General features: G+C 37.2%; 8 protein-coding genes and 2 long non-coding RNA genes across 14 annotated transcripts; 4 read left to right on the top strand and 6 right to left on the bottom strand.

Annotated features, from left to right (window-relative positions):
• The first annotated feature begins 2,694 nt into the window (after positions 1-2,694).
• LOC145218062 (uncharacterized) lies at positions 2,695-19,445 on the top strand. Of its 2 annotated transcripts, XM_080085451.1 has the most exons (26): positions 2,695-2,837; positions 2,894-2,947; positions 3,106-3,180; positions 4,128-4,268; positions 5,234-5,366; positions 5,472-5,621; positions 5,691-5,829; positions 8,132-8,272; positions 8,373-8,514; positions 8,588-8,686; positions 8,752-8,845; positions 10,105-10,362; positions 10,605-10,742; positions 12,010-12,171; positions 13,411-13,463; positions 13,602-13,739; positions 13,847-13,963; positions 14,190-14,252; positions 14,695-14,749; positions 15,099-15,157; positions 16,404-16,491; positions 16,561-16,788; positions 16,917-17,014; positions 17,102-17,318; positions 17,534-17,668; positions 17,864-19,445. In XM_080085451.1, the coding sequence occupies exons 2-26, from the start codon at positions 2,897-2,899 to the stop codon at positions 18,052-18,054; spliced, it is 3,165 nt and encodes a 1,054-aa protein (XP_079941577.1). In that variant the 5' UTR covers positions 2,695-2,837; positions 2,894-2,896; the 3' UTR covers positions 18,055-19,445. The 2 variants fall into 2 exon arrangements, with proteins under 2 accessions (XP_079941577.1, XP_079941578.1); XM_080085452.1 differs by lacking the exon at positions 10,605-10,742 and having other exon boundaries at positions 2,696-2,837.
• Positions 19,446-19,665: 220 nt separating this feature from the next.
• On the bottom strand, positions 19,666-24,465 carry LOC145217837 (alkylglycerol monooxygenase-like). Its single transcript, XM_080085179.1, has 10 exons — positions 23,737-24,465; positions 23,492-23,619; positions 23,197-23,351; positions 21,876-21,979; positions 21,695-21,806; positions 21,483-21,599; positions 21,282-21,367; positions 20,935-21,069; positions 20,628-20,827; positions 19,666-20,244 (listed from the first exon to the last, which is right to left on the bottom strand). Exons 1-10 carry the CDS (start codon positions 23,884-23,886, stop codon positions 20,049-20,051), a joined length of 1,383 nt encoding a protein of 460 aa, XP_079941305.1. The 5' UTR covers positions 23,887-24,465; the 3' UTR covers positions 19,666-20,048.
• A 1,236-nt stretch (positions 24,466-25,701) lies between these two features.
• LOC145217834 (alkylglycerol monooxygenase-like) lies at positions 25,702-35,123 on the bottom strand. 2 transcript variants are annotated; one of them, XM_080085176.1, is made up of 10 exons: positions 34,974-35,123; positions 32,827-32,954; positions 32,503-32,657; positions 31,807-31,910; positions 31,616-31,727; positions 31,322-31,438; positions 31,167-31,252; positions 29,003-29,137; positions 26,847-27,046; positions 25,702-26,714 (listed from the first exon to the last, which is right to left on the bottom strand). In XM_080085176.1, the coding sequence occupies exons 1-10, from the start codon at positions 35,121-35,123 to the stop codon at positions 26,519-26,521; spliced, it is 1,383 nt and encodes a 460-aa protein (XP_079941302.1). In that variant the 3' UTR covers positions 25,702-26,518. The 2 variants fall into 2 exon arrangements, with proteins under 2 accessions (XP_079941302.1, XP_079941303.1); XM_080085177.1 differs by lacking the exon at positions 25,702-26,714 and having other exon boundaries at positions 26,843-27,046.
• A 24-nt stretch (positions 35,124-35,147) lies between these two features.
• Positions 35,148-37,086, bottom strand: LOC145217833 (target of rapamycin complex 2 subunit MAPKAP1-like). The gene has a single exon (XM_080085175.1). The coding sequence runs from the start codon at positions 37,077-37,079 to the stop codon at positions 35,595-35,597; it is 1,485 nt and encodes a 494-aa protein (XP_079941301.1). The 5' UTR covers positions 37,080-37,086; the 3' UTR covers positions 35,148-35,594.
• Positions 37,087-37,111: 25 nt separating this feature from the next.
• On the bottom strand, positions 37,112-38,260 carry LOC145217836 (uncharacterized). The gene has a single exon (XM_080085178.1). It carries the CDS (start codon positions 38,196-38,198, stop codon positions 37,701-37,703), a length of 498 nt encoding a protein of 165 aa, XP_079941304.1. The 5' UTR covers positions 38,199-38,260; the 3' UTR covers positions 37,112-37,700.
• A 4,135-nt stretch (positions 38,261-42,395) lies between these two features.
• On the top strand, positions 42,396-43,924 carry LOC145220211 (uncharacterized). The gene is made up of 2 exons (XR_013858032.1): positions 42,396-42,613; positions 42,742-43,924. It is a non-coding gene; the product is annotated as an uncharacterized LOC145220211 (long non-coding RNA).
• Positions 43,925-49,541: 5,617 nt separating this feature from the next.
• On the bottom strand, positions 49,542-80,080 carry LOC145217882 (uncharacterized). 3 transcript variants are annotated; one of them, XM_080085251.1, is made up of 24 exons: positions 79,645-80,080; positions 79,121-79,241; positions 78,141-78,249; positions 74,415-74,487; positions 72,972-73,122; positions 70,393-70,525; positions 69,286-69,392; positions 62,945-63,345; positions 62,690-62,732; positions 62,575-62,629; positions 62,477-62,511; positions 56,549-56,775; positions 55,596-55,762; positions 54,978-55,271; positions 54,788-54,877; positions 54,545-54,680; positions 54,296-54,354; positions 53,984-54,075; positions 53,768-53,801; positions 53,462-53,627; positions 53,036-53,269; positions 52,496-52,630; positions 51,840-51,986; positions 49,542-51,733 (listed from the first exon to the last, which is right to left on the bottom strand). In XM_080085251.1, exons 1-24 carry the CDS (start codon positions 79,967-79,969, stop codon positions 51,087-51,089), a joined length of 3,981 nt encoding a protein of 1,326 aa, XP_079941377.1. In that variant the 5' UTR covers positions 79,970-80,080; the 3' UTR covers positions 49,542-51,086. The 3 variants fall into 3 exon arrangements, with proteins under 3 accessions (XP_079941377.1, XP_079941378.1, XP_079941380.1); XM_080085252.1 differs by having other exon boundaries at positions 79,747-80,077; XM_080085254.1 differs by lacking the exons at positions 78,141-78,249; positions 79,121-79,241; positions 79,645-80,080 and adding an exon at positions 74,672-74,794.
• Positions 80,081-93,331: 13,251 nt separating this feature from the next.
• On the top strand, positions 93,332-103,457 carry LOC145218387 (DDB1- and CUL4-associated factor 7). Its single transcript, XM_080085786.1, has 8 exons — positions 93,332-93,622; positions 93,748-93,903; positions 94,529-94,640; positions 97,097-97,215; positions 97,530-97,652; positions 97,827-97,913; positions 101,565-101,682; positions 102,348-103,457. The coding sequence occupies exons 1-8, from the start codon at positions 93,464-93,466 to the stop codon at positions 102,518-102,520; spliced, it is 1,047 nt and encodes a 348-aa protein (XP_079941912.1). The 5' UTR covers positions 93,332-93,463; the 3' UTR covers positions 102,521-103,457.
• A 4,794-nt stretch (positions 103,458-108,251) lies between these two features.
• LOC145218906 (angiotensin-converting enzyme-like) lies at positions 108,252-115,499 on the top strand. Its single transcript, XM_080086304.1, has 14 exons — positions 108,252-108,623; positions 109,122-109,252; positions 109,446-109,591; positions 109,677-109,811; positions 110,492-110,598; positions 110,756-110,944; positions 111,678-111,830; positions 112,200-112,311; positions 112,755-112,866; positions 112,995-113,118; positions 113,455-113,599; positions 114,126-114,224; positions 114,350-114,472; positions 114,683-115,499. The coding sequence occupies exons 1-14, from the start codon at positions 108,308-108,310 to the stop codon at positions 114,846-114,848; spliced, it is 2,058 nt and encodes a 685-aa protein (XP_079942430.1). The 5' UTR covers positions 108,252-108,307; the 3' UTR covers positions 114,849-115,499.
• Positions 115,500-116,086: 587 nt separating this feature from the next.
• On the bottom strand, positions 116,087-117,120 carry LOC145219196 (uncharacterized). Its single transcript, XR_013857880.1, has 2 exons — positions 116,909-117,120; positions 116,087-116,718 (listed from the first exon to the last, which is right to left on the bottom strand). It is a non-coding gene; the product is annotated as an uncharacterized LOC145219196 (long non-coding RNA).
• Positions 117,121-121,896: the final 4,776 nt, after the last annotated feature.

The raw sequence follows: 121,896 nt of genomic DNA, 5'->3' as shown, positions 1-121,896 counted from the left end.
TAGTTGATATGTGTTATTGTTTCGTCAGGAGTTGTGTATCAGCAAGATGTGTTCCAGCATGTCAATGCTTTTTTTGTGAATGTGACGAAACAAAGAAAAAAAGTTTTTTGGGGGTTTGCAAAGCCTATGGTTATTTTTAATTCTAATAAAAACAAGCCTTCATAAAAATGTTTTATATATTTCTATATTTTATAAAAAAGTTGCACAAATATAATTTCCTCTTTACCCCGGTGAAAAATTTTAGCAGAACAAAGTCCCAATAAACATTAGAAATTGCGCCATCTAGAAAAACTTCCCGTGTGAGTCTGTTTGCAAAACATGGACCTGCTAATATTCTAACTTTATGGTCTTAGCGCGCATTTGTGCAATTTGATAGTATCGCACGGCCTATTGATTATGTTATGATTCACTGTTCGGTATGTGTTTGTATTGGTTTGACAGGATTCTTTCAGAGTAGAACTTTTGGTAGCAATGGTTTGCAAACTTGGAGATTACAGTAATCGCAAAAGCTGTTCGTGTTTGACATTTGATCGTTTGTGTGTTTTCTAAACTTGATTAGGAAGTTCGTATAGCCTTGATTATAATTTCCGATGGTAAGCGTTCGTGTGGTTTATATTGGTTGAATATAAATATATAATCATAATTTTTGTCACTGTCCTTGTTTTCTTACAATCCCCTGTGCAAATGAAGTAAAATGACATGGAAGTTGCTGTTGGTGAGTTCCTGTTTATTTCCCTGGACCCTGACAAGATAATTTGACAACTTTTTGGTGTGTTGTTGGCTCCGCCTCCGCTTATTGCATCATTGCTATGATTGTTATTTGTTATTACTGTGCTTGAAAATGTTTTATTTTTAAAACAACCAGTTGTATTTTTAACATAAATGTTATTTTTAATGCTAAATTCTTAATAAAAACAGGTTTTTAATTGGTTACCTTATTCCCGGGCACTAAAAACCAAATTTCCGGAAGGGAACCATAATGAAACTGTATGTTTCTAGTAAAGTTTCTTTTCCCAATGAGAATTTCTCGAAAAAGTTCGGTCTTGGTTTTATTCACACTTGGTTGTGATACATTTATTACACGACCCACAGTCGCCTAGTTTTTTTTGTGGTTAGGTAGCCATCCTTGTTGCTTACAACAGAAAAAAACTGTAATCTTTATTTTTTGTTTCTCAAAAGAACCAAAAAGTTGAGAAATCTAGGATCCCTAGTATCAAGATACATACATAAACAGAGACACCTAAGTTTGTAGACTAGCAAATTATTATTCCAAGCCAATTTCTTTAGTTTATTTGCCGAGATTGTTAATTAGTTGGTGTAATCCCCAGGGTTGCAGGGTTGATATAAGGACTGACCTGATGCTTACGAAATATCTGATATAGCTTACCATAAGCGTTGATTTAGGGGTGACATGTATCCCCTTCTGAAAAAAACAGGGGTGACAAGATATGTATTGTCCCCCCTGTTTTTTTGTTTAAAATAAAGTATTGCCAGAAAGACCACATACTTGCCTATGCAGTAAAGTAGTTGAAACCAGCTGTTTGTAAGATTGAAGGTCACAATCAATGACAATCGCAAGTGTCTGGTGGTTTGTTATGCAAGTAACAGTGGTTGCAGTAACAATCGGCATTGTTATGTGATTGTTAATTGGTTTATTCCCAGTACAGGCAGGTTATTGAACTATCTTATATTTGCTTTATGTTAACTGTAGGAATGACTAGTCAAACTAATATATAGGCATTTTTGCAGCCAAAACGCAAGCAACCCTCGAATAAGACATTTTCTGTTTAATGTTGAGTTATTTAAAAATTGTCAACACAATGTAAATGAACATCTTGAACAACTTATACTTAAAAACTGTCGCAACTTCACTATCTGACTGTGTGGAAGTTTGCTATATCTGCAAGCTTTATTTCGTTCGTCTAACTGAATAAGGGTCATAACTTAGATCGTACGGTCACCCGGACAATGGAGTAGTTAACGCAACTGCTTTGTGCTCCTAAGATTGTTGATTTCAACGGCTGATGGATGTTTCAAAAACATGGAAAGGTCTCCCTTGAAATTTTGCAAATAATTAAAAAATTGACGCCTATGATGCTTATGGCTCTATATCTTTTTTCTGTGTGTGACTTCTACTAATTATGTAGTAAGACCCCTTAAGCTTAAAGAATAATATTTTGCTGCAAATGATGTGTTTAATCACATTTTAAAACACCTTGTGATGTGGATTTGCACTGATTCTTTGTGGCATGGATAACAGCATTGAGGATACTGTGGTGGTTAAACTAAGGTAGTGTCCACTAGAAAAGGGACCTATTTTGATTTCACTATATTTTGTCACCTGGAGTTTGTCCATGCCATTTTGTCATGAATTTTCGGGGTGGTTTTGATTGCAACTTTTCACAGGTAGGTATGGTCATGTGGATGTGCCGTGTGTTTTGTTTGCCACAATGGCCTGAGGGAGTACCCTGTAAACCATGAGGCAGTAAAACATTTTTGAACCCCCAACCCCCCCTTGGATACGCCACTGCATTTATGGCACCCAATACAAAATAATGTAGAAAGTCTATTTCATTTTTGAAAAAAGCTTACAGTGCTGAACCACCTTTGTTCGAGATATTGTTTACAAGCTTGCTTTACAATTTAAATTCAAACATTGAAGCAAGATAGCAAAAAAGTGTACATCTGTTCAATTTGGTGTATTTTTACAGGTTTATGCTGTGGATTTGATTGATTAGTACTAGTACAACTAAGTTTAAATTATAAGTTTTTTGGACAATGTCAAAATTTAACTTTTTTGTGCATCATGACAAGATGGAATAATTTAGAATAATAAGGTAAGTTGAATTGTCTACCACAAAACAAGGAAATCACAATTATGATTTTTTTGCAGGTCATGGAGAAAAATGGTGTTTCATCTACAGATATAATCCACACATCAAACAAGGTGAGAATGTCATGTCATGTTTCAAAAATATATAATAATGGCAATTTTTAGCATAAACTAGTTATGTTGCAACATTTGATACAACAAGCATTATGTTATGCTGGCAGCTGTGTGGTTATTTGCTTTGATCCTAATGTAATTTATTATATTTTTCATAGATATGCGGGATGCAGACTCCTGAAGAAACGAAAAGTCTTTTAAAAAGCTTACCCGATTCCCCAGCTACAAACAAGGCATGCATTACATTTAGCTACTATCACTTCATCAAAATTAACATGCTCCTCATGTGCAGAAATAAAGGAATGTTTTAAAAATGTGCCAGTGTAAGGTTGCTGGGTATTATTTAAATTTGCAGTATGTGCTCGTCAAACTCTGCATGCTAGGAACTTGGCTGGGGAATTAAAGTGGAACCATCAAAACCACTTGCTATCATGGGACTAGAAGTTGTGCATTGATCACTTTCAACTAGGCCAAGTGGGTTATCCCACAGGGCATTGCTGCTTGTTTGCCATCGCTTTAAGGATAAGAAAAGCCACACTGCACTGTTTTGCAACAGTTATCCTATCCCAGCATTATTAGGTCCATGCGTCATTGGGTTTAATGCAATTAACCATATTTGGTCACAAATTTGCATAGTTTAAGCTTTGATGTGTTACCATTGTCATTATCTTTTTAGCAGTGTTGGGCCACTTACAAATCTGGTTTTGAATAACCTTGGACATTAATTCTAAAAGGATTCTTATTTAATTGCTTATTACCCCGTTAGTGGTCATGCTTACAGAATAAAAATATTTAAAATATAAAATCTCATCACCCTGTAATGTTGATGTTGGACTGTTGTGGTGTTGTGGTTTATGCAATTACAAGTAATAGGGTTGTTAAATGAATTATACATAATTTAATGGAATATAGCTCATGCTTGAGTGAATTTCTGTTGATCAAGATAACTACTTTTGGGTGGAGCCATTAATTTCACATGAAATATTAATTTACTGGCTTTCTTTACATTCAATCAATTAGAAACCTATACTAGATTAGGTTGATTATGTGATAGATTTATAATGCTTGGTCCTAAAAATGCCATCAATGTTATGTGTAAAGCTATTCTTATACACTGCTCATACATTTAGTTTAATTTGTTTATGTTTCTGTATTTACTATTGTTATGTGTAACTCAAAGGTAAGAAGAAAGAAAACGCTTCAGCGTGGAATTGCTTTTCATGGAGAGGAAAATTCTGATAATAGAGAAGAAAATGCTGATGAGTTTATTGCAACGGACAACAACATTTTTCCATCACCTGTGGCCATCACACAAGAAGAGGTAAGTAAGAGAATACCAAGAAAGCTAGAAAACAAGAAAATGGCAAATCCTATTTGTCTTTTGTGCAAAGTGGTTTCATTCTGACCAAAAAATCGGGTTTATATAACAACTAAAAGAGCTGATTTTGGCACTTTTGTATTACAAAAAACAATGACATTGTGTAGCAAGTATTTTTTGAAATTGACATTTAGTGCATTTAGGTCACCATTTTATGAAACAACCAGATAAAACAAAGCAATGTTGAGTTACTGGTGTTTGTCAAATAAAAGTGTGTGTATTGGTGTATAAAAAAAGTGATGGATAAATGCAACAACATACTTCTGGGCTCACAATGTAGAAAACCAGAAAAGTCATAAAATACTAAAATAATACAAGACATTATGCTATGTTATTTTTGGATGCAAAACATCCCCCGTTCCAAATAAATCTAGGCATTTGTTTCTTTCTTAACTTGTGTGCATACGTTTGTGTCAATTACAAAAATCAGTTGACTTTTAGAATCAGTTCTTTGCCTGCTTCATCTGTACATACACAAGGTGTTTGGTCTGATTTTAATAGCGCTGTTGGTTTGAAAAGGTTTTGTTATATTGAATGAATGGGCTGACCTGATCAATATTGTGCCTGCCATATGTGACCAAGAAAACATTACCTTAAACTGAAAAATCTCCTTATGTCAAGCCTTTTAAGCAAATAAAATTAATATGTCTGTCCTTTTGAGGTTCATTGTAGATAATATGGCCTGGTAAGTGCTAATATTGATGTTCTGGCTAAATTTTTTTGGTGATTGTGAATGTCAGAAGTTCATAGGCATAATATTTATAAAAAGCTTTGTGTTGTATAAAAATCAAAATGCAAGACTGGTGTCAACTATACCTGCATATCAGAGTTGGCATTTTGTAGTATTTTCTTGACACAAAACATCTAGGATGTATACATACTGTTTACTTCATCATATTTTCATGCAGGCTTTGCGAGAGACATGTTGTCACATGACAAGGCAAAACAGTCGCCAGCAGCTAATAAATTCACTTAATGCCATAAACAACGAAACACCAGAAGATGCCCATGCAGTTGTCAATGGTGTCACCAGTGATTGTGGTAACTGAATGATTGCTAGATTGTGTGTTGTAAACAAAATGGAATAACTCAATCCTTTATGTTTCGTACAAAATCTTTTTTGCATAACTAAATGCTATTTTTTAGGCAACCCAGTGAGGCGGAGAGAAGTGGAAAAACCTCCACGACTGCAAAAACAAGCAAGTCGTGATCGCATTTCCACTCAATTCACAAAACAAGTAAACAACACTTGCTCAGACAGTAACAACGGTCATGTCAATGGCACCCTACAACGAGGTTTTTGTTGTTGTTTTTATGGTAAACAAGTAACTTTGTTTTACAGTTACTTACACTTTTTTGTTTCAGAATCGAGCACTGAATGTTTAGATTCGATGGGTGTTGACGTCCATGAGTTTTTAGTGAAAGCATTGCAGAGCAACCCTCGTGATCGAAGCATATTATTAAAACTTGAACATGACATGGTGAAATTTGTCAACAACAAACAGTATGTTAACTTTAAATGCTTTTAATTTTGTGAATATATCTTCACTAATATATGTAATTTGTTTTCCCATACTTCATTATGGGTCCCCTTCCCTGAAGGGGACACATATTGTTTTTGTCTATATTTTTTTTTCTTTTTTTCTTTTTTTCTTTTTTCTTTTTTCTTTTTTTCTTTCTAACGCGGATTTGTTCCCATGTTTTGGTCAAGAAAGAATGGTTCAAACTTTTTCAAATTTACACACATTACAGATATTGGTCTAAAGATGGTCCATGTGAATTTTGACCCTGTTTGATCCCTCGGTTCACCCACAGCCCCCCAAAACGTAAAATTTTTAACGCGGATTTGTTCCCACGTTTTGATCAAGAAAGAATGGTTCAAACTTTTTCATATTTACACACATTATAGATATTGGTCTAAAGATGGTCCATGTGAATTTTGACCCCATTTGATCCCTCAGTTCACCCACAGCCCCCCAAAACGTGAATTTTTTTAACGCGGATTTGTTCCCACGTTTTGGTCAAGAAAGAATGGTTCAAACTTTTTCAAATTTACACTTATTATAGATATTGGTCAAAAGACGGTCCATGTGAATTTTGACCCCTTGGTTCACCCACAGCCCCCCAAAACGTGAAATTTTTAAAACGGCTATACTTGCTAAAGCAGATGTTTCTGGAGTTACATACGTTTTGATTGGTACATTGCAGCGTATTTTAAACTATTTTGTAACTTAAAGTTGTATATATCCATTTTCACCCCTTTAGCCCCAAATATTTGTTTGTTTGTTCACATGTTATTGAGGCCAGAAATACAAGACTTAACCTGCTGAAATTTTTAACAGCTGTGGATAGGGTGCTCCTTGTTGGCTGGTAAAAATTTCAGTGCAATCGGCTCAGTAATAGTAAATATACGGTTTTACATACAATCTTCTGTCATATTTGTGCTCGCTCAGTGCACAGCTGACGCAATGGGAGTGATTAACGATAGTGGCACATGGAAAAAATGCCTCTGCTTCACGCATGAACGCAGTCGTCACTTGACCATTTTCTCATTGGTTGGAATTAAGATGATACGGTGTTAGTGATATTGCGCTGTAAACGTTAACGCTGCGGGGTCATGGCAGGGACAGGCGATGCGTATGACGTCATGACCGTATTTGCCTGTCGCTCAGTGCACAGCTGACGCAATGGGAGTGATTGACCATAGTGGCGCATAGAAAAAAAAATGCCTCTGCTTTACGCATGAACGCAGTCGTTACGTGACCATTTTCTCAGACAGATAGAAGTCTCAACTCTCAAGGGAGTAATTCACTTGTTTACGATTAAGGCGGGTGAATGCAGCGGGAGTGCTCAGCTTGACGTCCGGACCGACGTTTTATGAGGCAGTCGTGTCGGTGATTAGAAATCAGCTGTTTTTGCGCAGCTATGCTATGTCGTTTTATCAAGTTGTCAAGCTCATTTTAAGTTTTGGAAAATTGTGTTTAAAAACTGACCTTGAACGACAATATCAAGGTCAAAGCATGAGAATAAATTAAAAGTATTTTTCCTGTTCCTATTTACTAATTATATGACAATAATGATGCAAAAACAATACGGACAAAACTTTTTGGGTTAAGGCTAAAGTTGGTTAAGCTTGTCCTTAAGAATCTAAAAATAACCAGTATGTTTGTTTCCCATAAATCCGCACAAACGCGCATGTGGGGACCCATTCGTTTTTGCTTGCAAAAACAATCATATGTGTAGATCAAATGATGTGTATAGTAAATTGGTAAATTTTTGCTGTTACCAAATCGCATGTGCATATGTGTGGGGACCCATTAGATTATGCTTGCAGAAACAATTAGGTTATAAAGTGCCAGGAAAAAGATAGGGACCCAATTAAATGTAGGTGCCAAATATATATCCATTATGAATATAGTAAATGGAATATGTGATACATCATTAAATATGATGTAGTATGTATAACCCGGCAATATATAGGAAAACCACTATTCTAGTTTTTAACGAAATTGCTTAGATATGTTTTGGGTCATTAACTTTGCATTGCCTCAGTGGGGTTTGTCATTGTTTCAATCAGTCAAATTAGTGCTGGTAGAAATTAGGTTAGCATTGTTGTGCATTTGACCATACTGTAGAGGTAAAGAAAATATTGTAATTTTGGGGTCTTATGCCCCAATGAGTCCAATAAGGATGAAAACAATTCTTACTTAAAATCACTTTTTAAACCTTTGATGTTGTACTGGCTTGTCAATGAACTTGAGAAAAAACAAGAAAAGTTAATCTGTGCTGTAATGTTTGTGTTGCAGAATCGAATTTATGCGGTTTCCTGAAATGACTTCTTACCACAGAATGTTAGTACATCGGGTGGCAGCATACTTCGGTATGGATCATAATATTGATGCCAAAGGGACATCTGTTATCATAAATAAAACCAAAAGCACAAGACTGTAAGTTTTTCTGCTGTTTTCTCTTGACATATTATAGTCATGAGTACAGCAACTGGTTGCAAATTTTCAAAAATATTGGACAACTTTCCCATTTTTTTAGGCCTGATACAAAGTTTAGTGAACACATTTTGAGTGCAAGTGAGCTTAATGCAGCTCAGGAAGATATGAGAAGACGTTCCATCCTGAAAAGAATGCAAAACTGCCAAAGTCTTGATCATACCAATGTGTTGGAAAACAACAAGGTTCACATTATTTATCTTGTGGTATAATTATATTTTTTTTCTAATTTTGTGTATATCAATTTTATGCATGTAGGCATTATCCCATGAGGATTGGAAAAATTACAAGCAGCGTTCGTTTGAAGAGAGAGAAAACAACTACGAGAAAATTCGAGCTAGGATATTTAAAAACCAAGTGAGTGAAACAGAAAATTTAAATTCTTGTATTATGTTGGTTTTGACTTTCTGATTGGTTGTTAGGGAGCTGATAATGGTCGGTTTCACAAAGAAGTTCGAAGTAAGGACAAGGAACGTGTTCTGGCTCAATGGAAAAAAAGACCCTGGAGTAGCACTGGTAAATTACCAAGGATATGTCAAGGGGACACATTTTTTTTTCTTTTTTTTTCTTCCCTAAAGTTTGTCCACCCTCTTGCCATGAAATGTTTGATGGATTTGGATGAAATTTTCATGGATGGTAGATATAGTCATGTAGATGTGCCATTTGTTTTGTTTGACCAAATAGTCCCAGTATTTACCCCGCTAGCCCCCAAAGTCTAAAACGTTGTTGCAGCAAACCACAAACGAAAGGTTTCTGTGGTGTTACAAGGGCAACTAGACATATGCCGTTTGTGGATTGGTCACTGGACCTGTTTGCAGATGGCGGTCAGGGGGTGTTAATAGCCCTATAACATCTAAAGCCAAAACACCTCTAGTGGTCAAAATTTGAAACATTGGCCGATTGCGACAAAATTTTACAGGACTCTTGATTGGATCATTGATTTCATATTTTATTAGTTTGGGGGTAGAACCCCATCAGTTACCCCACTAGCCCCCTAAAATGGGTGAATTTTTTAAACATTGTCGGAATTGGCTGAAATTTGGACAGTTTGTTCAGTTTGCCATAATAAGCTGACGATAGTTGTGTTTTACCCTGTAGCCCCAATATTTACCCCACTAGCCCCCTAAAATGGGTGACCTTTTTGAACATTGTCGGAATAGGCTGAAATTTGGATAACTCGTAAAATATGCCATTTATAGATTTTGATTGTTGTGTTTAACCCTATAGTTCCACTATTTCCCTTTTCTTTGTTTTAAAAAATTATAGTAAATGGGACAAAGTTTAAACATTGTCTGAATTGAATTTGTATTGTTTGCTACATTGCATGATTGTTTAAGCCCTGTTCTGATCACTATGTTTTACCTTACAACACCAAACTTTCTCATGGTTATCTCTTGAAATGCATTATTTACAACTTTGCATGTGTGACGTCCCATGTGTTTCTGTCTGCAGAAACAACTAAGGTTATAAAAGACAGTGGCTAAAATGAGACCCAACATAAAATAAGTTTTGGGAATATATTGTTCACAAAAACGGTTGTAGTGTATGTGCAATGGCAAAATGTGCTAAGCCACCCTTCTAGTCTACAAATTTAGATTCTCTGCTACTTACAGTGTGAGAGCGGAAAAAGTACTTTTAGTGTTTCTAACTGGACATAACTATTTGACTTTCCTATTTGTGCCCAATTATAAGCTTTATATGGAATACATATGACCTTTTCCTTTGTTTATGTGTGTTATTTGTTGTGTCACATTTAAAAAAAAAATCTGCTGCAGATCTTGGAAGTTTGCCAGGAAGAAACCAACCAACTCCAACTGGAATGAATGAAAGTGGACTTACTGCAAAATCGAGTAGTTTTTCGGGTATAACCGTCTTATCGCGTCACACCAATAATGATGGTGGAAGTTTATCTAGCAGTACTTCATCGGTGTTTGTTGACCAATCACAGCCATACAATGGATCTGCAACTGAAGAATGGTCGGACAACCATCATTCTGCCAGTAATAATGCAAAACCTTTCTATCAAAACGTTGGTAAGTTAAAACATTTGTTTTTGTCCACAGCAAAAATAAATAGCTTACTTATGTAGTATTTTTGGTAACTCTGTTTAAAAAAACAACAACATAAGTCCTTGACTTTAAAAATGACTAAACTGCATTTCTTTGTTATATTTTCCACACTTGATGAAACCAATTGGGTAAATGTGCATGCATTTTTGTGCTTTCTGCATGATTGTGCTAATACTTTTCTTCTACTCTCCTTTCCTATCTATTAGAACTTCTTCCCAAATGTGATCTTCTCAATGGTTTTAGTTCATGTCATGTGGTAAATTTATGTGAGAAACAGATGGTCATTGCAGTACCAGAGGGTTTCACTGTAAAACCTGGTACACTCTTGACACATCCTGTAACAGGTAGAACTTCACAATAACTTTAATTTACACAAATTCAGTTGCATATAGGCAAATTAAAAACGTTTCAATAAGACTGTATTATTCTGCAGACCCAGTGTTCTGTAACTATGTTTCTGTCGCCTTCCAAAATATGTTTTACCCAAACTTCATGACCCACAATTTCATGCCTCTTCATTTTAAGCCTGTTGTAAAACAAACACCCCTGGTTTAAAGAATAATGTTTTGTTCTTATAAAATAACTTGACTTGAAAACTTACTGTTAAACACAATCAACCAGGTTTTTAATTCTAATTGTTGGCTGAAAAACACTGATTGTACTTAACAGCCATTAAGCATTGAATCCTAGTTTAGTGGCCACTGTTCTCTTAAACTATTGTTATTGTGTTGAACATATATGTTTCCTTTTCTTAGACCAGTGGTTCCCAACCAGGGCCCACAAGCTGTGTTCCGGGGGGCCACGGGTGTAGATTCACAAGAAACACTCACTAAAAGCCATTTTCTTGTTAACTTTATTCCCTAATTCAATGGACTATTTCACATACTATTTGTCGACAGTGAGGTTTATCACAATTACGGATTCTTGGTTACTCTATTCGACCTGTTTAAAGCCGAAATTAGTACCGAATTCCAACACGAGATTGCCTTTTACATTTTTCAAGGGGGCCACAGGTCCTTCAGGGTTACTTAAAGAGGGCCACGAGGCCAAAAAGTGACTTTTAGGGGGCCACGGTTTACCAAAGGTTGGGAACCACTGTCTTAGACTCATTTTCTGCTTGTTGTTGACTATATCTGTGATACAAACATTGGTAATTAAGATTTTAGATTGAAAGTAAAATCGTTCTGTTTGTGGACTTTTCGTAAACATGTGTTGTAACTGTAAATTTTTTTCATTCATTCCAATGATGTTTTACATTTTCCGTTGCAATACTCTGTGATGTCATACTTTAATGCAGTAGTTCTCAAACTGTGCGTCGCGACGCCTTGGTGCGTCGTTTTAATTTTCCAAGGGTGTCGCAGAATAGTTCCGTTTCGTGGCTTTTTGTTGTTGTATCAATAAACATAACTTTAATAATAGGTTTTCTCTTTAACTTACATTTGCTGGTGAGTTGCATATCCAGAAAACCTTTCCAGGGGCGTCGCAACAAAAAAAGTTTGAGAACCACTGCTTTGATGGGTTCAATTAATAACCATGTACATGTAAACATTAGTGACAATTATACTGTCTTTTAACCAAAAGGAATGTAATTTGTCTTTGATGTTATTATAGGAAATCCCTATGTTAATCTTGACGGTTATCCCATATTGTATTCGTCCGATGCAGCAAACATTCCTGGCTACCAAACCAGGCCAGTACCACTGCAGTATCCTCATATGCAGCCTTACACTGTGCCTCAACCATCGATGTCACCATATGGAATTGTGAATCCAGGTATCAAGAATTTGTTGGTTGGTGCATTGCAAAATATTGATTCACACACAATTCACTTTTTTCACCCAATTATTCAATGGACTTGGTGATGTTCTTGCAACCCAAAAGCATTTAAACATCAATGCCTAGACCAGGAGTGCACAACCTGCGGCCGTACGGCCGCATACGGACGAATAGACGATTTTGTGCGGCCGTGAACATGTTTATTAAAATTTGCACTGGCGGCTGTGACAGAAAAAAAACTCTTTTGCTAAGTATTTTGACTTTCAAACTGCATTAAATAGATTTTGTAAAACTGTAAAGAATATTACCAGCCTAGTAACCCTGTGCATAACACTTTATATACGCCTATTGTATGCAAACAATGCAAATGAACAGTCATCTCTTGCGTCACAATATAGATTATGACGTCATAAAAAGCTCAGACTGGTCGACTGTTTAGCTCAATCTGTGGATCAAGTTTTAAATTATCCGGGCTTTTTGGACGCCATTAGATGGTTTATGTATGTGGGACAAGCCCTATTTTCACAGAATAAATTTAAAAACAAAAACAACCAGGTAATTGGCGGCCGATGGTGAAATAAGGATCTGCGATGCGGCCGTCTTAGCAAAAAGGTTGTGCACCCCTGGCCTAGACCTTTCTGAAAGGTCTCTTCCAAGTGATCATCATGTGTGTCATTTGTCAGTCTTTTTGATTAATAATAAAAATCAGCTGTTTTGGGGCAGCAGTCAGTAATATGTGGTTTCAGACATAAAGATAAAAAGTTTGGTTTGGTGCAAGACTACATACCTTATTATTTTTACATGAAATAAACCTGTCACTTTCGTTTATATAATTCAGACAAAAAGTTGTTGTCAAAAACCACCTTGTTGAAAATGTTACCACAAGTCGTATGGTTTTAAAGTTTGAGTTGATGCTTTGTACAAATTTGTCATGTAGAATCTTAAAATAATTGCACCATAACCAATAAATAATAAATCTTAAAATAAAATTACTCAAGGAATATACAATTTGCCAAATTTTACAGGGATTTTTTTACTTCTAATGTTGATTTATAGCAATTTAATTTTTGAATTGTTTTTCTTATTATTACAGTTTGCAATTAAATGCATTTTTCCCCTAACTAACAATAACCTATGGTTTTAGAATAAAATGTACCAGAGTTTTCAGTAAGATTTAATGTTTTTGTTTTGCAACAATATACAATTGTATAGTTTTACTCTTTTTGTTGTATGTAGATGTAGAGCCCCCTGTACTTCACCAGCGTCCTCCGAATGGTCCTGTCATTCAGGTAAGGTAACAAAATTGTCAAACTGTGTCAAAGAAATCATAAAAGTGCAACATTGGTAGTTATGTAGATTGCTTCATAAACACCTCAGTTAATTATAGCACCTTATAAACAAAATTTAAATTCATATTTTACAAACAGGCACAAGTATCATCAGAAACAACAACAACAAACAGTAACAGTGGCACACCACTTCATGTGTATCATCCTGCTGTCTACCCTCCATATCCCCAAGCTCCTGTCCATTTACTCTACTACCCTAGTGGACAAGCTCACCAGGTAACAAATGCCATATCATGCTCATAATACAAGTTTTTTGTGCATTTGTTTTTTGCAAATTTTAGATGCACATTATAGCGTTTAAAAGATTTATGGTTTATGTGCAGGTATCTGCATCAAAACCCACTGAAACCGACAAACAGTCTTATTCACATGCTGCTCACCTAGATAAAGCAAACACAGAAATGCAGTCACTTACTTTACAGACCAACAATAGTGAAGAGGTAAGTCAACAATTGGAAATTCTTTTTTTTTTAATTTAAAAAAATAAGAATTATTAAATAGATTTAGTGTAATTGTGGTGGTTGGCTGAGCAAATAAGGCATTTATTTAAAACCTTTAATTTTTAGGGTTGGTGCTTTTATAGAAAATTATTTTTTTGGTACATATAGGACATACTTAGTTAAAAACAATTTACCTGCATTGATTGGATATATTATTTAATTTCAGTGGGACAGTTCAAATGCAGACAACAAAGAAGTTTCCGCTGGTGACCAAGTTCACTCTTCAAAAGTAAGTTACTCCAAGCCATCTTCTGCAGACATACAGTGTTTGCATACAAACTGCATTCAGGAAAACTTAAGAATTTGCAATAAATAAACTAAACAGTTACAATAGTACGCCCAGGTTTGAAAATTTAAAATAACAAAATCATGGTTTGACATAAATTAAATAATCAGATCAATATTACATAATAAATGTCATTTCTGTTAAAGAATAATTAAATCTGTTAAACTTTGTACATTTCCTCATTTTGACTTTGCTTCTTAGCACAAGCAAGCTTGCGGACCACCACAATTTGGAACCACTGTTTTGGTACCAATGCATTTGTGTCGGTTCAGACAATAATAGTGTAAATGGCAAAAGTAAATAGAATCTCATTACAGTTTGCAAGATATATCCCTTTTAGAAATTATTCCAGTTGTGACATTTGCAAATATTCTTTTTATTTTAGAGTGATTGCCCTGTTGTGGATGTTGCAGATCTCAAACCAACAATGTCTAGACCAGGTATATCTCTGTGAAAAAAATTGTGTAGTGCAATGTTGGGCAACCTTGGTATGTAAGGTGTTTGTGATGGTCTCCTGCAGTGTTTTTTAAGGTGTTTTGGGGGACCGAAAACCTTAAAAAAAAACTGGTCTCCTGCAAAATTTTTGGTATCTCATTTAAGCCAAGATTGAAAAAATTAATTTTATAAAACTAATAAATCTCTTTTTTCCAGTTTGTTATGATTTCATTGTATTAAATGAATAACCTTCAAATACAAACTGCTTTCTGATAACTATCTATTGTTGAAGAGTGTTATGAAATGTAAAAATATTGAACATTTGTACTATAACTTTGCACATGTCATTCTTAGAGACTTCAGTAAATAGAAAAAATGCTAAAGAGATTAGTGATGGGTCATCAAGCATTCAGGTAATGTATGCTGTAATTTCAACTGTGCCTAAATTTCCTGTGAGAAAATCATAAGATATGTAATAATTATGGGTCCCTTTCCCTGAACACATATTGATTTTACTCGAATTGTTTTTGTTTTCCTTTTTTTTCTTCCCAAAGTTTGTCCGACTCGTTTTTCCATCAAATGTTTGTTGGATTTGAATGAAATTTACGCAGATGGTAGATATATTTATGTAGATGTGCATCCCACTTTGTTTTTGTTGATAACCCCAGTATTTGCCCCGCTAGCCCCCGAAAATGGGTTATTTTCTTCCCAAAGTTTGTCCGACTCATTTTTCCATCAAATGTTTAATGGACTTGGATGAAATTTACACAGATGGTAGATGTAGTTATATAGATGTGCGTCCCACTTTGTTTTTGTTGATAACTCCGGTATTTACCCCGCTAGCCCCCTAAAATGGGTATTTTTCTTCCTAAAGATTGTTCGACTCGTTTTGCCATCAAATGTTTGATGGGTTTGGTTGAAACTAACACAAATGGTAGATATAGTTATGTAGATGATGTGCATCTCACTATGTTTGTCCTAAAAAACAGTATTTATCCCGCTAGCCCCCTAAAATGGGTCAGTTTGTAAACAGTGTCGGAAAAAAGTCCTAGATAGTATTATTATTTAAGCCTAGTGCCAGTCACTGTGTTTTACCTTACAACACCCAACTTTCTCATGGTTATCTCTTGAAATGCATTATTTTCAACTTTGCATGTGTGGGGGACCCATGAGTTTTTGCCTGCAGAAACAACTAAGGTTATAAGGATGATGGCTAATATGGGACCCAATACAAATTAAGCATAGGAAATATATTAATGTTTCAAAATAGGTTATAGTGTAAATGCAACGGCAAAATGTGCTAAGCCACCCTTCTAGTTTTACTCAACTCCATGAATCATTGTAAATGTGCTGTAACAAAGATCAGCTATTTAGCAATTTTCTTTGATATGTTGTGTATGATTTACTTTAACCATGTATGATAAAAGGAAATTGTATATTTATGTTTGATTTACTTCAACAAATTTGATTTTTCTTAAAATATCTTTAAAAAGACTTGATTTAAACTTACTGGAAAAACACTATGGCTTGTAAAATATCATTTTGAAATTTTGAATATGTTGGCCAATATTGTTGTTTTTTGTCTGTTTTATAACAGCCGTCACAGAAAAATGTCTTATTTTTATATTTAAAAACTGATACAAAGTCTCTTTATTTTAGGAAACATCACAAAATATGGTTTCAAATACTGCAGCACCAAATACAGCTCCTGTATTGACAGACAACACCAAACCCATTTACAATCAAGGTCAGTGTATAAATCAGTGGTTTTCATATCATGCTTGGCACCAATTGCAGTTTACATCATTTTCTTTAGTTCCTGCTAATGCAGTTCCCCCAATTCATGCTGGACCAGGTAGTGTGGCATTTTACACCCCAAATGATGCCAACTTCGTTAAAGCCGGTCATTCAGTATTGGCCAGATCCCACCCACTAATGAGTCAACCCCATGTTTATTCCACAAATGTAATGCGACCACCTGTGTGCGAAGCTAATGTTCACATTTTACCTGGGGAACAGTCAAATGATTATTGTGCTCATCAAAGTAAGTCATTGTATTTAAAAACAAAATAATAATAGACGTAAAATTTAAAACGAAAAACTGTCATTCTGCCAAGTTTTATTCACAAAAACTTCGCTTTAAAATAGTAAACACGTGTTTTTGTTTTGCAGCACCTGGGGTCATAAACTACAATTATATGTCTTCACCATCTCCTCAGCCTGTCTATTATGTACTTCCTAACAACACAAATCAAATTCAATCCTACCAGGTTTGGCAAAAGTTACAAAATGCTTATGTTGTCAAGAGGATAAAGAAGAATAGTGATTATGTTTAATCTTGTTTCCCTGTTTTACAGAATCTGCCCCAACATCAACTCCCAAACAACATGCATATTAACTCACCCATCGTTTACTCCCCAATGCCTCAAGGATACATGGCCCCTCATTTTCCCATGCAGTCACCGTCTTACCCTTTTCAAGTTGGAGGCTTAGGTGAAGGTAGCAAGTACAGTGTCCCATCCAGTGGTAACAGTGTTTCAAGTAATTTAGAAACTGGAGCAAACTCACTACAAGGTATTACTTTGGTTTATTCAGAACCGTTTTTATAGGTTTCAGTTATTTAACTTACCGATGGTACTTGTCAAACTCATTATTATATGAGTTTATTGCTTAAAAAAGTTAAAAGTTGCTAAAAATTGCTAAAAGTTTAATAGTTAAACAATTGCTCAAATGTTGACAGACAGAAATTGTTTTGAAATCAGTACAAAAATACATTTACTTTCATACAGCTAACAAATCATGTAATGTAATGGATGAAGTTTATCCAATGTCGGTGATGTGTCATGAAACAGGAATCAATTGTCCAATGCTAAATAAATTTGCTGCCCGACACAGTGCAAAGATTGTCCAGTTTGAGAGCAAAGGTATCACTGTTACTCAAAGCTTTTTTCCCCATATTTTGCACTTACCAACAACCACCACCCTAAATCCTGCAAATGAATATAATAATACTGATCAACATCGAAATTTTGACATAAAATAATCTTTGTGGTGTGTGACTAAACCCATATTTTTTTCTGATAAAACTCATATCTACCTATATTTTTTTTGCTTTTCAGGTGATAGTGATGACATTTACTTATTATTTCCATCACTTCATCTTGCGACAAACGCAATAAATGCACTGGAGACCGAACGTCAATCATCCACTGAAAACTCTCCAAAGTTCCACCTTTCGCACATACAAGATGTCAATCATCGCAATGATGTTGTTTCACAAGTGCGTGAAATCAATAATGTAAAGATCTGATTTCATTTTATGCTGCCATCAAAGTTCATGATTAATATGGTGCAAATGCTTTTCCTGTGAGTGTTTTTTATTTTTGTTCGTTTTTTCAATCGTGCTGATTTTATTCGACTGTCTACCTTCTGTGGTGAATTTATCTCACACTTTTTTGTTTGTAACGGAGCCTGTAGGCATGACCTAACAACTTTCATTGTTCTTGGAGTCTATTAGGTTCTAAGATAATTGGGGTCCATGTTGGTAAAACTGTTGTACAGACATTACACACATGCAGATACCGAATTTCTACCAGAATTACCAGTTGATCTGCAAAGTAATGTTGTTAGCAAATGTGTTTTAATGAGCAAAAAAGATTTGTGTGTTTGATCCCAAATCCTTTAATGAAGGAAAAGTGGTAAATAATTTGTAACATTTTAAGCCGACCCTCTGTATCGACATTTATTACTTATGCACATCAAACTACATTTTGTTTCACTCTTATTTTGCTGACCCTCCTGTACACCAAGATTTAAAACAGCTGAGATGTATTCAAAGTTTTCACACCATTACTCAAAAATCGGTTTTCAACCGTGTGTAATTTAGTACTTCAAGTGGTAGATATGGTTGCATAAGTCACATTTGTTTAATATTGATTGATTTTGTTTGGAGATATACATCATCCTGACACTTGAACCATTAGGAAAATGTGATGTGTGTCAAAAACCTTTGCACGTTTTTACTTTTATAAGATGCCAAATTGGTCCCCTCCCCCATCGTAAATGTCTGACCATCTAAAATGCCTGCGGGGAGCGACCCTTTGTGTGCATTTGTGCGATCATGTCCCATCCGAATCTTCTGTTTTATACATCATGTCATGAAACTAGGACATAATCCGTCCATATCAATTGATCTCTGTTGTTTTGCAGAGGTCAATATGCTGATACACTGTTTCACATTTTTATATCTTTCTTTCAAACGGTGCTGATGCTTCACTGCCTTTTTGCGCGTCATGTTTAAGTTCAAATGCTTCACCTGTCACTCTCTTGTTCTTCTCGCCTTTCTTCACAAATACTGTCATGTCGGCTGCCATGTTCTGTTCACTTCGCTGTATCCTACTCTAGTACTGTATTGCACATAGTACTATTTGTTAACCAAACCTTGGGGTTGAATTTCGCATTACCTCCTGACTTGAACTGCCAACCTGAGGAAGCACAGCGTTTACCTACTCATAATGCACAGTTTTCAATACACCGGTTAATGTCATGTAAAACAATTTCATGAAGCTCTATTTTGTCGGGCACAATGCTCCTCTGTCTTGTATTGCTGCTGCTGAAGCTTTTGTTTGTGGTAATTGTGAACACACAGTGATGGTGAATGTCGTAGCATGGAAATATACAACTCAAAAGGATTCACAATAAGTTGATTTTTTTACAGTAACAGAGTAGTATTGGTGATAAGTTAGGTACTGCTTATAAGCTGAAACTTGGTGAAGACTTGTGCAACTTAGTAATAAACTTTTTTCAGCCACAGGACATACAAACTATACTGCAGTGACTTCACGATTACCTCTCTGGCTACCATATATGGAATGAGAACAAACATTTGAAATGTGTTATTTAAGAAAAAATGACCAACAAATAAAAATCCATAAAATCACTTTATTTATTTATTTGTACATGCTAAGAAATACTCTTTAATTGACAATGAAGTGTTGATGACACTGGCTTAACTTGCTTTGTCAACAAACAAAATAATTGCATATTTATAAAACCACGTAAAAGTTTTAAAAAGTAGTCAATAAACACAAAAATAATTGCAGAACAAGAAAAATGTTGTGAATTAATGTGCTGACAATGTAGTAAAACATAAAAACTTTGATTAAGGCTTAACAACAATACAAACATGTATATATTAAAAAACAACAGTACTAAAAATCACAAAAGAATTGTCATAACACTGGAAGAGATAATCACATTCATACATAATTAGACATTGCAAAATATAATTTAAAACATCCATCGCTAAATTTGTTTCTTTTTTTCAGGAGCCAAGAAATTTTTGGTGATCCAAAAGATAGCTGAACCTATGTAAAGCACCTCCAGAAAACTGCCCATGTTAAGTGGCAACTTATGTATGACTTCAATATCATGTTTTAAAATATGCATTGCAACTGCACATGTTATGCATCGAATAAACTCGAGCTTTTCAGCATGGAGCCTATATGATAAAAAACACATTGATATTGAAATTAACCTCAGTTTAGCTACTACTAAGACCTAACGTTTAGTTCCTATTTATAAGACTTTCATTTTAAATCCAGCTTTTATTTACAATTTTTTTTAAACCATTGGATGCAATATATCTACAATCTATGATTGTTTTAAATTAAATCTAATAGGGATATCTGGTTGATTTGACAAAAATGAGTAGTTTATTTGAAAAAACTCAATGTAGGAAATTGAAAACCTGAATGCTAGCTACTTCAGTGTGAACATGCCTACTAAATAAAGTAAATAGTTTTTATGTCATTTTTGAAATAAACTTTACTGCTTTGACACAAAAATATTTGAGCATGGCCACATTATGAAACCATGACTTACTTTTTATCCAAAAGAGAACTGACACAAGTTAAGGAACCGAGAAAAAACACCAAATCAAATACAATCAACTGGTTGGGAATGTTCTGTTTTAATGCCAACATATTGTCATACAGTGGAAGCAGTGAGAAGTAATGTAGTAATACATAAGCCATCAACCAGTATGCAGTTTGAGGATTGTAGCGCTGAATTGGATTTTCAACCTATGAGCAACAAAGAGAATGGAGAAGGGTTACACTAACTACAACTTAAATAAATGGGTTTCTGTATTAAGCGTTTGATTTTGCATTTTTTGGTAAGATTCGAATACCGCTGGTAAGTCTGTGGGGTCTCCAAGTCGAGGTTTTCCTGGGCTCCATCCAGGTCCTTTAAAAATTATGCAGACTTTGTTCCATAATCCATCTATTTGCCATGCACGAACAAACAAGTCCTTGTAACAGGCCCACTGAAAGAAAAAATAAGTTCAAAGTTGGTAATTTTCCTGGCATACCAACATGTTTTGTTAGCAAAACCATAATGTTGTATTCTTCGTTATTACTTAATTGCAGGTAGCTGTGTTCATCCATTACACTATTTATGTTCAGTCATTTTTTTCACACCAGTTTGGACAGGCCAACAAACAAATAAATAACATGATAAAGCAGAGGTTTAGCCCACCTGTATGTAAATAGGGTTGAAAGTGTTGATGTTGTGAACCAATCCATAAGCTATTTTTTCATCCTTTCTCTCGGCAACAAAAGTTCCTAAACAAATCTTAAATGCAAATTATATTAAAACCTTTTCCATGTTACCAAAATTTTGAGTGATGTTCCCGGTTTATGTAAAAAAAAACACGTCTATATATTTTAAGGTAATTACCGAAAATTCGATCCCAGATAATCAATGTTCCAGCATAGTTTTTGTCAATGCAATATGGGTTTCTTCCATGGTGTACTCTGTGATGACTTGGAGTGTTTAAAATATATTCCAGTGGACCTATTTAAATTTGCATGGTTAGTTTTGGCAGTCGTGAAGGCTTAAAAAAACAAAAAGTGGTATGTAACATCATTTGTTGCATGTTTTTTACTTACCCAAGTTATCGATCAGTTCAGTGTGTATCCAGAACTGGTACAGAATGTTAAGTTGACTATGTACCAAATGTACTGATGGGGGTACCAGAAAAGCATTTCCAAGATAAAACCACTGCATAAAAATATTACACAAAGGTAATTGCCACAAACAGACCAATGTATAAAGATTAAAAGAACATACCATAGAACAAAATGTTTGGACTGATGATTGCCTTAAAGCAGTTGAAAGGTTATAATCCTCTGAGCTGTGATGTGTCTGATGGGATGCCCAAAATAAATTAATTTCTGCACACAAATATCTTATCATTAAACAATACTAACAAACAAACAGGATTACTGCAGTCTGATTTAAGTTTTGCAAACAATAAATTTTTTTATTTAGTTGCTCACAATTGTGCATGTAATGCACTTCAATTTATGATTGATTTTGATGTGAGAGAAGTTTGATTGCTTCAAATACATTTTTGCATTCAAATAGTTTTAAGGATTGCTAATTGCTAATTTAATTTATTCTTACAGATCAAGAAAGTGCTAGGCCAGGGGTGGGCAACCTGCAGCCCGCATGCAGCCCTTCATTAAAGGTCGTGCGGCCCACAGAGACGCTTGGATTTCAAACGTACTAGCAAATGAGTCCAATTATTACACATTTTTGAGCTGATTAATGCGCATGATGCTAGTTTTCTGCGATATGGCAAAATGTGGCTAGAATCAAATACGAATTATACTTGTAGTTGAGCATAACTGGTAAGAAACAAAGCAAAATCACTTGTGTTATGCACATATGCGGCCCGCGATCCAATTTTGACATTTATAATTGGCCCTACAGTAACAAAGGTTGCCCACCCCTGTGCTAGGCAAACGAGCATTGTGCAACAAGGTTTCAAATTACTTGAATTTTAGAAAAAGTGTTTGTGATGCATGTACTTAAATATTTAATTAAATCATGCAAGTGAGGAGTGACATCTAAAAAATTAAATCATGCAAGCATAACAACCGATTCAAACACATAAAGACTTTATTTTTATTGGAGTATAATGTGTTATTTTTGTTTCACATTAAAAGCGTTAAATCACCAAAAATTGCTTTGACCATAAGTAGACCATCAAATCCTCAAATTTTAAGTTGCTGCTACATTTCATTTTGTAAATGACACTGAAATACTGTAATACATTTTGATGATTGAAACACTTTTTACAGGACCTTGAGTTTTTAAGTTTCTATTAGTTGTACTTCTTGAAGATGGCCAGGCACAATATAACATCTCTACACTTTATAATATCATTAAAAGTTAAGGCCAGGCATATGCAGTCATAAAAAATTTTAAAGGGGGGGGGGGGGGGGGGGGGGTTCATTGTTATTTGTCTTCTTTCAAGTCAAGAGTGTAGGGACAAGACAAAGAGGAAAAGCAAAGAATTAGGCATAATTAATGAGACCTGCACAATTAGTCTTTGAACTTCGTTGGGCACAAAAAAATGCTAGGTTTGAAAAGCTGTGTTGTTAACCATGGGCAGCTCGATGAAACCAGTAGTAGAAAAAATCCATTCCCACAAATGCCACAATCCATGTCCAGCTGGAATTCCATGGTAAATCTGCAATTCTCCAATTGTCATAAACATAGATGTACAGCGTAAGTTCCACAGAACGTGTAGAAACAAGCCTAAACAAAAAATACTGTAAAAGCCTAAACACATTAGTTGCAAACAGGTATTAAATTAAAATTTTATAGTTTGTGGTGTAAACTTTCAGAATTTCTAACAAAAATTTAGACATAATGATAAATGCGTATTTCTTATTTACTTTGCCATTCTAGATATTACTCCAGCACTTATACTTGTGACACCATCATTGATTCGTAAAGTTCTTCGACCCTTCCACAATCCAATTACAAGCTCCAAAAATATCAATGAAAAAAAGCAAATTGGTGCCTAAAAGTACAAAATTTTAACACACCAATATTTGTTGACCAACATCACGAAAGAGTGCTTGATTTTTAAACATATTTGATGATGATTTTGGTGACTGCATGTAAACACCCAACTTACAGCATCTGTATAGTTTGGAACTTTGCTGATATCTTGGAAAGTTGAGTCGGCAGGTCCCAAAAAATAAAACAAGGATCGAAAACTTTCCACAACCCCAGGACGATATGAATTTGAAAAAGGAATCAGTAAAATTTCGGAATTGTTATGCATGTTTTATCAACCTATTCCTAAAAATAAGCAAACACTTGTAAAATGCAACTGTTTGAAAAGACAAACAATCTGTATTTCATTAGCGTTTGATGACAAATCTGAGTATCTCATTAAAAATAACATAGATCACAAATTTTTTTGGTGTTCCCAATGTTGCTGCTCATAATTCACCTTAATCGATGGAACAGAATTTTAAATGCAAATATAATTGCAGGACACTGGATTAGTCCTAAACTACAACATGCAATTAATTTTAAAGATTATAAAGTTTGAAAAAAATTACAGATAGTGGTGTCACAAGTAGTAATCAATATCCTGAAGGTAATATTGCATTGCAAAAACTGTACAATTCCATCTCATTTGAGCAATGTGTTAAAAAATATCAGAATTTTTTTTCAAATTTGCCATGTTTCAGTGAAGTTAACACATTGGTAACTTGATAAAAGAATTTGTATTGGTGTGTACTTTTGGGTGCATTTTGTAACCAGTTTGTGTTAACATGATTATTTTTGATAACCCTAAAAATATTGTAGCTAGGAAAAATTATTTTGCAAACATGCATTATTCATTAAAACTACCAACTGAGACGTGTGATTTAATGCTGACACAATCGAAAATATTACTGCTCAATGTCCCTTAATTATTTGTATTTTTTTAAGGAAGATTTTTTTAGTTCACTGTATTTTTGTAACGAAGGCATAATTACACAGTTTCTGGAAAAAATTAAAGATAATTATTTTTATTACAATGCAAAGACAAACAAAAATTGTACTGCATAAATAAAAAATTAAAAGATGACTTGACACCTGAACAGACATTTTATGAAAAACTAGAAGGGTGGCTTAGCACATATTGCCCTTGCACATACACTATGATCTATTTTAAAACATAAATATAATTCCTTCACTTATTTTATATTGGGTCCCATATTAGCCACCGTCTTTTAAAACGTTAGTTGTTTCTGCAGGCAGAAACTCATGGGTCCCCACACATGCAAAGTTGTAAATACTGCATTTCAAGAGATAACCATAAGAAACTTTGGTGTTGTAAAGTAAAACACTGTGATTGGTACTAGGATTAAATAGTCACGCTATCCAAAGTTCAAACTATACAAATCGACTCAATTGAAGCATTGTTTAAAGTTTGTCTAGATTAAAACAAAGAAGTAAAACACAACAATCGATACCTATAAATGGCATAACATTTCCAACAATTGCGCACTGTTTAAAAACACACCCATTTTAGGGGGCTAGTAGGGTGACTATTGGGGCTACAGGGTTTAACACAACAATCGTCATTTGTAAATGGCAAATTGTACAAGCTATCCAAATTTCAGCCAGTTCCGACCCTGTTTAAAAAATTTACCCTTTTTAGGGGGCTAGTGGGGTAAATGCTGGGGCTACAGGGTTTAACACAACAATCGTCATTTGTCAATGGCAAATTCTACAAGCTATCCAAATTTCAGCCAAATCCAACTCTGTTTAAAAATTCACCCATTTTAGGGGGCTAGTGGGGTCAATGCTGGGGCTACAGGGTTTAACAGAACAATCATCATTTGTAAATGGCAAATTGTACAAGCTATCCAAATTTCAGCCAATTCCGACCCTGTTTAAAAATTCACCCATTTTAGGGGGCTAGTGGGGTAACTGATGGGGTTCTTCACCCTAATGTTGAAAATATGAAACTACAATGACCCAAACAACAATCCTGTAAAATTTTGTCCAAATCGGCCAATGTTTCAATTTTGACCACTAGGGGGCGTTTTAACCAACAACCGTAATGACTTGTGACGTCACAAGGCTGTGAACAACCCCCTTGACTGCGATCTTTTTGTATTGGCGCACCAGGTCGCACAATAAACATAACATGTCTTAAAACAACAAAGGACGTACCACAAGGGGTTGATAGCGGATAAACAAAGAAAAGGTTAAGGAACAAAACATGTACATAGCGGAACGAAAAACATGATGTCGCCAAGAAGTGGGAACGCTGGGAAAACGCTATCCGCAAACACGTTCACCAAGCGATCCTTAAACATAAGTACTATATGTAGTTGCCTTTATAACATCACACAAAACTAACGTTTGTGGTGCGCACAAACCACATTTTACATTTTGGGGGCTAGCGGGGTAAATACTGGGGTTATCATGACAAACGAAGCAGATGGCACATCTACACAACTATATCTACCATCTGTGAAAGTTTCATCCAAATCCATCAAACATTTCAGGGCAAAATGGGGTGGACAAACTTCAGGGAAGAAAAAAAAAAAAAAAGAAAAAAAAAAAAAAGAAATCGAGTAAAATCAAGATGTGTCCCCTTCAAGGAAGGGGACCCATAACTAATAGCAGGTGTCAAGAGAATGTAGAATTTAGCAACACAGACAAAACATTAAAAGGCAATTAACAAAAATATGAGCATGCAGATAAAAAAGACACTCAAAATATTGCACAACAATACCATAAACATACGTGTTCAACAGAATAACTACCACAGCTTTTGACAAAAAACAAACAAAAACGGTAAACAACAGTGATGTGGGTAATACTGCGGATATGATATTTAGTACTATAATAAATCACTTGGAAGAGCATGTTGCTAACATATTTAAAAAATTCATAAAAAGCAAGAATTATTTATGTTTCTTTTTGTTTGTGACAAAGAACCACTGAGATGCCCAAAAGACTGCAGAAGTAATGTAAAGAATCTCAAGAGCTTTTCTCATGTTTGATGGCATCTGATGCATGTCCTCGATTTCATGTCTCAGTAGATGAATAAAAGCAACACATGCTATGCATCTGAGAAACTCAAACTTTGTAGCATACAACCTGTAATGCCATATTTTGTGTTACCATGTGTTAAAGTTTATTTAAACTAGAAAAGATTAAGTTTCTTTTAATGTGCAGCAGTACTTGGCAATAACATTATAAATTGTTTTTTTTTACAAAACTTTGCCTTACTTTTTATCAAACAGCATACTGATACAAGTAAAAGAACCCAGGAAGAAGATCAAGTCAAAAACAATCATTGAACCGGAAATCTTGTGACGAAATGTCAGCATATTGTCATACATTGGAATCAATGAAAAGTAATGAACAAATCCATAACCCATCATCCAGCCTGATATTTGTGGGTTATAGCATTGAATTGGATTTTTAACCTAAAAGATTTGGAGTAAATTAAACATTAAAGTGTAAATTTAGTTAAAAACAATTTTTTAGGCTATTTTTATGTTGTTTACAACGAGCAGGTTTTTCATATACATTTTACTTATTGCAGAATAACAGGTAAACCATCATAGTTAAGACAATACCATGACTAAATCTGGGATTGGAGCCTTAGTTTGTCAAAAAACATATTTTTAGCCGAAAGGCCCTATGAAGTGAAAAATGAAAATTTTGAAGTTGAGATTAAATGCCAATAAAGTTTTCCATGTTGTTCACAAGGGATATGCCTAATGTTGGCATAAGATTGTTTTTTAGCTTCCCTACAATGTAGTAATGCAAGTTTCTGTTTACAGTTTAGTTAGTTTGCCTCTGTGGTAAGTAGGGGTGTTATCAAACAAATTATTATTTTTGTAAAAGCATAGAGCCAATAAATGATAGGCTGCAGACAGTGCACACTGTTTCGACCTATAAGATCTCATCAGTGCAGCTGGTGACGGGAGATCGGCCGTATTGGCTAGTGTAGCCATCCAACGGCACTCCAGTTTGTGGTGAGCGACAGGGTACAACCCCATGCATCACCTAGTCTGTGCGATGCCACAACTGGACATTACAGCACAAATGAAACTGGCTCACAATGGCCAAGCAACTGCTTGGGAACCACAGTGAAGTTTATTGGCTCTAATTTATTGGCTTTTACATTGATACTGTGACACTGAGCCGACTTCACTGTGGTTCCCAAGCAGTTGCTTGGCCATTGTGAGCCAGTTTCATTTGTGCTGTATGCCCAGTTGTGGCATCGCACAGACTAGGTGATGCATGGGGTTGTACCCTGTCGCTCACCACAAACTGGAGTGCCGTTGGATGGCTACACTAGCCAATACGGCCGATCTCCCGTCACCAGCTGCACTGATGAGACCTTATAGGGTGAAACAGTGTGCACTGTCTGCAGCTTAAATTATTATTTGATTATTTGAAATTTTTAATTATTTGAAAATTTATCCAATAATTTTTTACACAGATTAAAATAATCAAACAATTTTTTTCCTATGCAGTAAACCTCAATGTAGGTGTAAAATCAATTTATCTGAACACATTTGTGACACTTTTATGAAATAGAGGTTACACAGAAGCACTGCAACATGTGTTTTCAGTCGCACATTAATGTTTATTAACCCATTCTCCAAAAATGTTGAACAAAAAAGCATGACAATATACTGTTCATAACTGTTCATTTATTAGTTACACCCAGGAATAATTAAGGTTATTTAAGCAAGTGATCAAAATGCTATAGATCACAATCCAAATCAGCAAGTATCCAAGAAAAAGCTGTTATTATTAAGATAAAAAAACACATGGAAATACATATGGTTTTGCCAAATCATGGAGAATAACTGAATCATATGTCTATTTCTAATAACTTATTATTTTCAACAGAAAAAAGATGTAGCCTAGATTTTATGACTGAGTTCTTATAATTTTCGTTTAGTAACTTTAACTATCCTTTTTTAATAATGGCTCTGGACCTTACTTTTTAGGTATTCTAAATTATTTGAATTATTTGATTATTTCATTTGAAAGGAAAAAAATTATTTGATGATTTAAAAAATTAAAAACCATTATTTGACAACAGCCCCAGTGGTGAGGTTTGGAAAAAAAACTTTTTTATGGATGAAGTAAGAATTGTATGGCATTCCAAGTTTTATATCAGATATATAAATTGTATATAACAAGTTAACTTGTCGCTGCTATTAACATTAGGCCAGATTCAGCTTAACTTATTTTACCTATAACTATAACTAGAACCTATAACTGTTCAAATTAGGCATAAATGTTTACAACTGGTTCAGCGCATTACTACTAAATTGTTTTCTGATCAAAAATTTTGTTTGGTTTAGAAAAGTAAAAGCACACCCACAAATACAAAAAGTTTGTAACAAAGATTAGTTAACCTCTGGAATTTCTGTTGGGTCTCCAAGACGTGGTTTTCCTGGCCTCCACCCCGGTCCTTTTAAAAATACACAGACTTTGTTCCATAAACCATTGATTTGCCAAGCACGATGAAACAGGTCCTTGTAATGTCCCAACTAAAAACACACACTCTGTTATCAGCTGATGGTTTTCAACCAATATCGTACAGTTTTTATTTCATAGAATGGGAATATTTTTTTAATTATGTGGGGAATTTTGGATATAAAGACATTTGACAAAACTGTTGTTTTTAACTGAAAAAAGAAACAAAAAACAAATAATGAAGCTGAAAAATAACAAGCGAGATCAAGTTATTTTTGTCTTTTGTCAGCATATTTTTGTGAAATAATTGGGAATAGCAAACACAGTCATGCCAACACAACAAAGTTCATTTTCTGATTTAGCTGTCTGCATTTAATGGGTTGGATCAGGGGTCACCAAACTACAGCTCCGTCCTGCGAGATCATTTCATCTGGCCCCAACGGTATTTTTTGGTTTACCAAATTGTATTGATAACTTTGTAACATTCATAAAATTAAATTACTCCTTATGAAAGTTTTTTTCAGCTGCAGCCATTGGCCCCCTGTGAAAAAAGTTCGGCAGCCTCTGGGTTAGATAAACAATATATATGTAGGCTACATGGGCGGATCTAGACGGGGGTGTTTGGTGTTTTGACAACCCCTCAGAAAATTGGTAAAATTTGCCGAACTCCCATTTTGAAAAAGTCGTAAATTAAATAGGCCAAACATTTTGTTTACCGCTGCATGATTACATCGAGTCATTATCTCAAAGCCATGCGCCTTTATCGCTTTGTATTGGATGTGACATAACAAGTCTATTGTGACGTAACAAGGGTTTAAAATGAAAGAGTTTTATGCGCTGACAATACAAAAGTGATTATCCGCCAAAGACACAGAAGTCAAAAGTGCTGACTGCACTAAATGTAATGTATCAAATTGTTTTCGCAGTTAAACAATGTTAATTCCGACTAAACTGATTTAAAACGTTCAATGCTAATAAATTGTTTATGACCCACCAAACACACAGTTGTTGGTCACCAATATTCGATTGGTGTACATCGAACCATGTTGTTAAGGTACATGTAATTGGTAACTTGTCAATGCTTGGCATCATTTATGCCTTGCATAGTAACCAACTTTGTTGCATTCTTAACGTTGCGCAACTTAAAATGTGAACCATCCTTCCAAAATGGTGTTCAGGCCTTTAAATGTTTTTTGAAAAGAAACTGGCGTATTTTGGTTGCCTGACAGTCACGTTTATCATGCAACAGCAGTTTTGCTAAGTAAGCTAGATAGTGGAGACGTAATTAGAAATTTTAACGATTTCGCAAAAAATCAATAGTTGTTTTTCTTTTTTTTTGGTCTTTTGGATAACAGGTAATAAGAGACTCTGTCGCTTAACGCGTCGTTTTGAACTAGAAAACGAAATTGGCAACGAAACAATTCACTACTTGTAAATTAAAGTATTTCGCGTGAGGCGTATTGTGGTATAAACGCGTTAAATTTTTTGTATATCAAACATCAGAACAGAGCGATTTCAAAGGTGCATCGGGCTAATAATACTCAGGTCTCAAAACGTGGAGACGATTAAACAGCAAATTCCAGTTTTAGTACAAAAAAGTTCCTCTTCTTGCGGCTCGCCAAGAAAATTTATCGGTAAACATTTGTGTTGTGAGTTAGAAGAGCAATGTCGTTTAAACTTCGTACTTAAAGAATCAGGGCAGAAACTATAGGTTATGTTTTTAATTTATAAACAGTGCAACATCACAAGCTTTGTGCGTCCATGGTAGTAAAACAGTTTTTCCCAATCCCGAATCTCTGTTATGGATTATGCACTGCGTAGTTACAAAAGAGATTACCTTGCGACGGCAGTTTTTTTGGAGCATGAGTAGTGTTTTTTAGAAAGGGGAATACCCGGATCGTATCATACAACGTCAGTATCGCATCAGGGAATTTCCCAACTAATTGTTGGACACCCCCCTTAATTTTTTTCTAGATCCGCCCCTGGTAGGCTATATGTACCAGGGAAATCCTACTATAACCAAATAGTTGCAATTTTGTAAGTTGTTTATTTATGTTTTAAACTTTACCAAAAATTGACACTGAACAGTAGAGCTTAGCCTACCTGTACTTTTATTGGGTTAAAAGTGTTGATGTTTTGCACCAATCCATATGCAATTCTCACATCTTTCTTCTCAGCAACAAAAGTTCCTAATTGCATTTTATAAAACAATAAACTTTCATTTCTGCAGCAAAGTTATTTTATGGGATTTAAACTACCAAATATCCGATCCCATATTATCAGTGTTCCACCATAATTCTTGTCAATGCAATATGGGTTTCTTCCATGGTGTACTCTGTGATGACTTGGAGTGTTTAAAATATATTCCAGTGGACCTTCACAAAATATTTTTGCTTATTACTAATTATGACAAAATTACAAACTATCATTATTCTCACAGTTATAAAAAGTACTGTTAATGTGCCTATGTGGTACACAGAAGAAAAATATTTTCCCTGTAAAACCACAAATACCAATTGAAAGGTTAATTAACTGATAGAGATAATTTTTACCTATACTTTCTATCACCTCAGTGTGAATCCAGAATTGGTACAAGGTGTTGAGCTGACTATGTACCAAATACACAGAGGGAGGAATCAACAAGGCATTTCCAATATACAGCCACTAACACAAAAATTTTCTTAAATTAAACTTACAGCAGTTTTGCAAGAGCAAGTAATGAAATTAACTATACAATGCTTACCATGGTGATATATGACAATGTGGTAGATTGCCTCAGGGCAGTTGTAAAATTATAGTCCTCGGAACTGTGATGTGCTTGATGAGCTGCCCAGATGAAATTGACTTCTACAAAACAGATTTGGTCAAAAACATAATAAAATCTAGTGTATGTTGTATAAACAGTAGTAGTGCTCATTTACCCTTTCCCCAGGTGGGAGAGGGGCATTGGTGGTTGCAGTTAATAGGATCCAAAAAGCTAACTATCTGGGTTAGGGAAGGAAGGGGTTTAACGAGAATAGAAACCACTTAAAGAAACCTTGTTGAATAGTTTTAAGTGGTAAAAAAAAGAACATGAAACCACAAAAGTCTACATTAATAGTTTGCTCCTAATTCAGTTATTAGTACAAATGACAGCATTTTATCAGAAATTTCCCATTGCAGCTCTTAATGTTGATAGATAAAAATAGATACAACAGTAGTAGCATGTGAACAAATTTTGCTATGTTGTTCATTGGACCACTGTGGTTGGGTATTTGATTAGTTTTGCTGGAAAGGTGACAAATAATTATTATGCTACTACTTTCAACTGTAACCTGAAGTATTTCAACTTAAACAGTGGTCTTACCAATAAGAGATTATAATTTTCGAAACAATCACTTGAAAAAACTAGCTGTGGTGTTTGATTGAAAGACACAATTAGTATGTAATTATGTGTTACCATGTGAAGCCCGATGACCCCAATAGTAAAAAAAATCCATTCCGAGGAATGCCAAAATCCATGTCCAGTATGAATTCCATGGCAAATCAGCCAATCTCCAATGATCGTAAACATAGATGTATAATGTCAGTTCCACTGAACGTTTTGAAATCAGCCTAATGTACATAACCAATGATCACTTTTTTCAAACATTTGTGGAAGCAATGTCGAAGTATTTACCACCATTCACAAAAAAACGCACATATATAATAGTCAGGTATAAGTTATTTTATTAAAGTCAAAAGGTGTATTGATGAATTCCTTATGGCCCTAAAAACAATTTACGTTGCTAATCTTGAAATCACTCCAGCACTTAAACTTGTGATTCCATCATTGATTCTTAAAGTTCTCCAATCTTTCCACAAACTGATGAACAGTTCCAATAGCATCAAACAGATGAAACACACTACAGCCTTCATAAAACATAAAAAGTGCTATATTCTCTGAAACTGACACATTTTTAGACAACCTGTAAACTTTTCTAAAATGGTTACAAAAACAGACGCACAAAATGAAAACATAGTACTAGAAGAGTGGTTATCATTCTACCAAAACGCTACATCATTTTCTACTTGATTAATAATTAATTAATTAAAAATATCATTTATTTACCAATTAGTTTTACAACAGCCAGTAACTACTTCTATTATTTTTAAATGCAGGCATTGATATTTTAATGATGCAAAAAAACTGTGGATTTCATATCATAAGTGGGAAGTAATCTCTGATATCTTTGTAGAGTGATCCAAAAATTAAATGGATCTGCTATATGCATGCAGCAGAGAAAACATTTGCATGTGTAAAACAGAAGGGATTGATGGTCTCAAATCAATCAACTTCACCATGTCTCATGGGATTAGAATGTATAACTTTAAACTACAAGGGTGGCTTAGCACATTTTCTTTATGCATTTACACTATAATCTATTTTAAAACATTAATATATTTCCTATGCTTATTTTGTATTGGGTCCCATATTAGCCACCATCTTTTATAACCTTAGTTGTTTCTGCAGGCAGAAACTCGTGGGTTACCACACATGCAAAGTTGAAAATAATGCATTTTACAAAGAAACTAACCCATTTTAGGTGGCTTGCGGGGTAAATACTGGGGTTATCAGGACAAACAAAGTGGGATGCACATCTACATGACTATATCTACCATCTGTGTAAGTTTCATCCAAATCCATCAAACATTTGATGGAAAAACGAGTCGGACAACTTTGGGAAGAAAAAAAACAATTTACACAAAATCAATATGTGTCCCCTTCAGGGAAGGGGACCCATACTAAGTTACAAAATGTTTAAAAATACTTGGCAATGTAGCAAACCACCAACTAGGACTCCTGGGTCATGTACTTTGTACTACAGGTAAGCTTAGCCATTTGTTTATTGTATGTTCTGGATGAACAGCTCGGTCATAGTGTAAAGCAGGGGTGGGGAACCTGCGGCCTGCCTTTTAAATGTGGCCCTCGTCACAGTTTTATTAAAGTCTACAACATAGCATCACATAAAGAAACAAACAATAAAATGTTTATGTACAAATATATCCTTGATATGAATTCTACATTATTGGTAATTTGTTTCCAATATCTTCCATTCCACATTATGACGTCAAACTTCCATAAAAATTGCTTGTTGCAAACATGTAGCAGCAAAGAAAAAGCGGGTGTTTTTACACTGAATTTGAAAATAAATAAAAATTGGCCCGCCTGAAAATGTTGTGCAATTCATGCGGCCCGCGGTAGTAAGTAGGTTCCCCACCCCTGGTGTAAAGGGTCAACATTCAACACCATATGACCTCAAAAAACATGTGTAAGCAAATTTTAAAACACCCGAAGCACTATTTCTTGACCAGACAGGTAAAAACAAACCAGCGTCACACTTATAAATTGTGGACACAAACTATCTTTGTCCCTTCAAGAAAGGGAAGCCATAACACCCACTATGTCTGTTGCAGAAGTTGTGGTGCTAAGTTATGTGCATATAATTTATCAAAATAAATTTGTTCCTAAAGGCCGAAACAGATTTGAGAAATATTGGACAATATTTTAAGTTGTCACACATTTCAGTAGTACAATGTCTAATGTATGCAGAAAAGGGTACATATATATATATATGTATATTTAAGGTATATATATATGCAAGGTTGCCATACCGTCCTTATTTCTGTCGTAGAAAAATTTATTGTCCTTTCTTCTAAGAAATGTTCTTGTTTTTGACTTAAATCCTTATTTTGTATTGTCTTATTTTCAATAGAAGGCCAAAAAATGACATGTGATATGTCACAGCTTGTTTAATTGCAGAGATTTGTTCAAAAACCTTTGCTACATTTCACATAAAAATTTAGTATTTTGGAAATCCATGTCGATGGCAACCCTATATATATATATATATAGTATGTATATATATAATGCTATCATTTAAGACTCACAGCATCTGTGTAGTTTGGAACTTTGCTGATATCTTCAAAAAGTGATTCTGAAGGTCCCAAGCAGTAGAACAAAGATCGAAAACTTTCTGCCAAGCCAGGTCGATATGAATTTGAGTGGGGAATTAACAGACTGTCAGATTTGTTATTCATATTGATTACTTTTCATCCTAAGTGTCTGAGTCACAATATTGCACATGCAATGAAAACAACTCAAAAGAAGTTTACCACAAAAACTAAAAAAATGGAAGTAGAAAACAATAATGCAATGAGTGTCAAAATTTTTAATTTAATTTTATGTGTTTAAAATATGCAAGTCACCTATCAAGAACATTGAATTTAAAAACATTGCACTAACATCAGGAACAGGTCCTTTACATGCACAACTTTTGTTTCTTACAAAGACTGATTGTAATTCAGTAAACTTTTCTTATACTTTCGGTACAAAAGAATTTTCTTTTCCAAACAGAAGCTTAATTAAGAAAGTTCAAAGCCAAGTATTTAACAGACTCTGGGGCTTGCATTTTTAAGAAACCTGTGCGAGACAAAACCTTTTTGTGTAGAAAGTAGAAACTAGTTTTAATAAAATAAAAGTACCATTGTGATAATGAAGGTCTTAGCGTGCTAGGTTATAGTTAAACGATTTGAAAAATGAACAGATTGTCCTTTGGCATTTGGCTTCGTGTCAATGTTGGAAGGAACAGCTTCTGAAGTCATACTTCTAGCACTGTGTTCACGCAACATGTAAAATTCCATACAACCTGTACTATCCAATGTCTGATCTTCATCCACAACTACACCTGGCTTGTCCATATATTCCAAGAAATATCTGCCAGCATACTTGTTGCCCTTTCTTCGTTTAATGGCCTTTCTGAGCACTTCACTCATTAAAACAGATAAATCATCCACTTGGATTAATGAAAAACCAGCGTAATCATTCACACGAACAAAAACGCTTTCACGAAATTTTCCATCATCAGAAGCATTATCACCAACCTGATGTTTTTCCACGAGTGCCAAGGTAGGAAAACTAAATTTACTGACTGGTTCATTGTTCTCCAATGGTGGAAAGCCATAATCCACCTCTCCATCATCCTCAGCAATATGCAAAGCAAATCCCTGAACATCAGTGCGCTTTATTGTGGGTGACATACTCATTGTAACATATTGCCAACATGTTAGACCAACAAGGTCTGCAATTTTTGCTCCTGCAGAAAGTATAATCACTGACATTGATTTATAGGGTGCAGATTCACCATACAACCAGACAAACATGTTGATTTTTTGGGTATGGGTAGAGCCTTCATGCCCTCTGCCATCAAATTTAGAATATTCCTTAAATGGATTGTGAACAATGTTCACTGCTTCACTCAACTGCTTTGCCAGAACTGAAACAGTTTTATGTGATTGGTTTTCTTTGATTTGTTCTGCCGTTTCCACTGCTGATACATCAAAACCTGTCCGAGTTGACAAGACATTGGCAGTAACAGGCACAGATTTTTCACTGACCATCGATAACTGAAGATCACCAAGTGCTGATTTCGAATTGCACAAATTCTCATGAGCTTCAATGACTGAATTTTCACCGTGAACTAGAGCAGGTGCATCAGTCTCCTGCACTCCATCCACAAATGTTGCTTCTCTGTTTTTGTCCTTCTTTTCAAACATTAGGTCTAGATGTTCACTTGTAAACCTTTCTGGCAAATCTTTCCAGTGTACAGTTTTAATCTTGACACGATTTTGGCGCTCCTTGCGTATTCGTTCCAGCTTTTGTGCTGTGTTGGAGCGCCTTCGAATGCCAAAGTCCCATCCTGACATAATATCTGGTGATGGTGCTAAGGCAAGAAACTGTCCTTCTTCTGACGACGGACTCCCCGTCTCAGATAGTATTCTTGTTGAAGCTATACCCGATGCTTTTCCATAGGAACCAGTGGGTTTATGCTTGGTTGAATTTAAATTGTAAATTTCTTTCATTTGCTTGCGATGATCTTCTAATGTAAGCAAGTCATTGTCCTGAATCACCATTTCACACATTCCTGTGTCATCACTTGTGATAAAAGAATGCTGTATGTGTGCTAATAACCAGTCAGGATCATCCACCATAGCCATGTTTTAAAGTTGTTTGCCCTACAATTCCTATCCTAAAGATTTTTTTCAAACATGTTTTATTTATGACAGATCTGCGTTCCATTAAAAATGTCAAAAAAATCCAAAACACATTTTGTGGTGGTAATCAACATGCATGCAAATACAAACATCATATTGTAACACATTGTCCGACAATCGCTTTACTTGGTGAGTAATTTAATTAAAAGCTATATATCAGAACAAAACTGTTATCTTAAATTGATTTTAGGAAAGGCAAAACTTGCAACAGCAATTGAATAACACAAAATGGCAGCATATAGCTGACAATATGCCCAAATAAATAGCTAAAATTCTTTACCTATTGAGCTACTATACATCAGAAGGTTTATGTTAACCTTTCTGATTTGTTCATTTCAGTTGTACCCATGTAATTAGATTAAAGTAAAGTCAAAAAGATAAGATCTAAACACATAAAACAACAAGCCTGAACCTGAATTGCAAAAATCTTTCATCTGCACCTAAAGGTCTAACAAAAGCCACCACCAACCAACCAGTTGGTTTTAATGATTTAGAATCTCACCATGGTGTTATCTGCAGTTAACCTTGTTTCCAGATGCATACAATAAAACTATGGAAAAGAGTTCATCTCTTTTTCCGTGCACCACCACCCTTGCTTTTTATTGCATTAAGACTGGCTTCTTTTCCAGCTTGTGCTCTTGCCTCTTTTTCTTTTTTCTCCTCTTCTCGTTTTCGTGCAGACTCTTCCCTCTGTTTGCGAATAATAGCTAGTCTTGCCAAATCTGCCTTTGCTTCATCAGTTTTTCCCTCAGCATGAAGTTGCTGATACCTTCTTGCTGACTCTTGTTTAGCAATTTCTTCCTTCTCCCTTCGAGATAGTTCAACCGGTTTTGCCACAACATCATCGAGCTGTGATATCTTTTTATTTTTCTGCGCCACTCGATTGGGATTTTGAACATCAATTACAGAGCGCTGTTGATTATCACCTTCCTCCTCTTCCTCAGATGATGATTCAGCCTGTTTTGCAGCTCTTCTTTGTTCGTCCTGTTTTCTTTGTGATTCAAGTTCTTCCACATTCGTAAACTGTCGACTTTTCCCTTTGTGATTTTTCTTGTACGGCATTGTTAGCAATACTATCCACAATGTATTGTGCAAACCTAGTAAAACAAGAAACTTGTAAGACTGTAGCCAATTGACATGTTTTGTGCTCACTTTGAAATACATTCGTGCTCACTTTGAAAATACATTATTGACAGCTAATAAAGGATAGATATATACCATGCAACCATGTCAATTACTGCATTGGTTTACAATATGGTTCCTTTATTTCTCGTTACTCGAGAAATTAAAAAAATATTTCTCGAAGAATCTTAAGAGTCTTGAAAATTTTATGCAAGCAGATTTTATAACATAAACAAACAAACAAATTCCGACTATATGCTTTTTCGCTTCTAGAAGCAATCGCAGGTAGTGATTCGCTAGCAAACCAGCAAAAAACTAAGCGATTGTTATAGATATAACGCAACCAAGTGTGACTACTGCCTGGGAAAGGTGAAAGTTTAATGACAACACCTGTAAAAAATTGCTGTTTCGGTAGCAAAGGAAGAAAGTAATCTGCCCAGTGCACTCTAGGGGCGAGTTGAAACAAAAAATGCACTCAATAAGAGGTGTCGAATTTACTTTTTGTTTAATTTACTTTTACTTCATATGTGACAGAACTTCTCTGTTGTTTACAACAAAGTCCATAGTTATACATTGAATGTGTATCAACGGCTTTGCCACTACACCAACATCTCAAGGAGCACATGTTTGCCAAATTATTGATGCAAAACGTATTAATCACCAATTTTTACTATTTAGTTAAAAGGGGCATCATAAAATTAATAAATTTGCACTAAGATGACCGTTTTAAGCACAACAAATTGCAAAAAAATAAGGGTCACAGATTCACATGACTATTGTTGGTTCATTTGCAATGAATGGGTAGGGGTAAGTTTTTTGTTTGGGGGGGGGCTGCAAGCATTCCAATTCCAATCCAAGTTCCAACAAAGTCCGAGCAGCACAGAAGGAATTTATGACAAGATAAAGCAAAATTACTGAAAATTGCAAATACTAAGTTCCTAATCCTATCACCTATTCATAAAATATGATAAACGTAAAAACGCTTTACCGCCAGATTCAGTTATTTAGTTAAACTCGGCAAATTAATAATCCTCTTTTTAATAATCCTTTTATTTTTTAACATGTCTCGTGAGTCGTGATTGATCATGCATCACCATGTTTAATAGAGCGTGAAATAATAAAACCGACTATCAAAAACGTGTTTAGGCAAAGAAAGGCGTTTGAAGTATTATGAGGAAATATTACGGAAATGCATGAAAATGAATTGCTGCACTACAAAATTCAGTTTGCAGATTAAGCTCTTTGCAAATTGTTGAAAATAACGTAATAATATCTCCATGTTGGCGCAGTAGCCTAGGCCTAGCTGGTCTCCAATACACGCCCCGGTTGCTGTCCAGTGTCCAACCAAGTTCCGTTTTCCGCAAATCAGTGTTAAGTTACATGCTTTGGGGGTAAATAAACGCAGGAAAAAATGTTACGTATGCGAAATAGGTTTTTATAGAAACGGGAACTAGGCCTATTACACGAGAAAAAGCGGTTATGAACATGTGCATTAAAAGCAATAAATTGACGATGTTTAAGCTATGTACAAATAAACGCCAACGCAAATAGAACTTCATTTCTGTTAGCATATTTAGAGCAAATATTTCACCGTGTTCGAACCTTCCGGGCACCATTGATGCCCGCTATACAGAGAGTTCGACATAAAGGTAGGCCATATGATTGCTCCGTAAAAATTCTTTTGACGAAAGAGGAAGAGATAGCCATATTATACACAACAACACACTGTTGTAATAGATAGGTCTACTAACAAACTTTTTCCTTGTTGCTAACGCTTCAACAATGTTTATGGTAGGCCCAGTGCCGGATTAACCATTAGGCAAAGTAGGCACGTGCCTACAGGCCAGTCAAAAATACAGGCCACTTTACAACAACGATCTTTGTGACAATGATAGCGCAACACTGATGATTGTATTTTTTTAGTTGGCAACCCTGATTTTCGGGCCACTTATAAAATGTGCCTACAGGCCAGCAGACCCTTAATCCGGCACTGGGTAGGCCCAGTGGCGTATAGCAGCTTGGCGGTTCTGGCTGTGCGCCAGAGGCGGCAGGCTGCACGGGGGCTGCAAAATGACTTAAGGGGACACTTCTGGATAAAAGACAATATTTTTCAAAAAACGTTTTTTGTTCTCATAAAAAAGGAAATTTTATCAGGATTCTGAATCTGTAAGCCTTTTTTCATAATTCAAATTATTTATTTGTCAAAACTCACTTCAAAGTGAGGCACCTAAGGCCTTCAGGGGCACCCCCAGTTGTAAAGCACACAGAACATGGTTGTCTCTTACAAACACAAGTCCCTTGAGGAAAAAAAATAACTCAAACAACTAGATTCAACCATTTCCAACAGGTTTTCACTGGAGCGAGAAACTGATCTTTGTTTTTCTGGTGAACTCAGTATCAGTGAGGTTGTGGTATGAGAAGGTGTTGCTCTTTGTGCTAGGAATTTTTCGAGCTAGAAAAAGCTTTAGGCTACTCATGATTATATTTTTCGAGGCAAACACTGGCTCAGTGAACCAGTAGTCTAATTGCTCATTAACAGATACTTTTGACTCTATTACTATAGCATAGCTTACCAATACTATTGTGAATAACTACAAAAATAAAATGCCAAAAAAGTAAAAGATCTGCACTTACAGGAGTTCCATCTTGAAAAAGAGAAAGAGCTGATGACAGTGCTGTTACTCCTACATGTAGTGCTGTATCCCCAAGTACTAGTACTAGCCTTAGTACCACAAGGGTCCATTTAGAGCAGTGGTTCTTAACCGGGGTTCGATCGAACCCCAGGGGTTCGCCGGCAAAGCCGAACCAGGGGTTCGACGAAGGTATTTTTGATGTACAATACAAATACACGTTTTCGTCAAACTTTAGGGTCTATAGTTGCTAAAAAATGGCATTTCTATTTGCCAAGTATCAAAACGTTGGAAGGTAACACAAAGGCATGGGTACACAACCTGCGGGCGTACGGCCGCATGCCGCCGCAAAGTCGAGTACGTGCGGCCGTGAACATGTTTATTAAAATATATGTACAGGCGGCCGTTACGTAAATAAAACTCTTTTGTTAAATATTTTAATTCTTTAACTGCTCTAAACAGTTTGTGGTACTAAATAGTATTACCAGCCTAATAACCATATACATCAGACTTTTTGTACGCCTATTGTGTGCAAACAATGCGAACAAAACAGGTACCGCAAGCATTACAATATGCATTGTGACATCATAAACACTTAAGACTGATCTCTACCCTGTGCAGTGCACCAAGCTAGAAATTCATCTGGGCTGCTTGGGCGCTATTAGATGGTATGTATATGATATAAAGTATTTTAAAATAAAAAAAGCAGGTAAATGGCGGCCGTTGGTGAAATAAGAATCTGCGATGCAGCCGTCCTAGCAAAAAGGCTGTGCACCCCTGCACTAAGCTTTTTTTTTTTTTTTGACGTAACAAAGAGCACTGTGCGCGTTGTTCGTCAGCAGAAAAAACAAGGAAATTTTGTTAGCAGCAAAAACTTTTACCCCATCGTTTTCATGTTTGTGTACAGATGCTAAAAATACAATGCTTCATTTTGGTAAAAACTAAAAATTGCCGGAATTAAAGCAATTATCAAACAAGTTGCTTGTATTATTATGTCAGAATTTAACAAAAAGACAAACAGTAACTTTTGCCACTACGTTTGAACAAAAACTAATTATGACCCATCAAACAAAATGGATTAAAAACCTAGGATGTAACTTTGGGGTTCGACCAAAGGCTGAAGAATATCGTAGGGGTTCGGCCGTTATAAAAAGGTTAAGAACCACTGATTTAGAGGAAAATGTCCTCACAAAACCACAAGCCAAACTGCAGAAGAAATCTACTGGTACGGTACAACAAGATGAAACTGTTATGATTCCAGTTGTAATGTCAAAGAGATACCGCTTGATAGATTTCGAGTGCTTGAACGAAAGCTCGAAAAGTTCAATTTTGAGGCGGCTATTGATCTTTTATTTGCCTAATACATTTTTTCTCCATTTTTTGTCTTTTATTTTTGGCCTTAACGCTGAGACAGTGAGGCTTCTCGAGCAATATAGACAGTGGCGGCTCGTGTCTAAAATTTGTGGGGGTGCTGCCCCCACAAATTTTAGCCTCTACTGAACGGTAGGCATATTTCCAAAATGTAATCTATTTCGCATATGGGGCTTTTTTAACCAATGAGAGGGACGGATTTTTGCGGACTTTTGTTACGTCACGTAGGCCGTTGCGTAGTGGTTTACTTTGCGTATTTTCGATGTTGCAAGGTCTTCACTGCTTTTTCAAGTCAAAATAATATTTTATTTTGAAGATATGGCGAAAATGGAAGCATTCAGTACAAAAGTGCAGGTAATGAACAGTACATAATGTATTGCAATATAATAGTCTGATTATATTTTTCTCTTTGTAAAATTACTAATATTACGCACAGCAGCACACAGGCTACTTGCAGAGAAATATACGCAATTTTGTTTTAGATACCATCGCATCGTGAATACAACAGCGCGGATATAGCAAGCAGCAAGATAGAAGTGTTCATGTTTACTAAAATGCAATGCTTGCATGTAATGGCAACAATGAGGGCTGGCCTTTTATATTTAAAGCTACTTTTAAAAGGCGGTATGGCTAAAAAGACCTATAATCACCATCACTTACTATATTTTAAATGACAAAAATATCCGAAATCAACATACTGCTTAAACTTCCAAAATGTTTACAGTAATCAGCAGCATGAAGCCAAAAAATAAAAAAAGCTGAATTCAAGCCAAAAATGGTTTGGAATGGCCCATTTTAAAAATCTTTTCAAATATGGCTTATATCAATCCAGTATCGGCTTGTAATGAGCCATGTTTCTACTTTCACACTGAAAGTTTGATAGCTGAAAATTAAAAATGGTTTTGGCTCATTTCCAGTCAAAAAATAAGGGAAAAATGAGTCAGTACAGTTAAAGGTTGGTCCTTATGGCTCAATAGTGAGCCATTATTTTTTGCAGTGTACTATCAATTCTGCAATGAGTTGACATCTTTGGATTATACAAATACACAGTTCAAATGCTGTGTTATTTTCTTGTAACCAAGTGTTTGTGGGCACTATTTTTTGCATTTAGTTTTTTTAATAGCATATAGGCCCACGTCAGTTGATTTGTTGACCTCTCCAATCTGTCCTAAAATTGTTTTTGGCAAGTACAGAACAATAATTGCCTCTGCACCTCCTTCCAAAAAGCACTCATTTAAGTTATGTTGGGGCAAAACACATGTATCAAATCCTAGGGTTCTGTAAAAGATATTTAAAATGTGTAAATGAAAGCTTTTTGGTCAATAGTTGGAAATAACAAAATGAAATACCATCAGTCTATTTTAGATTTTGGTATAGTATGATTGTATAAACATGTTGGAAAACTCACATTAATATCCTTGTCAAAAACTAGTGTTGTTTATATTGGTGTTAAAACTACTGGTTGCCTTGACCTTGTTGTCATTAAAAAAATTTTAAGCCTAAAAAACCTGTTTGTTCACTACCAATTTACCCAGTACACCAAACTTTTCATTTTCTGCAGTGTATCCATTAAAGTGTCCTGTATAAGCCTACCGAATTGCACTGCCTTTGTGAGTCTTGTGGTCATATATGTGTAATTAATAAACTGGAAACTGGCAAGCATAATGATGACTTTAAAAAGGCAGGCATAGTGTTTAACCATAAGCAAGCAGTCAATTTTCATTTGTTGTCTTTTCTTTCCACAAATATCCAAAACCATTTCATTTTTATTAAACAAACATTAATCACATTTTATCACCAATATGAAATAAGTTGCACATATTAGTTTCACAAGTTAACAGATCTTTAAAATGTAACAATACTTTTCATAATCTTTTGAGACAATACATACAGATTAAAACATTTTTTGAATGCACTGTGTCAATCTGACACACTAGAATGCACCATGTCAATCTGAAATAACTTTTTTTAGACCACAATTATACATTACACATATATTTTGAAATGCTTGTGTCAGGTCAGCCAGACTTTTTCTGTAGTCTATTGTTCTCGAAGTTTGATAGTTTTGGCAATGTAGAGGTTCTTTTTTCTGATTTGATACATAAATATATACCATCTCTTGTAAAGATTGTTCGATTATGTTATGATATGTACATGATCAAATTAATAATGACACAAACATCGTCGAAAATGCTAAGGGCTTAAGCATACTTCCATGCGGCAACAATAAATGTCCTACAATGATACAGCACTCAATCCTGAAATAGTGTGCTTTGGATAAGAGTGGTTGTTGGCAACTGCACTTGTTCATCTGTTACAAGCAATTTGGTTGCATTTGTTAATTTGCCTCGGTCGGTGTTAAGTTTGACTTAAACATTTATAGATACAAGGCATAGAGTGTTGAATTTAATTGCACTGGTTTTATGTTGGAATTTTTTAGGACTAGAAAATGTTTGTTACACATTCATTGAAAATTAAATCGGTATAAATTAAGGCTCAAATTTTGGATAATTTCAATGACATAGCTGTCCCCAATTGGGCTTGATACACGGTCAAAATTTGGACCAACCCCCAGTCGTCAGATTGGTAACCAATATTTTGACAAAAATTCAAGGTCAAATTTGGATAAATTTTTGCTGGTACAAAGACAACTTGGAATTCCAGCTTGTATCAGAGATTTCACACCTGCAGAAAGACTGTCCATTCTATCCAAGCCAATTTGACTATAGCATATATGCTTCTGCTGAAGTTTTTTCCTCCAAAAAAACATTTCGGTTCTTTCTTTTGTTACTACCAAACCAGCAAGTGCTTCTACGAAATGTTGTGCTTCTATTTTTTTGCGTTTTAGCTGCAACTTTGAAGGTCTATGGTTTTGCCTACAGAACAACTCAAGTTCAGTTTTTTTAATTTAATTACTATTACTACTGAAACTACATGCATAGTACGCTTATACTGGCATTACTTTAAACAATGCTATTACCATTAAAACTACATACATTTGCTTAAACTGGCATAACTCTAAGCAATGCTAATGAAAACAAGCTACACCTGCGAAACGGAGCTTAAAATTTAAAACAAGTTGATTGCATGGTTGTCACGCATCGTGTCCTGTGATTGGTCAAAGGCAAAGTGTTCTCTGATTGGTTTGGACTGACGAAGCGGCGGTGAAAACGATACCTGTGATTGGTTAAAAAAGCCCCATATGCGAAATAGATTACATTTTGGAAATATGCGAACGGTAGAGCTACTAACACTGAGCTTCACCTTTGGGCCGACCTGGGAACTTCTGGTAGGTGGCGCAAAAGAGCATAGGCGTTTATGGTGCTGTTACAGCAATCTGGGTTTACGGTAAGAATAATTGCTGAGTCAGCACCATAAACGCCTATGCTCTTTTGCGCCACCTACCAGAAGTTCCCAGGTCGGCCCAAAGGTGAAGCTCAGTGTTAGTAGCTCTACCCTACTGAACATATATAAGTTGGCAATATATTGAAAAGCTACATTTCTATCCACTTGTTTTGAGCAAGTAATACAAATCTTATTTAGCAACTCCATTGTGACGTAATTTTTGTTACGCAATAGTGTACACGAGTGTAAACAGCAGACGGCATCATTTGTGTATTTTGTTTACTTGCACAGCGACGGGCCAAACACAATAACGTTCAGTAATAATGTGAAAAACAAAAACACACGTGGCACAGCTTCGAAACGAAGCGGTTGTAAATACGGTAAAACACACCAGAAATATAGAAAAAAAATCGATATAAATGAGTCGAAAAAGGTCGAAGTATTTCAGTTCGACAACAAAAATTGTCATGTTTCATTTAAGTAAATTTAGTCACAGTCAGCGTTTTCAACATATTCTATGACACTTCACAGATTATTGTCACACAAAAAAACTAGCCATACAGCTTTTTATTGGTATCATAACTAACAAATTTAACAACCACATTACATTGGTTTCAGAACTTGTTCATTTAAACATCTTTCTTGAATTTTTGTGTGCAGACTATTGAGTGTATTTTAGTTTCTTAGCTGCTATAATTGCTGCTTGCTGGCAAATAGCTTAACATTCCTTTTTTAAGTGCAAAACGCCTTCAAGCTTTAAAATTTACAACACTCTCACTTAAATTTAAACCATATTATTAAATCTTGTGGTTCCTTTTTCCAACCAAAATGAATCATGAAGTTATAGTTTGGGCATGATAATTGATAGCTTCTTCCTTAATCCCAAATGATAACTAAGAAACTGTTTTTCTATTTACTACTATAGCACTGCAAGTGCAAGTCTTTGGGAAATATTGGTGTTCCTCAGAAAAATTGGCATCTTTTTCAGTGTTAAAAAGAACTGTTTTGCCTTTGAAAGAATCATGGAAACAGCAAAAAGGATTTTTCATCCTAGTAATTTAACTTGTCAAAACATCATATCTAGATTAATTATTTTCAAAGTAATCATGAACATCAGATCTACAGAAACATTTTCATTTGAGTAACTAGCTTTTCTTTGTCAACAATAGGATGTGCTTGGTGTCACTACTATCTTGTCTGTAGAATGTTCATTCTTAAGAAACACTTCCTGTGAAGCAATTTAGCAGCTACTGTTCAGACAAACAGTACATGTCCATTATATCAATACACATGACTGCAATTGGTTGCAAATACTGTCAACATGGTGTGTTAAGAAAGCCACACTTTAAATTGTCTTCACTCTTTTTTTGTCTTCATTTCAAAATTCCTGTTGCTAGCAGTTGTTTGTTCTGCATTTGATATTGCCTGAATTTCAGTGAGGCATTTAACTTCACAGTCACAAATTTAATTTTTCTTTGATAGCATTAGGAACTAAAACTGAGTATTTCTTGTTGTTGCTTATTCCTGCATGACATTGGAGTAGCAGATGTTTTGTCCCATACTTTCATAAATCTTTTTAATTCTGTTATTTATTATAAAGGTTAATTGTGACTTTTAAAGGTGTTAGATGACCTTTTTTCTTTTTCAAGGTGTTAGATACACTTATTTAATTCAATGATAACTGTAAAAACTGAAACCCACTTGCAGTCATCTTAAAAAGTCACGACTAACAGTCAAACAATAAATTTAATGATAGCAAAATAATTATTTAACTGCACTCACTGTCGAACTTAAAAACACAGTACACGGGTTTGGCTTTGGAGCTCACTGACGCAAAGCAGACAACACCAGCGCTACGTCACGGGAGGGGCTGCGCGAGCCACAGCCCCCTCTCGCCTATTTCGCCCGGCATGTAGCTTTTCCAAGTGCGCATGCGCACAACTGAAAACGTCATGAAACGTCACGAAACTGGAGCTGCAGCTCCGCCATATATAACTTATTATTATTATTATTATTTTTTTAAATTTCTTTTAAATAATACAAAATTTTTATTTATTTTATTTTAATAAAAGGCCGAATAATGTTATTCTTAGTATACACTGATCAAACATAAAAACTATATGTAAAGATTGTTTTATATAACAACTTGGAATAGGAATGTCAAGTAAAAATACTGGGGGTGCTGCAGCTCCGCAGCCCCCTCGCACGAGCCGCCCCTGAATATAGAACTTCTGAGACGCGGCACATTATTTGTAATTATTTTTATTGAAAAGATTGCTTGAACATGAAACTATTTCAAAATTTGCTGCAGTCTACTTAGGGCGGCATTTTCAACGAAAGCCAGGGGCGGCAGCATATGCTCCTACGCCACTGGGTAGGCCTACTAAGTTCCATGTTCTAGGGGGGGGATTGCCTTATTCGTCCATCCTAGATCCACAAACACTGCCTGGAGAGGAAAACATTGTGCTGTTAAGAGACACATTTTCCATTTTGCTCAACATTAGTCGGATCTATATACCATCTGTATTTAAAAAAAAAATAGAAAAACGAATTATAAAAAACATACAAAAGTCTCCACTCACCGACCAATGCTCCGGTTCCTGTCCGCGGGTCGTAGTTTCGTGAGCAACAACAACGGGTGCAATAATAAGTTACTTGATAATTTGTAGCCTACTTTCAACTTAAACATAGCATTCCCGGCTCGTTGCTTAGTGAATGAAGACTGTAATGAACCTTCTGCTCATTGATTCAAGCTTATGAAAATCATTACGCCATTCCTTAAGATTTGAAGATAAATATAAACCATTTTGCCTTCGGTAATTATTTTGCATTCGATAGCCTACCCTACAGCATCGGTAGGCTATCTTATCAAATATGCAATGGTTCGCGCACAAACTCAAGCTTTTTTCATACATATTCCTCCGACAGCGATTACTCGAAAAAGTTCCTAAAGGATCGCTTTCAAAATTTTAAGATTCTAGTGCCTCATGCAGCTCGCGGAAAAGGCGAAAAGCTTATTACGATACATTACATTTTCAGATAAAAAGTCTAAAAGTGTAGGCTAATAGCCAACTTAAAGCCCAAAAAACATAAATTATCAACGGCAGTAGCCTAGTTTGGTGCACCCTGATGTGTTTTGTTTAACTACGAGTGAGAAGAAATGAAACCGTTCTCTGTTCTGTGCAACTGGTAAAAAAGCTGCACAGCAAAATTAAAATTTAAGTCCCTGTATACTGCAGTGGTTCTTAACCTTTTTTCCTTGCTGCACCCCTTTCAAATCACCAACCAATTTTCGCACCCCCTTTTAAATCACTAACCAATTTTCGCTCCCCCTTCTGTAATTGCCTAAATAGAATAGACCTAACCAACCTTAATCATTCAGCATCCCCGCACCCCCTAGGAACAGTTCTCGCACCCCTTAGGGGTGCGTGCACCCCAGGTTAAGAACCCATGCTGTATAGTGTTCCTAAAAATTAAAATTGTTTAAGTTTGTGCTTTTGCACAGTTTAAAGTTCCTTAAAAATAAATTTTGGTTTTTGGATCACAAATACGTTGCGGCACTATCACTTGGGTGTTTGTATTTTTAGTTACCTTCCGTTAGGTGGCGCAGAGTAGCCAACAAATACCTATTTGAAGCGGTATATCTACAAAATTAGGACTACTAGAATTGGGGTAAGGTATTATCATTAAAAAAACACAATAGACTTTAAAACTTTGTTACTAATGTAAAATTTCCTTACTTCCCAATCCTGCCACTATCTAGTTGCTAAATTAGTAATTTAGCTCTTTGCACCACCAATATCTAAATTAGCTAAATGTTGGACTGCCCTGAGGTTGGATGTTAATAGCTCTACCTGGTTTCACGAAAGTACCCATTCCAAAAATATCCAAAAACAGACCAATAGGCTGCCGGTAATCATACAATAACACAACTGAATTCACTTTGTTCCTTTAATAGTAAATAACTCACGTCACATACTTTCTTTGTCGCATAAGCACTTGTGCACAATTATCAGTGTACAAAGAAAACAAACAACTCGTCAATAGTAATCACACCGTGATTTCGCAATGCGAACACACAACATGTTCTACAAGCAAGCATTCAACAATTCATTATCTTGCAAAGCGTTTTCGAACCACGTAAAAGTGGGCTCAAAGCTCGTTTCATCATTGGTCACTATTACTATCAAAGGACTGGTCAGTACCTGTATGCAATACAAGGTACGAAGTGAAAATACAAAAATAACCTTAGGCCTTTACACAATCACATCAGTTCGTTAAGAATAGAACAAAAAACTGCGCAGATATGTCATAGTGTTTTGGAGTACTATTAGGAAAAAATAAAAATGCAACGTTTTCGGGTATGATTTAGTTTTGGATTAAAAAAGCATTTGGAAAATTGTTGCAAAGAAAACAATAGTTGAAGAGGCAGGTACTTGAACAAAAGCTTCGCCTTTGACTGCATAATTACGTGTGGAATCGTTTTCAATAAATTGGTGTGTATACACAAGTACGCAAAAGCTATAGGTAACAATAACCTGGCATATGCTTTTTTACCAAAGAAGATATATGAGCTTTAACATACGTTACTGTAACGGTTTGGCTATAAAGAAGCGTTTACATGGCGCACAAGCCTTAAAGGTTGGAAACAAAACATACAGTTTTTTTATTGATGTGGTTTTAGTTAACTTGGTGAAGTGAAATAAAAAACGTGACAGCATGCCAACAGTCCGAATATGCCATGCAGATAATTTGTAGCAGCCTTGCATGTAAAGCCAGCAGCCAAGCGCGGGGTGAAGAAGTGAAACGTACGTTCGGGCCTTGAATGCACAAACAAGCATACTTGTGAAATCGGTAAAGTGAAGAAGACGCGGTTTACGATCGAATGAAGAAGCTTGTGTCACGACGAAGCGCTTTGTAACAGTGTTGTATGGTCATGTAAGTCGCAGGGTCGAAAAAGGGCAATAACAACAGACACTGGCTATAGAGTACGCTCAGGCACTTTAAACAAAAAAATCGCTTTTGCTCACAACAAGTACGCAACAAAAATAAGGACTGCAATAATGTGTTCGTTCACACGCTGGGATCTGTTAGTACATGCGCATGAAGACATATTCGGTAGGTATAGTGTCGGTGAACAGCGTATAACAGTGCACAAATGGGAGATATTCGGCAACAAAATTGCAACAACACATTTAAAAGTCAGTTCATGCCGTTGCAAAACACGGGTGGAAAAAATGAATAAAATTGTTCGGTGGTGGCGGTACTGTTAGGCAAAGGGTAAACAGCAATTAGTACGAAACGGAAATAGTTTAAACGGCGTATATGTATGTACAACACAAACGGATATAACGACTGGCAGCGAGGGCTTAAACAGTTGGTCTTACATGAACAGAGAGCGAAGCGTCGCCCTGAAATACAAACTTGTAGCGCGTGGAGCGTCCATAGGAAGCGAACATCATATATCGCATTGTTGGTTGAGTTATGACAGATCTGTTGCAACGGGAATGTGCAAAAAAGAGGCCGACCCTTTCAAGGTCACGTGACCATCCAATGGACTTTGATTGCCTTGTGGTGACGTCATCAAGCCAGGAGACTGCGCAGGGGAGGAGAGTGACGTCGACGGCGAGGGAGATAGTGACGACAACTCATTTTCTTCAGACTTGTTGCGGAATGTTGGCTTTTTGTCGTCGGAAATTTCTTTTTCTTGTTGAGCAGGAGATAAACTGCCTTGGCGTTCAATAGATGATTCAAGTTGGTTGACTTCTTGTTTGATTCTCGGAAACTCATCCGAATCCGACTTGATCGACTCCATTTTGCTTCGTTTGGCTGAAGTTTCCTGCATGTGATCGTTCACGCCGGAGTTTGGTGAAAGGGCAGCAGATGCCTGACGTTCCATGTGACGTTGTGCTTGCTCCATCATCTTCTCGTAAAACGAGGCTGGTGATTCGGCGCTGTGATCTTTGGGCGAAAGTGAGCTCGGATTTTTCGAGAAATATCCGCTGAGAAACGAGGGCAGATGAGCCCGCGAAGGCGACAAAGCAGAGCCAATGCCCGGCGGCGACATCTTGGCTGAGTTGGTGTCGCCGTAAAATGGCGATTGCGGGGATGCTGACGATCGGAAGTTTTCTGCAATGAATTTTTATTTAATTTCGCCATTTTGAAACATTTAATACAGGAAGACCGCAACCGCACATAACACCATAAGATCACAATACAGTTTCTCCAAACTTACTACGCTTTTTTGGCTTGTTTTCAGCGGTGTTGTTGTTTTGTGTGTTGGCATCAACACTTTTCTTCATTTGTTGTCGTAATTCTTGCATCAAAGCATCACCAGGCTTGCAGTAGGCATATCTGTGGTTCATGTGCTGCGAATATGAGCCTACACAATAGGACAATATTATTTAATACACTGAAAAAAATACGAAAACAAGACTTGCACCGTAATATTCGTATGTGGTAAAGTTTTGGGCTGTGTCCAATAGAAAAATTCCGTACAGCTACCGGGTATACGTTTTTAAATTTGTATACATTAATAAAATCACATATCGGCCTTAATTTTCTTCACAAACACATAGACAACTCGCTTTGTCCCCCCCCACACACACACCCCAAAAAACGCTAACCATGGATGTAAACATATTTTAAGGAGTTTTTCTAATTATTCATCTAGACTCTTTAGAGCTAAAGTTTACTGTTTTTGGTAAATAATAGATTAACATTTTCAATATGATAGAATGAATTGCTGTTTGCCACATTTAGTGACCGGTTAGTGCCAGTATTCCTGTGGGAAACGGGTATTCGCGAAACTGTTTACAACGCTGGTGAAATGGGACAACGCAGTGGTTTAGTGACATGTCTTAACTATGTACTTGGAAGTGGTAAACTTACCGGAGTGTGAGAAGCGTTTCCCACATTTATCACACTGATAAGGTTTTTCACCGCTGTGCAAACGCTGGTGCTCAATCAAGTGGTGTTTGTGTTTGAACGACTTGCCACATTCGTTGCAGTGGTGAGGGCGTTTGCCTGAAAAAAATTAACAAAATTTTTTAAAAAAATAGTTCAAAGTAAAAGCACACGCGCATAGATAATAATTATTCAATACCACCGAAAAAACACAACAGGCGACAAAAAGACCAAGGAGCATCAAAATGTGTTTCCCGTGGCGGAAAGCGACTCATGACAGAAACGGTTCATGATCTGTTTTGGTTAAATGGTAATTCGCAATATATTTTTAACCTATGTCAAATGATCATAAGCATGTACAGAGCAGAGCAGACACTGTTAATCTGCTCATGCATAATTCTCCATTTGTACAATAAATCCTTTCTTTGAGGATCCGAGTAAATTAGGTTACCTCTGAATGAGGCTAAAAGCGCCAAACAACGACTTTTACCAGCTCCGCATATATATTGTACGTCTCATTCTTACCTGTGTGTTCGTATTTATGGCGAGTGAGTGAGCTTTGTTTTTGAAAACATTTGTCGCAGATATCACACTTGTATGGCATTTCAGTAAGTCGCGATGTGTTGTCCATGTTGGACCCGGGTGACCCGGTTTGTTGCATTGATTTGCGAAAAGCATTGAGTTCCCGTTCAGCAAAAGGCGAAGTTCGTCGGTTGGTGATGGCGTCATACAACAAGTGCTTGGTAGGGTTCATCTGACCTAAAATTAATCACATATGGTTAGAACACATTATTGTTTCAACGAAATAAAATAAAATGATTGTTTTAAATGAGCCCACAATCAAGAAAAGAATCACTGCAAGTTTCGACCAAAACAAATGCAAAACAACAACTTGCGAATATTTTCGTTGTAATGACAACTGAAGGAACGCAAAATATCAAGCAAACCAACCTGCAGGTGAAAACCCTGAGGCTTCGTTCAGTGATCTCTTCTTGGGTCTTCCACGTTTTGTCAAGTTGCTCTGCGACGAAGCCGAACGATTTGGTGGCGATGGAAACGGGGATACCCCAACACCAATACCGTTTTCCCGATTGTACATCCCACCAGCAATTAGATTCTAAAACAAAACGGTGTTTGAAAATAATGCAAATCACCTTTGACCGAAGCAATTTCAAAACCAAGACCGTTTTTGTTTACCATCGTGCAACTTTTGTTTTACTTTAAATTTTAGAATATTTATATTTTTATACTTCTTACCTGCAAATGTTGAGCATAGGCAAGTTCTGATGATCTACAAAATAAATAAAAAATTGGTAAAGTGGACGTTTATACTTTTCAGGTTTTGTTAAAAACGTGGGCATGTAATCTGTTACCACAGCTTTCGTTTAAAACATTGTATATAGTAAAAGTGTTGCTTGTTAAACATAGTTCGTGGTATGTTTACATAAACCTTTTAGGTAATGTCTTACTCACCCAAGGCCGCTATTTGTGTTGTTTGGAAGTTGCAAACCATTGGCCAGAAGTCCAGACAAGCCGGTAGGCGGAAGGGCACTGTTGCGCAACATCTAAACAAAACGAATCGAAAATTTAGAGAAACGCAACTTGGCGATCAGCAATAATTTGCTTCTGCCAACTTTCGCCCGCCCGAATTAAACGACAAAATATGCCCTATCATCATATATCCCCCGATACAATTTCCACAAACATAATGTATGGTCAAATGGATTTAGGACTTTTCAGGTGGAACTTATGTTTGGTGACATGTATGTATTGAAATATACGAACCTGTTGTAGATTACTGGAAGCAGCGGTGCTCAGCAAAGAAGTCGGTGACATTTGCCTTTCTAAAATATAAACAGATTAGATGAATTGAAATATCCAACAACCGGTGAAAGTTAGTCACGACGACCGTCGGGTTGTGTTATTCAAAATCATGATCGTGTTAGCAAGAAAGGCACAAATCACGTTGTTTTCGCAGAAAGGAACGAACAGACGTCGCGATTTCACTTCCTCAAGCACGTATAAGAAACTTACCTACGACTCCACTATCTGTGCTCAAATCTTTTTCGTGTTGTTGTTGATAGTTTGGTTTGTTGAGCAGTTTTGGTTTTGCAGACAAATCCAGGGGTTCATCCTGATTTTGCTGATCGGACGGTAAACGCACTTTTTCCTGCAAAACAAGTACTTAGTAAAACATAATTGGATCAATGTAGCAACCACATTCGTGTTAAAACACAGTAAAATTACACATTACACCTGACATTTAAACTAACTTACCGGTTTGCTTGAAAAGCGTTGAGTGTTTTGAGAGCGACCTTGCTCCACGCTGTTTTGGTGACTGGACTGCGCAGCGCTCAATGCCAGAGCCTAAAAATGCAACAAACTGTAATTTTCTTTCCATGTTCGATTTTTTGCCCGAACAAAAACGCACATTTTTTTAATATATTTTTGTGAAAAATACATTTACCTGTTGAAGTAGATTTTGCGAAAACATTGGCAGTCGTCCAGCGGTGGCGCTAGCAAGCGCAGCCTGCATAACTTGTTGTTGCAGCAAAAGACTGTAGGGTGGGACGGATACCGAGTTGTTACTGTTGCTGTTGTTCCAACGGTCCTGCTGCTTTTCGGAACTTTGTAATTGGGACCAAGCACGGTACTGTGCTGCCGCCAGGGCTTGGTTGGCTGCGGGAAGCAGACTATCGTTGTTTCGACTGCCGGAAAACCGCCCGTCAAGTTGCCTGTCGGGACTACGCAGAGCGTTCAGCTACAAAATCAATAAAATGAATTTCGATGAAATAAATTTCACAAAATACATCAATTGTTTGCATTCCTATAATTGGGCGGGAACGATTTCCCAAAAACATACCATGATTGTACAATCGTAAAGATAATATAAGTAGCGGTAGATCTCGAATGTACTTAGGTCATATTGTTCCCATTTTTTTCTTGTAGATAAGCTGACTAATTGGTGAACAGCCAAACCACAAGGCAAACAAACTCAAAACGTGACATAATTTTTTTTTGCACAAAGCGCCACTAAACTTGTTTCGAAAATATATTTGAGCCAATTTCGGCAGCTCGTCCTCACCCATGGCATTTGTTCGTTGGTTTCTTTTTCCAGATTGGCTGCTGCGAATGCGTGTTGCACGCTATTCAAATAATTGTGCATGATGTAGTTCTTGTTTGCTGCTTCCGAAGAGCTGCTATTCATTTGTTGGAGGATTGATTCGTCAAGACGAGGTCGTTCTTGTCGTTCTACAGCGTAAATATAATGTCGTCAGACTTCAAAAATACTTAAAGACTAGTTTGTCTTTATTCATTCAAAAGTCGTGATTATCAATTGGTACTGAATGAAACTTATTTGAATTTTCCAAATAAACACGTCAAGATTGTCATGAAAAAAAAAACTGTACATACATTTCTATAATGTATGACAGATCAAACAATTTACCCATCACCAATACATAAGGCCTAATTGTCAATTCAATCTCCCAAAATGCAATTATCTTCTGACTTTCCCACAATTATGAAGAGTGGGCGCATTAATTAGTGACAAACGCAAATCTCCTAAATAAAAGTGAGATACTAAAGTCCGTTTCCGGGCCTTGATTATTTCTCGGTACTGAACATTTCAAGCCAGCGACAAGCCTTACATAGCTCTAGGTAAGAATTTGGCCAAGTGAGTCGTGCAAAAAGCACCGTCACTTTGGCGCTCGTTGTGAGGTAATAATGCCCCGTTATGCACGTCACTGCTGGTCACGTGACGGAGTGTCGCAACGATTCGTGACATTTTTGTTTGAAGTTTAGATAGTTACATCACACGGCGCAATAGAACTTGTTTACAAGCTTGTTTTGAAACTTAAAACAATATTGGGTCGGGTTTTAATCACATTTACACCAACTAAATCGAGAAATTGATCAACCTAAAATTATTTTTTTGTTAATACTACAATAAATAACAATTCATTGAACAAGTGACCTAACTTGCAACAAGCAGTTAATGTTCATGTCTATAAATGTAATTTGATCACCCATATTCACCTCCACTTTCGGTTCCACTATTAGAGTTGTTCTCATTAGCCGAGCTTGTTTTCATTCTTCCGCGGCAACTTGTCTGGGTCAAAGCCGGCTGAATTCGCAAAGCTGACTCGATCCCTGATGTATCGATCAATGGATGCGAATTATTCAGTCTTGATTTGAACAAATTGCGACCGTTGTTTATGTAGTCGTAATTAATTTTGTTGTTTTCAATATTCAACTCAGCAAATCTGTAAAAAAACGATGTTGTTTTGCATTCAGCCAAACTATTATTTCTGTTTTAGGTTTAATATTTCAAACCTTCAAAAGTTAAAAAAAAAGTTTTACATAATACGCAAACGCTAATAAACTCAAAAGCCTCAGGTTTCATTTCTAAACATACTGCTGACAGAGAAGACAGAATTAGTACTAGCTTCAACCGTGCCTTGTTAATATGCATAATTAAACAAACGACCAACGACCAAAAAGTCCCAACCTCACTACATCACCTAAACTGTACGTGCCAATGTTCTAACACTTCCGCCTGACAAGACAGCTATTTGTTGGCCAAATACACCTGCGAGCACGACACACCTCAATCACGCTTAAGAAGAGCAGGCGGCCCGGATGAAACATGTCACTTCCCTACTTGCCATAAAAAAGAACCTCTCTCAGGCTATTGTCCGCACCAACAGCATGTAAACTGCGCTAGGGCCGATCACTTACTCAGGTTAACAAACGTGCACCAGCGTCAGCCCTGGCGCATCGTTTCTGTCAACAGAAAAAAGACAAAAGGCGGAAAGATATGTTTCGAATACATCCGTGTGCACGACCCACAGATGGGTAGGCACGCCACGTTTTTACGTTGCCCACCCGACGCAACCGCCAGGTATATCAATTATCGTTCAAATAATGCACTTATAAGAACACAAGGGCGCCAATTTTCAACAGTGGTGAAATTGAAACTACCTATAAATTTTTTTCCATCATTTTAATGTTCAAAATCTAAGCTTATACATTACATGCGAATATTAAGATTTACACACAAAAAGCATTTGTGCTGCAAGGGCGGTTTACCAAGATGCTGGTTTTCGAATCAGATCGGGTTACACTCAGGATAACTCGATGTCGGAAACAGAGTTGATCAATCACCTGTCGCATTCGGCAGTCCATACGCCGTAAGCTTCTGCTAACTCCTGTTGTTGTAATGCCTAACCGAAAATGTCAAACCTGCATGCAAGCAACCAATGCATATGCTGACCTACGCCTATTTAAAGCAGTAAATTAATTAAAGAAAGCGCGACTGGGATGAGACGGTGGAGCTGAGTGAATATTAAAGTGAAGCGCTGGCTATATTCTGATCAAGCTATCTAAAAACATAAAACTACTTCTCATTTCGGCAATTCGTGGTAATTGGATGCAAATCGTTCGACTAATAACACGGACGTTTTACCGTTGCCAGCGTTGGTAAAACTGGAGCGAAAAACGCAATCACATTACTTCACTTCTTACACCAGAAAAGCGGCGCATAACACGCATTATGACAGACAAGGGAGCGTTTTGGATCGACCATTGGTCGACGACCAATCAGAGCGTTTGAAGACCCACGTCATAAGAGTGGTGTTGTCACCCGAATATCTTTCGATTTTTATAAAAATGAAACGGCGCACTTCTCTTTGTTTTCACCATTTTTTCGCGATCCTGTTTGTGGCTCAACGGAAATGAGATCTAAATGCGACTTGCTCGAGTACGAATATTTAACAAGAGTCACATTACATTACGCCACACAAAGCCAAATTTGGCAACCTGTTGGCGTGGTCATAAATATTACGAGACTTTCTGCACGGTTGACGTAATTACACGGAGCGCTATTGGGGAAATTCAACGCTGAAATTTGCTTGTCATGCACGTTGCTACTAATACTAAAAACATTGGCTAATATTTTGTTGTAGTAGGAAAACACATGCATTTTAAAGCTATGACATATAGGGTTGCCTACAACGTAAAAAACGGCTGCCAGACATTGTGGTCAGGCTGTAAAGTCTACTCTAAAATATGAAGGGCAAGCAGCTTAGTTTTTCAATTTCAAACTACTTTGCCAGGCAATAAAATTAAACACGCTAAAGATTTGACATGAAAAGTCTTAAATCTCAGATAAATTTTCAGACAAGGTATCAAACCACCGCTTTAAATAAAATATATTTGCAACATAATAATGCATCTTGCAACACCTCCAAATTTCTTTAAGTTACTTGCTAAATCTGTCTCAGTTGGGAAATGCCAAAAAATGAAAACGACAGTACAAAACTCCTTGTAAATAAGCCACATTGATCATTGCGCTGTATGTATTAAAGCAAAGTGACACAGACCACACCCTGGATATATCTAAGAGTACAGACAGGACCTTTCTGTCTAAAGTGTGAGTCGCAGCATTCGCAAAGGAGGCGGGCTGTAACTATCACGCAACGTATATCGTATTCACGTATGTACAGCTTGCATAGGTTTACCCGTAACCTTTATGCACCGCTCTCAACGGCTCGTGTCACTTTACCTAACAGACTGCCCTGTATAACAGTAAAACTAAGGTAAAACGCAAATGACAAATAAAGGCAACCTAACAAGGCCGGTGGTGCGACCGATATTCACACCCTACTGTCACTAGAGCAGCGAACGAAAGAACTACCGTCCACTTCGCTCACCCAACTAGATATAGGGTCGTGGAAGAGAAAAAAGATGCAAGGGTCTTGTTGTGTGGGGAAAAGGCTTACGGTGGATGTGGACTCACGCAGCGAGCCCAGTCACCGAGCCTTTCTTCGACAACAATAAGCATGTTCGTTTTGACTCCGCATCGAGCCGCGCCGATACATGCGGGAGAAGGGCGAAATGAGGCGATGCTTTGACGATGACCTAAACAGGTTCATCCAGGTCCGGCAACAAACGAAGCCTTCAAAGATACGCGGAGTATGCAGCTGCGTGAGTAAATTTGCCTAACCTGCCTGACCTTGCAAAGAAACCCGCTCTAGATACTACATTGTCAGTGGGCCAGAAAACCAACCAAATCCCCTAATATCAAAACACAAGCACGTGTTCTGCCAGCGTTTTTTTCAAATCGCCCATGTTTCAATTGGTCACCAGAGGTTTAGGCTACGCACTTTGAAAGTATCAAGTGCGAGGAATGGACACGCTGAAACACATCACTTCCACCGACCATTTCCCGTCATGAGGTAATAACTCGTGTGCGTTTGCTTCGTCACTATTGTGCAAGTACGTTCAACCTGTGGCATTATGAAACGTGACGAGCATGCCACATCTAATGAGTTTCGCATCAAAACGCAACTGCGATAGAGGGGTTTTTCCGTTGCTAATATGGCACCCGTGCTCATGCGTGCAAAACAACAGGGCGGTTTCCAGAAATTTGTAACATCACCAACTGATCTGTGGCTCATATCCGATCCGCCCCACTGTATAAAGCCAATATGCATTAGTACATGATCATATATGCCTGCTCGCAGGGTTCTGCCACGACCTAACATGAACAATCATGTAACTGTTTGGGGACCGCCATGTCGGTTCATTTGGTATAAATACAAAACCGACGTCACAATCATTCCAGAAATTATCTGAAACTTTCTCGTCGTCAAAAATCTAAACTTATCCAAATTACTCTAAACCAAATTGTTAAAATTTAAGCATGGCCAAACGCTCTCAAACTAATTTCTGGTGTACAAGAGCATAATCACATCCTATATGTTCAAACTTAATTTAAAAGTTCTGCAAACGAAGGGTGAATCGCCTTAGCGTGGAATAAACTTTGCTTTTCCACATCTCATACCATTATACTGTTGCGCTATAACCTCTTGATGTTGCGCTTAAGTGCTATGTCCCATCTGACCTATGAGTGATAGGACAACACAATATAGAGGTCCAATGCTGGGCGGAAAATCGGTGCCGGAGTCGTACAGCAAACGACAATGGCGGCTTCATAGGACTGCGAAGTACACAGCTCATGTGCATCCGTTCCGAAACAAAATTGACTGGTTTGTCGATGTTGCAGCATGTGGATGAATGGGCGTGCGTGCGCATGGAGTGCAACATATGGCCAACTAACAGGGCACCTTTTGAAGAATGGTGCGCAGCGAATCCAGCAGGGATAATTATGTTATCGCAGTCGACGTTTTGATCTCGTTAATGCCCCTTTAAAACTGTCTACACAAAATTTACCCCAATAATATTTTACATCTACGTTACTACTGTTAGTTTAAACCACTGTTGAAAAAAATCGCTAATTCGCCGTGCAGGCGTTGCGTTGGAGACAGGGTTACGCCGGTTGTGCGCGTGTCACCTGTGTGTTGGAGACGTTGTGTCTAGACAACAACTTTACTGATTCAGAAAACACACAGCCATACAATTTGTGCCACATGTTTAGGTGAAATTAGTTTCCGATGCACCTCAAAACGCATGTGTGGCTTGTTACTGACCTCTTTTAACTAGAAATTCGGTAGCTTTCGTCAGAATAACAAACGCCACAAATCTTTCTATTTTAACCCCATATTAAACGACAGGTCTATGAAATTGTAACTAAACTGCATATTAGACTGATTTTTTGGACAAGCTTTCATATTTTAGCAAAATTTAATAAAAGTCACGGACAAAACCCACTTCGTCGACGCAAAAGTGTCAAGGTTAATTTTTACTTATTGTTTTCACAATGTTTGATAGAATGCTATTTAGCTACGAAGGTACAGCGATATTGTCATAAATCAGCTTCTGCGACGGAATTTGCATCGGCTTAAGTTAAATATACCAAGGCAAGGTTTTCAAGCATGTGAAAGCGTTGGCAAATAGCTGACGAATGTGATGAGTAAGTCGAAAGTGCATGTGCAAGTTGGTGCGAAATAAGCAGAACGCAGCATTTCAGGATTTACAAGCTAATCTTACATAACGAGTGTAATCCTATCCCCCGTATGGCATTAAACGCTGTGCATTCCAGTCGAAGGAACGGTAAGAATTTCCCAAACCGATTAACAGGGCACGCCAAGTTGCCTGGTGTGATTTGGCGGTGGAAAACAATGCCTACCTTTTGTGCGCTGCAATTGGCTCATCTACCTTAACCAATGCGAGGCGTCCGTCTTTGAACGATCTCGCAGCGCCGGCGAAAAGGTATTGTATCAATAGTAGCCCGCGCAACGAATTGTAAATGCGGAAAGCGGTGCGTTCCCATAACGGCCAAGCTCATCCGTGGCTAATTGCGGATCGCTGTATCGACGCCCCGTTGCTTTATGACCAGCAGAAACCCGTACTCCCGCTGCGACAACCCAGAAAAATACCACGGACACCGCCGACGTTATTTACCGGATCGTCGGCGTTGGGCCATGAACGGGATCGGTGATACGTCATTGAGTGGACACGGTGAAAGTGAAGTGACGCAACAATGGAGCGATGGCAATATACGGTCCGTAATTGACCTGCCTCGCACCAGGGCGCTTCCTCCAAGCAGGACATGGTTCCCTGACCTGGTTATGTCACTGAGTTTTCACGACATGAAAAGTTCGACTTACAATATATCGGCTTTAACAGGTGCAAAGACAATAAAGGTAGACAAGGAATAACCAACCGAGGTTCACAAGTTTTTCAACAAATAATGTTCTTGCGTTCTATTCTTTTTTTCCTTTGTTTATCGTGCACTGTACTAGTCGCATTCAGTGTTATTTACCCTGATGAAGACGACCTGCATAGGACGTCGAAACGTCGGAATAAAATCACATTTGCCAGAAGAGCTCTTTAAACTTGATGCTATGCCTGGCAGCAATAGCTTATATAAAATAATGTTCTTATTAGCAGTCTGATTGTAGCAATTCCCTATTCGCCTGAATGGTTTGCGACGTCAATTCAGTTAAGTAACTTCTAATACGGAATCGACTTTTTGTGGCAAGAATATTATTTTGGACTCACCTTGAATTGTTGCAACCCCGGTTTGATGGCGACAACTAAAAACAAGCAAAATCATTATAAAAATTATAAAACAAAGTACTCAACAACAAATAACTCACATATTGATTGCTATCCTGTTTTGCTTTTTCTGTTGCAGGGCTATGTGACATATATCTGTGAAAAAAATTGGTTGTGACATGCAGTAGAAATGAATAAAAATTAAGACAATTTTACCTTTGATTGAGATAGCTTGGATGACTTTGTGCGTTGTCAAGATCTGAACGAACGTCATAATTTAAATTACACAAAATTTAAGCTTAAAAAAACTAAATATTCTGAGTAAGAACATACATGAAATAACATGTTACACTGGATCTGTTAGTTTTATTTCACCCCAAGACGTCCAAAATAAATGCCGATTTGGCTTGTATATTTTAGTTAAAAAAAAATTTTCAAGCGAAAAAAAGTGCATTTTTTAGAATTTCTTGCCTGTGCAATCCAGTCTTCGAGCGTGTCCTGCTGCTGATGCTGCGTTGCTATCTCCCTCACAGTTCATGGAAACGTTGATAGATGTTGACGAAAAACCTGTTCCCCTCACGCCGGACGCACGGTCCTGGTAATTGGAGAAGCTGCATCCGTCTTTCCCAGTCACAGGTAACGGGCTGATGACAGGCCTCCCTTCGCCCAACGATAATGATCCAACGTTGTGTAATGGACGTTTGGCCAAAACACGCTCAGTTCTCGAACTTTCGTCCTTGTTCTCGTCATTGAGACATTTTCGCACACCTTCGTCTTTGCACCACGAATTATCGGGTCGCCATATGTTCTCCACCTTTGGTTCATTCATTACAGCGTCAGTCAGTTTCCCAGAAACGTAAAGTCCTCCAACGCTGGAACAAAACAGGTACAAGATGCAAATAATGTAGAAAATTAAGGTATTCTATTAACCCCTGGTGCTTCAACAGGATACCAATACTGCAGCTAACACATAATGAGAACAGTTTGCCGTAAATATCATGTCGTCCCTACGCAGAAGCCGCTTGCTGACAGCAATCGAGCTTTAACAATAATAGAAACAGCCCAGTAATTTAACACCTGAGCGCCTGACGTGAGCGGAGGGCCACGTTTCCTGGACGGCCCAAGCGTTTCTATTGAAATGCGTAACAGGCGTTTGACAATATTAAACATGTACGGTTGCTGGTGGCGATGGCTACATACATGGTGGCCCTCGCTTTAAAACTGTTTGCAAGTTGGACAAGGTGCTTCGACTGCTTCGCGTAAAGTTTGGCTTATTATTTTTTTATTATTTGTATCGCGGCTCGGGTTAAGTAGTCACGTGACCGCCGCAATGGGCAATAATGTTTTTTTACCAGGTTCTGCAGCTTAAAATTCCCACTAAACACAAATTTAGCGCAATACGTGAGTCATTTCTAATATGGCCGAAATGCAAGTGTTCATTAGAATTAAATGAAGCGTTTCACGGAAAGTGAATGTAACTCCACCTTGCCTTACGTTGAACTGTTTTCCCAAAAGTTGGTAAACATGCAAGGACTACGTGCCGCGAGTTTTCCACCTCAATGTCGCTAATTATAATCACTTGCATTTCACGCGCATGGAAAGTCCACAGTGAGTGCGAAGTGACCAGAAAAGACGGCTTAGTCATTAGCACAAGTCGCGTGGATTCAGTTGCCTTCAGGTTTGTTAGTCCAAGCAAAATACGTGAGGTCCACGGCGAGTTGCGGGACATATATTTAGCAACAATCCCTCGAATTCATCGCATCAGTGCAAATTACTTTACCGTGGAAGCGTCATTATTGAAAAGCAAGCCTGTGCGCACGCCAGCACCGTCCCGAAATTGCACAAGCAATTTACATGTTGTATTCGCATTTTTAACGAGCGTTCCAAATTGCCTTCGCAATCAAAACTAAATAGTAAAATGAGCGCTACGAACTCTGAAATAGCTCATTGTTTTTTGACAATCCCTGCCATAATAAACCTCGTACTAAAGATTTGTATATTTCCTCGCTAATTACAACGATGGTAATTTATTGGCAATATTTCTCATTACACAATTTGTAATGCAGCATGGCGCTGCGAAGCTGGCTAGCAAGTTTTACAGGTTACGATGTACACACCGGCAAGCATCACACAACACCATTGCGGTCCGGACTTAGCCTGAGTACACACACATCGGTATTCCTAACTCGCGCCATTTAACGCGTTTTCGACATCGGCGTGTATTTTCAGCAACAGGCAACTACCAGAAAACGGCCGGAGCCAGCTATCAAGCGCACAATATATCAAACAATACCTTATCGTATATGATTTCCGCAAACGCCGCCCATACAATGCCTGCAAACACCCAGTGTAGCTTAACAGGGCAATGATAGGCAGCTCGATGTAGGCATTAAGCTCAACTTACTGACGGGCAGAGCAAACTGACGACAGCTGCTAACGCTTCTTCCCTAAGCAACATTCCCTGCGCCTCTCGCGCAACGGTGTGTATCACAAAACAAATTGCTGCTTTGGATCCGGGATGTCGAGTTTCCTGACCTGTCCCGCGGGTCACGTGACGAGGAGAGTCGCGAAACATATGCGCACCTTTGCGGCAAAGCACGCGACGACTGCGCTGTTTTGGCCCAGCACAGCGACTTCGTGGAAATTTGCTTGCATATTAAAGCACGTTTTGTATTGCTGTCGTGTACATATTGGTAAAAAGTGGTTTAGGAATATACAAAACCCTTAAATTCGTGTTTGCATCTCCATATTCTTTCGGTGTAACGTGACAAATAGTCGCAAAACAGCGCAAGTTTAACGCGCTGTGCAACACATTACTTCGGAACTTGGTCCAAAAGGGCTTTATTGCAAATTGGAAACTCGTTTTAATCTATGGATGACCAGTAAGGATAAAGAAAGCATCCACAACAAGTATATTGGCATGAAATATATTTCTTCAGTACAAAATTTTGAGAAGTAATATCAAACATTGACAGCTATAATAAATGGTCAATAACTTGAAGAAGTTTTTTAGTAATGAATATTCAATAAATTAAATGCAACTATTTTCAGTTTATCACCAAATATAATAACTTCCTGTGGACCGCCAAAAAAGCCATCATGGACCACTAGTGGTCGTAACTGAATGTAACTAACTTATCTGCGTAAGCAACAAAAAACAACCAGGCTTAAAACAGAATTGTGAAGCCATGTTAGGCATTGGCAAGTTCGATTTCCCTAAAGGTTTTGCGTAAACAAAGTAAGACATGAAGTCGGTCACGACTGCCCACAGTCCGTTGCTCGGCCTGGCGATTCGTCAAGCTTATGTGCACAAAGTTGTGAGATTAATCAAGGAGATGACACCTATGTGCGTCCAGTGACAAGGAGTCGGGTTTGGGGGGCAGGGATTTACTGGACGTGAGTTGTGTTCTGTGTCGGAAGTCATGTCACGTCGACCGTATTTGTTCAGGCACGATTAGAAACAACGCAGAGCATGAGCTTGCCGCGTAAAATCTCGACCCGTGATAATGATGTATCGCTTGTGGGCGGATGTGCGGACAACAGTGATGTTGCGGGCGATGACCTATAGTCGCCGCAAACTAACGTTATTTAGTTTCATTCATAAATTTGTCTGTACACTTTCGATGCAGCATCCACTCTTACGTATATTTCATTGGTATTTTTTTAAACAACAACAACAAAACAATTGCAAATATCAATGCGCTTGTTGCAGCTACGTTTGAGGCCCTTCGGAAACCAACTGTAATTTTCAAATATGTTAAGTGCGTAGACTATAATAGGCAGGCCTCGCAATTAGAGTGTATCCTTTAGTTGTCGTTAGTAGTTTATGCTTGGATTCCGACTTTGCCGCCAAAGGTTTATCAGTATGCAGCAAAAATTATGATACTTCAAAGAGTCTAATGCATTAAGCTACTTTCAATGACATAAACATGCTTTACAACGAACAAACCCGATTACCCCTTTGCTTTTGTCTATAGTATTAAATGTAAAAGTCCCTTTGGCGAATAAAGTTCGTTTGAGATCTTGGCAAACGCCGTGTTTAAAATATGCAAATTATTTTCACAAAAACCGAAATGACCTGAAAAATTCGTCGAACTAATCGGCTCCAGTCATTACATCAACAAAGTTATGCACAAAAGTGCGCCAAATAGCGATCCTCGTGTATTGGAAAGTTGACAAAGACAAATCTCTAAACCAACTGTCCAAAATACGTGGCTAATTACATTGGACACCTCAGTGTGTAAAGATAATGTCTGTCGTATCCTGACGAATGAACGTAATGGATATGGCTTGGAATGAACTAAACAAAACGCGACAAAAAATATGTTGATCAGACGTGAACAAATCGTGCTTCTTTGCAAAACGCTGCATCACCAAATAAGTAGGGATGGACATTTTTGGTACCATTTGCACTCGCGTAGACCAAACAAGCGTTTCGATATATGAGTAAAGCTAATGGCTGTATTTAGATCTTTTGCTGTTTCGTTTTAATTACAATGACCGTATTTAAACGTAAACAAATTACGTAGGTTTCTTAAAAAAACACAAAATTTTCATTTTACTTTTCTGAAATATTGTGTTTGCGTTTGTCTCTAAACACATATTTCAATGCCCGAAGCACTTAAGAAAGGCCATTCAAAAAAATAAAAAAAAACAAAAAAAAACTCCAATGAAATTTAAAAAAACTACACTCAAAATTGTAACTAATTATTGGGCAAAACAGTAACAGTTTTAATCTGTGTAGTGTCCATCAGGAACTGGCGTCTTGCGAAGTATTTCGAGTGTTGGTCAACGTGGTCTTGTTTGAAGCTCAAGAAAGGAAAGTGATGTCGCAATATCAGCGCCACAACAAAGAAACTTGAACCCAGAAGAGATACACGTTTAACTCAAACGTTTCTCACGTGTCTTATTAGTATTTGGCCCAAGTTCAGAAGCACAAACTTTCATGCCACTGTCGCACGCAAGCTAACGTTAATGATCTCAGGTTTTTGGTTTTCGGGGAAAAGAAAAGAGCAAGCCTGAGAGTTTTACGATCGAAAAAAGGTGAAATATGTCGGGTGTCATGACAACAGCAATCGGTCAAACAGGGTGAACTTTGTAATTTTCTGAATTTTGTGTAACTCACATCCGCTATGCGTTCACTAATTCAGAGGTCAAATGCCTTGAACTTAACGTCATATGATTGTAAGAGAAATGCTTTAGGCAAGATATCGTGCATTTAACACCCTCAGACATAAACTAGTTGTTGGTGCCTTTGCGTGTTATCAATTAAGAGTGCCATTCGGGTTAAACCGAATCATAAAAGTAAACCGTTTGAATACTTCAATCTGTGTTTATGTTGCAGGACACCGTTTGAAAAACGTACGTTTTGCAATAAGCAAGTTAAGTAAACGCCACATTATCTACCACAAAATAATGCGTTAAACTTCAACTGAAAATTCATCTATGAGACAATTATCTCGAAAAAATTCCAAGAATGATGAAACAAACTTACACATCTCGGTGGTTTTTACTCACACAGGAACAACAACAAAGATGCTACACACGATCATTTATCATTAAAATCACGCGCCCTAATACTACGTCATTATCGCACATGTGAAACGTCACACTCAACGTGTTGGTATCACAACAGGATGACAGTGATGGGGTTTTTATACATCCCGCGTGTTGCAATGTCCAGTTTCGTGTCAATATTTTCGCTTGCGTCTTGTATTTTTCCATTCTGCTTCCGTTGGACTTGTCCTAGTTTAGGGATGCTTAATGGGGGATTTTTAAGTGGAGCGCGAAAAAAACACTATTTTTAGTAGACGTGTTATGTGTTTCTGTCTGCAATAAGCACGCTTTACTTGTTGCAAAATGGGAGGTAGCAAAATATATTTGATTGACATACTAAAAGCCCAGGGTCATGGGGGCCGGCACCTAGGGGCAAGAGGGGGCGCTTGCATCCCCTTGGAATTTCAAAGTACCGCAAAATTACAATATTTTCTTGAAAAACGTGATGAATGAAAATCGATAGTGCTCTAAGAAAGAAAGTTAGAATAGTCAAAGCAAATGTCCAAACAAGCGACTTTAACGATGTGTGCATTGTTTACGTATCTGGTGTTGTTTCCATGTCGTTTTTATGCATTTCATACGAACTAAATGGGTCATAGTTGCGTGGTTGTGCGGGGATTTTTCATCGTTTACACAAATCTACTGAATATGTTTTATGCCATGTGTACATAATTACTTGATATAGTAATCTATCCTTGCAAGTATGTATTTGTTAAAATTTGACCATGTTGATTACGCTTGCATGGTAAATCCCAACATGCGACACTGCTGTTTGTTTTTTGTTTGTGTTTTTTTTAACGGAAACGTAATGTGGGAAATTGCAAAACCGTGCCCAGAGCCAGTCCGGATACAGGTGATAGATGAAGACGTTCCAAGCCGCCAGAGGATGGCTGACATGGGTCGCAGTCTGCTGTGTAATGCCTGGGTTTTGTTTGCGGAAATCGAGTGATAGTGAGTGAGCGACAGTCGGGCCTGTGTGCGTTGTGTGTCGAACAACATACGAACTTAATCGTTAACATAAGTTGAAAGACAAAAAGTCCACAACCGACTTTGTAGAACGTTCTGCCTGGTAGTTCGGTCCGGTTTCTGTTCGTTCAAATTGACATACACTAAATGCAAAACCCAATCTCTACAGTAATATGTAATATCCCTCTAAGTGTTTATTAATATGTATCATATATACGTACGCCTTTGCATTCTGTTAGTTGTATTACTCTGATTGGAAGCAAGTGTTTAAAAATCAAAAAAATGCTTACGAAGCTTTTTGCGATCCACAATCATGAAATGACCTCTGTAGGTTCGGGTTTTGTATCAACATGTTGTCGTTGGGCCTTGTACCGGAGGTGTCTCTTTGTGTTGTCACCTACAAGCACAAAAATTTAGTGCAAAAATTGGATGTAAAAAATAAAAAGAGCCTAATAAGCACACTGTTCCTAAGCGATAAATTACTTGGTAAGGTAATTTGCATTTATTATTAGTTTCCCGCAATTTCCGCACACAGCCTGTACACGGTTCCTATTAAAATAGACATAACAGATAATATTATTTCAAACTGTCTTGTTCTTCCCAGAGTGCTGTATCGACACAAAAAATGTCGTTTACGCACAAAAAGAACAGCGAAACAAATGACACATTTTAGACAAACCGCTGGCAATTTAAAACTACGATTTAACGCTTCGAGATTATAAATACCATTTTACAATAGGTGGAAAATATAACACCCAGTACACAGTTTGCAATCAAAAACTTACTGCTGACCACATATCTTTACCGCCTGCTATTTTTGAAAACAACTTACCGGGTGTGGGTAATGTGGCAACTAAAATGGCGGTTGTGAAGTAACAACTAGTGTCATTCGACAGCATGTTTTACATTGAAGAAATGTTTGTACTATAAGATGTCTCGTACAGACGAAGTTTAAACAATTTTTCAAGCAAGTTCGGAAGCGATACACTTATCATGCATCCTCAGTGGCTTTATCAAAATTTTATGCTGATACTGTTACATATAGTTTCTGGCATAACAATCCCATGCCGTTGGTGGACATTGGTGTGGTTCCCAGTATTTCGATGGATATAAGGGTAAATTGATCGCGCAAAGTTTAATCTCATCCGAGAAGTTCTGTAGACTCCTATTGTAAAGCAACGTTATGACAGGAATCATCAACTAAATGACGTTGGAACGTAATCCTAACGCTGCGATATAGTAATGCTTTGACAGGAGGAAAGCGCTTCGAAAAAATAACTATTACCACTGTCGGTTTTGAAACGGTCTGCTAATTTTGGCGTATATAATGTGACTTAGATATATCTTGACAATATTTTATTTGAAAAGGACCCCACATGCTGAAGAATAAACTTTACCTCTTGTGCGTGATCAAAGTTCTGCACTTCGCTGACCTTGGGTTGGATTTGAGTTGTGGTTTCTATATATTTCTGTTGTGTGAGTTGACCAGGTTTTGAATTTCCGATGCACTTTTTGCTGCTGATGTGCGAACTGGTGATCAACAACAAAATTAAACAAAAAAATTAATAACAGCATGTAAAATTACAAAATAACAGCGAAGAAGAAATGAAAGAGTAGTGTCAATTAAAATTGTCCGTTGGGGTAAAGGAGCCTGTTAAAGGTTGAGCATATTTTTGGAGTTAAAGTGCGAATCAGTTTCTGGGGGCAACCAACGTGCTCCCTACGTCGTTATTTTGGATGTATGAGCTTAAAGTGACATTAAAGTAGTCGCGAATCGGGTTATGCCTAACAACCCAAGGCGCTGATGTAATTACCCAATCGTGACCTGACAACAAAGCATTCCGCAGGATTTAGTTGTGCTTGCATGGCTTGTCACATCAGCATTACGAATTTGATCGTGAAAATAAAGACAATATTTTGGTGTTTTGCCACTTACAACTCCTTAAAAAGGCTTGTGTTTAAAGTGGACGGCATTACGCAGCAAATCAGGCAGCTCATTAGCATTTAACGGGAATATGGGGGGTGCAGCAAATTGCATCGCATCACAGCTGTGTACGTAAATATGCACCTAAAAAAGCAAATTTGTGCCAGCCCCGTGCATGAGACCTGTCATAATTAGGAAGTGTCTAGACGCAGGCATGCAAACAACACGACAAAGGTATCACGCCGCAAAAGCCGCAGTGGTTAATGAAAATCGAAAGTGATTAATAATCTCGGGATAGCTGATTCCGGAGCAGTAAGCATAAATTTAAATCTCATTAAGCCAAAAATGTCTGAAAGACAAGCAATTAAGATTTTCCATTTATTAAACCCATGTCACAAATTGTCTTAACTGTTATTTAAAAAAAAACATTTGTCTGAAGTTCTATAGACGTTCCACAATTTCTCCGAAACTTTAACATCCATAAATGAGGTTAAAAAACTTGAAATTAAATAGAGGGTCCAAAATTAATCTTTTACACACACTTTCGCCGAGTTAAAGGTTACTTACTCATTAGCGCTTTACAATGTCGCGACATAATTGTAATTAATGCAATCGTTAGAAGAGTAAGAACCACCACGTTGGTGTGCGGGGGCCGCGTGCAAAAATGGGAAAGGCACATTTTATGGCTGACGTAACTAAACCACGTGACGCAACAACTCGGGTTAGTTACACAACCTGGAAGCGACGCAATGCGTAGACCAACATTATAGGTACGCTTGCCGACATTATAGGTACGCTGATTCAAGATTACGAGGTGCAACATTAATTAATTAAAAAAAACGCCATACAATTTGGGTAGCACTGGCTCTGCAGCGGTACAAGTCAATTAAAGTTGCACACAGTACACTCGCCTGTCAAAATTTGAGCTGGCAATGTGTCAATATGTCAACGACGAATTTCCACCTAATTATATAGCACCTAGGAGTGGACGGATTACTGGGAAACTCATTTTTAGGAGGCAAGCAGGTTTTTGGAAACAAAACGCACAGGAGCCCAGGTAATTTTGTGAATGCGGCACAGATAAATTGTTTTAGTCGTAGCATTTTCAACATTCCAGGTATAAAATGAAAAGACTTACGAGCTTGTGTAGGGAATACATCGTTTGTAGACGTTTAAAATATCGCAATTGTCATCATTATTTTTACATCAAAATAAAGTAAAGGGAAAAAGTTATTTTCTTTAATCATCAAGATTATTTCAAAATTGTAAGTTTAATGTTGTTCCTGGTTTAAGTGTTCTTTTCGCCGACACGTGAAACAAATTTTTCCATTATTTAACCTTAACTCATACTACTGAAGGTCACTATAGTTCAGGTTACATCAAAGCCTAAAAACAAGAACAAAGTCTAAATATAACCACAGTTTGGAGACAAATCAATTACGATAATGCCACAGGACATCGTTTATAACGATGTCAACCAACCGTATGTATGACCAAACTGTTATTTTGACTACAATGAAAATATCCAAACAAAGCCTTGCCGGAAAAGTCACCCATGTTATGCAAGTCTGTTGGCAGCCTCGGAAGTAGGTGTGACGCAGAAGGTGGTCACGTGATCAGGCAGGTGGCAGTTTGGTCGTGCGATTTGCAATTGTTTTGCAGACACATCGAATAAAGAGCGATTGGCCTAAAGGGCTATGGTTGTAAAATATGGACAAAATCCGTGATGTTTTGGGCAAAACTGTTGCCAGGTTATTGCACAGGTCACGTGCTTTTGGCAAAGGACCGTGGAAAGTTATTCATGTGACTAGTCATGTTGGGGTTTAAGGTCTGTTGTGCAATATTAATGTTTTGCTACATTGTTAAACCTTGCCTGAAAAGAGGTGAGCCACTTCTGTACTCTGGAGATATAAAAGTCGAATCAAAGCAAAACCATTGCGGTTAAGTGTAAATTGGCATTTACCCGACTACAACACTACCTATTAGCACTGTTTGCTTCCGAAACGTTATAGGGATTTTCCAAAACACAAAAAGTTTACAATATATTCTCACCTGTACGATCCGGAATGTGAAAATCGCTTGTTGCAGTTCGGATTTGGGCACTCATAAGGTTTTTCACCGCTGTGGATGCGCTTGTGCTCCTTTAAGTGATGCTTGTATTTGAATGACTTGGTACATACGTCACACGCGAACTTTCGACTTCCTTGAAATAGAAATTAAAACATTGGTTTGCAAGAAATGTCAGAATCAGGGATAGTTCGAATTTATTTAATTGACCTTATCGTAAACTATCTTTTTGAAGTTTTTGTGGGTCTAGTTACAAATATATACATTACTAAGTCCAAACGTATGCATTTCGGGATTGAATTCGGCATTTAAAGATAAAAAAAAAACTAATTAGCTTTGCATTTCTGTCACACCAAACAGGCTATTTTAACTGCAAATGTTGCGACAGGTTTTATTTGTCTGATACCTCATTGCCCCAATATTGGTGGGGTTGATACAATAGACAGCTTTGCTAAAACAAAAACGTGCAGCAAACTTTTGTTCGTCGGCCACTGGGATTTTACGATGCGCGTTTGAGACACTGCTGGGTTGAGGTGGGTTTAAAGTGCAATAAACTTTTTTGAACTTTTTCTACGATCATGTTTTTTCGACGTAAAGAAAAGTCGCTTTTTTATTACATCGAGGCCAAATGGTGTCAAAAATCTAAAAATTAATTTCGTGCAAATCAATAACATGCAAAAATCTCATGACTGAACGAAACATAAGAGACATATGCACGCAAAAAAACTCGCCAGCAAGATTGTCACGCAATTGACGTCTCAGTTTAACCCTTGATCTATTTTAGTCCTAAGTCGATTAAAATAGAGTTGCATGTGAATGTGAAGCGAAAGTGAATTTGTCAACATTGTTTCGTTTCCCGCTTTCACTTGGCATCAGTGCCATTGTAGTGACAAAAAAGTTGTGAAAGTTTCGGATCAAACGAAGCAGGAAAAGATTCGCACAAATTGGGTTTGAAGTAAGTTCATAGTTGCCTGTTTCTGAATGTCAAACTCATATTAAGTTTGAAGCGACATGGCAATTTGAAATGGGATTACTTTGTTAAAGTACCAAGTGATAACAGAAGGTTTTTACCACATGTAAATTGTGACAAAATATGTGCCAGCAATATATAAAATCATTCATCTCAGCAAATAAGTATCCACTATGGTTTATGAACAAAAGTTGTTTTCACTCTAGTCGTTTTTATCACAGGTAAATCATTTATTGCCAGCAAGGTTTTAGAAAAACACCACCACATATGACTGTGTTGAGGACAATTTACATGTATCCTTTTTTAAAAAAAATTACGAATTTAGTGTTAAAAAAGTGATTGCAACGTTGTGTTTAAGTTTCTGAAAGGTCCCTTCTGGAGTCAGTTTATAGAAAGCCAGTGAATTGAGAAGTAGAAATATATTATATCGCATGGTGGCGATATAGAGCACATCTTACCTTCGTTATGTGTGAGCATGTGACGTTGAAGTCGGTATATATTGATGAAAGCTTTTCCACAAAACTTGCACACCTGAAAAAGATACAATTTCCTTAGTTTGAACATTAAGTCCAAGCCAAACTTTATATTTAATAGAAATGTTCAAAAAAGTTAAGAGCTTCCCAATTAAAGGTTGAACATGCCTTTTACAGTGTGGCGCATTTAGCAGGCAAAAAAGAAATTAATACTAAAACTCGTCACTAGAATGCCAAGTAACCTCGCGCAAATAAAACTTCAGAACTTTTTTCTTTTTGCTCCAACGAAATGAGCCGAAGAAGCCGCCGGCATTTGACTCCACAGCCAACGCCTTTCCGCGGTGAGTCATACGGGTTTGGATGAGGAAGAATCAGAGGGTGGTTCGAAAATGAGTTAATTCCTTGCCACCGGCTTACTATGTGTCATGGATTGAGCAAGAAAATACAGATGGAAAAACAACAACAAACATGCAAAAAGTGTACAGAACGATACGAGAAACACTCAAACTTTTTTACTTGTTTTTTTTTTTTTTTTTTTGTCGTAGATATTTTTTTAAGGCATGCAGTAATAAGAGTAAACGCAACGGTAATTGTTTTTTTTTTCTGTTTTTTTATATGTGACACTTTTGCACACAACACAAAACAATATTAATTCTAACAAAACTGGCGTACTAAGTTAGCCCTTCGGCCCAAGTTAAACAATTTAAAACAATAAAAGAAGTGCACGAAAGGGCAATTGTAAAAGGACAAGAAAAAGCTGATACGCGATAAGAATTGCAGCAAACTTGAAAATTTCGTGCAACGCGAGAACGAAATGTCGGCGAGTTTGCGGAAAACGATGAAGTGCGTTGAGAATACAAGAAAATCAAAGCCATCCACTTGATGCAAAATGTTGCTGACAAAACAAAAACCTAACCTGTCGATTCTGCTAATGCTAAATACTCAAAGCTTGCAATATACATCCAGCCATAACATGTTCTGTAATGTTACGAAAAAGCTGCTGTAAAGATGACGATGGACAGCCCGATGTACGAGGCGTTATGGGAGAGGCATCAAAGCACACTGCAACCACGCGCGAAACACAGGCGATCATGCACACAACTGGGAAGAGCAAATAATCAACATTGGCCTTTTAAACCGTGCATTAAGTCCCTAGGGTGATAGATGGTAAAGCCTTTTACTCACGCACACCTTCAAAGCATTTATGTCACAGTCTGAATTGAAATTAAACCGAAGAGCTGATTAAGCAATGGATGTTTCGTTATAGTCGAAGACAGACAGTCAAGAACAAAATACTTGTTTTAAATCCCCATTGGGACATAAAGTTGTTAAGTGGTTACATTGTTTTGATTTACAGAATAACAATACTGAAATAATAAATCATCCAAAATTCCATTTTAGGGTGTGCGCATTAACCAACCGGTAAAATTCTTAGTGAGAAGTAAAATGGAAAAGTCTGCAAAGTTTTTCCTCAAGAGAAAAGAAAAAAAATGAACAGTTAAAATGGAAGCGACAACATTCCTTCGACTGCAGCCTGTAGGCTACGTGAGTTTTTGATGGAGAAACAAGGTGACAAACCCAACGGACAGCGTCTGTTATTTATCAACCCAAGCGCTTTGATGTTGTTCACGTCACAATGCCCGTACACCGAATCACCAGTTCACCTTATGTGACGAAAACCATACAACAATCGCAAAGCCCCAAAACAATTAAGAGCCCTATAGGCCAGAGGTAAGAGATCGTCCTAGTATGAGCCTTTGAAAAGAGTACAATTTAAAATGAAGAAAAGTCATAACCATTAAGTTGGTTTGTAAAATGAAATGAACATATGATGTTGGGTTTACACCAACAAGTTAAAGATGATATTATGTAAAATAGGCCGAACAATTATTCCAAACAAAAACGTGTAAGTTTTATATTTAAACTTTGTTTTTCGTTTTAGAAAAGTGGCCAGTACCTACGGTTTCCGATTTGCATACTACACTTCGCACGTCTTTAATCAACGACGCCCTGTTATCACTACAGTCATAGGGCGATCGGGTGAGGTAGTGAACAGCATGTGTGTTTGCGGTGAGTGGAGGTAATCTTCCTTGCAATTAATTCCCAAGCGGGTCTTGCTCCAGACCCTGGCTCACCGCGACAGCTGAACAAGCGCACAGGCCCAACAACCTATTACTTAATCACCGGTGCCCTGTTGCATGCGAACGAAGCGATTTTAACAGGTTGTGCCCGCTCCACCAGTCCTCCCAGATTCCCTAAGCTGTGTCATGTGATCGAAATGACGTTAGGCGTCGATGCACGTGTTTTATTGGCAAAATGCCAATAATGCAAAGCTTGAAAAATAAATTGTGCGTTTAGTTAAGGTTGCGAAATGCGTGTGTCAGAAAACGCTTGTTCGGTTTCATGACACAAAATAGGCCACCACAACTAGAAATAAATCGCTTGATTCGCTTCCGACTTTCGAAATGGTACTTTCTGTCTTGTGATAGACGCCCTTACACTTCCTCAGTTGAATCTGTTTGTTTGGCAAAAACGCCCGCATCGATGTGAAATAAAAAATGGTTGACACATTTATCTTTTTGCGTTTATGTGCTGACTATGATAAACAAAAACTATCATGTTCATCGTTACATACACATTAGGAGCAAATCGCAATGTAATTCATGTTTACTAACTATTATGCATTCTATGTCTCCATTTTTTTCCTGTCAGCGTAACAAATGTGGCTTGATCCCATGGGAAAGTGAATTAGAAATAGTTTAAGGTGTTGCCAAGCTAAATACTACACGCTAGTTTCATAAAAGACCAAAAAGGCGGTGGTGACTTAAGTACGATTATATTTTAACAGTTATTCGTGCAAGTTAATGGAATTAAAGAAATAAAGTTAAAACACATCAGGAGTTTAGACTAAATTTAAGAAATGAATTTGAGTGTGTTGTATCCGTTCAAATATAACTTATCTTTTATATTAATCGGATAAATTGGGCTAAATCTTTTACCAATGACGAATCCCTATGTTGCGACACCGTATTAGTAATCGAAAATTCCCCTTTAATGTAAATGCATTTACCAGTTGGCAACACGGTAACAGGCACCTACGTAACCTTTTGATACCGTCGGTGAACTGGCGTGATGTTGTTGCGAACTGCTAGACACAGAACACTCGTGAACAATTCAACAAAACGTAGCACGAGCGTGATTCCCGGCCGAGGTAAAGCCAGCGCGGTTTAATGGGAGTAAATTTGACTTAAACCAAGAACAACTTCTCCACTGTGTGTGATTTCCACACATGAAGTTGGATGCATGTTTTATATATTGCAAGATGTAAGTTTGAAGGTGGTAGCGGGTCAACAGCGACACCCAGAGGTGAAAAAGAAGCAAAGTGCAGATGACATGCAAAATGGCGACAGAAAGCGGCCATTATTGTAAGAACAACAATCATTTTCAAAGTTACAAAACTGCCAAAGTAAAACCTTATTCAACTCCAAGAAACGATCATACATAGATAAAAATTGGCGCAAAGAGGTAATTATGAAGTGTTTGGAATTGGGAAAAAAACTACGTGAATATTTCTATTCCATACAAACCTGCGATTTTGACAAAGACCACAGAAATTTCAACTTATTGTTAGTTGATTGAAATTATAAAAATAAATTGTCGTGAATGTAATTTTTACAGAGTAATATTATTTTAAAATCTTTTTTTACAAACCTTGTCTCTGCCAGGTTTGTGCGACGCCAGGTGCCGATCTAACTGAGTTTTGTAAGCAAAAGTATATTTACAAGTCCCACAAACGAAGTTGTCCTCATTCTTTTCATGTCTGCAAAATTACAACAAAACGTACATGAATTCAGATTTTATTTTATAACACCATGGTCTATATATGTTCAAAATATGATTTTACATTTGATTCCTCTTTTAAGGCGTAATTCGTTCTACAAGCAGAAACACATGGGTCTACAAATTAAATAGTTGTTGCTTATACATTTTCGGGACAAGCAGGAAAATCTTCTGGTTTCAAACACAACAATAGAACGAAAAGAATGTGATTTGTTTAAAAAATGTTTTAGTTTGTTTGCGACATTATTTCACAAATTTTGGAGGACTGAGGCGAAACAAAAAGTAAAAAAAATTAACTTAAAATGTTCGGCCGCTAAACAAATTCTAAACATCGATAATCTAACTGCCAGTTCAATAAAAATTTAATAATTTTTAAAAATGTAATTCTTCCTGCACACAATAATAGCAAATGGGCTATTTGTGTTACCGTTGAGTTTAAAAAGTAAAATAATTTTATGTTTTTTCTGTCTGACAAAAACTCAGGGTAACTTATACTGTATTGCAAAACAAATTATCGCTCACTTATTTTGGGCTATGAAGTTAGGGCATTGAAAGTACAATCGTATCAGTATATTAACACAAATATGTCAATATTACGACTTTATCTCTCTAAGTTACATTCATGTGTCGGATTTAAAGAAATGTTTTCACGGACTTTTTTAACAGCTTTAGGTCCATACCGAGCTAAAACGGCCTTTTTGAAAACGGTGAAACTTAGACCGCATAATTCGAATTATGAGGATAAGTTAAACTTTCAATATTGTTTGAATTTAAACAGGAGACGTATGAAGATTTAATTATCAATAGCAAGCGATATAAATGGTTACATAATTTCGTTTAGTCTTGAGCACCTGTATTTAATGTGTTCCTTCAAAGAAGTCATTCGTTTGTATCCACGATTACAGTATTGGCAAGTAAGCAGGTTGTCGAACAACGGGACAGGTCGGGTTGGTGCGCCATCGACGCTTTGATCTGCAACGTATGGGAAGCAATAAGATGGCGCAATCAGCTGGTGCCTTTCTCGATGCAACGTGTCAGGTAGAGTGTCCCTACTCCCCTTCTTAGTAAGTAAAGAGAAAGGTTTTTGCCCAACGGATTTTGTTCCGGATGTTAATTCAACGTACTGGACACCTGTGAGATGTTTGCGCAAACAAGCCTATATTTAGGCTGACTTTGGGTGTTTGTCTTACAAGGTCAACCTAAATTGTTTATGACGCCGAAACCCTGACGTTAAGTTTGTTTCACTTTTTTTGCAATACGATGCAGGGTATTTGTTGGTACAGACGCAGCGTTATAAGTTTGATTCTTTGGTTGAAACACAAAATCTAAAGGGCAAATTAATTTTTAGTGTTACTTTTAAACGGCGCCAACTAACCTGTTGTTGGACAATCGATGTTTATCGAAATTTCTCGGCCTTCATTGGCCTTTTCAATAGCCTCCTCCCGACCAATACCTTCCGCAGTATCGAATAGCTCACCTATTGTGTCAGGCAGTCTTGGAACTTCGCGCAATTCGCTTCTACCTTCCTTGGAATTCACCGTCTTCTTATCCGCGACTAATAGAAAGTGCAAAGGTGCATCCTGCGTGAAACCGCACAACAATGGCTGGGTGGGACGGCGTGCAGGCTTCGTCATTACACCTGGAGTTTTCAATATTTCTTTGCCCTCTTTCGATTGTCGCGACTTCGCATCGTCTTTCATGGCTTCCCTTGTTTCGCGTGAACTTTCTGAGTTTATAAATGGCCTGGGAATCCCGCACTTGCTTCGCGAGTTAATACTCTTTCCTATATACGGCACATCGAATCTAAGTTTACCTTGTATTATTGTCGTTAGTTGGTCGCCAAAGATCAAACTGTAAACACAAAAACAACAATAAAATAAAGGTATGTTGCTAGTTATGAGTAAAATGGAAATGCAAAATACGCTTTAAATAATCTGTCACACATCGTTCTAGACTTCTCTGCAAGAAAGCTCAGATGACTTAAACTAAGAATACTATTGAAGACTTAATACGCGCCGATTTTGAACGAACGTGAAGTTGAAAACATTACGCTGTTTGTTGACAGTTAGCTTCAAATAACCTTCCATGTCACAACATCACCAGCATTTCCTATGACTGAGATATTGGGTTTGTGTTTCACGTAGTTTATTACAAAATCGGAAAACCAGCACGGTGAGAAATCTGGCACCGGTTTCAAATACTGCCAGATAAAAAGGTCAACGAACAACGTAAGGCAAAACTGCCTGGTGCAATCTCACGTTTACCGTTGCCTCACAAATACAAGTACGGCACATGCTTTGCTTGTCGGCGAGAAAGCACCGGTCATGTGGTGATAAAGGTCGATCCTGTGATCTTGTGTTTGATGTGAGACTTTCCCACGAAATCTACTCCCAATTAACTATCATGGGGTTCGTGGCTTGACCGGGAGAATTGAAACGCCAAAGGTAAAAGAACTTGACTCCAAGCTTACAATACGCTACACCTCTGATCAAATGACTTTCAACTGATAGATACCAGGAAATTAAAAACTTCAATTTCATACAACTCGTGATACTTCGTATCTTGAACACGATGCAACATGGCCATAAACACGTGCTTTAAACAATCCTATCTCAATTGTGGTTTCTTGCAGCCCATAAAACACAGAACAAGCCCAATTTAAAAGATTCGTGCTTCTACTTCATGCATACATTGATTTCTCTCAGACTTTTGTTGTCAATAGACGGCCTGTCATGGCAGTCTGAAAGCAGAGTATTTTCGCATGTCTTCTAGTTTGGAAAACACGCCGCCTTGACTCCTGGAATGACGTCAAACTTCCGACAAACATGAATCACCGGTCGGTTTGAAGCCTTCCCCAGCCTAGTGTGTTTGTCAGCGAAATGTCCGGTATTTTTGACTGCAGAGGTGGCCGTGACTCCACAATCGTTTTTTTAGAGAGCACGAACTCTGCGACATAAAGGTCACCTTACCCAGGTCAGACACGTGATGGCAGCAGTAACTTCAACCTAAAACAAACTGGCCGCTTTCCGACACTTGTGTAAACAATTCAAAATGGACCTACCAGAACTTGAACCCTGGGCTTTGCTTTTTACCACTGTAATAAACAGAAAACCACGAGGATTTCGACACAAAACACCTTACTAAAAACCTAAGAAGACACTTTCTGTTGTGTCAAAACTTTCTAATCCGCTCTAAAACTATATTTAAGGGACGATGCTTTAGTGCCAATGCAGATTCAAGCTTTACTTTATATTTCAATACTACGTCCGCAAACGAACGTAAGCGAAATGAAATAAATAACTCGATCATCTTTCCCTTCTGCGTTCTTGATTTAGCAAGCTTAAATTAATACATCAAAACCTCAATAAACATAAGCTTACTTACGAGCAATTGTATTGACTAGTGGTATCGATTATTGATAGCAAAAACTCAGCGCTGACTCGTTCATAGACCTACAAATTACAACCTCTTTTGGAGGTAATCAATACCTGGCCAAAACTCAATGAAAAACCAAACTTAATCTAAAAGGGTATAGTTTGTTATGGCCTATTCAGTAAAATGTAAGATCATACGGGTATTACGTTAGATAAAGCGTCAACATATCTTTTTCGACGAGGTGTCGATAGTTCGATTTCAGAAATGTCCTTGGCTATGATTTGCCAAGTGAGTTGAAAATATCACAGAAGTTTAAATAGGTTACCAAAGATCAACATCTGATGCAAAAAAAACACGTAACGCGCATATCGTTGATGTAAAATGCGGAACGGCCGCTAATGTCACTGACACAAAACAAAAAATCCATGCCATCAGGAAAACTATTAAAACTTCAATCTATGCGAGCATAAAAACGAACCAAGCGTTTTCTGGTGCACTATACTTCCAGGTCTCTTTTTAGACTTGTACACCTTTCAGACTTGCATATAGACACGAAGAGATATTCATTATGTTACTTTTTACATTCCACAACATCAAGCTGCATACAAAGTAACAAATAGTTTCACAGGCTCATGGTCTTGCATTATACTGTACACCTGACCGTCACGAGAAAGGGATTTAAGAAGATCACATGCATTGTACTGAGTAGGTAAGTCGCACGCTGAGCTGAGATTTACGCCAACCTCGGCAGTTACTTTCCAGGACTGCAATAATTCACTACAAAGGTCAGATAAGTTCGCAGGCGCCAATGTACAACCCAGCGGGAGCGATGGCTTTATAAAGCCACTATATTATAATATCTGAAACAAAAATAAAACCGAACACGGAAATCGACATAATTGTTAAATGTGAAATGAGACAATGCTTCCCAACATTGTGTGAAAACTTTTTACACTTGTGTAAGCAACGAAATGGTTAACCAACCAAAGTTTATTTGGCCATATGTCTACGCGTTTCTCGTTAAAAATCTTTAATACTGAAGTTTCAGAGTAGCCTACATAGTTTTAAGGCGTGACATTTTAATCAGCTGCAGTGAGCGCAAATCGGAGCTTGTGATGGGAGTCAGGATAGCTCCTGGTTGAGTAAATCGATGATAAATGTCACAGGAGTCTCTTAACGCGTATCGACAGGTACACGGAGCGGCGACAGCGACACGCAAAGGTGTTTTCGATCAAAGCTTTTGGATCGAAGCCTGCAAGTTGCGCCAGCGCCTTCAACAAGATAACTTCGTTTCCAGACATGAAGACGTGGAGGCTGATGCGGCGAAAACATCAATATTTATCGCTATTGATTGAAAAGCCGTGTTCATTTGGCCCACTCGCGAAGCGTTTGCTTTTCAGCACCTCGACTATTTGCGCGAAAAATTTGGACCTCTGACTCCCGGCTACTCTTTGGTAAGAGGCGCACCTGCAAAAGGTGCAAGAGAGAGACAAAGGAGGAGAAAGTCTACGAACAGAGAGAAGGATTGATCGTAGCTTGGTCTGTCGTGTCCAATAAATCCACCAGCTGTAAGAGTCTGTCTAACCTAGACCTTGTACTCCCTGAAGGGTTAAAAGCGACGGAAGAGCGATGCAAGGGTGTCAAAGACAGAGGAAGAGGACACAAAACATCCAATATCAATTATGACACGGGAAATGGTGGATATTGATTTCTACTGACTGATTTTAGGAGACTTTTTTATTTATTTTGAGTCAAGGCTTAAGACACCGCTTCAGTGAAGTTTTACGAGACGAGGATCAAACTCCCTGTTGCCCAAAAAAGATTGAAAAATCTTTTCCAAATAAATACTAAATATTATTAAATATTTGTTTGACAAAAAAGTTATTTTCCAAAAACTGAACTGTTTCTGATTGCTGACTTCTTTTATTATAACCTTCAAATCACAAACTCTCATCTAACAGTCAGTCACACACGCACAAAGCCAGCTCAGAAGACAAAAGTGTTTAGTTTTTCTTTCCCCAGAGATTAAAAAGTTAAGTAACTGGCATAGGTTATGAGTATTTGTTAGGTAGAGGTAAACTGGTTTCCTTTGCGACCGGCTTAACAGTGCTATCATGTTCCACACGAGTCGCGGCCTGTTGCCTGAATGATAATATAATTAAAAAAAATGATGGATTTTACCACAATGTCATAAACAAACCTCCCCGAAATAAAAAGATTTTCTATGTTTTGTATTATTTATTTCTACATGTTATGTCAAGAGACTAAAGAAAGCAGTTTTAAGCTTATTGTTACACTTGCGTTCACCTAAAGATGTCTGTTGACATTATCCTAACATTTCATTTCAAAACTTTTCTGTCAATGTAGCTCAAATTCTATTATCAGCCACCATCAAAATTAATTACTGTTGCTATTTTAATTTTCTTTCGAGCTTTATCTTAAAAAGAGCGACATCTCCTAATACTCTTTCTTGCCGAAGCCTACACCTCTCCTGCAGTTAATGGACGCCCGTTTATCTCATAGCTGTCACCATGCGATTCTGTCTTACCTTCGTTTCTTCGGTGACGTAAAACACGGTTCGTGTGCGATCGGCAGTTTTGACGAATTCCAGATCCCGCCCAGGTCCTAACGCTGATAAGAAAAGGCTAGGTGACAAGGGGAGTCCTATATTGTAGTAGCCCACACGCCAGTGATTCACATCCTCAAGTCTTTGAAACTCAATTTACTTCGCGGAGAATTTACCATTCGGAAATCATAATAAACTGTAAAACTGAAGAGTGCTGCAAAACCAAAATTTCGACCAAACTATTTTTACCTACTGTCGCTGAGGAAATCAGAAAAAACTGAACATCGCATTATAACATGCTGGTTATTGTTGCGCGGAGATCGGAAATTTCAAAATCATCAGTTCCTGTTTTATAATAAGCACATCCTGTCAAGTGAATAAGCAACCTGTCACCACGATATAAAGTATTTTTAATGCTGTTCTACAATTGTCCAAAGAAATGTTATGACAATTGTTCAACACACATCTTGTTTAAATTTGTACAAAACGTTGATTACTGTATTCAATGATGTGTTAATAATTGAACAAATTCCAACTTGTTAGGATCGCTTACCAAAAAAGTCAATTGGTGGGAATAGCAATTAGTAACACACTCTCGTTTCTTTTTAATCGCAATTATGTTCAATAAAAATCTTCAGTTAGATTTATCCACAGTTAAAATGCGATCTCCGGATCAAATGATTTTCCAATTAACGTCTCATATAAGCAGATCGTTTTTTCCACTGAGCAATCACACTAACTGCAGATGGCCCTAATCCCCATGGCCGTCAACGCAAATTTCGTCAAACGAAAACATTCTGACGTAGGAGTGATCAATGAGCTTAGGTAAACGCAGTTCGAACTTAAACGACGGTCAGAGAAGTTTAGATCAAGCGGTGTAATGTGACGACAAGCGAGTGCAGTTCGCAATCCCCATTGGAAGGAAGCTGCAATAAAATTCAATGAACACGCAGGCATCGATCGCGCACCGTCGAAATCAACTTAAACATTATTACAAATCGCGGCCAATTCGATTCACTGCTGGCAAGACGATCCATTAACAGGTGGAGCGAAAGCACTTAAACGGTGGCCCTCACGTTTCGCTCTTTTTCACTTACTGAGTGAAATTGCAGGGAAAGTAAAAGTAAGCTGGATTCTACAAATTACCACCACTTAATAAGGTACCAAGCCAATATTATTGCAACACCCCGGTTATAAGAAGTCAATTGTTATCGTTACCAAACTAAATTAGAATAAAAGTAATAAAAAAGTCGAATAAAAGTAATGCTCAGTCAACACATTTTGCTTTTCAAAACCAGTTAGCGGAAAAACAAGCTGCTGATAAAATACCAAATTATAAACAACTGTTTTCAGTGTACAAACATGAAACAAGTAACTTTTCATTAGCAGCAGAAAAATCCAATAATTACACTATGGCGGCGATATAACCGACACGAAGAAAGTGTTTAAATTTGCAACGCATAAGGCTTCATGTTTTGTAATGTGACATAGAATGGTAACAAAATACCAACAAATGCGGCTAATTTTTAGTCAGTTATTAGCCAGGTTAGTCTTTCATAACTTGATCTGTGCAGGGGCATAACCAATACATTACAGAAGCTTCGATTTTACAGGTACAACAGCGGGCCCTTTTGAGCAAGTGCCGATTCGAGAGTCTGATTAACAAGGCACATACCTGACACAAAACCCGTGAAGTGGGAAGGCTAGTGCCCTCGAATCAAACAGTTCCCGGTAGAAACAGGCAGCCTATAGGTAAAGCGCTTAAGAACCCAGCAAAGGACACGACTTTTCGATTCAGATCGATACATAAGTACCTGGTGTCAGCGGCTTCGAGTACAGGACCAAAGAAATTTTCCAATTTCTAACCCTAATGAGAAGCCTATCTCACGAATAACGGTTGAACAGAGATTTCCGTTAGCCCACAATTTAAATTATGTGACGCCTATTCAGTACTTAATAAGTACTGCATCGGGTAAAACGAATAACGTTTGAAATTGAGAAGTCAACTTTTAACTACCATTTTACGCACTTTCGTGATATTTTTTACGACCATAATCAAATGCAAATCAAGGCACCGAACAAACAAATTAAGAAGAAGGTGCCGAACTTACTTTTCACGCTAGAAGTCGTACACTGACATGCCATGTGCCAACTGATTACGTAAAGTGTGCTCAAATAAAAAGACCACCTACAAGCGCCTGGGAGGAAGTAGCCAGCCTCCGCCTGTTCATCAAGCAACAAAATGTCTTTCTCCTCTCGCAACCGAAACCACATCTCGCATTTTCGATGATCTATTGTGACGACCGACAGTAGAACTGTGAATCCAGTACAACAATGATAAACGAATGTGTCAGAAGCCACAATAAAACTAAATAAGTAACCACGACTTCCCCGTCTTGCACATCCTCTTGATTGAAAACAAGGGTTTAAAACTTTCCACTTTGGTGGCCGTCCTCTAGTATTGTAAAGCATTATTTAAATGATTACACTGACTGAGGCGCCTAAGCGCACTATCCGGCGTCGACGATACCTCTGTAGCGCGAATCCGATTATTTCAGTGCACTGTGAGAGAGCAAAAACCGACTTTCTCTTCTTGAAACGCTTTTCAATTGTCAGGTGCGAGCTTTGGGATTTTTTCCACGCCGAAAAGCTGTAACGAATCGCGGGGCAACTCCCGCTGGGAGCTTGACTGCGGGTAAACCAAGCTTTTCCATTACGGCAAGGTATGAAATTTCGCTTAAGGTTCCGTGTTGGAAAAGCCCATCTGAGTTAAAACCACCAGTCGTATGGGCGCGTTTGATGTTCTCTCTCAGTGGGAGTGCAAATGTGGCAAATAATACGGGTTGCACCATAAGTTAAACGTTCGTTCATAAAAAAAACTTTTTGGTTCCAAAAGAATGTATTCGGATGTAAAACCTTACAGGCCAGTTTCCTATTCCATTAGTATGTTACCTATTTCACAACCCACACGAAAACAATTATTACTTTCAGGAAGAAAAATCTAGCAATGTCACCGACGGCAGGAAAGGCGAAGGGCACTACAAGCCTAATACAAATATAGGTGACGCACACCGATGCAGGTGACCGTTCGGAAGAAATTGCACACGTAAAAAGGCTTGGTTGGGCACGTGCCCCGACAAACTGACTTCCTGTTTGCTGTGCCAACTAAAGTTGTTTGAGACAAAACCATCGCTTAACACAACTAATGCACCACAAAACACGTAATATCGATGTCACGGATAATTAAAGTGTTTTGTTTTGAGATTTTAAAGTCGAAGTTTGGTCTCTGAATTGTTTACACTTTCGAGTTGTAAGACGTGGATACAGCAAGTTCACACCAACGTGAAAACTGTAACAAACCGCTGGCAATGACGCAATACAGGCATTTATTATACGCCTTCTCTGCGTTTCTTTCCCACATGAACTGCTATCGACAGTCTGCAGAATCAACGCACTGCTTAAAAGTTTTAAAGTATGTTTACACAGCCATCGGGCTTTCCTCGATCTAAGATGGGAGTGAGTTTCAAGGGCCTGCCTCACAAAATCTTACTGACCGAAAAAAACTCACAAATAAGGCCTGAGCTTGAAAAACGAAACTACACAACAGTCATACCTGCGTATCAGTTATTTCAACAGCCTGGCTCAATATTTCTTCTTTGCCCATTGTTTATTGCATTGATGACGCGTTGGTAACAATCTCACGGATGACTGAGTGTACAGTATGAAAAAATACAATTTAGCTGTTTTAAAGAAATTCCACTGCCAAATGTGTCTTAAAGCACGAGACTCTTTTAACGACGAACATTGGCCCTTGTCTGTTATTGCTTATCGACCGAAGCGAAAATGAAACGCGCGACGGCTTAATTACTGTATTAACCAAAACCTACCTGGCCAAAGATCTCTTTTCTAACTGAAAATACCGAAATCATGTTTTCCCTCACTGGCAAGTTACTTTAGTATTATTCGTCTAAGCCTAAATCGTGTGGGTGCTAACAAGCTGGATGCCTTTGGTTGACTCTAAGTAGAGTGGCGTATGGTAATTGGATCAGTGCCAACCTGAACAATAACAGTAGCTGCAGGTATGCCGTGTCTGCCTGGTACATTGCACAGAAAGCGCAAGAACGACGTCCTGCTCCTTTGGGAATACGACGAAACGCTTTACAAGAACGCGTCGGTCGCTCAGGACAATCAGCAACCAAAATCTACATTAACATCGGCAGGTTCGTGCGTTCAGGCGAACGTAATCTAGGTTTTCATTAACCGAGGCAGACGTCGTACGAAGTCTACATCAAAACGCTAATTGCGAAAGATGTTGTATAAAACTACGTACTTCGCTTCTCTGTGCGAATAATCTGCTTAGAACCGAACTTCGGGAGTAAAAAAAAAACTTTTAATTAAACTTGCGCCCTGCACGTGAGTTAGGGCAATAACCAATCTGTTAAAATATATCTATTTAGCCTGCATTTTATGATTTTATGAGGAAAACATGACTAACGTCAGCTAGGTAAGCCCAACTATTTACCCTTTTCTAATTGTACTGCGGTTCTTTTATTTTTTTGGTTTATTTCTCGGTTCCATGACTCTTGCATATCGACCAGGGTAAAATTTTATTGCGGTTATAAATATCACGCCGTGCATCCAGCAAAACGCAAGGAAGGTCCAGATACCGTCTAGCGGCAAAAGCAAAGCCAAAATCTTTGCACCGTTAAATATTTTACATTTGGCAGCGATTGGCTGTTCCTGTGAAGGAAACGTACCAAATCATTTTTTCTGATCATTTTTTTGCATGTTTATCACAAAGTTTGGTGGAAAGCATGCATTTGAAGTAATGCATTCCAGCAGTACAGCATGACTTTAATGATTCAACAAGTCAACTGCATCTTATACACTTCAGTAAACAGATATACTTTACTCCATTAAAAGCAGTGTTCATGGATTTTTACTTTCCTGTCACAACTTTCATAATTGAATTCGACAAAAATTTGTTTCATGAACTAGCTATGTTTACTTTCGAATTTTAGTTATTTTTAAATGTGATGTGATAAAAATGTATAGGTTACGTTTTAGCCTGGTTGTTTTGTATTTGTTGTTAATTTGTGTTTTCAGGGAATGCAAACCTGGAGCTAGGTTTGTTACTATAGTATAGCTAGAGAGAATGGATACGATTTTTCGCCTATATATTTTCAAATTCCATTTTAACTTGAATGTGATTACTTGTTTTTAACGTTGAAGCATTAAATTCCGTAAAAAGAGATTGGAAGTCATGAACAACTAAGTGCGAAACAAAATCCACCAGATAAGGCATATAGTCTATAAACAAGCATTAGGCAAATTTAATTAAAGCTTTCAAGATTTGGGTGTCTGATCCAGCTATAAAGACATCCAAAATTGATCGGGGTTCGTCTTATGAAGCGGCGTGAGTCCAAACCCAGTGAAAAAAGATACCAAGACCAAGTGAAAAATTATTTGAGACAAACTTATAAGAATTGCCGAATTGACTTGAACAAAGACTCGACGCAGATAGTAGTTGACATCAATGACATAAATTCAAAAAACTTCTTATTCGTGCTTTGTTAAGACTTCCAGACAACTGTTCAGAAATTTCGTTTTGTAGAAAATTGTTATTGTTACAAAATGGCACAGATATTGTAGGGTGTTTAGAGTGGTCAGTCGAGCCTCACTTTTTGGGCCGAGTTATAGTTTTTTTTAACAAACGGACTTGATTCGGGTCTGATTTTACATTCTCACTCCGTAATTTGGTTAAAGCACATTTACTTACCGATAAACTTAACCTAATGCCCAACAGCCCTAAAAAGTATTAGGCCTATTTTAGTCATTATCTATTATTATACATTTTTTGTGTCTTCTTTATTAAAGATCTGCCAATCACAGCACGTTCGGGCCTAAAGGGGCTTCTCATAATAACGATCGGGTTTCGGGCCGAGTTTCGGGCATACATGCTTTCGGGTTCGGGCCCGCTTACAACTCTGGGGTGTTTGCCCAAATTTGACACCAAAACATATATATATGGGGGTTCTCTCTACTAAGCTCTGGAGCGAGTTGGAGATTCTACATCTTAACTAAACTTACGTTAAAACAATCTTTACAATACATTGGTTCGTATTTGACTACAACCATTACACGTTGATGGGGTCATAACTTGGCAAACGTTAAATTTGCTATCGAATTTGATTGTGTTTATTTTCTCTGATATTCGCATGTGCTTTTGGTTCGCAGGACAGCAGATTTACAGCATTTACGCTAATACTTATAGCAAACGAAGTACAATTACATTGCTATGTGTGTGGTGTAAGTTCTTGTTTTTAAAAAGTTGAACAATGCAACTTCGCGTGTTTATGAAGTTACCGCTTTTGACGTTGAAATTAACCTCGTGTAATAATCTTGCAATTTTAATTTAACGCAGACGAAGCGAATATCATTAGTCCCAGAACATATACAATTTCGTCCCAATATCTAGGCTAAGTTTCACACCACAACGCAAATTATGACGTCACGCTTCCACACCATCTTGCAAATCGCGCAATCGGTAAGGAGGAATGTGATAAAGGTAAAAATGCGCACCACATTTCACGCAAAGGTACACGAAATTTAACCACCATTTCAATCGGTAAGATTTACTCAGAAATATGGCAACTTCAACTCCTCTTTTAGTTATTTTCTCAAAGAAACATGATAAATCCAAAATAAAGTCAGGTAAATCTGTAGGCTAGCCTACATGTGAACATGCCTAATGTGGAATTCACATCAGGCACTGTCAAACTTTAATAATGACGCTATGACGTGGTCAAATGACGTCATTGTTCACAAACATTCGAAGACGGTACGCACAGCTTCGTATTTAAGTCCGACCTTCTACCCGATCCGTCAGCAAGTCCTCGATTAGTAGCGCTTGTGGTACATAGTCCGATTTTATCGGCAATGGTCATGAAACATTAAATTTATTTTTTATTGAAAAATATTATATTTTCTGTGGAAATAAGCGCCTGCAGGTAATATGGGTTTTACATGAAATTGGCAGTTAAATGTGAAATGTTTGGACAAAAGCAAACGCATTTTAAGCAGTGAAATAGTAGCAGTACCAGATTCTCCTCGATTGTAAACTGTAAAATACAAAATGGGCCAAGTTTGTTGTAGGCTATCTAGTGGGCATCCACGTTCTGATAACAAATGGAGTGATGAAAAGTGACAGTTCAGGATGGGGGAAGCATCTCTAGTGCTTTTTGAAGCACACTAAGGCCCAGCACAATGTCAAATGAAGGACTTGGAACATTGGATTTAAATAATTTTATTTTGAAACGTGGCCTACACTTTACGTAAGCACGAAAACCAGGCGAATACACATTGCTGGTGCTACAGTGTCGCTAGGTTTTCTTTCACCAAGTGAACTAACTAAAACTCAACTCTTCAAACCTTTTCCAATTAAATTGCCGCAAGTTATTGGAAGCATTCAAGCATAACCAATATTATCACTTGCAGTGCTCTATGCTAGCAGGGCTCCTCTAAAATACGCAATCTACGCAATCTACGCAATCTACTTATAAAACGTATGCAACTTTTAAAAATGTTGACGGTTAGGGCTTTTAGGGTCTGGGTGAGGGTTTATAATAAAATTAACACTATAATTTAGTTTTAGATGTCCAGTTTGGGCTTAATATTCTCATATGTGTTGAGAGTGGTACTAAACACTGTATGGTACCGCATGTTAACACACGTAGAGAAAATTAGACCTGAAAGGCATCTGAAATTAAATTATAGAGTTATTTGTATCACAAACCCTCACCCTGACCCTAATAGCACTAACCGTCAACATCTTAGTTAGTTTCTGTTAGTAGTTTGCGTAGATTGCGTATTTTAGAGTGGCCCATCTAAAAATCAGGTTAATTAGCACAAACATAGCCTATATATGTATATTTTTTATTTATTTGTCGCCTATCAGCAAAGCCGTCATCACGCTTATCTCATCGCTGGATCGAGCTTCGAGTGTACACTGTAGCCTACAGCAGAGTTGGGCATGGATCCGGATACCGGATCGTGATCCGGCAGGATCTTCGTTTTTTGACGAATACCGGATCGGATCCGGATACTACTTTACAGCTGCCGAATCAGGATCCGGATTATCCAATCCAGTTTTTTTGTACAACATACTCAGGGAAAATAATATAATATTTGTGAATTTTGTTGTATAAAATATCATTCTTTCCCCCTGCATACTGAGTGCATACTGCATAGGCCTAGTGCACAAAATAAAATGCATATATGCGAGACTTAGTGGGGAAACACTGATTGAATAACTTAACTACAACCAACTAATACTTGGAAACTCAGTTCTAATAAAATTAGAAAATTTTCGGATATTTTTCGGATCGGATCTTATTGTTGCCCTAAAATTTTGGATCAAGATCGGATCGGAGCGGAAAATCACAATTCAGGATCGGATTTCGGATCTCAAATTTCCCGATCTGCCCATCTCTGCTGTACAGTGGCGGCTGCAGTCAGCTTCTAAAAAAAATCTATCTCTATGAGATCGTAAGATGTCTCTGCTTGTTTGACTTTACACAATTACACCAACCTATTTTGTTTTAATTTTACTTTTATTTTACATTTAAAATCTGATTAAGCTGAACAGTTCGTGAATAAAATGTGGTTTACTGGTTTGCCTGCAAATATTTGAAAAGGATGGTGAAAATAAGCCAATCAGAAACCGTTTAAACTAGAGAAGGGGATTTTCGAAGTTAAAAAGCTTGATTGCTTGGAGTGGCGGTGGAGTCGAAACTTTTTTGTTTTCATGTTAACCTGGAGCCCTGCAACAATTTAAACTTAATTTCTATTGAATTGTGTAATAATTGACTTTTCACCGCCAGTACTTTCACCGCCAGTAAGTTTTATATCCGGTACTTAAATTTACTGTTCGAACTTTTTTCTTTTTTTTAATTTCGAAGTTTCTGTTTAAACATTGCTTTATTACCTTTAATGAAGAGAAGCCAAATTTGCTATATTTTGTATGTTAACATGCTTTTGAGCCTAGTCAAATATCTGCCTCATACGTCTGGTCTGGTTTGTGCAAACAAGCATGTTTGTTATTTAAATATATTCCAGTTCCACTAACCTCAATATATAAATATAGCTTCCCTGTTCTAGTTTTACTTGGCTGTACCATTTAATATGTTTATGTAGTCATACCAAATTGTTGGTTTGGTTGTGAAGAAAAGTTGTGTCACACCGTATCCTGTGAATGCAAAATCACAATATGGCAGGAGCACCAAAACGCAAGGAAATTTACAAATATGAAGCACTATGGACAATATATGCAATGAACTGGAGTGTGCGGCATGACAAGAAATTTCGACTTGCAATTGGCAGCTTTATTGAAGAGTACAATAACAAAGTTCAGGTATATATATATATAAATATATATACATGTGGCGGTGCATTGTAAAATTCTTTAATGTATATATTTTAACTGTCCAAAATTTCTAGTTTTTGTTAATGTATAACAGTACAGACTAAAATTTTCAGATAGTGGGACTTGATGAGGAACGTTCAGAATTTCGGGCTCGAAGTATGTTTGATCATCCATATCCATGTACAAAAATTATGTGGATTCCTGATGCCAAAGGTTTATATCCAGATCTTCTTGCAACAAGTGGAGATTATTTGCGTTTATGGCGAGTGGTAGGTATTAACCAAAATTTATGTGTCACATATTATGATAATAGTTTTATGGTAAGGCAGACATGCACAACCTCAGCCGTGGTGATGGATTTATGTGACAATAAACATGTGTTAAAATATATGTACTGTTGACTGTGAATTGATTAAAACTCTTTTGCTAGGCATTTATTTTGAAAAATTTATAAAATCGTTTTAGTTTCAAAATATTATACCAGCCCAGTAGTCGCAAGCTTTTTGTATGCCTACTATTTGCAAACAGTTATATAAATGAACAGGCAATCAATGTAACAATACAGAATGTGATGGTATAAACAGTTCAGAATACATAGGACATTAAAAGATAAATCCTATTTCTTCACATCAGTATAAACAAAAAATATGAAGACAATTCGGCGGCTGTTGTTGAAGCGAAAAGGTTGTGCACCCCCGTGAAGCCATACATACAAAATTTTAACTTGTGTTGTGCCTATACAGTTTTAAATCTAGTTTTGTGCCAATAAAGTAAAAAGCATTGCATTAAGCCATAACTAAGTCAAAACATAGACATTAGCTAGCAGTGGGAAAATGTCAAGATTAAGCTTTCAGTGACATCATAGGTGGTACAATGCAATGTGTTATATTGCAGGTCAGTGACACAGAGACTCGGCTAGAATGTCTGCTGAACAACAACAAGAACTCGGACTTCTGTGCACCATTGACTGCCTTTGACTGGAATGAAGTTGAACCAAATTTGTTGGGTATGTTGTCTACCCCTGTCTGTTTTTGTAGAGTATATATATATACATAGGCGTAGAGTTTTAAAAAATACCGGGGGTGCGCCGTTTGATCTTCCAAAAATGAGGCCTATACATGTACAGTATCTGTACCGTATGAGACCAAATGACGACATCTTTTACGTGCTTTAGCATGTAGTTTCTATCACATTAATTGGCAAATAGTCACTTGGCGCAATATCTCTGTGTTCGATTGAAAAGTTTGCTGTGCGTCTAATAACGTCTGATGTAACGAAAGGACGATTTGCCGAATCAGCCATTTTAACAACGATTAAGTTTAAAGTAACGTGTTACGGCGGGAAATAAAAGTAAAGCAATTCACGTTTTAAATATAGCCGACTATGTATTGTTGACGCTTAAACTTAGGACACCTTGGAACAAGTTTAGGCCGTTGCAGAGCTTTGCAGACGGACATTAAACTCGGCTTAGGAATTAATATGTTAACTATTGTAATATTTATTTTTTATTGCAGAGAGTTATTGCGACAAATAATACTAAAACGTTGGTCTATGAGTAATATTTATGTTGCCATAAAATGCCCATTTATTGCGAAACAATTACAATTGTTACGTTTCAGCCAATGTCTGTTCGATCAATGGCGTGAATGCAAGCGCATTTGTTTAGCTGGAAACACGTTTTAATTAAACCGACGTAACTTGAACAAAGATGCGATTTTGACGTTATACAAAGGTTAAGGCCGGAGGTGCGCGGCACCCCCGCACCCCCGTACTCTACGCCAGTGTATATATATATATATATTGGAATTCCTGATATTTTTATGGGCCCCCTTCCCTGAAGGGTACACATATTGATTTTACTCGAATTTGTTTTTCTTTTGTTTTTCTTTTGTTTTTTTTCTTCCCAAAGTTTGTCCGACTCATTTTTCCACCAAATGTTTAATGGATTTGGATGAAATTTACACTGCTGGTATAGTTATGTAGATGTGCATACCACTTCGTTTTTGGTGATAACCCCAGTATTTACCCCGCTAGCCCCCTTAAATGGTTATTTTTCTTCCCAAAGTTTGTCCGACTTGTTTTGCCATGAAATGTTTGTTTAATTTGGCTGAAACTTACACAGATGATAGATATAGGTATGTATATATGCATCCCACTTTTGTTGATAACCCCAGTATTTATCCTGCTAGCCCCCTAAAATGGGTGAGTTTGTGAACAGTGTCAGAATTGGCTGAAATTTGGATAGCTTGTAGAGTATGCCATTTATAGGTGTCGATTGTTGTGTTCAGCCCTGTAGCCCGAACATTTACCCCACAAGCCCCCAAAGTGTAAAATGTATTTGTATGTTACTGGGCACCACAAACGAAACATTTCTGTGGTGCAATAGTGTTACAAGGGCAAGCAGTTGTATGTTACTCGTTTGTGACTTTGTGGGTTGCTTGGTGAATGTTTTTGCACCATGGCAGTTAGGGGGTTGTTAACAGCCCTATGTTATGATGTCAGAAGCATTAACGGTTATTGCTTAAAACATCTCTCGTGGTCAAAATTTTAAACATAGGCAGATTGGGCTGAAATTTTGCAGTACTATTGATCGAGTCATTGAGGTTTCATATTTTTTAGTTCAGTGTAAAACCCCATTAGTTACCCTACTAGCCTCCTAAAATGGGTAAGTTTACAAAGCAATGTCGTAATTGGCTAAAATTCGAGTAGCATGTGGACTATGGTTATCTGTTGAAATGCACTATTTTTAACTTTACATGTGTGGGGATGGGGACCCATGAGTTTCTGCCTGCAGAAACAACTAAGGTTATAAAAGACGATGGCTAATATGGGACCCAATACGAAATAAGCATAGAAAATATATTTGTGTTTTAAAATAGGTTATAGTGTAAATGCAACGACAAAATGTGCTAAGCCACCCTTCTAGTTTTTTGTCAAAACAGATTTAGGTTGTAAGCTGTTTCATGCCTAATGCGTGCTACAGAAGACCTTGAATGTTCTTACTAGAATAACTGGCAGTTTAAAAAAATATTTTGAATGAATTCAAGTCATATATTACCTTTTGCAGCATGATGCAAGAACTGCAAGTAACAATCATGAATAGCTTTTTAACTTAACTGCCCAGTTTGTTTTGTTTGATCCTCTCTACTCGTTGTATTTATTATATATATATATATATATATATATATATATGCATTTACCTTTTGTTATGCAAAAACTCCTGCAAAGAGCTAAAAAGGGAATGATATTGTGTGATTACTGCTGTCTGTACACAGAACTGGTTTCAGTACATTTTGTTAACTTATTGGCCATGTCCAGATGTTGTAAATAAAGTAATATGGTTTCTTTTTGCTGATGTGGTAGTCGGTTTGCAAGTTTTTCAGATTCCATTTGCTACTTTAAACACCCAAACGTTAAGACAGTAACTTTTTAAAAATTGTTTGCTTTACTTTCACCATTTAGGTACCAGCAGCATAGACACCACATGTACAATATGGGGACTAGAAACAGGTCAAGTTCTGGGCAGAGTAAATGTGGTGTCAGGTCATGTCAAAACTCAGTTAATCGCCCATGACAAAGAGGTATAGTTTTTTATTTGTTTGTATTTATTGCACTTAAACAGATGATATAATCCATCAGTCATATTGACATCATTTTCGGAATCACTGTTTTTTTATTGACTTCATTTGCTGTGCCATGTTTACATGCTACACTTTTATCTACATCCAATATAAAAATTCCCACACCAAATGTAATCCAATCACTGGTTAATGCTATATTTTAGCTGGCCAAAACTTGCTTCCAGGTCTCATGATAAATTTTGCTTGTTAAAAAAAAATATATATATAGAAGATATATAAAGCTCTAGTGTTAGCTGCAGCTATTTTGTTTGTAGGTATATGACATAGCTTTCAGTCGTGCTGGTGGAGGTCGAGACATGTTTGCATCTGTTGGTGCTGATGGGTCTGTTCGCATGTTTGACCTTCGTCATCTTGAACATTCAACTATCATTTATGAGGTAAATTTTGTTATGCAAACATTTTAGATCAAATATTAAAACCACAGATTTAGATAAAGCTTGTGCTTTCTCATTTTTACCAACAAACACATTATATGTACCTGAATCATAAAAAGCACAACAATGAATATTTGATTGTCTTAACAAAATCTTCGACTTGTTTGTTTTAATAAGGACCAGAACCATCAACCCCTTTTGCGGTTGTGTTGGAACAAACAGGATCCGAATTACCTTGCAACAATGGCTATGGATGGCATGGAGGTATGATTCATGGTTTTATACCTCATATTTCCTGTACTGTATGCACAGAATGTTATAAAATATAAATAGTAAAATATTCCATCTGTTCCCAACCAGACACTTTTCGTCATTCGTATTCGAATACAGGTTTTGCCGGCATCACACTGCATTCAAATGAGTTTGGTTTTCGTTCGACAGTGCATGAATACAATTTTTTGATGTTAACTTTTGAATAAACAATTCACGAATACAAAAGCTTGAGTAAATTCATTCGAATACAATTCGAATTGTTGTAGGTCCTTGCCAACCTAAGAATTTGCAAATTCAAATACACCATAATTTTTTACGAATACAATTCGAATTGTTGTCGGCCTTCAGCAATGTAACAATTCGTAAAATCGAATACATAACTATATTTTTACCTATACAATTCGAATTGTCAATAACTTTCAGACTAGGAGTAGTCAAGAATTTGTTGCCACATATATTTGCCAAAGCGATCCGAATAAAATTTGATTTGGCAATGAATGTGACATGATTTGACAAGTTTTTGTTTATGTCACGAAACAATGACACATAGAACTTTGATTGTTGCGTTACATAAATGCAATTGTGTCACAAAGGTTGCAACATTAGGTTGTTCGCAGCAGATGACAGGTGAGGGATATTTTGGAAGCAATCATATGTAAATTTGGGAATTTTTTTATGACGGAGATTTGAATCAGTCAAGCTAATGTGGCAAAACAAAGCTCGTTGGTTTAAAGTTTTACAAATTAATTTGCAATTCATAAACCCAGACATTACTTTTTGTTCGACTACTCTTTTAGTTTCGGGGTAGTTTCCTTTATTTTCCACAACTACAAATACCCGAATCGGTGCATTCGAACTGTTTGCTTCTTACAACAATTGAACAATTTGTTTGTGCAAATAACGGAAACTATTAATTAGCAAAGCATGTAAGTATTCATGAATACAAATACATGCTTGGGTTTATTATGGGCCCCCTTCCCTCAAGGGGACACATATTGTTTTTGTCAAAATATTTGTTTCTTTTTTTCCATCCAACGCGGATTTGTTCCCACGTTTTTCGTTTTGGTCAAGAAAGAATGGTTCAAACTTCTTCAAATTTACACACATTATAGATATTGGTCTAAAGATGGTCCATGTGAATTTTAACCCCGTTTGATCCCTCAGTTCACCCACAGCCCCAAAACATGAATTTTTTTAAAGCGACTATACTTGCTAAAGCAGATGATTCTGGAGTTTCATACTTTTTTATTGGTACATTGCAGCGTATTTTAAAGTATTTTGTAACTTGAAGTTGTATATATCCATTTTCACCCCTTTACCCCCAAATATTTGTTTGTTTGTTCACATGTTAATGAGGTCAGAAATACAAGACTTAACCTGCTGAAATTTTAAACAGCTGTGGATAGGGTGCTCCTTGTTGGCTGTTAAAAATGTCATTGCAATCGTCTCAGTAATTACAGCCCCAAATATGTTTTTACATGCTGTCTTCTGTCAAATTTTTGCTCGCTCAGTGCACAGCTGACACATTGGGAGTGATTGACGATAGTGGCACATGGAAAAAATGCCTCTGCTTCACGCATGAACGCAGTCGTCACTTGACCATTTTCCCACTGGTTGGAATTACGATGTTAGTTATATTGCGCTGTAAACGTTAATGTAGGTCAACTTATTCGTGTTTCGAAACGCAGAGCGGCAACGCAGCACGATTTGTTACACCTGTGTAACGTGACTTAGTTGGACTCATCCATATTCCACTTTGTGAAAACAACGCACAACTCCATGTCGAAAAAAAGCCCAATTGGGTGCGAAAAGCGCAAACTTGCCCACTGAAAGCGAGTATCTCAGCCTCGTGCATAACTGGACATGCTATCAGGCAGTCTTTTTGCACTGTGCAATAAAGATATGTTTGTTGATCATTTAAAAACGTTAGTTATGCAATTGTTGTAGCACGCAGTTTTGCGTCTTATGGCGGTTAACGACAGGCCCCTCCTGTCCTGATCGGCGCCATATCTTTATCTAACAACATCCGCACGCCGCGAGACAATGATCGCTGACGGAAATGAAACCGTGAAAAGTCGACGCTTACCTCTGTTGTCTGGAGCTTTGCATTGTCCCCAAATTCTTACCTACCATATGCATGTGCCATTCATCCTGTTACGAATTCAAAATATATGTGAACGTGGGGACCCATTGGTTTTTGCTTGCAAAAACAATTATGTTATAACATGGCACAGTTTCTGTAAAATGGAATATATAGGAAAACCACTATTTCAGTTTAACAATGATTGTGCCCTATATTTACTGTTACCAAATCGCATATGCATATGTGTGGTGACCCATTAGATTATGCTTGCAGAAACAATTATGTTATAAAGTGCCAGGAAAAATATAGGGACCCAATGAAATGTAGGTGCCAAATATACATCCATTATAAATATAGTAAACGCCTAAATGGTATATGTTATACATCGTTAAATATGATGTAGTATATAAACTGGCAATATATAGGAAAACCACTATTCTAGTTTGAATAGTATTTGAATTACACGTTGTTGTTGTTCAACTATTCATGAATACAAATACTTGACACGCTTTATTTAAATACAATTCGAATTGATGGCACTAATAATTATGGGTCCCCTTTGGCAAAGGTTTTACACCTAAGACGTAATTTAAACTCGATAAACGTACTTCAGGTTTGTTTATGTCAGGCAAAACGTCGTTGATCAACATAAATATGAAAAAATAAACTTAACTTTTTCGAACGCCGAGATAAATGGTCTTGAAATTCTCGTTGTCAGCTTGGCTGTCGCATGACAACGGGTCATTAAAGGTCAACTTGTAGGCATTACAACACAGTTAAGAATTTTTCGTCATAACATATCTTCTTTATTTTTGACAAATCAATTCAAGAATCAGTACTTAAGTCATGTATAAATAAGGCTAAACGGTATTGTTGAACACTAAGGACTGCATGCTGTTAAAAACAGTGTCAAAAGGTCATTAAACGGTCGTTTTTGCGAAACAAAGTTAAGTGAAAAACAAGTTGTTATGTATATATACCTTTTTAGCAAACGACTTTTTATATGTAGTGTCTAATATAACACTTTCTAGGAAAATTTGTGTTTAAAAACTGAACTTGAACCACAATATCAAGGTCAAAGCAAGAGATTAAATTGAAAGTATTTTCCCCGTTCTTTTTTTACTGATTTTTTGTAATTATATGACAATAATGATGCAAAAAGAATACGGACAAAAACTTTTAAAGTTAAGTTAATGATTTGTGAAAAATTTGTCCTTAAGAATCTAAAAATAACCGCAACATAGGTTTACCGTAAATACGCGTTTGGGGACCCATTCGTTTTTGCTTGCGAAAACAATCATATATGTAGATAAAATTGTGTATAATATAGTAAATTGGTAAATATTGTATAGAATAAATAAAATGGAAGTATATCAGAAAGCCACTTTTCTAGTTCACTACTGTTTTTGATTTTATCACCATTTTGGATTTTTTTATCTCACATATGAGCATAACATGCTACAAAAATAAAAGTATTCATAATTTTAGTTGCTGATAGTACTTTTAGCTGAAGCATGAACTGCGAACACCTGCTTTAAATCTGTTTTTTTTTTCTGCAGGTTATTATACTTGATGTGAGAGTTCCATGTACACCTGTGGCCAAACTTAACAATCATCGAGCTTGTGTGAATGGTATTGCATGGGCTCCACATTCCTCTTGCCATGTCTGCACTGCTGGTATGTGACAATATTGAAATGACCTCTGTAAAACATTTTGTGCAATATCTCCTCAAATATCACTGACCAGAATAAAGTAATTGAAGAGAATGGTTTTGAAAATTGCTGCTATATTGAAGAAATTTGATTTATAATTGCCCCACTCCTAAAAGCACCACGTTTTGATTTCAGTTTTATTTAGTGTTTTTTTTAGATGTTCCAAACACTTAAGTCATGACTTGTTAAAAGGATTTACAGTTGTAATGCTTATAGATATATAGTGTAGGCTAGTTGTGGCAACTGACTTTAAGTCCTAACAAGGATAAACTTTATGCCCTCAAAGTTATCCTACTAGCCCCCTGAATTGAATCAAGTTAGCAAACATGCTTTACAATGTATCAATTTTAGTGTTTGACCTAAAAAAACGTGTTCACCTCCTTTTGTCTCATAAATAGCTCTTTCACAAACCTGGCTTATCTTAGTACCCACATTTTTCTGCTTGATCATGCCTGAATAAGGTTGGCAAATGTTAGACCACCATGTGGCCTCTGTTGTATCTGTTCCTACTATAAACTGTTAAGCACATATTGAGCACTGTTGAAATGGCCATGTAAACAGGCTCTTGTGAGCCCCAGCATAATCTTTACTTACATGACATTACAGCACTATAAAATGTATTTTGTTAGGTGATGACCACCAAGCATTGATATGGGACATTCAACAGATGCCTCGAGCTATTGAAGATCCAATACTTGCATACACTGCAGATGGAGAAATCAACCAAATACAATGGGCTGCTGCACAACCTGACTGGATTTCAATATGCTACAACAATATTTTAGAAATCCTTCGTGTTTAATGCCTATTCACTTTAACATATTGTGGTGAAAAGCAGGCCAAGAGTTGAGTTGATAAAGCATTTGAAGCTGCTGCAGCCCATATTCTACCTTAAAAGTTATGTTGTTTTATGGTAGAGTATCATGTGGTGCTGTGTTTGCAATACACCACATGCATGTCCACTGATAAACTTTGAAGAAGCCACTCAATGGGTTTGGCATCTGTTCAACTGCTAGACAATTTTACTTTTTCCACACACCTGTCATTTTGAGTGTTATTTTTACATTCTGGTTAAAGTTACCTTCAAGATTGTTTGTTAGTTCTCCTTAGCTTGGAAACGTTACAAGTGGTAATTGTTGCAGACCAAAGAAATAATATTTACAAAATATGTTCAAAATAAACAAATTACACGTTCTAAACATCATTTGCACATAAGTGAAATTAAAATCATGAACTGGAAAAATGTTCATAACAGATGAACAATATTACCTGATATGTAAATTTATGTTTCTCAAACACTTTGTTGTGCATTTGTGGATGTTTTGAAGTATTTTTTGCCTTCAAACCATCTCTCTACTTTGCACCAATGTATTTTGGGTAAAGTATTCATGATTTTTTGTTTGTTGCAAATCGGAGTAGAATAAACAGGTTGATAGGTAAATTTGTTCAATGAAATAAAAATAATATTACAAACAGCTTATATGACCGATGACCCCATTAACCCTTTTAAAATCTGTTCTTATTTCTGCTTTGTGCCAAATAAACCCCTTGCTGGGCTCATCGCATATTGCTGCAGTCAGTGCAGACGCACATTGATTTGAGTAACCTGTTTTCTTTATAGTGTTGAATTTTATTGAAAAAGTTAAATCTTTGCTGTGTTAGTCGCACGTTTTTTTACGTTTTCTTACTTTTTTGAAACATCGTGAATGTAATAAACAGTTTCCAACAGTTTTGCAAAATTCTGGTGACGTTTTATCGTTTCTATGTTGGTTAGTAGTTTTGTGGCTTTTTAAGTTTATTTCGCTCGATGAAACCATCGTAGCACAGTTGCACTAAATTATCACCTAGTCAATAATAGCTGTGCATCCTTAAGTCGTTATAAAGCGCGACAAATTAGAGGGCACAATTGGTGGAAAGATGGTGAACGCAGTGTTTTTTTCAAATTTCTCCAGCGGTTTCCCAAAATTTGGAAATGGCTATTTTTTGGTATTTAAATGAAACACTTGCGGTCTCTTAAAACTACTTAGCGGTCACCCAAACCAAACCTTAAAAAAAAAACCTGGGTGAACGTACTGTGCTGTTGACATTTAATCAACCAAGCCGTCTTTTGGAAAGTGGATGGGGTTCGACAGAAATAGAAACCCGGTTGGCGTATAGTTTCAAACGCCATGAGAAAACGTGCAGAACACACATTATGAAAATACATAAGATTTGTTTGTATTACTTAAAACAGAAATTCAACCGCAGTACACATCGAACTACGTAAAGATAGGTAGAGCACCGTTTAAACTTAAAGCAATGGTTCTCACCCTTATACTCATCGCGTACCAACCGACTATGTTTTTCAAATATCGCTACTTACCATAAACCCTGTTTAAATGGGCAGTCCAAGGAACATAAGTTACTAGACTATAAGCATTATATTCTTGACTAGACTAAAAGCATACATGTGAAACAAGGTTAGCACTTTGTAAAGAATGTTAAGGACATAGGTTTTGCACAAAATCAAGGCTGTTCAGTTGGGTCAGTTGAGTTGCAATTTTTGATGTGAGTTTGAATTCTTTTACAGGAAGCTACTCGCGTTCGCGTACCACTTAAGCTCCGGCGCACCACAAGTGGTACGCGTACCACAGGTTGAAAACTTTTAATTTAAAGTAACTGAACTAGCTAGCAATATTTACGCCAAAAGAAAAGAAAGTGAATAAATTACGTGCCTGACAGGCTGTTTGTTTAATAGTAATTTTATTTTCCGATTTTGCTATGGTGACAGTTTTAAGCAGGGGTCACCAAACTACGACCACATTTTTTGGTTTGCCAAATCGTATTGATAACTTTGTAACATTGCAAAATTAACCTACTCCTTACGAAATTTTTCCTGTCGCGATATGTAGATTGCCTAGTTTCAGAGAATTCGCCCAGGATTGATCCAAAGTCAGTTTGTTACGTCACAAACAAGACTACAAGAGTTAATTGTGCGTTAACAATTACCTTCTTTTGTTACTTGTGACGTAATATAGAAGCATTGCTCGTAAAATAAAACTAACTGTACAGTTTAACAGTCGCATCATCAGATTTTAAAAGGGATTGTAGAAAGACCATATTTTGGCGCCCCTATAAAAATCGCCTCGCGGGCCAAGTATGGAAATACTACGCTATGTAAACTATGCGGCCCGCTCGATTTAGGGCATGCAAACTATGCGGCCCGCTCGATTCACTATTAAACTTATCCGGCCGCAGTGAAAAAAGTTTGGTGACCCCTGGTTTTAAGGAACAGCATGTTGTCAATATAGTCCCGATACAAAGAAGCAAATAAATCAGCATTCAATAATGTTTAATTAATTAACCATATCTACCACACTCGGGCACCGCGGTAGGTTTTCGCTACTAGGAATGAAGCTTTTTGGTAGTGTGAACGAAATGTCACCTCCCGAAACAAGGGCGTTCGCACATAGGGGCAAATGGGGTCAGCTGACCCCCCCTGGAAAATTGTTGGATGAAAAATGAAAAAGCGAGTACATGCAAAAATAGGCAATTTTCTGAAAGGGGGAGGGAGGAGTGAAGGTGATACGAGTGATGACTGGCTAGTCAAGCTCTCCGATTGTGATCATCACCCTTCTTCGGGAGTATCCCACTTCCTCTATTAATTTACGAAGATACCTACGAGCTACCCGTAATCGCAAAATTCGACAACTTGAGCTCCTGTACTCTCAGAACCACATTGCTAGTGCGGGCACTGGCTTTATCTCACATAAATCTGAAGAAGGATAATTCACAGTTTCAGATAAAATCATCTCGTATTTCGTGAATTCAATGAAGCTGTTCGTAACATTGAATCATACAGAAAAGAACAATCAGCCACCAGTTTAGTTAATCAGTTCTTGAATGGGTCTTTGCCGAATTTTTCTATGACTTTTTGGATGAACGAATTTTTGTCCGAGTTTATTCGGCTTCTGTGGACACTCATCATACACAGCCCGGGTAGCCTGTCGTCAGACATGGTTGATCTGAGCCATGTTTTGACCCGCCTCATTGTGCTGAATGATCTTTTTACCGTACAAGTAGTGGCAGGGCGGGTCAGTGATGTTATCAAAGTCCACAAATTCCAATTCTTCCTGGTCTTCGGACTGAGGAAATTTTCCTTTTATGGTTATGTCATACCACGACATGGCGTCCTGCTGAAAATGTTGTAGAATTGGTGTATGGTTTTGACCAGGGCTTTGTAGTCTGAACGGTCAATTTTCTCCATCTGCGCTGGATGCAGTCGGTATAACATGAATACCGGCATGTTCGTCTCTGAGAAGCGGCTTGTCAGAGACTGGATTAAAGAGTCCATGTGAAGAACGTAAATGGAGCGGCGATAGTATTCCTCACTGGCTCCACCAGTATTTGCTCTGAATACTTGAAGGACACATTGGGACATATATGGTGACACCGATTTCTTCGGCTGACTTCAATGCCGCTGTATCAATGTTTTCTGCAAAAAGTGTTTCTGCATTTTGCCGATGATCACAAAACATTGATACGAGTTTGTCAATGTGCTTCTTGACACCTAACATGTTCAGTTGGACTGCCTGAAGGGCTTGGGTGACAGGCTCCAAAATTGATGAATACTTGGCGATGATATATAGCGTTACTACAAAAGTAGCGGTTCCAGAAGCGGTCCGCAGCTGGTGTGCGGTCTGCCGTCTCTTTGCATTCGATTCGTGCTGCGCTAAATTCTCCAGCTGCCTGTGATTTTCGGTGAAATTAAAAATGATAAATTGTCTGGATGGTGTAATGGTCAAATTTTCAAAAAATTTTTGCATCCGGCCGAAAGGGCAGAGTGAACCCACCTTGACCCCCCCTAACCGAAAACCTGCGGACGCCCTTGTCCCGAAACCTGGTACGAAAATACGTGGTTTTGCGCCTAAACGTGGTCGTGAAACCCGTGCCTGAACGACGCAAGGCACGAAACCGAATACAGCGGTTTGTACGTTGGTTTATGGGTGCTGTCTATTTTTGTTAAGCGCAGTGTACGTTTGCGTGCTTAAAATGAGTGAACGAATACTATGGTCTAAAGAAGAAGTTACACAAGTAATTGAACGTTGGAGGGTGGAGCAGGTTCAGCTCATAATTTCAACCTCAAAGAGCCATAAGGAAGTGTTTCAAAAAATTGCATTGGGTCTACCAAGCAGGAATGCACGCTTTCCTGTCAAAAATCGTGCAACAATTAAAATATAAGGACAAATTGGGGAAAAAAGGTCAATTTTCAGACTTACCTATGCCAAACTTCATTGCAAACTTTGACTTGATAGATGCCATCTTGTGGGCCAGGCCACTGACACAGCCGCAAGTATATTGAGTCTGGCACAGTACAATGTCGTTGGACAAGTGCTTTGACAAGTGCATTAGATGTTACAGTGTGTGTTTGGTTTTGCAGATGTACAAATGCCAATTAGGATGACATGTGTGTAACTCAATGAGTTAAAAAGGAAATCTTGCTTGAGCTGTACACGTCTTCGTTCTCGTTTAGCAAGAATCCAAACTACATTTATACTTGAAAACCTTCCACTTAAATCCATCCTTTTTATGAAACTGAAATGCATGTAAATAAAGTTTACAAACTGAAAAAGTAACTTTTTCAAACATGACCTGCATAGTTCATTTAAACTCTGATCTGCCATTGCCGAAAATCAAATAAAACTGGCGATAGTAGTGAGTTTTTTTCAACAACATCAGGTTTGAAACCACACTTTTCTCTCATCGCGAAACCTGTCTTCAGACGTAAAAACCTGTCGTCCACACCAGCAAAAAACGTGATGCCTATAGTCGCGAAAACCGCCTAGCGTGAACGACTTTTTTGTTCTGTGTGAACGCGCAGAGTATGAAACACGTGGCGGTGCCTCTGTGTGAACGCAGCCTTAAACAAAATTCAAATTGACACCGACCTGATTTTATGTGACACACGAACATCATATTTACTTGACATGGTACTCGACTGGCAACACTTGTCAACCACTAAGTTGATTTGTTTAGATGCCTTAGCAAACAGGGAACTTGCAACCAACTATCGCTCGATTGTCCCAAACAGCCAACGGAAGTTTAATGACACCAGTCTGCTGTGATATCCACGATATTTTGTTATTGAATGGCTATTTTTGAATAAACTTCGACCAAGTTTTTGACGGGACGTGGAAATGCGTTTGCCACCAACAGCACCAATAATACCCTATGAAACATTTCACGTTAATGCTAAATATTGATATACTTGCTTTTATGAAATTTGTTGGTGAGACAAATGCTTGCCTTGCACTTATGTGTTCATGTGGATGAAATAAACGGGACTGTAATGGCATAGTGAAGAAATGGAAAAGTGCGAACCTTCCACAGGATTGACAGCTTGGGTCATGCGTGGCTGCAGGGAAGTCAACGTTTCCTTAGTGATGCCAAACCATGGAGACAATGTGCGGAAATCCCTTCAGTTGTGTCGCCACGTGACAGTATGGTGTGCATGGAATGAAGCTTTACTTGAGAAAGCTTTTTGTTTATCAAATATAGGTCTAGCTTTTTAAGTGTAACAATTAACTTGTCACATTTGCAGGCTTGTACAATGCAAGTAATGAAAAGTTTGTTGTTTTGCTGGGTATTCTCAACAGTGTGCTGGACACTGACAACTTGCAGAGAAGGTAATCTTGAAAAGGAGTTTGAACTTGACGATGAAAACAATGATTATTACGAAATACTGCAAGAGTTGTCCGATGAAGTTTTTGAGCAATTAACTTTTTCGATAAGCACTTCAGTTTCGACATCAACAACATGTAGTTTCTGTTTGCTGAAAGATAAGTTGGGATATGACCAGTATGAACAGGATTCAAGCAGCTACAGACAAAAACGGTCGCTGTACAATCTCATATCTGCTTTAGACAGTAAGTATTGCAACAAAATCTTTAAAAGAATGGTTAACTTAACAACTGTACGTTTGGTGTTTGGTTTTTTCCCGGTTACATCATCTGAACCATTTATACTGTGATTGTTTAAACGTCGGTAATCTGCAATTCATTCTAGAAAGTTAAATACTGTAAAACAACTTGGTACAAATATTTCTGCGCCTTGAAATGACTCTAACATCTGTTTTCGCGTTGGCCTCGCAAATTTAAAACAGTAAATGACTCACTCTGGTCAATTGGTGATTTAAATCGAGAACTTACGGAAATAGTTTGATGCGGCTAAACAATATGTTTCTGTGCTGGCTATTCAACGTTTATGTGTGCTTATTCGGTAACCGCGGGACCAATTAAAAAGCGTTACCCACACATGCTTATCTTCTGTTATCCAAATTTTTGGTGTTAGTTAAGATCTTACTAAGTATGCACAAAATACAAAATGTGTAAACAGTCTTTTGCTAATATTTTTCATCGTTATAGACAAACAAAAAGTTGAAAAGTTTCTGACATCTTATCAAGCACAACTGGCCGTCCGAAGAAGAAAACTTAACTTACTCCTGTGGCAAAAGGACACAAATTTAACAACCCACAATAGCAAACTTTATATCGATGCAAGTAACATTGTTCCTATTTCTTTTAAAAGGGTATAACTAGTAAAAACAAATAACATTTTGAAAGTCGTTGTTTCAAATCTTTCTTTTGAATTAAAGGTATGTCTAACACAAATGATATTCTTGATTTGAATGTTTGTGTTGGGGATAATTAGCTAAAGAGCAATAATTTCTTATTGTTTTTATGTTACAGGCATCCCTGCAATTTAGCTCATGGGAAAAGGTTGAGCGGCAGTTGGCTTCAAAAACGCTAACTTATGAGGGTCTTAATTGCAGTGAGACAAGAATGCTGAAAAGTGTTTTGAAAAGTTCCTCGCCATCAGAGTCGAAGCTACGAACGTATGTTTATTAGCTTTAAAATACTATTATAAAAGCAACTTTACTGCATTTTACATTGGTTTCAGTGTGTTGTTTTTATTGACAGAGAGAAGGCAAACCTGTATAGCGAAATTGAATCGGTCTACAGCAAGGCCAAGGTTTGTCGACCTGATAACCCAAAGAAGTGTTACAGTTATGAGCCGGGCATTATTAGAATAATGTCCAAGTCAAGAAACTACGAGTAAGTTTAAAATTCCTTGCGTCGGTCACGGAGCTACTTGCATCAATGCGGTTTTGCTGGGTCAAAGTTTTTATTTAATTTGCCAGTGTTTCTGTAATTTGTGGCGTATGTGGTTATGGGTATTTATAAACGTTGCTCAAACTTCCTGTTAAAAGGCTCTTACCGATAAGAATTGGGCTGAGTTAAGCTTCCTTAAGTGTCCAAACTCTAAAGAGGTTGATGCGCTATAGTGGTGGTTCGTTACAGTAGATTGAATGGGTGGCGACCGTACCAACCAAAAAAGCTAAAACCATTATTGTATTGTTACAATATTTGCATTCGTGGAAGGCGGCGCAGCATGATCTGGGAAAATTCAATTTCGTGGTACTATAACATACTAAGACACCACTAAAAATAAAGCTTATTAAAAGTTTTGTTGTGCCCCTTTTTCTGGATAACCTGACTTGATCATGCATATTCCGATTTTAAGGTTATTCCAAACACTGAATAAGAACCTAACCTTTCAAACATTTCAATGGTCGCGTTAATTAACCACCTAGCATGTTGGAAATTGTACGGATTATGAAATAGGTTAATTCGTATTTATTTGCAAAGTAGCACAAAATCTGTAATTATTTAAATGTAATGCTTCGACTTTTCGCACACCCAGTTCAGGAGTAATCAAACTTTTGTTTTATCAGTGAATTGTTATGGGCATGGAAAGGTTGGAGAGATGCAATTGGCCCGAAGATAAGAAATTCATGGTACCGCATTACACAAATTAGCAACATTGGCGCACAAGAGCACGGTTAGTTTTATTCTATTTGTGGTATACCATTTGTGGTATGATATATATATCAAGGATAATGGTGTTTATTTCTATGGCTATTTGACCGCAACGTCGGGACTTTGAGGCTTGAGGGAAAAAATATAAAGCTCTTGTATCTGGTTTTAAATTGTTAAAGGTTATGCCGATGAGGGTGCTTATTGGAGGTCGAGGTATGAGGTTCCAGACCTTGAGTCAAGAGTCGATAGAATGTGGAAAAGTCTGAAGCCAATGTATGAACAGTTGCACGCGTTTGTGCGATACAAACTTCATCAGGTATACGGTGACAGGATCAACAAAACTGGACCAATTCCAGCACACGTTTTAGGTACGGTATAAGTTACTAATGATTTGTCATATTTTCTAGTTGTTTTGTTTTAAGTAAACCCGTAGAACAGTATTGTTACGTCTAAGCTCGAAAAAGAAACAATGTTTTTGTGTAATAGCAAATACACGGTAAAAATATTCTAAATGGGGCAGTGCTCTTCCAAATGCGTACCAGTGCGCCTAAATTTAATAAAAATGCTAACAATAGAACGCGTCACAGTGTAAGCTTGGTGTCGTGGGTTGTCTTGAGCTGAAAGGGAAGTCGTTTGCATTACTGTCAATCTGGTAATTTCCTAATGCCATGGTAATTTCCTCACTTTCGCTGTTTTAAATGCTTTCCAGATGTGGTTCAGTGACAAACCGTTCACACAGCCTGCTTTCCAATTCTACATGTTTAATCGATAACAGATTTGTTTATTTTAACCCTATGCAACGTATACATCTGTCTGTTTCGCTATTTTTTTTTTATTTTTGCTGAAAGCACAAACAAATTTTAGGTTAAAACTAATTTAGGTATTTATAATATTTTTAGCTCGTTTTGATTCGTTTGTAATGTTTTTGCTATTAACAATTAAATAAGGTGCACATTATTAAGTAAATATTTTTTTTAATATTTTTTAGTTATTGCAGTATAATGTTTTGCTTAGGATAAGCTTATGTAATTGTATTTTACAATTACCAGAAGAGCTCTATAAATTTGATAATGCTTATTTATAAGTATTTAATTTTTGTAGGCGATATATGGGGAATGCAGTGGTCGAATATTTTCGACATGTGCAAACCTTTTCCAAGCGTGAAGGCGTTTGAAGTAAACAAGGGAATGAAGGCTAAAAATTTTACTGTCATGAAAATGTTTCATCTTGCCGATGAATTTTACAGATCTATCGGTATGATTTTTGTGTTGCTGTTCAAACTAAATCTGTAGTTATTTTTCATTTTATTGAAAAATGAAAGTATTATCACGTTTTAGTAGAATTGCATGTTTATCAACCCATTAACTTAATTTTAGTGTTGAGCAAGAAACAGTTTGGTTCAGTACAAATGCATGTTTTTTTAATATATGTCTTGGTAATATAAAAAAAACTGGTTTTCACTGCTGAAATTCCCTTACATTTAGGAAATGTGTGATTTTTACCAGAATCCAGGAGTTTGAATCTTTCCCATATTGTGTTCATTTCTTTACATTTCTCCACGATCTGGGGACAAATGGTAACTAAAATCATGTTGCTAAAATATCCACATGTTTATTTTGTCAGGCCTTCCTCCTATGACCCAGGAGTTTTGGAACTATTCCATGTTCACACGCCCACAAGGACGACCAGTTGTTTGTTATGCGTCTGCTTTTAATTTAGAGAAAGATGACGTCAGGTAATTTGTCAGACATCGTTTTATTATGCCCAGGACTGCCTCAAGTGATCGCATGCATGTTTTTATTTTTCTAATGCGGTAGAGCTACTAACTCACGTCAGCTTTACATTTTTCTAAATTTCGATAGGTGGCGCAAAGACCCAAATCAGTAATTTAGCAGTCAATATTTTATATTAGGAGCTAAGAAATTTCACGTTAGGACTAAGTTTTAAAGTTAGTTTTATTCCATCTTTATTGATTATTCCCTACCCTAACCCAAATAGCTTTAACAGTCAGCATTTTTGAAAATATGCCGTTTTAAATAGGTGTTTGTACTCTTTGCGTCACCTATCAAAATTTAGCTAAAGGTGCGACTTAAGTTATGGTGTTAGTAGACTTTCCAATTAATGCAAACTTTTTTGATTATTGCCAAACTAGCATTAACTCGCTGCGGTTATTACCAGAGTAAAGATGTGCGCTGTGGTGAATAGCGAATATCTTTATGTTGTTCACCATGAAATGGGACATTGTCAATACTACCTCGCATACAACAGACACCAACCTGAACTTTTTCAGGCAAGTTGGGTTTGTTTTCCTTTATTCAAGGCAAAAATGTAAAACAAGTTTCGTCACAACGTTTTTGAGTTTATTTTATTTTTTGTACAAAATAAAACTGAGGTTCATCACAACATACTTCGTTGCAGAAAGGAGCTAACAATGGGTTTCACGAAGCTATCGGAGACACTGCTGCTTTGTCAGTTATTTCACCAACACATCTCGTAAAATTAGGCATTTTGAAGAAAAACAAGAATAAAAGCGAAAGATATCGTAAGTTTATTTGAGCTTTTGCACCCAAAACTAAAAAAAACATGGGTTTAATTTCTCTGCTTTGTATTTTAACATTTTGCATTTTGTCGTAATATTTCCCCCACATAGGCCTTGCCAAAATTTAACAAATTTAACACAGATATCGCAATGAAAATTGCCCTTTGTTTACAAACCTTATAATTGTCGTCAATTTATGTTTGCTGCAGGTTACTTCAGTTCATATAGTACCTTTTTTATCAAATGATTTTATAGAACAACATTTAACATTATTTGTAACTTTTACGAAAACTAGCTTCAACTTAAAAAAGTGCTTTTTGTTTTTTCGTGGTATTACAGAAAAGAACATCAACTTTTTAATGCAAAAAGCTTTGGAGAAATTGGCATTTTATCAATTTGCACTTGCCCTGGAAACATGGAGATGGGATGTGTTTCGTGGAGTTGTGACGCAAGAAAACTTGAATTCGGCTTGGTGGGAAAAGAAGTAAGAATGTATTGTTACATTGCATCAATCTTTTTTCCTACAGATACCGTTCGCATGTAAACTTGCGCGCTAATGGTTCAGTGCAAATACAAAAAAGTGGTCAAAGTTGTTTGGTTAACATGATGTGGCAAGGGGTGTACAAAATCCCACAATAATGTTCGTGTGCATAGGTAAATAAATTTTCAAATTTGTTACACAAACAAACCTAATTAATACGTGACCGGGTCAGTGAGAGTCAAACATTGGCCATCGAGTCATTGACCCGCAAGGTGGTGATGTTGAGTGTAAAGAAAACAGCGACCTTTTTGCAAACTATATTTTCCTTTCTTCTTCTCAGATTGTGTAAAATTTGATTCGAAACGAATATAAATAATACATTTTAAAAAAGATCCAGATGCACTACTTGCAATTTGCTGACCATTTTACTTACTTACTTTTTACTAAGTTACGTAAAACAAAAAAGCTCCAACCCCACCCGAACGTCAGGTCGTGTACAGTTCTGCGACTTAAAACTTATGCCCTTTAGACTGAAATACGGCGGACTCATACCACCAGTACCAAGAACTGAACACGACTTCGACGCTGGTTCTAAGTATCATGTAGTTTATGGAGTTCCTTATATCAGGTATGAATTTTGGTTGCGCGTGGTTGGAATTGAATACAAGTGTATAAGGTTGTGCCCTATGTATGATCACGGTATCAAGTGCAGATTTTTGACAAACGAATTTAGCGTAACCCTTTTATTTTTAGATATTTCATAAGCTTTACAATCCAGTTCCAGTTTTACGAAACGCTTTGCAATCTGTCCCACCACAAGGGTTCGCTACATCTCTGCGATTTTGCTGGTTCCAAAGCTGCTGGTGCCAAATTTATGTAAGTTAAAGTTGTACCGAACCTTATAAATATACTTAAAATTGTGTCATAAAAAACAAACCAGATAACATTGAAAACACAGGGTCTAATCTCTGAATTCAACACACACTTTAAACACGTTGTAGCCTACTTGGCTATATTTAAAAAAAATTGCTTTAATTGAGATTCTTGCCTTAACTGTACCCTTTGTTAATGTGTTTTTTTCAACAGGGAAATGTTAAACCTTGGTGGAAGTAAGCACTGGGAAGATGCGATGCGGACATTGACAGGAAGTTGCCACATGAGCGTAAAACCAGTTGAACGATATTTTAAACCACTCATCAAGTGGCTTACAAAGGAAAACAAACGACTTGGCAATAAGATTGGATGGGAATAATTTGTAAATTTGGTTTTAATTAAAATTTGTCACCCGTTTATGCCTCATCGCGGATTTCTTCGTATTCGTAAAATTTGCGGCATGACACAGCTAAAACAACGAAAATCAGCCAGGATGAACAGTGCATGTATTTTGGTAAAAATTTAAACTAGTCATAATGGCAAACAAAAATTGTGCGTGGCTTAATGTAGGTTTTAGTGTCCACTGCCGTACTGTTCACTGTCGCTTTATTAAGGCAATTCGCTTACGTATAATATCAATGATAACAGTAACACCAAATATCCACACCGATACGTGAGTTACCTTGAGGATAATAGCAGTGTTTTTGAGGATAATAGCAGTATTTTAATTTATATCTACTTGCCACAATTAAACAAAAAGTTTCGATAGGGCGTTTTTAATTTAAGATTTGTTTGTGGAAATGAGGTATCAAGAACAGTTTGTTTGATACAAGATCATAATTGAGTGATATTTTTAGTTTTTAAATGTAAATATCAGCACAACGTTTGCCTTTTTTCGTTGATTCATATCGTTAAAGAAATTTTGTAACTGTAGGAATTTAATATTTGTTGCACTCCAAAGGTAAAGGAGCTTTAATTTATTCAACGTTTTCCTAATCCTGTTGTAATAGAGAGCGTTTTTGTTGGACAAGTTTGCAAATGTGATTTTTACTGAGTTATTTATAGGTAATCAGCAAGTCTGTTAAAGTTAAAGTTACTCTGGCCGTATAGCCTATAGTTTTTACATAGCTTATTGCAAGGTTGCTCAGGCAAATTTTAAAAGACACTGTATCGTAGGGTTACTCAAATACTTGTTTTCCTGCGTTCAAATGCAAAAGTACAAGTCCGGCCACTCCTGTTCTGATGCAAGTGGAATAAGTCTTAGTTAGTCATAATGGGGAGGATTACAGTCCAAGATGACTTTATTGTCAAAGCGGCCGAATGTTTATGTCATTAAAACAAGAGCCTTGATTTGTAGAATTCTTATAGTAATGAATAACCAGTGGCGGCTCGTGCCTAAAATTTGTGGGGGTGCTGCCCAAATTTTAGCCTTTATTGAACATATATAAGTTGGCAATATATAGAAAACCTACATTTATAGTTTTCTAGCCATTGTTTTGTGTAGAAAAACAAGTAATACAAATCTTAATTAGAAACTCCATTGTGACGTAATTTTTGTTACGCAATAATGTACACGAGTGTAAACAGCAGACGATATCGAGTGTAAACAGCAGACGATATTTGTGTATTTTGTTTACTTGCACAGCGACGGCTAAACACCATAACATGCAGTAATAATGTGGAACAAAAACACACGTGACACAGACTCGAAACTAAGCGGTTGTAAATACGGTAAAACACAGAAAGAATATAGAAAAAAAAGTAATGATTCGAAAAAGGTCGAAGTATTTCAGTTCGACAACATTTAAAAAAATGGTCATGTTTCATTTAAGTAACCTTATGGTCAAGGTTTATAGATACCTTCAAAAACATCAACGAAGGATCAAGCTGCTGCGTAAAAGTTCAGTCAGGAAACACAAAGTTCTTTAGAATCAACACAGGTGTGCGCCAAGGCTGTGTCTTATCACCCCTACTATTCATTACCACTATCGACTATGTGATGAGAAAGGCAATGAATTATCCAAAGTTCGGCATCTCATGGACAAACCACAAGCGTCTTACGGATCTCGACTTTGCAGATGACATCGCCTTGCTCGCAGAGTCGATGACAGATCTTCAAGAAATGACCAACTCATTGGCCAAAAATGCAGCAACAGCAGGTCTGACGATCAACAGCGACAAGACAAAGTTACTTCGAGTTGGAGGGGAAACTCAGTCCAACGTACATTTAACCATCAATGGAATTGAGCCTATTAACAACATCACAAGCTTTACCTATCTTGGCAGTGTGTTCACAACAGATGCTGATGTGGAGGCCGACATAAATGCCCGCATCGGAAAAGCTGCTTCGGCCTTCAGAAGGCTCAAAACAGTTTGGTCAAGCTCGAAGGTTTCGAAACTGGTAAAGATCAAACGGTACCAGTCAATTGTAATGCCCACCGTTCTATATGCCAGTGAAACCTGGAAAATGACAGTCATGCTGAAAAAGCACATAAACGCCTTCCATCAGCGTTGTCTTCGAAGGATCCTAAATATAACATACAAGGACCACATTACAAATGATGAGGTGTACCAAATTAGTGGTACCAAGCCTTTATGTACCATCATGTCGACGCGGAGATTTAGACTTGCGGGGCATGTGTTACGCAGACTTGGACAACTAGATTTTTTTTCGGTTTTTCAAATTAGATTAGAATTAAAATTAGAGCATCTCCTTTTTTTGCAAATTAGATTAGAATTAGAATTAGAAGTTTCTCAAAATCTAGAAATTAAACTAGAATTAGATTTAAGCCAACCAACTTTAGTTTGTTTCAAATTTTAACTTGTAGATTTGCACATTTAAAACATCTGAAATAGGGATGTTCAAGGTAGAATAACGAATCCTTTGGATTCGAATCCAGTTAGATTCGAATCCATTTTTGCCGTTTATATCGGGTAATTGGAACCGATATAAATATGTGCCAAATTTCACTGATAAATGTGTTTCAGTGATGTAGTTTGGTCTTGTTAATTGCATGGTTTTGTGCGCTTTGGTTACAAAATGCATGCTCAGATCACATGCCTAAAAGTGCCGTTGGACAAACTAGCGATTTTGGGAAAACTGTGAATTAGATTAGAATTAGAATTAGAGCTTACTCGATAATTCTAAATTAGATTAGAACTAGAATTACCGCCATTTTGCTCTAATTTGCCCAACTAGACAACTAGAATTATCTAGTTGTCCAAGTCTGGTGTTACGCATGTCAGACGAACGGGCTCCAAAAATTGCTATGAGCTGGACACCGCAAGGGAAAAGAAAAAGAGGTAGGCCAAAGCTTACCTGGAGGGAGACTTTCCGCAAAGACCTGGAAATGAGAGGGTTAAACATGAAGGAGATAGAGGAAATTGCAAAAGACAGAAAAAAGTGGAACAATCTTGCTGCCCAATGCGCCCAAGAGCGCGGGAAACTATAATAATAATAAAAAAACCTTATGGTCACAGTCAGCGTTTTCAACATATTGTATGACACTTCACAGATTATAATTGTCAGACAAACAACTAGCCATACAGCTGTTTATTGGTATCATAACTGGCAAATTTAACAACCACTTTACATTTGTGTCAGAACTTGTTTATTTTAACATCTTTTTTTGAATGTTTGTGTACATACTATTATTTGTCTTTCAGATTTTTAACTGCTATAATTGCTGCTTTATTCGCTGGCAAATAGCTTATAATTGCTTTTTTTAAGTGCAAAACTCCAAGCTTTAAAATTTACAACACTCTCACTTAAATTTAAACCATATTATTAAACCTTGTGCTTCCTTTTTACAACCAAAATGAATCATAAAGTTATTGTTTGGGCATGATAATTGATAGCTTCTTCTTTCCTTGACAAATGACAACTGAGAAACTGTTTTTCTGTTTAGTAGTACTAACACTGCAAGTGCAAGTCTTTTGGAAATAATGGTGTTCCTAAAAAAGGTTTGCATCCTTTTCAGTGTTAAAAAGAACTGTTTTGCCTTTGAAGGACTCATGGAAACAGCAAAAAGGATTTTTCATCCTAGTAATTTCACTTGTCAAAACCAAAGTATATATAAAACACAAGTAGTCCAACCCATTGTTACGCGATAGAGCCGCATGGACGCCATTTTGTGTCCAAATTAATACAGCAGGTATAGGGAAAAACACATAAATTGTCTGATTTTTACAAACTGGTGGGATTTAACGCGTGTTTGATAGGCAAAATCGAATAAAACGTTTGGGTTCTAACATTTGAGCGTGATAATGCACGCTGAACGCAAATATTTAAAGTTTACATGAAAAATAAGCGGCCAAATTTACATGAAAAACAGCAATTTAGCTTTTAATATTACGGTGAAATGTTAGAACTCGAAATTTTCATTCAATTTGGCGAATCAAATTCGCGTCTATGCTCTCCAGTTTGTAAAAGTCAGACAATTTATGCGTTATTTTTCTCTACCCACAGTATCATTTTGGACACAAAATGGCTACATAGGCTTTATTGCGTAACAATAGGTTGGACAACTTGTGTTTTATATAGACTTTGGTCAAAACATCATCTAGATCAGTGGTTCTTAACCGGTGGGAAATTTCCCACTAGTGGGAAATTTAATGTTTTCGGAGGGAAATTATGTAAGCTTGAAAGGAGCAACCGCGGGCACGAGGGTCGAATCCGGCTTTGAATTAACCGTTGAAAGCTACATTACTAAAAATTTCTGCAACAACATGTAAGATTGATTTAACTAAGGTTTACAAGACACATACAAATCCAAAGGCCGTTTGTTACATCACAGACAAAACTGAAACCATCAATGACTTTGCTGTTGTGCGCGAATAAAAGCCTTTCCTTTGTTGACTGTGATGCAATAAACGACTAATGCAAGCATAGCAGACTCTTCAGTATTCCAAAACGTTTAATCTCTCACAGTAGCACTATTTAAACTAAATAAGATTGCAGTATACCTTTAGGGTCCAGACCAAAGCGCTCCACAAAATTATTTCATTTAAATAATTTTTTTTTGTTAACGTAGGGCACAAAACATCAGTATAAAAATAACAGAGGGGGAAATTCGAAGTTGGTGATTGACTTTAGTGGGAAACCACACCAAAAAGGTTAAGAACCACTGATCTAGATTATTTTCAAAGTAATCATGAACATCAGATCTACAGAAACATTTTCATTTCAGTAACTAGCTTTTCTTTGTCAACAATAGGATGTGCTTCGTGGTCACTACTATCTTGTCTGTAGAATGTTCATTCTTAAGAAACACTTCCTGTGAAGCAATTTAGCAGCTACTGTTTAGACAAACAGTACATGTCCATTATATCAATACTCATCTTTTTCATCATGTCCACGTAAGGGAGTTTCAAAGTTTCCACAGAACAAAATGCAGTTTATTATTTTGGACAAAATTTCACGATTTTTTTTCACTTTTTTGTTGTGTTCAATAGGCCTAATTGAAAGTCTATACGCCTCACTAAGTTTTTCCTTAATATTTACAGTTCCCAAAAGTGAAAGTGAAACATCATTGTCCACATGCTTCTTTGACTTCTCATGTTTTCTGCTTTCTCACCTATTTTGGCTACATTTGTAAAACCATCTTTTGTCCAGCATTTTTCATCACCTCCAAACAGCAAACATGGAAAACAGAACAGTGCATTTTTAACTTCACAACCACAAAGCCATTTTTTCTTTTGATACCATTCAGAATTAAAACTGCGTATAAATTTCTTGTTGTGGCTCATTCCTGGCTAACAAAGTTGAATATTAGGCGTTGGACGCCCTTTTTTCTTTATACTTACCTTTTCAGAACTTGATAACTGCGAAAACTTAAGTTGCTGAAGCTCACTTACAGTCACCGAATTAGAATCTTGAAAAGCCATGATTAACCTTTCAATCAAAAACTGTAAAAATGATTAAAAAAGAATAACTGTCGTACTGTACTCATTGTCGAACCTGATGGTACACGTGATTTACTTTGGCACACAATAAACGCGGAACAGACAACTACTTCCGGGTGCCCAGGTCACACGCTACGTGATTGGTGGAGCTGCGCGAGCCGCAGCACCCTGGCTCCTATTTCGCCCAGCATGTAGCTTTTCAAAGTGCGCATGCGCAGAACCGCAAAACGTCATGAAACGTCAGAAAACTCTAGCTGCAGTTCCAGCATAGATATACATTAGCAGCTCCGCAGCACCCTAGCACGAGCCGCCCCTGTGAATAACATTACCAATTATTAAAAGGTAGTTTATGACACAACGTATAGATTCTATAGCAGGGGTGCACAACCTTTTTGCTAGGACAGCCGCATCGCAGATACTTATTTCACCAACGGCCGCCAATTACCTGCTTGTTTTTGTTTTTAAATTTATTATGTAAAAAAATCAATAAATAGGGTTTATCCCACATACATAAACCATTTAATGGCGTTCAAAAATCCCGGATAATTTAAAACTTGATCCACAGATTGAGCTAAACTGTCTGACGACCAGTCTGAGCTATTTATGACGTCATAATCTATATTGTGACGTAAGAGGTGACTGTTTATTTAAATTGTTTGCACACTATAGGCGTATATAAAGTGTGATGCACAGGGTCACTAGGCTGGTAATATTCTTTACAGTCTTACAAAATCTATTTAATGCAGTTTGAAAGTCAAAATATTTAGAAAAAGAGGTTTTTACGTCACGGCCGCCAGTGCATATATTTTAATAAACATGTTCACGGCCGCAGGTTGTGCACCCCTGCTCTATAGACTATAGAGGGAAGCAAACATAAAATTGTGCGCAAACGATCGCCTGCTTTTGGCAGTTGTTATGAGATAAAGAAAATTTTCTCGTCCAGAACTTTATTTTCAGATTTTAGAAGTCTCACGAATCTGTACTCCCCTCCGACATGCCGCGAAGACTTTCAGTTACAGCAGAATAATTTTCCAATACCGATAAAATTGCCGACAATCGCCAAAGCCAACGAGTTGGACAAAGCGGCCGAATCGATGCTTTTGTATTGATGAGCTCCGTACTACAAGCAACGACGCTTTCAAACATAACCTGCAAAGATTAATCATGATTTATTAATCACACAAAAAACTACATATAAAATAGTTACGTCGCATTACCTTAAACTTTCCAGATCTCTTAAATAACACGCCGAGTTCATGGACCCATTGGACGGCGTCCCTGAAAAACGGACAACTTGCAATTGATTCCTGCATAACCAAGTTTGCCAAGTGTGACTGGAAATGGAAATATGTAGCGAGAGGGTACTGACTGATAATAACGGCTTGACACCCATTGTACCTCCCACTCATATTTGAGGCTCCGTCGTACGTTTGTGCACGTATTTGACCAGCAGATAGGGAAAATCGAGTCAGAACGTCTAAAATCATCCTTGCAATTGCATCTCCAGTTGTCTGCTGCATTTT

The sequence above is a fragment of the Phallusia mammillata genome, chromosome 3, assembly GCF_965637545.1.
Source record: "Phallusia mammillata chromosome 3, kaPhaMamm4.hap1.1, whole genome shotgun sequence".
Lineage (NCBI taxonomy): Eukaryota > Metazoa > Chordata > Ascidiacea > Phlebobranchia > Ascidiidae > Phallusia > Phallusia mammillata.
The sequence above is the reverse complement of the archived record's forward strand: the minus strand, read 5'-3'. Positions and strand labels throughout refer to the sequence as shown.

What these genes read in the sequence shown, in the direction of transcription:
- LOC145218062 (XM_080085451.1), top strand. Translation starts at nt 2,897, where the DNA reads ATGGAGAAAAATGGTGTTTCATCTACAGATATAATCCACACATCAAAC. An exon ending in ATATGGAATTGTGAATCCAG is followed by an intron (nt 12,172 to 13,410) that starts GTATCAAGAATT and finishes TGTTGTATGTAG; the next exon opens with ATGTAGAGCCCCCTGTACTT. An exon ending in TGTCCAGTTTGAGAGCAAAG is followed by an intron (nt 17,669 to 17,863) that starts GTATCACTGTTA and finishes TTTGCTTTTCAG; the next exon opens with GTGATAGTGATGACATTTAC.
- LOC145217837 (XM_080085179.1), bottom strand. Translation starts at nt 23,886, where the DNA reads ATGCATAACAATTCCGAAATTTTACTGATTCCTTTTTCAAATTCATAT. An exon ending in GTAATATCTAGAATGGCAAA is followed by an intron (nt 23,352 to 23,491) that starts GTAAATAAGAAA and finishes TTTTTTGTTTAG; the next exon opens with GCTTGTTTCTACACGTTCTG. An exon ending in ACCCCACAGACTTACCAGCG is followed by an intron (nt 20,828 to 20,934) that starts GTATTCGAATCT and finishes TGTTGCTCATAG; the next exon opens with GTTGAAAATCCAATTCAGCG.
- LOC145217834 (XM_080085176.1), bottom strand. Translation starts at nt 35,123, where the DNA reads ATGAATAACAAATCTGACAGTCTGTTAATTCCCCACTCAAATTCATAT. An exon ending in CATTGTCATATATCACCATG is followed by an intron (nt 31,728 to 31,806) that starts GTAAGCATTGTA and finishes TTTTTGTGTTAG; the next exon opens with TGGCTGTATATTGGAAATGC. An exon ending in TTAACCCAATAAAAGTACAG is followed by an intron (nt 29,138 to 31,166) that starts GTAGGCTAAGCT and finishes GTGTGTTTTTAG; the next exon opens with TTGGGACATTACAAGGACCT.
- LOC145217833 (XM_080085175.1), bottom strand. Translation starts at nt 37,079, where the DNA reads ATGGCTATGGTGGATGATCCTGACTGGTTATTAGCACACATACAGCAT.
- LOC145217836 (XM_080085178.1), bottom strand. Translation starts at nt 38,198, where the DNA reads ATGCCGTACAAGAAAAATCACAAAGGGAAAAGTCGACAGTTTACGAAT.
- LOC145217882 (XM_080085251.1), bottom strand. Translation starts at nt 79,969, where the DNA reads ATGAAAGACGATGCGAAGTCGCGACAATCGAAAGAGGGCAAAGAAATA. An exon ending in CATCGATTGTCCAACAACAG is followed by an intron (nt 79,242 to 79,644) that starts GTTAGTTGGCGC and finishes CATACGTTGCAG; the next exon opens with ATCAAAGCGTCGATGGCGCA. An exon ending in CGCAAAATCTACTTCAACAG is followed by an intron (nt 54,878 to 54,977) that starts GTAAATGTATTT and finishes TTGCATTTTTAG; the next exon opens with GCTCTGGCATTGAGCGCTGC.
- LOC145218387 (XM_080085786.1), top strand. Translation starts at nt 93,464, where the DNA reads ATGCAAAATCACAATATGGCAGGAGCACCAAAACGCAAGGAAATTTAC. An exon ending in TAATCGCCCATGACAAAGAG is followed by an intron (nt 97,216 to 97,529) that starts GTATAGTTTTTT and finishes TTTTGTTTGTAG; the next exon opens with GTATATGACATAGCTTTCAG. An exon ending in ATTCAACTATCATTTATGAG is followed by an intron (nt 97,653 to 97,826) that starts GTAAATTTTGTT and finishes TGTTTTAATAAG; the next exon opens with GACCAGAACCATCAACCCCT.
- LOC145218906 (XM_080086304.1), top strand. Translation starts at nt 108,308, where the DNA reads ATGCAAGTAATGAAAAGTTTGTTGTTTTGCTGGGTATTCTCAACAGTG. An exon ending in GAATAAAAGCGAAAGATATC is followed by an intron (nt 113,119 to 113,454) that starts GTAAGTTTATTT and finishes GTGGTATTACAG; the next exon opens with AAAAGAACATCAACTTTTTA. An exon ending in TCGGCTTGGTGGGAAAAGAA is followed by an intron (nt 113,600 to 114,125) that starts GTAAGAATGTAT and finishes TATGCCCTTTAG; the next exon opens with ACTGAAATACGGCGGACTCA.